Source organism: Schistocerca serialis, chromosome 1 (genome assembly GCF_023864345.2).
Source record: "Schistocerca serialis cubense isolate TAMUIC-IGC-003099 chromosome 1, iqSchSeri2.2, whole genome shotgun sequence".
NCBI lineage: Eukaryota > Metazoa > Arthropoda > Insecta > Orthoptera > Acrididae > Schistocerca > Schistocerca serialis.
Window position 1 is genome coordinate 877,739,097 of NC_064638.1, and position 143,037 is coordinate 877,882,133.

At 40.3% G+C, this 143,037-nt stretch overlaps 1 protein-coding gene across 1 annotated transcript; it reads right to left on the reverse strand.

The window, feature by feature from the left end:
- Positions 1–17,144: 17,144 nt before the first annotated feature.
- Positions 17,145–86,701, reverse strand: LOC126410784 (uncharacterized). Its single transcript, XM_050081316.1, has 5 exons — positions 86,250–86,701; positions 66,517–66,646; positions 44,572–45,161; positions 35,094–35,285; positions 17,145–17,702 (listed from the first exon to the last, which is right to left on the reverse strand). The coding sequence occupies exons 2-5, from the start codon at positions 66,635–66,637 to the stop codon at positions 17,541–17,543; spliced, it is 1,065 nt and encodes a 354-aa protein (XP_049937273.1). The 5' UTR covers positions 66,638–66,646; positions 86,250–86,701; the 3' UTR covers positions 17,145–17,540.
- Between the last annotated feature and the right edge of the window lie 56,336 nt (positions 86,702–143,037).

Below are 143,037 nucleotides of genomic sequence, written 5' to 3' on the forward strand. Positions count from 1 at the left end.
AAACAACAAGTCCAACAAATACTGGAACAAAATAATGTGCAATCAGAAGAAGAAGAAAATACAGTAATGGACTCAAACATCCCAGAGCAAACAAACAAAGGACTACACGCATCAATTAAACAATCAGAGGAAAACGAAATCTTAAGACAGCCACCAGAACAAGCACAAATAGAACACAAAGTGACTCACATGTTAGATATAGAAGAAAAATTTCAGCTGACATATATAGAATACAAAGACACAAATACAGACATTAGACCATTCTTGCATAGACCACCAAATAACCCATAAGTCAAGACAACAATAAAAACTATTAACTCAATCATACACAACAAAATAAATGAAAACACAATTATGGAAGAGTTACAACTATTGGTTTATATAGGAGCACTCACTACACTAAATATACACACTAGGCAGAGATCAGAACCAACCAACACACAGAAGAAACCCACAAAACCAGCATGGCAACACAGGCTACAGATCAGAATAGAAAAACTGAGAAAAGACATCGGACAGTGAACACAATTTATAAGAAATGAAATGTCGGAAAAAAACGAAAAATGTTAGGTAAAATCTTACAACAAGAAGTGATAGAGCAATTAGATGAAAAGAAGCAGAAATTACAAGCATTGGCCAAACGACTTAGAAGATACAAAAAAAGTGAAAATAGAAGGAAACAAAACCAAACATTCAACACAAACCAAAAGAAATTTTACCAGACAATAGATAACACACACATTAAAACAGACAATCCACCAAACATAACAGACATGGAACACTTCTGGAGCAACATATGGTCAAACCCGGTACAACATAACAGGCATGCACGGTGAATACAAGCAGAAACAGACACATACAAGATGATACCACAAATGCCTGAAGTGATAATTTTGCAACATGAAGTCACCCAAGCAATTAATTCTACTCAAAATTGGAAAGCCCCTGGAAAAGATAAAATAGCAAATTTCTAGCTAAAGAAGTCCACATCAACACATTCACATCTAACTAAATTATTTAACATGTCTAAAAACAAAGATGATATATAAAAACAAAGATGAGGTGACTTACCGAACGAAAGCGCTGGCAGGTCGATAGACACACAAACATACACACAAAATTCAAGCTTTCGCAACAAACTGTTGCCTCATCAGTAAAGAGGGAAGGAGAGGGGAAGACGAAAGGAAGTGGGTTTTAAGGGAGAGGGTAAGGAGTCATTCCAATCCCGGGAGCGGAAAGACTTACCTTAGGGGGAAAAAAAGACACGTATACACTCGTGCACACACACACATATCCATCCACACATATACAGACACAAGCAGACATATTTAAAGACAAAGAGTTTGGGCAGAGATGTCAGTCGAGGCGGAAGTGCAGAGGCAAAGATGATGTTGAATGACAGGTGAGGTATGAGTGGCGGCAACTTGAAATTAGCGGACGGTGTAACACTGTGCCAAGATGTGCTGGCTGTGCACCAAGGCATGTTTAGCCACAGGATGATCCTCATTACCAACAAACACTGTCTGCCTGTGTCCATTCATGCGAATGGACAGTTTGTTGCTGGTCATTCCCACATAGAAAGCTTCACCGTGTAGGCAGGTCAGTAGGTAAAACACGTGGGTGCTTTCACATGTGGCTCTGCCTTTGATCGTGTACACCTTCCGGGTTACAGGACTGGAGTAGGTGGTGGTGGGAGGGTGCATGGGACAGGTTTTACACCGGGGGCGGTTACACGGATAGGAGCCAGAGGGTAGGGAAGGTGGTTTGGGGATTTCATAGGGATGAACTAACAGGTTACGAAGGTTAGGTGGACGGCGGAAAGACACTCTTGGTGGAGTGGGGAGGATTTCATGAAGGATGGATCTCATTTCAGGGCAGGATTTGAGGAAGTCGTATCCCTGCTAGAGAGCCACATTCAGAGTCTGGTCCAGTCCCGGAAAGTATCCTGTCACAAGTGGGGCACTTTTGTGGTTCTTCTGTGGGGGATTCTGGGTTTGAGGGGATGAGGAAGTGGCTCTGGTTATTTGCTTCTGTACCAGGTCGGGAGGGTAGTTGCGGGATGCGAAAGCTGTTGTTAGGTTGTTGGTGTAATGGTTCAGGGATTCCGGACTGGAGCAGATTTGTTTGCCAGCTGCAGTGTGGCAGCTGCCACCCATTCCACATCAAACGGTCCCTTCCCTACAGCCTAGGTCTTCGTGGCAAACGAATCTGCTCCAGTCCGGAATCCCTGAACCATTGCACATGAAAGCCAATTCTTGCACAGTAAACAACCAACTCCAAACACAGTGACGTTTGTAAAAATGTTTAAATTCAAATAGTGGTGTCTACCAACATGGTCACATGACTAAAATACAAATGAGGTGCTGAGATCCATAAGGGCCTAAAGCACACCGCTGTCGATCCCACATTTAAGTGAATATCAGAGAAACCAGGGAAAAACGAACACCTAAACCTTTCTGTTCGAGTTCTGATTTCTCTTATTTTATTTTGATGATCATTCCTACCTATGTAGGTTGGGCTCAACAAAATATTTTCGCATTCAGAAGAGAAAGTTGGTGACTGAAATTTAGTAAATAGATCTCGCCACGACGAAAAAGTCTTTGCTTTAATGACTTCCATCCCAATTCGCGTATCATATCTGCCACACTCTCTCCCCTATTACGTGATAATACAAAACGAGCTGCCCTTTTTTTGCACCCTTTCGATGTCTTCCGTCAATCCCACCTGGTAAGGATCCCACACCGCGCAGCAATATTCTAACAGACGACGAATGAGTGTAGTGTAAGCTGTCTCTTTAGTGGACTTGTTGCATCTTCTAGGTGTCCTGCTAATGAAACGCAACCTTTGGCTCGCCTTTCCCACAATATTATCTATGTGGTCTTTCCAGCTGAAGTTGTTCGTAATTTTAACACCCTTGAGAATTGTACTATTTATCGAGTAACCGAATTCCAACGGATTTCTTTTGGAACTCATGTGGATCACCTCACACTTTTCGTTATTTAGCGTCAACTGCCACCTGCCACACCATACAGCAATCTTTTCTAAATCACTTTGCAACTGATACTGGTCGTCGGATGACCTTACTAGATGGTAAATTACAGCATCATCTGCTAACAACCTAAGAGAACTGCTCAGATTGTCACCCAGGTCATTTATATAGACCAGGAACAGCAGAGGTCTCAGGACGCTTCCCTGGGGAGCACCTGATATCACTTCAGTTTTACTCAATGATTTGCCGTCTATTACTACGAACTGCAACCTTCCTGGCAGGAAATCACGAATCCAGTTCCACTACTGAGACGATACCCCACAGGCCAGCAGCTTGATTAGAAGTCACTTGTGAGGAACGGTGTCAAAAGCTTTCCGGAAATCTAGAAATATGGAATCAACTTGAGATCCCCTGTCGATAGCGGCCATTACTTCGTGCGAATAAAGAGCTGCCTGTGTTGCACAAGAACGATGTTTTCTGAAACCATGCTGATTACGTATCAATAGATCGTTCCCTTCGAGGTGATTCATAATATTTGAATACAGTATGTGCTCCAAAATTCTACTGCAAACCGACGTCAATGATATAGGTCTGTAGTTCGATGGATTACTCCTACTACCCTTCTTTAACACTGGTGCGACCTGTGCAATTTTCCAATCTGTAGGTACAGATCTATCGGTGAGCGAGCGGTTGTATATGATTGCTAAGTAGGGAGCTATTGTATCAGCATAATCTGAAAGGAACCTAATCGGTATACAATCTGGACCTGAAGACTTGCCCGTATCAAGCGATTTGAGTTGCTTTGCAACCCCTAAGGTATCTACTTTTAAGAAATTCATGCTAGCAGCTGTTCGTGTTTCAAATTCTGGAATATTCCATTCGTCTTCCCTGGTGAAGGAATTTCGGAAAACTGCGTTCAATAACTCCGCTTTAGCAGCACAGTCGTCGGTAACAGTACCATCGGCACTGCGCAGCGAAGGTATTGACTGCGTCTTGCTGCTTGTGTACTTTACATACGACCAGAATTTCTTCGGATTTTCTACCAAATTTCGAGACAATGTTTTGTTGTGGAACCTATTAAAGGCATCTCGCAATGAAGTCCGTGCCATATTTTGCGCGTCTGTAAATTTTAGCCAATCTTCGGGATTTTGCGTTCTTCTGAACTTCCCATGCTTTTCCCATTGCCTCTGCAACAGCGTTCGGACCTTTTTTGTGTACCACGGGGGATCAGTTCCATCTCTTACAAATTTATGAGGTATGAATCTCTCAATTGCTGTTGCTACTATATCTTTGAATTTGAGCCACATCCCATCTACATTTGCTTAGTCAGTTCGGAAGGAATGGAGATTGTCTCTTAGGAAGGCTTCTAGTGACACTTTATCCACTTTTTTAAGTAAAATTATTTTGCATTTGTTTCTGGTGGATTTGGAAGAAACAGTATTGAGCCTAGCTACAACGACCTTGTGATCACTAATCTCTGTATCAGTCATGATGCTCTCTATCAGCTCTGGATTGTTTGTGGCTAAGAGGTCAAGTGTGTTTTCGCAACCATTTACAATTCGCGTGGGTTCGTGGACTAACTGCTCGAAATAATTTTCGGAGAAAGCATTTAGGACAATCTCGGAAGGTGTTTTCTGCCTACCACCGGTTTTGAACAAGTATTTTTGCCAACATATCGAGGGAAGGTTTAAGGCCCCACAAACTATAACCATATGAGTGGGGTATTTATTTGTTACGAGACTCAAATTTTCTCTGAACTGTTCACCAACTATATCATCGTAGTCTGGGGGTCGGTAGAAAGAGCCAATTATTAACTTAGTTCGGCTGTTAAGTATAACCTCCACCCATACCAATTCGCATGGAGTATCTACTTCGACTTCACTACAAGATAAACCACTACTGACAGACACAAACACTCCACCACCAGTTCTGCCTAATCTATCTTTCCTTAACACTGTCTGAGACTTGGTAAAAATTTCTGCAGAACTTATTTCAGGCTTTAGCCAGCTTTCTGTACCTATAACGATTTCAGCTTCTGTGCTTTCTATTAGCGCTCGAAGCTCAGGGACTTTCCCAGCACAACTACAACAGTTTACAACTACAATTCCGACTGTTCCTTGATCCAAGCACGTCCTGTATGTGCCATGCACCCTTTGAGATTGCAGCCCACCCCGTACTTTCCCGAGGCTTTCTAACCTAAAAAACAGCCCAGTCCACGCCACACAGCCTCCGCTACCCGTGTAGTCGCCAGCTGAGTGTAGTGACCTCCTGACCTATTCAGCGGAACCCGAAACCCCACCACCCTATGGCGCAAGTCAAGGAATCTGCAGCCAACACGGTCGCAAAACCGTCTGAGCCTCTGATTCAGACCCTCCACCCGGCTCTGCACCAAAGGTCCACAGTCAGTTCTGTCAACGATGCTGCAGATGGTGAGCTCTGCCTTCATCTCGTAGGCAAGACCGGCAGCCTTCACCAAATCAGATAGCCCCTGGAATCCAGAGAGAATTTCATCAGATCCAAAGCGACACACGTCATTAGTGCCGACATGTGCCACCACCTGCAGCTGGCTGCACCCTGTGCTCTTCATGGCATCCGGAAGGACCCTTTCCACATCAGGAATGACTCCACCCGGAATGCACACTGAATTTCTTCCCCTCCTTAGCCGCCATATCCCTAAGGGGCCCAATTACGCGCCTAACATTGGAGCTCCCAACTACCAATACGCCCACCCTCTGCGATTGCCCGGACCTTGAAGGCTGAGAATCATCCTCTGAAACAGGGCAGGCAGCTGCATCTGGCTCAGCCAGAGACAGTACCTGAAACCTGTTTGTCAGACGCAGCAGGGAGGCTTTCTGATCAGCCTCCGGGGACGTCTTTCGCTGCCTGCCACGCCTTGGAATGACCTCCCAATCAACCACAGGCGAGGGCTCAGCCCCACTGTGGGCAGCAACCGGGGCAACCACAGCGGCAGACCGATCTGGGGACAGACGGGACGAGGTTGACATCCCCGTGATACCAAAGTCCGCCTCCCCACGGTGGTGCCCATTGGCAACAGCCTCAAGCTGCGCGACCGAAGTCAGCGCCACTTGCAGCTGTGAGCGAAGGGATGCCAACTCAGCCCTCATCCGAACACAGCAATCACAGTCCCTGTCCATTCTAATCGATGTTGAACAACAGTTACTGAAACACGAGTCCGTGCCTAGATAACGCAAGGGAAACACACAAAGAATGTATTAACTAACCTGTATAAATACCTAACGACTACGCTACAATCTGCCTGAATTTACGATTACAGTAACTAAATCTCGAAATTACACCTCCTATACGAAACTCACACGCAATTTAAGTAAGAATCTACGAAGTAAACACTAAAGCGCGACGCTACAACTCTCAAATACTATAATACGCCCGAAATTTATGAATTAAACAATGGAAGTACCCAAAAACACGCAAAGAAATTAAGAATTAAACTATGTAACAAATAAGTAAGCTAGGGGTATATGACTTGCTGCTGCAGCTGCTCATCCAACGGCGGCAGGGAGCACACTGGCTGTGACCAACCGACACTGGCCGTTCAAAACAAAAACAGAAGACAGATGACTACGCGAATTTACACTATTCAGGTACTAAAGCGCGATGCTACAACTCTCAAATACTATAATACGCCCGAAATTTATGAATTAAACAATGCAAGTACCCAAAAACGTGCAAAGAAATTAAGAATTAAACTATGTAACAAATAAGTAAGCTAGGGGTATACGACTTGCTGCTGCAGCTGCTTATCCAACGGCGGCAGGGAGCAATGGCAGTTATGACCAAATGGAATGAGCAATCAAACCCGCAATTGCAGTCCCACAATAACATCTGTATTATGTTAGAGAGAGTCGTGATACAGTTGCAGACATGGAGGAAAAGATTCAGTATTATTTCTCTGATTTTCAATAATGATTTTAATTATGCCTTTTTTTTAGCACAGGCAGCGTTAAACTGTACCATTTAATGGATTGTGTATTAAATGTGCAAACAAAGTTGACATTCGGTGCAGTGTCTAATGGAAGCAACTGCATATGGCAAATGCCTGTATGTTCACTCCCAGCAGCCACCGCTCCGAGTGTGGATACAGCACGCACCTTTCACTCCCTAAGATGCTGGTGTAATCACAATTAAAATTCATAACATAGTTTCTCATACATTTACATTTTGCTTTTGTTTTCTAGGCCTCAGCCGATGTGCCATACAAATCCCAGTCATACCAAGACGGTACATTTGCTCATGACGTTTTAATAGCAATGGCCTCAACACTGTGACAACTACAGACCAAGATAACCAGCAGCTAAGCATGTAAACTGCTCCTATGGTCTAGTTCTAGCACCATTCACTCCATACTTTAATAGGTATTTCTTGAATGTGAAATATGTGGAAGGAACCCTTCCCTTATTTTCAAATAGTGGGTGTGAAAAACCTACGCACACACACATTTTTACAGTTTTTAGAAGAGATAAAAATGAACACTTTTGCTATGTGACACAAATGTCACAGCTTTCCCACTAGGGATTCTTGAAATGTCTGACGCTGGGCTTCTATCGGCCAACTTCCACAACTGTGTTGACTGCTGCGATGCAACACACTGACATTATACTCAGAAATGCAACAAAATTGCATCTTATTGCTAGGAAGGGTAGGTTTTCATTACTGATACCAGCATCCACATCCCTGTATAAACAGTTACATTATTATCGTTTATGTTGCATTTACATGAAAGTTTCTACTGAAGTATACAGGTTCCTGATGACTACTCGTGAGGTGTATCACAATTTCTATTATGGTTTAGGGAAGGAATTTACTAAATAAAGTTTTATGAGGAACCTATGTCCAGAAATGTACCATTTGGGTATAAAGTAAGTTTAAAACTTGGATCACTTCACAGTATGCACTAAAACTAAGAAGAGGGTGGTATCATCACTCCCTTTTGTAATTACAATATCACATACTATTTTTGTCCAGCTACAACAACACTGGTGCTCAAGTTGTATGTTCACTACTAGGAGTGTTGATTGTGGTACTCCTCAGATGCATAGCTCTCTTGACTTTGAAGTGAACGTCCTTCATCAAGTGGGTGAGAATCTGAAGAAGAGCACTCAAAACACTGCCCACGCTTTGGGCTCCTGTAAATCATGTGGATCAGAGCTTATTGTCTCTGCTGTGTGCATACTGTGAAATGGGAGATTGGAAAGTGATCCAATATCCAAATGGTATATGTCTGGACATCGGTCCCTTATAAAAACTTTATCTACTAAGCCCTCTACATTCCGGGTGGGAAGGTGTGCCGGTGCCCAGCAGATTAGTGTTGAGGTCCGATGTGCCAGCCAGTCTGTGGATGGTTTTTAAGGCAGTTTTCCATCTGCCTTGGCGAATGCAGGCTGGTTCCACTTATTCCGCCTCAGTTACACTATGTCGGCGATCACTGCGCAAACACTTTCTCCACGAAAGTGTACACCATAATTACTCTACCACGCAAACATTGGGGTTACTCTCTTCTGGTGTAAAATGTTCTGGGGGTCCACTGGGGGCCAAACTGCACAATAACCCTGGATTTGGTGTGGGGCGGTGGTGGGATGAGTGGACTGCTGTGGGGTTGTGTACTACTTCGGGCTACAGCGTTTCTAGGTCCCCAGTCCCATACAATACAATACAATACAATACAATACAATACAAGCTCTCTACAATCCCTAGAAGCCTCTTATAGGAATTGTGGAACACATTGTCTATTCCTAAATGGTTTGTGACGTTCCGCTGCTTTTTTATCGCAATATTGATTGGGGATGTACACTTCCTATTATTATTCATTAGCTCACCTCATTTCTTCACCCTCGCCAGTATCTCCTGATTGGACTTTGTTTCTCAAAGTGCTGCAGTTATTGCCAGAAGTTAAGGGTACAACCCTGTATCCAAAATCCTGAAATAAATACGGTGCTTCTCAAAAACATGTCATATATTGCACTTTTATCCACAGTGACTGTGCGTAACAAAATTCATTCATTATTTGAAATATCACAAATACATTACTGACTGTATCCAAAACGGTCTGTCTTAGTTGACAAATTCCAACTGAATACATAAATAACTTTTTCCCTTGTCCTTGTGAAGTCATTGGCGTTGTCACGGCCACTTTTCTTCAATGGCTCAGATTTTATCTTCAAGGCAGGACTGGAAGATATGGAATAAGCCACTCAACCAGTGGTACTGCAAACTTGGTAAGATTTCTATTGTCATTCGAGCTTGCAGATACGCTGCTTCCATCCACTCCAGAATGCATGCACATAAATGACACACATTTGAACTGTTCTAATTCACTGCTCAAACAAATCTTTTATGGTGGCAATCATCATTTCTTGGTTCAGTAAATGCTTGTGCAATACCTTTCTTTACCAAAGTGATACATTATAGTACAGATTCCTCCACATAACCAGATTTCACCACTACTGTATTTCACCAAAAAACAATGAACACTTAAAATTTCAAAACTAGTTTTAACATTCTTAATTAAATTTTCTGACAGCCTGTGTTGGGTTTCTTTGAGGCATAATCACAGATATGAATGAGTATTTTTATTACAAATGAGGTGCAGTTATGTGTGTTATGTATGGAATACTCCACAGTGAATTCACATATCATCAATCACAGGCATGTATTTACCTTAACTTCACTTTGATTAGCTGTCTTTACCAGGCTATCATTCTCTTACTATGACTATGGAACCTCTGACAAGAAACTGCTCTTCTCAACGTGTATCATTAAACAATTTTACAATACCTCTTTACTTTATCTCATGAGTTTCTCATTACTACAACCTGCAGTCCAATAGCTCTTTTAGTCTAATTATCCATATTTCATTTAACCAACTATATTTCTTTGAGAAATCAGACTTTACAAGCCATACTCTTAACACTTTCGGTAATCACTGGACATACGCACATATTATAGGCACTGGTGCCTGTCAATAGACCACCCCTACGGCAACAAACGGCTTTGTATGCTGACTGACCACAGGTGGAATGTCTCACAGTGTTGTATGTTTTTCCGTGATTGCAACTGGTTGCCACGATCAGCAGTGGAGAAGATGGAGCTACCTGCTGTAAAGACACACCTTGTCTCCTATGAATACTTTACTCTGTTGTGTCAATGGATGATGGTTTTCGATGCAGGTTTCCGTCCACAGTTTATTTTTCTCATAGAACCCTCCAAAATTTCCAGTGCTTTTGGTATACAAGAGAAAAATAAACTGAAGATCAAAATCTGTGTCTAAAGCCATCATCCACTGAGGCAACAGAGCCAAGTATTCACAGGGACAAGCCTGTCTATGCAGCAGCTAGCTCCGTCTTCTCTTTTGACGGCGATCGTGGCAGTCAGTCTCAATCACTGAACAACAAACATTGTGAGACATCCTGCCTGTGGTCTGTCATTTTACAAAGCCACATTTGCTGCTCAAGGTGTGGCCTAGCGGCAGACGCCAGTGCTATATCTTCGAAGCTCTGCAGTGTCAATGGATGACGTTTCCTGACGCACGTTCCTATACTCAATGTGTTCCTCACAATATCCTCTACAAGCCCTCAGAGTTTGTAGGTACTGTTTTGTAACATCCTGTATAATTCTCTCATTGTGTATGCATTAGTCGTTCTATCCCGTTGCTCTCAAAGTGTAGGAAGTTAAAAGTTTAAAGAGGAAACAGCAAAATCACTAAATGTAAACATGGATCACGTGGAGACACCTGCTCTGTGCAATAGCCCCGGATCTACAATATTTCGAACCAGGGCAATACTAGATGGTGGCCGTCCACACTTCTGCCCGCCTCCCTAGAACGTTTGAGATAATACGTCAAAAATTAAAAAAAAAAAAAAAGGACTTTTCAAAAATATGTTCATTTTGTAGCGCACATCTTTCTGAACAGTCTGATGCATAAAACATATAACCTGCCTGGAGGAAATGTAAGAAGTGTTATTTGGTCTTAAATGTGGCAAAGTGCAATGCTGCGCCTCTTCACACAGCATTCTTCTACCGTACGTCACTGTATTTTACACCGTGGAACTCAAATGTGTATATTTTTAAAGGATGCCATCAAACTATATTCGGGACAGCGGAAATTAAAACGTCATTTGGTGCCTCTCCTTCTCCCAGTTGGCCAGTTTGACATCCTGTCCCTCTTTAATAAAACACCCTCGCAATTAATACTGGATGGGATTATTTGAAACCGGAAGAACTCTTCAGAAAATTTGGACTCTTTATTGCCTTTTAGCTAATAACTTGCAGTTCTGTGTTACAAAATTACATGTTGGATACATAAAACCAGTACAGACACGACACAAGCAAAACAACACACATTTATTCAGTCCTTAGCTCCTAGCATTTTTTTCTGTCTAATCTTGCTACAGCTTTACATGGCGTGCTTTCTTTACTGCGAAAGAATCTATTACCCCATCAAAATTCATCAAACGTTTTGCTATACGAAAAATCGAAATATCGTTAGCTAATACTCAAAAAGCTATTAATACAAATAGTATTTGTGGCGTGGTTTCTCGATCTAATTACGTCTATTTTTTCACTGTCTACTAGATAAAAGAAAATAGGCCATTCTAATATTGCAGCAATTGTAACACACACCAAATACGTGAGACTGTTTTGGCAATAATAGTCATTTTTATAATACTACAGAATATAATTAGCAAAGTACCAATATGAAATGCCTATTCAGCCTACTACAAGCAAAAAGGTTTATGTTAGGAAATAGTCTCACATTTCATTCATATACCCCAGTTTCTCAAGCATGAGATCGAAAAGTAGTAGTATGAAATATTTGAATAAATTTGGAATCGTCATTTTCTTCCATAATTTGTATGATGTCCCCGTTTTTTCTCCTTCCTCGTTCTAACAATCAATCTTCTCATCACTAATTGTGTAACTGTTCCTACCACTGACAAAACTCATTCTACAATTAACTCTACTGTCACCGATTTAGTTATCCAGAGATTATTCTCCGGTTAGGCGTTATTACGAGTTCGTACAACGCGTTTTCCGTGCTATTCCCAGAATAGAACTTAAGTGGCTGCTAGCCGGGGACTGTACTACTTTCCCTTTCTAGGTATCGATCTGGCCAAAAATTTTCTGTCAAAATTTCATTTTCTTGCATGCACCGAGAAGATAATACGTAATCTTTCTTACCTGTTATTACTGTTAGTCGTTTATTTCCACTCTGGTAGCCTGAATCTACGGACTTCGCTAGTCATTATAAAAACGCTGATCAATCACATGAGCAAACAGCAGTTGGCATTAACCCGTTCGGCTTCATTCCGCTCAGCTCGTATAGCCCCGTCCTCTTTTGTCTGCAGGAAAGATTATTTCTAGATGGATTCCCCTGGCAGAGACATCATGTACGCATGCATTCAAATATCATCTTATAATTCATTCAGAAATCAACTTGGAATTGTGTTCAAAAACCAATAGGAATAAGTTTCAAAATCATCATAATCATCAATAGACCAACGAGCGGTAGATGCTAGGCGCTTTGTGAAACAAGGTTTTTTTCCTCAAGAATATGAAATTGCCGCCCGGTTCAGATACCCGATTTGCAGCTTACACAGTCAACAGTGACATTTCTGTAGCCAGAAGCAGGAGAAGGTACTACTCATACGCGACTCAACTGCGCATGCGCATGAGCCTCCTCGTAACTGCTTAAATGTATCTAATGTAGACAGTTGTGATGTCACACTCATCGAAGATAATTTGTTGTTAAGGAGCATTGCATAGTCTTCCTAAAGCCTTTCACACACTTTGCTGTTGGCAGACACTTGTACGAGCTCTGTGTGTATTTATGTGGCACACTTCCTTTGAAATTTAAGTTTTATTCTCTCGTTCATGTTTTGTTGCTGCAGTATCACTCTGCAGTAGTGGGATACAGAAATAGACATTGTTAGAGTATCGATCCTTACCAGTCAAAATAACAAAAAATTAACTGAAAAGTAAATCAATGAAAAATTCCTGGAATTCTAAAAAATTCCCAGGGTTTTTCCCGAGTCGTATAGACCCTGTAGCTTACATACAATGTATTCATAACTTAACTGTTAAGCAGAACACTCGTTCAAGTACATACAGCTGTTATAGCAATGCTTAAAATCAATATGAGTCTCAGAATAACGACTATTAACCATAATTTCCAAACTTCCTTTACGCACAATGTCTTCATTAGAGTTCAAATATTTCTCCTAATCAGGTTTTTGATCACCACGCATTCTTATACACCTGCTGCAACATACAAATTCATTTGTAGCTATGTCGATAGTACCGCAAACTACTTTCAATATATTATGTTAACTTTCTCGTATCTTTTATATGACAACTGTAAATCATTTAACTCCTTAATTATTTTATTGATACTTAGATTCTGTAATTCATTTCCAATTCTCTCTGTTTCTCTATTAGAATGAGGTGTATATGCAGACACTTCAGTCTTTTCACATACTAGATCAGCTGCAATTGGGACAAATATTTTAAATCAAAATCAATAGATCTGCAAGGTATTTCTTTGCATGACTGTTCATCACTCACTTTCTCTAGAATTCTAGAGAGATCTTGAGCAAGAGCTAAAGCAAATTACGAGGGTGGTTTGAAAAGCTCTCGCAACGGAATAGAAAAAAAAAAGTACTTACATCACTGAAACTTTTTTCTTTTTCAATGTAGTCTCCATGTAGATTAATTCACTTGGTCTAACAATGTTCCAGTGCCTTGATCCCATGTCGAAACCAAGTTTCCTCCAGGCCTGCAAAATAGTTGTCAACTCCAGCTATCAGTTCTTTGTTTGAAGTGAATCTTCCTGTGACAGAGCCATATCAGGTGAATAAGGCAGGTGTGGTACCAACAATTCCTACCTTAGTTCGTGTAATTCTGCCATGGCGACAGCACATGTGTGGGTGCGCATTTCTTGATGGAAGATGGCTTTCTTCCTTGCTAAACCTGGCCATTTTTCGCATACCTTTTGTTGCAATTTGTCCAGGAGATTAGCATAGTAGTCTCCAGTAATTGTTTGCCCAGTGGGGAGATTATCTACAAACAGGACCCACTTCGCATCCCAGAACACTGATGCCATGACCTTTCCAGCTGAAGGAAGTGTCTTTGCTTTCTTTGGTGGTAGAGATTCAGCATGTTTCCACTGCTGTTTTGCCTCTGGGGTATAGTGGTACACCCTAGTTTCACCTGAAGTCACAAACCAGCACAAAAAAATCTTGTTCGTTTCTCCTAAACATTCTCACACGTTTTTGATCCAGTGTCAAGAGTAGTGGCACCCATCTTGCAGATAATTTTTTCATTTCTAATTCTTCAGTTAAAATGTGATATACCCTTTCAGATGACATGTGGCAAGTGTGAGCAATTTCACACACTTTCAATCAGCAATCCTCCATGACCATTTTGTATACTTTTGCAATGATTTCTGGAGTAGTGATACATCTTGGCCGAGCACTTCACGGATCATCATCTAAGCTCTCATGACTCAGAAGGGATCAACATGTAAGGGACCTAAACCAACAATGCATGACACTGCATGCCACAACACGGTCACAATCATAAAACAAATAAACAGCAGCACCACATACTAAGACTAGTAATAAGGTAATGTTGCTTGGGAGGAGAAGGCTCAAAGAACTTTTATTCCGAGGCTCCTCCTCCCCAATGACATCCTGCATAGTGTTTAAAGTATACTGCACACAAGCAGTAATGTATTGCTCATCTTTTTGTGTGCAGACAGAGGTATATTCTCTTCTCTATTCAAAGCTGTAATCAATGAATTTTATATATCAGAAATGTATTAAGTTGTTTAAGGAATAATGCATTCAAGTAGCAATGAACTATATTCTATTTCAACTAACAAGTTACAAATATAAGTGTATTTATCATGTGAAGCTAAAATTCATGTATTCCATGTATGAAGTGCTCAATCAGCATTTAATCTTCATAATCTGTGTAAATATAAATTAGCACAAACCATTTCAGATGAGAATACCTCAGGGTTGTACCGAGACCTTCTCCTCTGAAATAGGTAGAAATAGGCCATTATCAACCAACATGCTACTTATACTGTATTACTCGTCCAAATACAGCATATCACTTCCCTCTATATACTACAAATTATTCTTAACCACGATCATTGTGTTACTTTTTTTTCCCTTCTTTGACATTTGCATTATATAAATTATATTCTCATCAACTAGGTAGTAACAAATTATATGGAACCATTTTAACAATTGTTAAGCATTCAATTCGATGTAACCTCAGAGAAATCTCTATATATTATATTCTTTATATTATTTTTAAAAAAGCATTAACAACTGAATACCAATAAGAATGTAACAATGAGAAGTCTTTGCTATTAGATTCATAAGCATCCGACCCACCTTACATTTCAAGGCGGTGGGTTACTCTGTACTGTTAATGAAATAAATAAGTTCTTCCAACCAAATTTAAATTCATTTGTCCACTTGGCAACAGTTGAGTATGAAGTAGCAGAGTCCCTCATTGTGTTCTGGGAATCGGCATCAATGTCCTTTGCTTTCATACCTTTCTTTACAAGTGCGCAAATCTCGATGTTTTCCATCTTCGCAAATCACTACGTGGGAACAACAGAGCCATGCCACCACCACAGCTCTCTTCCAAGGACGCTGACGGGGCATGTGTTTATAGGCAATGGTCCAATGAATATCACATGAACAACTTGTTGCACTCTGACCTATTGTGGTGATTCCGAGAACTTTTCAAAGCACCCTCGTACATATCAACTTTTTCCGCTATCATTCCAAATTTGCTATATCATCATTACCACCAAGTTGAATTGCTGTTGGTGTGGATGTATGTGTTCAGCTGTCTGTACGTGGGATAGTCTATGCACTTACACTGGAAAAAAAAGGGTATACTGTAATCTGTTGCATGTGCCATACATCATTTGTCTGTAGGAAAGAAGTTACATTTTCTAATTATTGTTAACTTTTCCCATCATGGGCTTTCCATCACTATATTAAGTAATGATCTTACATGCCTAGCATTAGACCTATGACCAATTATTTAAATGAGTAATGAAATAACACATATATTTTTAGAAGCCACAAGCAACAGTAAGAAATGGGTGCAGCAATAATGTCATGATATTGCGCAATCCCTATACAGGATTCAAATACTACAATCTTGAACATTTCCATTCAAACTGATTGACCAGATAAGAGGTCGGCAATCTGGCTGTTGTCAGTAGGCTGGGTGGCGAAAAAATGCTTACCTGGAATGTAATTAGCTCTTTGACAAGTCTAGTGCAGTTGGATCTATGTTTGGGATTAAAGGTGAGACATTTTGGAAGGCCTTTTACTTCCAACGTCATGTTTTTGGAAGACAGGTTGAGGAATCTGCAGAGTATTTGGGAGTAGTGTTTTTAAAGCATGTGCAACTAATGGAGTATATCAGCTATGTGGCACTGATGGACAGGTTGGACGAAAGTGATGGGCTCTTTGGTGGGCAATAGTCTTATCTGGTGGGCATAGGAAGTCAGTAGTTTGGAAAGCTTCCTCCTCAGATGGTACTGGGAGTGGTTACAGCTCTTCCACTGCAATTGTATCAATTTTAGAGATAATATGGAGTATATTGTTGCTGCACAGTAAAAGTATTTTGCAAAAGAAGGAAGATTAGCATTCAATGTCCCATTGATAGTATAGTCATAAGAGATGTAGCAGATGCTCAGACAACAAAAGGTTGCGGGAGGGAAATCAGATGTGTGTTTCCCCCAAAGGAATCATCCCAGTATTTGCCTAGATTGATTTAGGGAAATCACGGAAAACCTCAATCTGGAGGGCTGGATAGGGATTCCAGTTGTCATCCTCCTGTATGAGAGTCAAGTGTACAAACCTCTGCATCACCCCACTTGGTAAGTGTTTTGAGAAAGGAGCAGAAATAGATGCATAAACTTTGCGCTTGGATGGTGCAGATTCACAGAAGTGTGGAAATGGGAGGGAAATAATGTCATGATGAGTGGCAGAAGGAAACTGAAAACTCGTATCACCAGAGGTTTTGTTATTGCAGGTGTATTACAATTGTGATTAGGTTATAACAGTTACTGATAAAACATCAGCATTCACTCAGTGTTTATTATCCAATGTGGTTTGGATATGTAGCTTCATTTACAAGGAATACAATACTGGTTTTTAATTTACATATTCTACAATTTTTTCACACACAGGCTACTTAAAGAAGTACAACCATTCCTTTTTTATTATAGAAAAATAATTTAGTGTGAGTGATAAATGAAAACCCAACTCTGGGAGTATTATCTTCTTTAAGCTTCATAAATTAGTTATTAATACACTGAAACACATAAGCACATGTATTCACACCCATCATTCGGTCTCCTGTCCAAGTACAGAACTTAACTCTAATGACAGAGTTACTCTGTTAAATCAGGTAGATCAAATTTGAGCTATAACACTCAACAGTAATAACGAATGTTCCACTCAGACCAGCAATATGTTCAAGATGGCTCTAGTAATGCTATGTCAGAAGCTGCACTGTCAAGTGTGGGTATTACTAATGTACTCTGATCCAGTGCATTGCCAGGGCAACGGAGAACTCCCTTAGTGTTCTTCACTTTCCAGTTGTTGTTTGAGAAAGGATCTCTTGCAAGAGCAAATTTCTGAAACATAAAATAACACAAATTTTAAAGTAAAATTTTTAAAACAAAAAAGCATTTCAAAATAGGAAGTCAGATGTTTCAATGCCCATAATGAAATTAGAAAGTGAACCATCTAATAACAACAAATTCCTACACTGCTGCTGATGAATACTGGCATACCCGTAAGAGTTGACTTCCAAATAGGTTTTACACATCACATATTACACTTATGCTTCTACACATTGAAAGATTAAAGCTACTTGTGTCACAATGACTTCTGAACTATTTACTTTAGTGTATAAATAAGTGCTCATAGCAGAAACTGAAAGAAGTGGCAAGTCAGCTACCAGAATGTGAGACAACAAAGTCACACAATGCCTGTTGCCGAGTTTGGTCACATTGGCAACTTTGAATATAATGCAATTTTTCAACAAGATGATTTGTCCAACTTACATTTGCACTACCGGCCCATTAAAATTGCAACAGTGAGAATGACAGCAAATAACAAAATATTACTTATTGTATTTGTACAGAAACCAGATAGCAGTTATAAGAGTTGAGGGGCACGAAAGGGAAGCAGTGGTTGAGAAGGGAGTGAGACAGGGTTGGAGCCTATCCCTGATGTTATTCAATCTATACAGGGTGAGTCACCTAACGTTACTGCTGGATATATTTCGTAAACCACATCAAATACTGACTAACCGATTCCACAGACCGAACATGAGGAGAGGGGCTAGTGTAATTGTTTAATACAAACCATACAAAAATGCACGGAAGTATGTGTAACACAAACCTACTTTTTTTTTTTAATGGAACCACGTTAGTTTTGTTAGCACATCTGAACATATAAACAAATACGTAATCAGTGCCATTTGTTGCATTGTAAAATGTTAATTACATCCGTTGATATTGTAACCTAAAGTTGACACTTGAAACCTCCGACGTTCAGTTGCGTGTTGTAACAAACACGGGCCACGGTCGGCGAGCAGCATCTGCAGGGACATGTTTACGATGACGACCGTCTTTACGAGTGTGGCTGTAGTGCACTGTTGTGGTTTGGTCTAGCTGTCGCAGTGTCCGCATGTAGCGCTTGCTGCTATTGTTATTCTGCATTAGTCTCCGCACACAGACCAACTATAGTACACCGTGTTACCAGACGTCTGTGATAATGTAGTGTTGTAGGAACTGTGACCATGGTGTATTCGAACTCTGAAAAGGCGGAGATGATACTCTTCTATAGCGAGTGTCGACAAAATGCAACTGAAGCCTCCAGGGTGTATGCAGAACGGTACCCGGACAGAGAGAATCCAACGTGCTGCACATTGCAAAACATCTACCGCCAACTGTATGCAACAGGTATCGTCGTAGCACGCAAACAGGTCCGTAACAGGCCCGTCACAGGAGAAGCGGGTGCAGTAGGTGTGTTAGCTGCTGTTGCCATGAACCCACACATGAGTACACGGGACAATGCGAGAGCCGGTGGACTGAGTCAAAGTAGTGTCATGCGCATACTGCATCGTCACCGCTTTCACCTGTCTCATGTGTCGCTACATCAGCAATTACATGGTGATGACTTTAATCATTGAGTGCAATTCTGTCAATGGGCATTAACACAGAATGCGTTGCAGTTCTACCTGTTTACCGATGAAGCGGGTTTCACAAACCACGGGGCAGTGAATCTACGGAACATGCATTACTGGTCCGTGGACAATCCTCGCTGGCTCAGACAGGTAGAGCGACAGCGACCGTGGACTGTAAATGTATGGTGTGGAATCATTGGCAACCACCTCATTGGTCCTCACTTCATTGCAGAGGCCCAAACAGCTGCAACATACATCACGTTTCTACAGAATGATCTGCCAACGTTGCTCGAAAATGTCCCACTGGAAACGCGTCGACGTATGTGGTATCAGCATGATGGTGCACCTGCAGATTCCGCAATTAACACTAGGCTGACCCTTGACAGGATGTTCAACGGGTGTTTCATAGGACGTGGAGGATGCATAAATTGGCCAGCCCATTCTCCTGATCTTACACCTCTGGACTTCTTTCTGTGGGGTACGTTAAAGGAGAATGTGTACCGTGATGTGCCTACAACCCCAGAGGATATGAAACAACGTATTGTGGCAGCCTGCGGCGACATTACACCAGATGTACTGCAGCGTGTACGAAATCCATTACGCCAGAGATTGCAATTGCGTGCAGCATATGATGGCCACCACATTGAACATCTATTGGCCTGACATGTCGGGACACACTCTATTCCACTCAGTAATTGAAAACGGAAACCACGTGTGTACGTGTACCTCATCCCTCATGGTAATGTACATGTGCGTCAGTGAAAAAGACCAATAAAAAGGTGTTAGCATGTGGACGTAATGTGCTGTTCCAGTCTCTTCTGTACCTAAGGTCCATCACCGTTCCCTTTGGATCCCTATGTAATTCAGTGCTCTCCGATACACACGATCAAACAGCGGAGGAGTGGTACTCAAGCGTGAACTTTAGGTTACAATATCTCCAGATGTAATTAGCATTTTACAATGCAACAAACGGCACTGATTACGTATTTGTTTATATGTTCAGATGTGCTAACGAAACTAACGGGGTTCCATTTAAAAAACGTAGGTTTGTTGTAAAAAAACATACTTCCGTGCATTTTTTTATGGTTTGTATTAACCAATTACACTAGCCCCTCTCCTCACGTTCAGTCCGTGGAATCGATTCATCAGTTAATGTGGTTTACGAAATATATCCAGCGGTAATGTTAGGTGACTCACCCTGTATACTGAGCAAGCAGCAAAGGAAACAGAAGAAAAATTTGGAGTAGGAATTAAAACCCATGGAGAAGAAATAAAAACACTGAGGTATGCAGATGACATTGCTGTCTCTGACAGACTTACAAAGGACCTGGAAGAGCAGTTTAACCGAATGGTCAGTGTCTTGAAAGGTGGATATAAGATGAACATCAACAAAAGCAAAACAAGGATAATGGAATGTAGTTGAACTAAATCAGATGATGCTGAGGGAATAAGGTTAAGAAATGAGAAAGTAGTAGATGAGTTTTGCTATTTGGGGAGCAAAATAACTGATGATGGTCGAAGTAGAGGATATAAAATGCAAGGAAAGTGTTTCTGAAGAAGAGAAGTTTGTTAGCATTGAGTATAGATTTAAGTGTCAGGAAGTCTTTTCAGAAAGTATTTGTATGGAGTGTAGCTGTGTACGGAAGTGAAACATGGACGATAAATAGTTTAGACAAGAAGAGAATAGAAGTTTTCCAAATGTGTGCTACAGATGAATGCTGGAGATTAGATGGGTAGATCACGTAACTAATGAGGTACTGAACAGAATTGGGGAGAAGAGGAATTTGGGGCACAACGTGACTAGAAGATGGGATTAGTTGGTAGGACATGTTCTGAGGCATCAAGGGATCACCAATTTAATATTGGAGGGCAGTGTGGAGGGTAAGAATCGTAGAGGGAGACCAAGGGATGAATACACTAAGCAGGTACACAAGGATATAGGTTGCAGTAGGTACTTGGATATGAAGAAGCTTGCACAGGATAGAGTAGCAGGGAAAGCTGCAACAAACCAGTCTCTGGATTAAAGACCGCAACAACAACATTATACAATATAGCAGGAAAAATACAGGAATAGATGGTGTAGGCGATCTGGGGTGAAATTTAGTACACAAGGCTGCCATTTCTGGCAACATCAATGGTTCTAACCCACCTTGGCACTGAGCAAAAAGGAGTTTGGATGAGAGGTACAGGTCTGTCATTCCGCGCTCCTTCAACTCTATGCAAATGACTGGCAAGTGATGGCATGCCAGGGCCCTCTTTATCAAGCTCACAATATTCACCATTGTTAATCTATACATCTACACAGTATTGCTTTATGTGAAAAGGAATTTAAATGAGTTCAACATCAGAGAGACATTCACTCTCACAATAACAGAGGCAAAATGGAGTTCGGTATTTGGAGCCAGACTCAGAGATACTGTAAACTCATGTAAAATAACAAGCTTAAAGCTCTTTAATAAACTTCCAATATCTGCTCTGTCACTGCCATATAATATTTTAAAAGTTAACAAGTGTGACTGGTGACTCAAATACCCATTTTACAAGATAGCAGAATCTTCTAACATAAAATTTATTGACATTACGGTAGTTTTTAAAAATACAGTAAAACCAAGTTTTTACATTCCTGCTTTTTATGTTCATTTTTGTCAGTCCCAACAGAGGTCCTATTCTCTCAATACAATGATTTCCCATCAATAATGATTCCATGTTACTACATTTGCTGCATTTTATGTCTTCTCTGTTGTTATCATGACCTTTAACATTGATTTTTATACAGATTTCTGCAAAACAAACATCGTAATCCTGCTCAAAGTCAGCCTTAGAACAAAGCAGAAAACGCAGATTATACGCAAAGTTACTGATCATGTAACATAGCATTAGCACACTAAGCAAGATGTTCATTGTTGGTGTGTTGGGTCACAGCAACCTGTTTGGAAGGGTTGGAAACGCTGCTAAGTCACTGCCGTAATGATAACACGATCTGATGATAATAAGTCTTAACAGCAACCTTCCTTCCGCTCAGTGCTTTGCATTTCACAGCCATTTACACAAATAAACACCACTTTTGAAGATGGCCATCTCTATAATGGGCTTTCACGGATCACTGTTACTTCGACTTGAAATGCACTAATTATTACTAGGCACACAGTCTTCGGTTGGTTCAATCTGATGTCAGACGTAAACATTTCTCCTCAAGATGCTTCATAACATACAGACAATTTCTGACCTCTTTCTCAAACAGGACAACTCCCTGAGCCGAGTGACCTCCTTGTTGGAAATAAACTCTAGATTTCATGCCTATTTTTCTCTTTTTATGAAGACTGCCAACTTTAATATTTTAACAAAGACTAAATTTGAAGTTTTGTTTACCATAATTTTATAACGATTATCAATAATAAGTCTCACATTAGAACATAAATATCTTTTTAACGTGATTTCACAAAAGTCTTTTGTTGCCACATTTTATTTACACTGTTGGACACGATCAGAATGAAGAGGCAAACCCGCGCATGTGGTTTTGTGTGTCAGCACTTGGCCACTGCCTTTGTGATTGATGCCCTGTACACCGTGGAGAGAAAATTAAAGCTAACTGCTGTTAGAAAGAAACAAAAACCATTAATTATTTCTGGTATTTTAAAAAGGCAAATTTAAACTGTTTTAATTTCATATTTTGTACACTATAAAGAGAATGAAAGTAAGAGTAATTTATTAATTTTCACTAGTGTTTCCTATGCTTTCCTGTATTTTACACTTTCCTGCATTTTACTTTTCTAGGCAACACTGCTGAGAAGTGTGAAAAGGGGGTTTTACTATATTTCTAAAAGCAGTGGAATTAAGCTGAAAAACTTCACCATAAAAATTATTGTTAATATTATTGAATATTTAATCCTCAAATTATTCCACTGTAAGTGGTGAATAAAATGAAAGTCTCTCAATAACCCATTACTAGGGGTTTCCGTTGAGTCTGAGATCTGAAAAATGTGCTGATCAGATCAACCATCAAACAGCCTCTGAATTAAGGTAGGTCAGGACAGAACAGGCAACATGCATTCATGTGTTATCCAGCTGAAATATAACATCATGAAAACCTCAAAGATAGAGGACAGCTACCAGCTGCAAAAGTGTAATGGCTGCTGTTGGTATTACTTACTGAGATCTGGAGCCGACTCTGTGGTGTATACAGTGGCAACCCATACCATCACACCAGATGCTGGGCACTTATGACAATGATGAGTGCAAACTGGCAACATTTGTTTCCTTAGGAGCCTTCACACAGAGGCCCGTTTTGATGCTATCAAAACCACTTCAAATACTTTTATTGCATGTATGGACTCCACTCCATTACTATTTTCTCAGTTTTCAATAGTGCATAAAATATTGTGTGCCTTCTGTAGTCCAAACAATACACTTTATTCCTTAAGCTACATTACTTGTGTACTGCAATTTTACAAGCAGGAATGTAAGATTTATACTTGTAAACATAATTCTCACAAATTTATCACAGGTCTTACTGCTATAAATTCTAAAATTGTCGGCTGGCACATTTCATAAATGCTGTTGTATTAACATACGCAATTCTATTTATATAACTGGAGAAGAAATGCTCATAGTATGAAGGATATTCAACACAAAATAGATAGCTAACAGCAAAAGACAAATAATGCAACTGCTGTGACAGTATAGCCCAATAAATGCGATCGTAAGTAAATATTTTTACTGCGCAGAGGAAGTTAAAAAATAAAAGGCCATGGCAGGTTCTAAAAGAGAGTACTTGTTGGCTTGAGGTGTTGCTAAACTGAATGGTATACAGCTACAGCCATGTAACATCTGGCCTTATAAATCTCAAGAAGCTTTAAGAAAAGCAAGTTAGCTACGTGTTCTATAGTTCATTAACATGACTTTTATCCAAATGGTACAGAACAAGTCAGTTTGCAGATTGAATACATGATATGTCTGTGGTTACAGCTAAATGCTGGCCATTTAACAGTTGTGTACTAACAAGGGGAGAGAGTGGGATGGCCACAGCTATTTCACTCAAACTGAATTAGTCGAAGAAGGCAGAAGTCTGTTTCAGATTTGTAGCATATCTACCCTTAGTGTGCCATAGGAAAAGGTCAAACAATCTTTAGAGATTTTCGAGTACAGTGTGAAGGATTTTCAACCACAAATTGTCAAGTAAGTGGTGTGGCACACTGGTCAAGCGCAGGGCTGGAAATTCACCAGTTTGGATTTAATTCGCATCGCTACCAAATTCCCTCCCCCTCCCTCCCTTAAAATACTGACTTTTTTCAAATCATATTCCAAAACGCAGCATTTTTTATTAATGGAACACATCCTATCATGAATGACATTACTTACAGATACATAAAGGTAGCTTTTAGAGCTCAAATTAATGAGTTACAAATTTTTGAAGATCATTAATAAAATCCCAAGTAAAATAGTGCACTGGACTTTGACTAAAAATCCTGTAACATCAAGTAATTTGTTTTTGTGTTCTTGTGAAGAGAAATGCAGCAATCTTGGAGGAGCTGGGTGGAGCACAGTTGGCCTATTTACCTTGTACAAACTTGTGAGCACTTGTTAGACAACTGATGAACTATCATCACATTCGGTCCCTAATGAAGTAACATCACATTCTTCTTCACTTTCTGAGATGCTAAATTTAATATCAAACTCAGGATCACTTAAGCCACCCTTTATCAAAAGTGCCGGCTAAGCAACAATAGATGACACAGTAAAGACAAAAAGTCACTGCCACCTCAACCAACACATGACAGCCAGGCTGCAGATGTACGACTGGATGCTCTATAGCAGCCGAGCACTTAACTATCTGTGCTGAAATAGATTCATTTTTTCAATGATCTGTTTTTATGTTGCAGGGGGTTGCTATAAAATTAAAATACCAATTTAATTATGTGTATGCAATATATTCAACATAGTTATGATTAAATATATTAATTAAATTAAACAGGAAATTATACGATTTGTGTTTTCAACTGTTTTCCGACATTTTGTAACAGTCTCTACAGTTGTTAACGTGTCTGTGGGGATTTTCTGTACAAACTTACTATTTTATTGGAAAATGTTAACCCAACAAGAATATCCTACCAGTGAAATGAGTGGTGAAAACATCAACACTGCAACTTAAATCACCAATGCTCAAAACACTTTTTCAATTTATACAGAAATGGGCTTGACCACGAATAATCCTCCTGCCCCTGTAGACCCTGCAGCAATAGCTGGATCAAGTAATTGCAGAGCAGGTTATTGAAATTATGAATGATAATTTCACAGCAAATGATGAAGACGAGATTATACACACTGAACATGACGAACAATATCTTTATGGAGAGTTATGTGGAAGGAAGGCGTTTCTGAAGAAGAGAAATTTGTTAACATAGAGTATAGATTTAAGTGTCAGGAAGTTATTTCTGAAAGTATTTGTATTGAGTGTAGCCATGTATGGAAATGAAACATGGACGGTAAATAGTTTGGAAAAGAAGAGAATAGAAGCTTTTGAAATGTGGAGCTACAGAAGAATGCTGAAGATTAGATGGGTAGATCACATAACTAATGAGGAAGTATTGAATAGGATTGGGGAGAAGAGAAGTTTGTGGCACAACTTGACCAGAAGAAGGGATCGGTTGGTAGGACATGTCCTGAGGCATCAAGAGATCACCAATTTAGTATTGGAGGGCAGTGTGGAGGGTAAAAATCATAGGGGGAGACCAAGAGATGAATACACTAAGCAGATTCAGAAGGATGTAGGTTGCAGTAGGTACTGGGAGATGAAGAAGCTTGCACAGGATAGAGTAGCATGGAGAGCTGCATCAAACCAGTCTCAGGACTGAAGACCACAACAGCAACAACAACAACAACAACAACATGTGGAATCACTCACTCTCACTCTCTCTGTCTCCATCTCCGTCTCTTCCCCCCCACCCCACCCCCCCACCCCCACCCCGCCCCCTCCCCCTTTTACTAAATGTAGTCCTATTTTCTGTATTTTATTTGTAACAGGTTTCTTCTTCTTCACATACAGACATGAACAACATTGATTATGGTCCTAATGAATATTATTCTCATGATTCGTGTGTGTGTGTGTGTGTGTGTGTGTGTGTGTGTGTGTGTGTGTGTGCGTGGGCAGTCACATTTCCAGACTTGTCAGAAAAATTTCAGTTTATTGCCAGTGATATCTGGGTAAAATCGCTTCAAACATAATTCAGTCAGACAGCAAAAAATCAGTTAATTCCTCAGCGAAAATGATGTTGCAACTTTGGAAGAAATAGTGGACGGAACAGAAGTTTCATATACAGACCAGATGTATAAAGCCAAACTTAAGTTTTGATTATAGAATCAACATTGACCAGACTGGCTGCAATCATGACTCAACATATAGTAGGACATTGGATTACAAGGGTTCAATGACTGTTTTTGAGTAAGAACTCAAGCTGGTACAGTCAAGACATTAGAGGAAGAATAGAAGAATGTTGTTGTTACTTTCTCAATCTCAGGAAAACTAACAAAAGAGCCTCATGCAAATTTTTTGGATACATTAAAACCATACCCTGCCAACAACAAATTCCTTCTATTGGTGGATTTGTGGGGTGAACAAGCAGATTTGATACAGTATGATGAGACATTCACTAATCAGCATGGCTAAGTAATGTGTAGTATGAAGATCATTCCACACAAATGTACTCCTCTTGCTAAACCTTATTATGTACATTTCTATTGCAAACACAAAAATCAAAAATACTACGACGTACTCCTAAATTGCCAAAACAACAGCCAGAATTTCAGGCAAGACAAGATGCAAATTACAACAGATTCAATTGGCAAAATGAATTCTGAGCTTCTGTTTCCACTCCAATGATTGGGTATGCTTGATATGCATCACAATTGACAGAGGAAAGGCATTCATTTAAAAACTGGAGTGAAGTATGCATTGCACTGAAGTGTGATTCAGAAAAATGTCACTGCTTGAAAAATATTTTCATAGAATGTGCATGGGATGTGAATGATATTTATTCTTTAAATGTTTCCATGATGATTCTCACCTTAAAAAATGTAATGTAATTTCTAACAACAAATAAAAAGTCTGTATTTGCAAGCATTTTCAGAAATTTTACTTTCATTCGAAACTTCATACAATTATGTAAAGTAACTGTTTACATATATTAATCAATCACAATTAAATTGAATTATAATTCTTACATAATAAATTGAACTGTTTAAATATACAGGTTATCTCAAAAAGAATGACCCAAGATTTATTTATTAGGAAGAAGGGCTTAACACCAACAAATTGCATACTAAATTACTCAGAAAAGACAGAAGTTTATAAAAATCCATCATAAATGTTCAATATGTCCTCCATTGGGTGCATGGACAACATCGAGCCGATAGTGGAATTCATGCCAAACTGAGAGTAAGGTGTCTTGTCACTGAAGCTACAGTAGCTGATAGTCTAGTAGTTCATCAATGTCACAAGGTAAGGGAGGAACGTAAACACATTAACATATCCCCACAGGAAGAAATCACATGGTGTTAGGTCAGGGGAATAAGTCAGGGGACATAGTAGGCCAAGAGTGTAAAGCCTGGTCTCACGGTCCTGTGCCCTATCCAACGTTGAGGTACACTGGCATTGAGGAAAATGCGCATGTAGTTGTGCCAATGCGTGGTGCTCCATCTTGCTGATGGATGAAATTATCAGAGTCAAGTTGGGGGAATAAGCAGTTCCATAGCACTGCAAGATATTCTGGCAGTTTCCGGCAACTAGAGGAAGCAATGTAGTGCAGGTGTGCACGATACTCACATCCCCTTCATCATTGGACTTACTTGGAGGTGCTTTGCCAATCTTCTCCTCAGGATAGCCGGCTGCAACGATCTGCTCAACTTCTTCTCCGAAGAAATGATGCTGTATTGAGGAATTTTCTCTACTCTCAAAATGATTGCGTACACTCAGGATACTTTTAAATCAAGCCTACTATATTTCACTTCCACAAACAGACCACCACATAACAGTTTCACATCAATGAATCATATTTCATAAATCCAATGACTCCCAATCCGTCAGAAGCTATTGATTACTTTTACAATAAATACAGTTCCAAAAACTCTCTCAAGGTTTTCCCAAGTCCCCTATCCGCAACTCTAGAGAGTAAGTAGTAAGTAAGAAAGTAAGTAAAAGTAAGTGTCTTATTTTCTTTTACACAATTCAACTGTTCACAATAATGACTGACGTAGCACCGTCACAGAGGAAGGCGCGCTTGCTCCTAGTGCTGGTCATGTAACTTCTGTGACGAGTGAGGCAACCATTTGCCTGCACCAATCAACCGTTCACCTTGTGACATTCTCTTGACATACGTCCATCCTGTGCACACAGAAAACTGGCATGAGGTAGACACTGTCCCATTTCTCATGCTCATACATAAAATATCGGGTGTTTGAGACATTGGAAAGCGGAGGGTCTCTAGAATTTCTGTCAAAATTCTTGACACACTACAATATGATTGTCCTGTTACGGTTTCTTCCTCAAAAAAGTAGGGTCCATAAAGCACAGCACAAAAAACATTCTTTTGGTGAATCACGTTTGTGCTCAATTGTTTCACGAGGATTTTTGAGCCCCCATATACACACATTATGACAGTGAACCATACCGCTAATATGGAATGTTGCCTCATTGCTGAATATCAACTGTGACTTAATAAAAGTGTCATCTTCCATGTTCTCTAAAATAGCATTGCTAAAGTCCACCCATTTCACTTTGTCAGTATCTCAAAAAGCTTGTAATCGATATGGTTTAAGGGCTAATGACGACGTAACAAATGCCACACCGTCATGCACGGTAACGCAAGTTCTCGGCTAGCACAATGTGCAGACTTGCAGGGGCTCCGCTCAAATGCTCGTCTGATTTGTTCCACTGTTGGTTCAGGAACGCGTGGCTGGCGAGTACTTTTGCCTTTACAGAGGCACCCTGTTTCTTCAAACTGTTTATACCACCATCGAATATACTTTGGTGATGTTGTTTTAGCACGAAATCGAATATGAAATGCCCGCTGAACTGCAATCACTGATTGAGTACGACTAAATTCAATAACACAATACGTCTTCTATTGTGCGGACGCCATACTGTGCGAGACTGGATGCATGCTCCAGGTCAGCGTTCGTAGCAACATCTAGTGGATTTTTTCTGAAACTCTAGACGATGCAATCAGCATCGTCTAGAGTTTACATCTAGAGATTACATCTAGCGTGGTTTCAGTTACCTAGTGACATTTGTCTCAATATTATTACAAGTCTTTTTGGGACACCCAGTATTTAAATTTTATAATTAATATATTGACACTGTGAGGAATTTAAATACACTATTAATGGTAGCAGTGAGAACTGAACCTGAGCTGGCAACCTGCCAGTTGGTATGTTCTTGATCACTGAGCCATGCCATTTACCTCATGACTGTTGCTCAAAAATCTTTAACACACTACTCAAAAATTGTTCAAGTGTGTTTTATGTTTTTCTATGAGCCATTCAGACCAGATATTTTAGGAACATGATAGGGATACCTACTTGCTTCCATTCACACTGAGTGAAATTGGTGAGCCCCTTCCCACATTCTCCCCTTGTAAGTGTCACATGGCTCGAATTCACTAAGGATTACCATATTAGTCTTTAATACAAGTATTGGTATACACAAATTCATTTTAGGCTGAATGTGCTACCAATTTTTAATCAGGAATTCATCTACAAAATATAAGTAGTTGACCAGATGAAATTATTTTTTGCCTAGATTTTTACAATACTGGGCAGATGATAACGTACTTGTTGTGGCTGCAAATTAAAACCCTTTCTGAGCTAGGATCTGCAGTGGATATTACTACTTTCCTCAAATTGTCATGTATTATTTATGATGAGTGTTGCTAGTAAATATTATCCACATGGTGGCTACAAAGGTCCATTAACCTCTATAATAACCAGCATAAACCCCTACACTTAAATAATGTGAACAACCGTTTTTAGAGTTTTCTTGAGATATGAAGCATTATTTATCCGAAAGATCAGCCAGTGTACTGTCACTCTCATGGTAAAGGAAATCGCCATCAGGTGCTGTGCAACATTTTTCAGAGCATTGCTGGTGTAAGTCAAGTGAAAGCTTGTCTCACAGCATCTTTCATATCGTCAGTGGTATCTTACTGGTTTTGCGACACAGTACCTTTTATGAATCCCCATGCCTGGCCACCACAAAGCCTAGACCTCACCACATGTGATATTCACTACTGGAGTTCATAAAGAGTATCGTTTCAGAAACTGTTATGATACCACTGATGGTCTGAAGCTTTCACTCAAGTTACACTAGTAACGCTCTGAAAAATGTCATGCTGAACCTCGTGGCGCGTTGTCCTTTGCCAAAAGAATGATGGTTAGCCGACTGATTCTTTGGACAACTAATGGTTCATACCTCAAGTAAACATCTTTAATGAACTGTAGATCATGGTATTTATTTAAGATTAGGGTGTTATGTTGTTTACTACGGGGGTCAATGTGACCCTGTGGCCAAACTGTAAATTGTGAAGGTGCCGGTTAAAGAGCCCAGCTCCTTGCAGAAGTATCTAAAAGAGTGTAGCTGAATGATTCACATTTCTGTTCACTTTTGTGCATAAACTACGAGGGTAATCCCAAAAAGTAAGATCTCCTATTTTTTTTATAAGTACATAGACCTTTTTATTTCTACAATGGTTTACATCAGTTTATAGCTTGAATATTTAGCTATTTTTCGGCATAATCACCATTTCTGTCAATGCATTTTTGTAGACGCTGTGGCAGTTTCTGTATGCCCATGTCATACCAGCTCGCCGCCATGCTGTTCAGAAAGTTATGAACCTCTTCTTTTATCTAGTCGTTGGAGCTGAATCGCTTTTCGGCCAAATGTTCTTTTAACCTTGGGAACAGCTGATAGTCACTGGGTACCAGACAGGACTATAGGACGGCTGGGTGATTATGTTCCACTGAAACTGTTGCAGGAGATCAACGGTTTGCCAAGCGATGTGTGGGCGAGCGTTGTCATGGAGAATGTGTACACCCTTGCTCAACATTCCTCTTCTCCCGTTCATAATTGCCAGTTTGAGTTTTTTCAGTCTCACAGTACCTGTCAGCATTAATTGTAGCCCCAGTGGGCATAAAGTCGACCAACAATACCCCTTTCTGATCCCAAAAACCGGCTGTCAGGACTTTACCGGCAAACTGTGTTTGTTTGAATTTCCGCGGCTTTGGCGAAGGAGGATGCCACCACTGGCGTGATTGTTGCTTGGTCTCAGGTGTATGGTGGTATCCCCAGGTTTTGTCACCCGTGACAACTGAGACCGGAAAGTTGTCCAGTTCAGCTTCAAGGCGGTGAAGAAATACGCGGGAAGCATCAACTCGCTGCCACACGAGGTCCTCAGTCAGCATGCGTGGCACCCATCTTGCGCACACCTTCCGGTAGTTCAATGTTTCCATTAAAATTCTGTGAGCGGTGCTTCAGGAAAACTCACGAACCAACATGCAGAGATCATTCAGGGTGATCCGCCAATCTTCACGCATGTTTTGCCCAACCTTCAACACTGTCTCCTCAGAAATTGACAGTCTCCCGCTCCTTTGTTCGTCGTGACTTTCTGTCCGACCAGCTGCAAACTCTCTACACCACTTACGAACATTTTTGACATCCACGCATGACTCACCGTACACTTCCGTCAACTGGCAATGGATTTCAATCGGCGCAGTGCCCTTTGCCTTCAAAAATCAAATAACTGCGTGCAATTCGCACTTGGCAGTAACATCCAAAGGGAGCTCTATTCTCAATGACTGCCAAGCCAAGACTGAGTGCCTCAGCGTGGTGTGCGGATGCTTGCATACAGCATGTGAAGCACTGTTCATAACACTGTGACCAACTGCCACACAGAGTTCTGTACTTATAACAAAATAGGAGACCTTACTTTTGGAATTACCCCCATACTTTATTAGGCACGAGATACAACACAAAATTATTGACTTTTTCTTCACAGTGGGTACCACAGCAATGAATTTGTTAGAAGATGGTGTCATTTTCCACAAAATTACACGGTAAGGCATTAATAAGTGGGAATATGCCAAATATGTTTAGATGTTGATTGGTTTGTTTCCAAAACTAGCATTCAAGCAGAGAGCAAAGGTTGTTGACTGGTTGGTTGGTTTAAGGGGGAGGGGGGGGGGGGGATTTGGGACCAAACTGCTAGGTCATCGGTCCCTCGTTCCGATTAAAATAATTCCACAAGGGTGGGAGTAAAATAATTGAGAGGGAAAAAAAAGAAAGAAAATGGCTGGAAGAAGGAGAAAACCACAAGATTGACAGAAGGGCAACAAACACTAAAATGGACAAAATCGGACAAGAAAACCACAGAGAAACACAAGAAACACGTAGAAGTGATCAAAACAAGAGAGCTGGCTGTCCATGAGAATAAAAAGAAGAAGCCAGTCACTCCGCAACACATTAAAAGCTCCACCCTAAAAGCACTAGGGTGGAGGACACAAAGGGACAAAGGACATGCGCTAAAACTTGGATCAAATGATAAAACCCACTCTCACAAATAAAACGTAAAACTAAAGCTGCTGTTGAGGCATTGTCGCCCAACACCGAAGGTAGGGTGCCAGAAAAGTTAGAAGTTTGCTGCAGAGCTGCTAAAAGTGGACAGTCCAGCAAGAGGTGGACGACCGTCATTTGTAAGCCACCGCTACACCAAGGTGGGTCCTCGCGATGGAGGAGGTAACCATGCATTAGCCACGTATGGCCAATGAGGAGCCAGCAGAGGACAACTGATATCCTGCAAGAGGACCACATGGAAGACTTCCACACATTCGTAGTCTCCTTAATGACACACAGTTTGTTGTGCGTACTGTTATGCCATTCCATATCCCAAAGCCGAAAAACCCTGCGGTGTAAGAAAGAATGCAGGTCAGTTTCGGAGATGCCCATCTCCAGAAGTGGTTTCTGTGTAGCCTATTTGGCCAGCCTGTTGGCAAGTTTGTTGCCTGGGATTCCGACGTGTCCTGGGGTCCACAAAAACAACAATGAACGACGGGACCGTTCCAGGCCTTAGATGGACTCCTGAACGGATGCTACCAAAGGACGGTGAGGGTAGCACTGGTTGATGCTTGTAGGCTGGTCAAGGAGTCAGTACACAGGATAAATGACTCACCAGAGCATGTGTGGATGTGCTCAAGAGCATGAGATATGGCTGCCAGGTCTGCAGTGAAAACACTGCAGAAAGCTTATTGAACTTAAAGGTTTGAACAACTCAGTAATATGTTTGTTTCAGTTCTAATTGTCATCAATATGCACACTCAAATTTGGAACATCATAGCTTATAATCACGGATGAACACAGCAATCAGTTGCATATCAATTTTAATTTTGTTGCAGATCTAGCTAGATTTCAGCTACAGTATAGCCACCATCAGTGCGTTTAATAGTGAATGAACTGAGCTATGCACAGTTGAACGCTATTTTAGCAGTATGTGCTTATACAAGATTTCTGGGTCTATATGGCTCACTACGAAACCCAATGACGATGGCTATGATGTAACTGATATCTATCAAGATCTGCAATAACATGCAGATGGATTCCTGAGCATTTCTGTGTTTGTCCCTGATTATAACCATTTCACAATCACTGCGCACAACAATTCCTAATGGAATCCAACCAGATGATATTCTATCTTATTTATTGACTCTTACTGGTGTGCAATATTAATTGTTAGTGTTATTCCATTTGCAGTACAGGATTGATTATACTGCCCAACATGCACACATGAGAGTCCATTTTCAGAGAATTGCTTAACTTACTTAATAATCCTTTGAAAAACATTGACAATTTCTTCAGTTGCTTTCTCTCTAAACAAGCTTAATTTCAACACCTGTATCAAATGCAAAACTCTGCTTGATACATATTATGTGGGAGGTCATTTACACACTGAAGTAATTGTAGCAGCCCTAAAATTTAACACTTTAGGACTCCATGATTCTCCCCAGTTATTTTCTTTCTTTCCAACAATGTTTGAATCAGTACTATAGTTTGCATTTATCTAGTGAAAATGATTCAAACCATTTGTTTGTAAAACTACAAATTTTGGAAAACTTAAGCTTTTCTGGAGCAAGATCACACAATCATATACCTTGGATAAATAATTAAAAATACCATCTGGTGATAATTTGTTGTAAAAAGGCATGTAATATTTTATGAGTACATATATATAAATGGAATTCTCAGAAAAGTAATCTTCCTGGAATCCAAACCATGACACGCTAAGTAAAATGTTTCTATTTAGGTGTGATACTGCTCACATTTTTTCGTATTTCTAGAGAATACTGCTGGGAGACTTCTGGGGGAAGAAAACATATCTGCCTACAAAAAAAAAGGCTCTTTCTTAAAATAGTGTTTTCTCTAAGCTACTTGTACAACAAAAGCAGTCCCAATACTGTTCAGTGTTTCCTTGTTAGCAGACCTCATCAGTAGAAAACAGATAGCAGAAGTATAATGTGGTTCTGATGACTGATACAATATATTACATACAGCACAAAGACACTTTACATATCATAATAATGCTAAAGACACAGTTTGGAAAGCATATCTACAGTTTTGAGATTTAGAATGATCAAGTTTGAAAAGATGCAGTTATGCTTGTTAACTTCCCAGCATTGTATTTTCATAACTTAAATGAATGGAGGGTGGGAGGAGGAGAGGGGAATCACCAAGTTATTTATTTTTAGACAAGTAAACTTATGATTACAACAATACAGTGCACCGAGAAAGATATACCTGAGTAAAGACACCAACACACCGATCTGGAGTGTGTAGCGTTCCACATGCAACAATTGTTATAAGTCCGTGTGGATCAAACCTACCACGGACACCTTCTCTTGTCACATTAGGATTAAAAGCAAGACCCAACTGGTTTCTAACCCAGTCAAGCAACTGGGAAACACCACTGGCTGCACTACCTTGGCTGACCTGAAACAATTTACACAATTTTTCATTACTTTCGTAAATTCATGTATTCCAAATAAATCACCCTGTTTACATGCGAAAATGTGAAAGACTTAATGGAATACACAACAGTTATTGCTGTTGCTGTTTAAAAACAGTACAAGACAAACAAACCACCAACTTTACAAACAGGTGACCAAAAAGTGATCTTTTGCATCTTTGTGGTGTCAGCTAATTGCAACTGGTTGCCAGATCCTGAAGACTCAGCCAGGGAAGATTACTAAATACCCAAGGGATTTTCCCTGTTTCGACTGTCAAAACATTTTGTGCTCAATCATGTACAAACTGACACTCACATATGAAGTACTTTCTTAACTATAATAAATAAAATTTAAAACAATTCTGGACCTGTTGCAAAACCAAGATGATGATTTACTTCAACTTTAGTGTAAAACATTCATGGAATGTATGTGTAAGTCCAGCTAGCAAGACAAAATGCCAGAAGTGGTACCTCATATGCCCTTTGTGACTCAGTGTCTCAAGTGGTTTTTGTGCTAGGTGGTCGTGTTTAGTTTTTATGGGCATTTCTCATTGTCATGTGTTGTGTGTCTTGTGAAACTGATGATGACAGGTGTCTGGGAGTGATGCCTGTACATAAACTGCAGAAACATATATGTTGAAGCAAGCATTTCAAGTAGACACAGTAGGTCACAGTCAAAATTATGACCAGGTCCAACATTTTCCAGATTACAGAACATCATTTGACGATGACCCCCATTCAGGGTGGCCATCACCTAGCATAACTCCTAAAAATGTTGGAGCTGTTTCGAATATGGTGCTGGTACATTGTAGTCAGACCATCCAGGACATATACAATATAGAGGAGCTGTCTAACAAGAAGTGTCTGAGGATATTGTCCAGCAAACTGGAGATGCGATGGATTGCTGCAAAGTTTGTGTCGCAAATTCTCAGCGACGGGCATGAACAGAATTACATGCAAGTCCGCAGAGAACTTCAAGAAAGTGAAGCAGACTATCTTTCAATGGTTATTGTTGGTGATGAAATCTAGGGTTATAGGTATGAACCCAAAACCAAGCAGCTATCACAATGGAAAAAACCCATTCTACTCTCCCCCTCCCCCAAAAGAAAGTCCGGCATGTGAAGAATAATGTGAAATCCATGGCCACCTGTTTCTACAACATGGTAGGAACTGTCTGTAAGGAGTTCATCCCTCCTTATCAATCCATCAATGAAGTGTTCTACCGTGATGTTCTGGGGGAGGATGTAAGAAGACAATGTCTGGGAAAGTGATGCATGGTCAACTGGTTCCTCCATCATAACAATATGATGTCACACACTGCACTGATCATCCGTGAGTTTCAAAGGGTGGTTCAAAGGGTTGTGTTGGAGGGGGGGGGGGGGGGGGGGCACTGCTGTTTTTCAGCAGTAGTGGCACTGAGTTAATTTTTTTATTTCACAAGATGAACCTCCAGCTAACACGCCAAAAATTTCACACAACTGAGGAAATTCAAGCAGAAAGTTGTATTAAACTGCCTGATATAAGAACCATTCCAGGGAGCTTACAGTTCATGGAGAAACCATTGAGAGCAGTGTATGCACTCCCAAAGGGACTACTTTGAAGATAATGGTGGTGAATAACATCCAGTTAAAGCATAATTTTATTTATTGGCGTATTGTGGGAAATTGTGGATAGCACATTGTATTTACCATACTCAGTTCTAAACTATGGTTCTTTGACTGGATACCAAAAGGCCACAGTGCTCATCAACAATTACTGGAAAACAACTCTGAACAGGTGGCCAACAATATGGCTTGTAGGGATATATGCTTTGGAGGAGCATGGGTGCCAGCTATGTAAACTTCTGATCAAACGTGTGGCTTTGAATGTTAAATTTAAATTCAGGAAGATTAAAAGTGCAATACTAACAGTTCAAACACCAGACTCGGATTTTTCTGTTTAAAACTTAATTCCAGTTTTAGTAAATATTTGTTCAGCTTTCTAACAGTCATCTGCCACTGACAACTATTTGCTACAAGACTGACAACACAACATCTGGTAGATGAATCCCATTTGGGAAATGGTCACTGGACTGCAATTCATCAACCGCTTCCCACTGAGTAGTGTATGCAAGTGTCAGAGAGGTTATGAACAGATCAATGGCAGAGAACAATCCTGGAAAATGAACTAAAAATTGAAAAGTTGTCCACCAATAAAGAGCACTGGATAGAGATTTATACTGTGAATGTAATATTATAAGTAGCTATTATCACCCTTAAAAAGCAACCTTGAGTGGCACCAGTGTCTTGTTCACTGCCTGACAAAAAAAGTGAAGCACCCAGAAGGCATGGTCGGATGTTAAGGCAACTTTGCAACTTTGAACATGTACACACCATTGGCATGCATACGAATGACTGGAGTTGCAATTCTCTGTGACAGTGGCCACAAGAGTGAATTGGTGTTTTTACCTTGATTGGTAGGATATATAAAGAGCAGCATGGATGGTCTCAAATGTTGAGTGATCATTGTGAAGGACACAGAGAAGCTGTGCACTCATGTGAGGCCGTGCTATCAGCACCTGAGACAGTTTGGAAGGAGCCTCGTTGTGGAGTCTAATTAGATATCGTGATGACAGGATCTTTGGTAAATATAAACAATATGGGCAAGTGGTGCAAAATGGATAGACTTAAAGTTATTTTAGTGAAAGTGGATCTGTAGTGCTAATTGTGTTTTTAATGTTAAATTGTCTGTTAGATACTAAACTTTGGGCTTCCTGTTTCAAACAGGACACATCTGACTGAGAGGGAAGACATATTTGCCCTCAAGGTCCCAGTCAACCATATCTTATCAGCACAAGGGTGAATATCTATTGTGCACCAAGCAAATCTTAACCCATTCACATCTGCACCTGCAACTCGAGAAAAAGTAATTCTGTGACATTCCACACCACTGGTCGTTCAGTATTGTGGTGCCAGTTTTCAACAGCACAATGCACATCCTCTAACGGCACACGTCTTTATGAACTGTCTGTGTTATGTTGAGGTACTCTGGTGGCAACAAAATCACCTGATCACTAACCAATAGGAAATGTGTGGGTCCAGCTCGGATGTCAACTCTATCTCAGTGGCAGTAAAAGGACATCAAGGACCAGTTACAACAGTTGTGGGCCAGCTTGCGTCAGAAGAGGATACAATGGCTTTAACACACTCTTCCCATCTGAGTCAGTGCATGCATCCAGGTCAGAGGTGGGTGCAATGTCAAACTGATAAGTGAGCCTATACTGCCAAGTTCTAAGTAAATCCGACTCAACGCTGTAATCACTGAAATAGCATCTCAAATTCTCTCAGCCTATTAAGTTTCTCTTCTCCTTCTTGATGTCAGGCAGTGTAAAAATTATCTAACTGGATGTCCAAGTCAATATCTAACATAACATGGGGAGAGAAAAGACAAAAATTAAAATAAATAAATGAATAGAATAATACATAAATGAAAAGAATAATACATAAATAAAAAAACACAGGGATGTCTCTAGAAGCTCCATGTGAGGAGGTGTATATGAACAATATGCTTTTAACTATTATCAGACCTTCCCAAATCTGAAAGAGATGCCTAGTAGGTGTTGCTTGCTTAGGAAATCCTGTTTTATGGAAGCCTCTAGCAGAATAGGTTATCAAAGATGAAGTGGTACCTCTTGAAACAACACAAAGTGACACAGTAACTGTGGTTGACCATCCACTTCTCAATCTTTCCCTTGCAGATGGCGATGGCAACACTATGATAGCTGCTTAGGCATGTCTTGTGTCTCCCTGATTTAAGGATGGGAATTAAAATAGCTTCCTTCCATGAATTAGGCAACTGTCCTGTCTGCCAAATTAAGTTAAAAAAATTTATGAAGACTTCCTTAGTAATAACAGTGCAAGTCCAAAAAAAAAAAAAAAAAAAAAAAAATGAAGGATTTTGTCAAGCCATAGATCTGTGTTATCTGCAGCAGACAATGTCAAATCCAACTCAAACACAGAAAATGAAAAATAGTAAACCTCACAACTACCTTTGTCAACAGTCATTCACCGGTGAGGGAAAGCCAGATCCTGCTGGTGGTGGTTTGAATAAAATGCTCTGCCACAGTCTGCACTATTTCTCTCTTGCTGCTCAGAAAGCAACCATTCTTCATTACTGCATTAAACATGAATCTCCTATTTTTCTCTTCAAACTTCCTATATATCCACTGGTTTTGTGAAATTGTTGATAAGGCTCAGAAACTTTTGCCAGCATCTCTTCTTGCTCTGGTATACTATACAACTACATTTTGCTTTAGTCACCTGAATGGCTGAGATATTTTCACTAGTTGGCCTGCACACAAACCTCAACACAGTCATGAATGAAGAATGCCATTAAGCAATAGGCTGGGCTCACAGGTTTCCAGAAGACTTTGGCACAGATGCATTAGCAGTGTGGTTGACTGTATTGGTAATATGATGGACTCATTCCTGGATGGTGTCACTATTTTCAACCAACCAATATGCAGTGCACCATTCGGTTTGCCTTTCTGAGCAACCAGCTTGGATGCTCCTTGGTTTGATCGATGCATCCCATTTTGGAAGTGATCATATGACTGCAGTACATCGACCACATCTCACTGAGAAGTGTGTGCAAGGACTGGAGTCACTGAGAAGTGTGTGCCAAGAACTGGAGGCGGAACAGTTCAATGGCTAGGAACAATCCTACAGCAGTGAAGCAATACATGTTCTGCTCCTTGTTAACAAAACATGAATCTATCAACAAGACACTCTTTATAGTGCGACCCCAGGTGAAGTTTGTAGTGGAGCCCTACACAGCATGATATTGCATTAAAATACTCATGAAAGAGGAATGGGCAGTGGTGAGTCTCTTTGTCCACAGTGTGAGATACAACTCACCAATGGGTCCCAGTGAGATCAGATTTTCCTGATCCATGGCATGTGAGGATGTTGGGGATAAACTGCCACCACCCTTGGTCAATAATCACAATAATGTGCTGAAAAGTTTCATTAATATTAAAACTACCTAATGTATCTTTCAAATTATAGTTCTAAATATTGTTAAGGAAGATCAGTCTTTATTAAGAGTAGATGTATTGGTACATTATATTAGCTATTCCTTGCATAGCTATAAGTGTTGCAAAACAGTAGTGGAATAAGAAAGGGAGAGAGCTCAAGAATTCATGCAAGTCTTCTCATTGGATGAAGAAGATTTGATGTTCAGCATTGCAAACCTAGTTCATCCATTTTGGTATACATACTGTGCTATATCTACTAAATATTCATATGAAAGGTGTGTTCATAACACAAAACTCATCAGACACCATAGAAGGAGACATGGCTAAACTTCATTCACAGGTGATTAGAACACGCGAGTTCACATTACGGTTTTCCTTTTCTTTGTTTATACTCATTACAGTGTGCATAAAGGCCGAGTATTATTTTCGAATTTATCACTTAAGTATTTTCTATGATTATGGCTAAACTACTACTCAGCTACTACATTTAATGTTCTGTACGAAGCTTGACCATATTGAAGAATGCATTTAATGCTTTATTATGGAAAATTCAGTGAATGATGTAGCTCTAATTACTCACACTTAGGAGGGTGGTGGTTTTAAAAGCCCATCTGGCAACCCATATTTAGTTTTTCTGTGGTCATGACAACATTTGACACACAAGTGCAATAATGGATCTACACATTTTGACAGGTTAACAAAATGCTTACGAGTTCCAGCCATGGCAAATTGCTATGGGAGTAAGGGGGATAAAAATAAAAACCACACAAATATCTGAAGAATTTAACTGTTAGTGCCAAATTATTTCCATGCTGTTCATCTTTTTTTTTTTATGTGTTGGAACATTTGCAGGTGAATTTTTGCCGGACAGTGCTGTACATGCACAGGGAAACAAAAAAGGGACACTATACTAGCTACCTGACGAGTGTATTGTGTATATGTGAAATTACTCTGTGCAGAGGATTTGCAACAACTATATGCCAGATATAATTATGTGTATATTTACCATTATTAAATGTGTATTATTCAATTTACAAATCAAAGTAACAAAGTTTAGTACTACCTTTAATATTTAAGTCTGCACAATTTAACTACTTGTATCATATTTGGGTATTAACTGAGTACTTTCACAGATCCACTGTCCTACAGAAAAATCTACATATTGTAGGTTTAGGCAAATTAAAATCTACCATTGAAGCTACTATTCATGTTAGATAAGCAAATAGTATTTTGTCATGCTGACAACTGTAATTGAACTACATATAAAAGATGCTAACCAGGCTCCCTCAACGCAATAATTTACGTTAACAATGAAGAGTTCACTCTTAGAGGCTACATCAAACACAGAGTGGGCTATCCACATGCACAGAATGCGCCACGGCTTGTAGCAGTTGGTGGTGATCAAAAAGACCCACCACATGACACAGCATGCCAGTTGCTGACTGGCATCCATTCTGAAAGTGTCAGCTGCTATACAGTAGACATTAGTTCCAATGAGGACATCTCTTACTCCTATCTGCACTTATTTCAAGAAGTGAAAGCACTGGGTACATAGTCAATAGCCCTGACTGCAATAAGAAATGATCGTCCTCCACTGTCTGTTCAATAATTGTAAGGATTATAACAAACAGCAGCAACCAGCCCCAAACTTGGTAGAAATTATTTTCTTTTTTCTTAAACCATAACCTGTTCGGAATTGTAAAAAAACCTATCAGATGGTTCATGCAACAATTCTTGGTAGAATCCTGTTTTGTGGTTACCGATTTTGAGGTACTCTAAAATCACCTGGAAAGTATTTCTATTTAAAATAGAGTAAACATGAATTACAAATGGAGTTTGGGGAGAGAGATAGCAGATGCCATTAAAGTCAAATAATATGCAATCTGGTGAAACTTTTGTTGCGTATGTCCTCGACGGACATTCATCAACTGTTTCTGAGTAACATTTCAGAGTACAGTGTGTTGTGCTTGCATTTTGTGTGTATTGGACAATTATTAATAACAGATAATTAGCCTTAAGGTTAAGGGAATCGCAAAATGTTGCATAATCTGAATACAGTTATGATTAGATAAAAAAGAATCTACCATAATAATCCTTGTTATTATGTTAAAGCCAAGATTATCATAATGTGTTTTTGACAAACAAGCATTTCCCATAATTATTTGCAAGAAATTATTGTAAATTTTCATAAAATAATTTACATAAATTTTAAAAATTAATTTATTTCATTGGAGTCATTTGTTCCTGCAATGGCACAGATGATTCTTTTTTTTATCATTTTTCATTTTACAAGACAACCCATGTCAGATACGAAGAAAAGGTGTGACAGTATCATGTCCAGTATTAGAAATATGGTTTTTACTGAGGTACCCTTAAACAAGAAATTAACAATGACCATGATTTGCCACTGTGTTTTCTCAAATGAAGCCATATGAATTTTTTGGTTACTAAAGCGTTTTCTTTAAACCTACTTTACCAAGTAATGCATCTACTGCTTCTACATCCTCGTTTCATAAAACATGAGAAAGCTTCACAAAAACCATTCTTTGCAAAAAGTTTAGAACCTGATACTCCAGGAATGGATGGGTGAGCGCATGGACCAATTTAATATTTCAAAAAGGCAGTTCCTGAAGTAGTTGCCGTACATAGTATAACTCACCAATAACATTTGGTTGCAAGAAAGGTTAGTGGACTTTTACTGTTCACCAAAGAATGAAATTAGAACAATTAACAAGTCAGATGCAATGCTCTCAATAATAGACTGTTTCAAAATTTTTGTGATGAAAATGACAAAGGTTACAATTGTTTACTTTTGCAGATGCAAGTTTGTTCGGTATCAAAGAGTACCTGGCTAAAAACATTTTATGATCTCTAAAACTGTATTATGACAGTTTTTCAAAACAAAGATGATGCCTTAAGAACAAATTTATTTAAGTTTCAAAATGATACAGTTTATTTAACTGATTTATATACTAAATTTTAATATTACCATATAACAAATTTAATGAAATGAATCTACAGCTTCAAGGAAAAGATTTGAGCTGATGAAAGTAAAAGTAACTTATTTCTATATTCATGCCAGAATTTGTCTTGTACAAACAAAATTTAGGTCAAAGATAATTCTATCACTTTCCAAATCTTATCTCTGTGATATAACTAAAGTTGGCATTGTGATATATTGCCAACATTTGGAAGCACTTAAAACAAACTTTAAAAATAGATTTCATGATGTCCTTTGTGTGATCATTCCAGATTGGATACTACCTATCTCCAACCAACAGACACCAGATTCATCATCACCACAGAAAGACTTGATGGAATTGTTCACCAGTGAAGAGCTAAAATTGAAATTGAAAATTAAATATCAAGAATTCTGGCTTCAAAGGCAAATTCCTGTATTATATCTAGTTTTATGGATTAGAGAAAACATGTTTTCATTGCATTCCCATCATATTTAGCTGAAACCGGATATCTTTTAGTGTACTAACACCTAACAAGTCTACCTTGCACTTCAAATTTTTTATTTTAGTTCTAATTTTTCACTTTAGTATTCCTATACAATGTTCAGCTACAATTCATTGTGGCTTATGTTCAGAGCAGATTTGCTGCATCAGCAAAAATAGATTGTTCCTATGGAACATCATTTGCTGAAAACAACTGTGGAAACTGTGCCTGCATTACATACCACATTCCCGTAGTCCTCGTCTTCAACCTTCGCTTGTCCATGTCCTTCACCCACCTACCCCCTTCCCTGCTTCCACGAGCACTGCCTTCTATTCCATCACAGCTTGGATGTCAACATCTTTTGAACATCCTCTCGGGTGAAATTTCAGTACACATTAACAGTAATGTAATGTAAGCCACATGTAACAGAATGAATGCTAATACTGCAGACAAAATATCTTAGGTTCTCATTGCCTTGAGCACAATCTATGCAGTAAATACAAAACATCTCTACTCTGGTAGCTACAGTATTTATATTTCTAAATACATGTGTATTTTGCAAGAGACTTGGAGGTCACCTCTTGTACCACTGTCACTTGTGCCCTTCCCTGTTACAGATTCTGCAACTTAAATGAACTATCTAAATGGATAAATCAAAAGATAGCTAACTTGCATTAGTGTGGAATAAATCAATTAGAAGATTCAGAGCAATACACATTTTACAAACAAAAGAAGCATTTACACTTCTGTGGTAAGAGTTACATATATTGATGCATGCAGATGATATATTCGCATATATTTTAGAACATTACCTGCTCTCCTGGCAATAACAACATTTCTGCTGCTGCATCTGCCCAAAAGTGTTCTTCCCCAACACCACCAGCATTCAGAAGTTTATAGAACCAGGTCACAAACTGCTGACTGAATTCGGTGATAGGAAAGTTTGCCTGAACAGCTATTCTATTATCTCCACTCATATGGCACACTGCATCAGTAGTTACTGTGGGATCCTGGTATGTACCTCTACCTCTATCCTGCACAATATTTGGAACACCTGTAGAGTCTGACAGTGGATTTGAATTGTGAAGCTCCAAACCATAGTGATGACTGTCTCCACCTCTTCCGTCACAGTCTTCTGAGCCTGAGACATCAGAACCAGCTCCAGAATCATCAGATCTGTTCTCACAGTTATAATTACCAGTTTCAAACCTCACAGTAGTTCTTTTTTTACTTATACCCAAGAGTTGCAAAATGCGTTTTCTAAGCTTATCCTTAGGCTCACTCAAAGAAACACATTGCTGTCTATCATGCAAGTATTTAAACAGTACTTCTTTGGTTAATTTTTTCCTGCTAAGCAGAACATCGATTGTCTCTGTGTGCAGCAAAATTGCTGCAGTTGCATCTGAAATGTACAATAGCATATAACAATTAGAAAATATAAAACAACATTTATATTACCAAGCAGCAACACTCTGAAAAGCATTTACTTAATCTTCTGTTATACACAAAATAAATACCGCGTATAATAATGTAATGTACAGTGCCTAATAATGTAACTCGAAAGAAAGCTCCAAGTACACAATTCTATATATATGCACAGATTGCTCACATTAATCATCTGCATTTCAAACTGGGATACAAGTCCGTTCAGCATAACAGCAGAAGTAAATACTTTGATTTGTTTTTTATGACAACTTAATTTCATCTGCTTTGAATCAGAGACATAGCAGATAACAACATTTATTTTATGTCATAAAGAAATTTAAGGCACAAATACGCTATTCGACTAAGCTATCAATGGCCAATCACTGAATTCAGTCAGAAGTACCTACATGCAATGATTTGAAGGGAAATGACAACAAACTTTCTTGTGTAAAACAGATAGCAGGTTAAAAGGCATCAGCAAAATCCTAAAGAGACAAGTCATCCACAAAAGGATGTTGTTTATAAACATCCATCTGACCAATCAGAGTCTCTCTTTCAATCTAGGATTCTCTCTATATTAGTGGATGAGAAAGAAGATTCACCTGCTATTTTCATTTAATACTTCAAACAAAGCATTTGTATAGCATTACACAGACCTCAATCAGATATTTACACATTGGCAAAATCACTTTTAACCAATACAAATATTAGATTAAAGCAGAATTTACCTTCTTGAGTCCAAATATTCTCATGTATTGTAGAAGTGGCTGATGAGGTGTAATTACTTTGTTTTCAAACATTTGAGCTTTTGGTCAAGAGACCTTCTGTAGTAGAAGGGTAAGAAGGCTGGGGCAGTGTGGGTGTGGGATAGCTGGGTAATGGTGGGGGAAGGTGTAGTGCTGCCTGTGGGACCTTACAAGAACGTGGTGAAAACAGGATAGGGTCACTAGGTGCAGTTGGGAGGTTTGGGGAGAGGGAAGGGGCATTGAGAAGTAGAGAAGGGAAAGAGAGGCTAGTGGATGCATTGGTGGAATAGAAGGCAGTGCTCGGGTGGGAGCAGGGAAGGAGGTAGGTGGGCGAAGGACATGGACAAGAAAAGGTTGAGGACGAGGATTACGGGAATGTGGTATGTAATGCAGGCACAGTTTCCACCTGCGCAGTTCAGAAAAGGTGGGTTTGATAGGGAGGACCCAGATGGAATGTCTCTTCACCACAGTTTGGTTGTGGTCATGCATGTGGACAGAGAGCTCGTTAGTAATCAAGCTGACATACAAAGTGTGACAGCGGCTGCAGCTCAGTTTGTAGGTCACATGACTGCTTTCACAGGCAGCCCTGCCTTTGATAGGATACCTGTGAATGGGTTAGTGGTGGTGGTGGTGGTGGTGGTGGTGGTGGTGTATGAGGTAGATACTGTTTTTATTTCTATTGCAGGAATTTGAGCCTTGAGGTAAGGGTTTGGGAGCAGGGGTGGAGTAAGGATGAACAAGAATATTGCAGAATACCGCTTTCAGAGGGGTGGGAAGGATAGTGGATAGGATATTCCTTACATCAGGGCATGACGGGAGGTGGTCAAGACCCTGGTGGAGAATGTGATTCAGATGCTCTAGTCTTGGGTGGTGCAGAGTTGTGAGGGGAGTGCTCCTTTGTGGCCGAGGTGAGTGTGGGGGAGGTGATAGGTGACAGGAAAGACAAGGCATGGGAGATTTGCTTCTGTACAAAGTTTGCAGGGGGGGGGGGGGGGGGGGGGGAATGAAGTAACTGTAGTCCGTGGTGAAGACCTCAGTGAGACCCTTGGTATATTTAGAGGTGGGACTGCTCATCAGCACAAATGCAGCGAATACAGTGGCTAGGCAGTATGGAAGGGTCTTCTTGGTGTGCAACGGGTGGCAGCTGTCAGAGTGGAGATACTGCTCGTGGCTGGGAGATTTGATATGGATGGAGCTACTAATGTAGCCATCCATGGGGTGTCTGTCTACATTAATGAAGGTGGCTTGTTCGGTTGAGGCGGACCACATGAAGCGAATGGAGGAGATGTTGAGGTTCTGAAAGTGTGTGACAGGGTGTCACCCTCAGTCCAAATCACGAATATTTCATCAGTGAATCAGAACCAAGTGAGAGGTTTGGGGTTCTGGGTGATTAGGGAGGATTCCTCTAGATGACACATGAATAGGTTGGCATAGCATGGTCTCATGTGGGTGCCCATTAATGTACCATGGATTTGTTTGAAGGTGATGCCTTAGAAGGAGAAGTAACCATGGGTGAGGATGTAGCTGGTCATGGTTACCAGGAAGGGTGTTTTAGGTTTGGAGTCAGTCAGGCATTGAGGAAGTTAGTGTTGGACCTAAGGAGTTGAGGGATTGTATATACTGTTAGGTTTGTGGACTGGAGTCACTGTGGCAGAATCTGACAGCTGGCGGAGTTCCTCTGCTAGGTTCGAATCAAAGAGGTCGAGCCTTTGTCAGCAGGTTAAGATTATACAGTCAGGATGAGTTTTTAAGTGGTGTTCTTTCTGCAGATGTAAGGTTAGTATCCATGTAGAGGGCTTTGGGGAATTACGGTGAGGCAAAGTATAATGTTAAGAAATTCTGGAATAAAACAATCTGGAAGATTAAAACTACGCACAGGTGATCTACCAACTTAGCTACCTAAGAACAACTCACGACCTGTCCTGATAGCTTTACTTCTGCCAGTACCTCATCTCCTACCTATTACAGAAGAAATCCTGTGTAACTTGCAGGGATAATACTCCTGGAACTAAGAGCATACCAAATATCAGACCAGCTGTGTGGCTAGATTGAAGAGTTTTTAGCAAACAGAACACAGCACGTTGTTCTCAATGGAGAGACATCTACAGATGTTAAAGTAACCTCTGGCATGCCACAGGGGAGTGTTATGGGACCACTGCTTTTCACAATATATATAAATGACCTAGTAGATAGTGTCGTAAGTTCCATGTGGTTTTTCGCGGATGATGCTGTAGTAGACAAAGAAGCTGTAGTAGACAAAGAAGCTGCAGCATTAGAAAATTGCAGCGAAATGCAGGGAGATCTGCAGCAGATAGGCACTTGTGCAGGGAGTGGCAACTGACCCTTAACATAGACAAATGTAATGTATTGCGAATACATAGAAAGAAGGATCCTTTATTGTATGATCATACGATAGCGGAACAAACACTGGTAGCAGTTACTTCTGTAAAATATCTGGGAGTATGTGTACGGAACGATTTGAAGTGGAATGATCATATAAAATTAATTGTTGGTAAGGCGGGTGCCAGGTTGAGATTCATTGGGAGAGTCCTTAGAAAATGAAGTCCATCAACAAAGGAGGTGGCTTACAAAACACTCTTTCGACCTATACTTGAGTATTGCTCATCAGTGTGGAATACGTACCAGGTCGGGTTGACAGAGGAGATAGAGAAGATTCAAAGAAGAGCGGCGTGTTTTGTCACAGGGTTATTTGGTAAGCGTGATAGCATTACGGAGATGTTTAGCAAACTCAAGTGGCAGACTCTGCAAGAGAGGCATTCAGCATCACGGTGTAGCACGCCGTCCAGGTTTCAAGAGGGTGTGTTTCTGGATGAGGTATCTAATATTTGCATCCCCCTACTTATACCTCCCGAGGAGATCACGAATGTAAAATTAGAGAGATTCGAGCGTGCACGGAGGCTTTGCGGCAGTCGTTCTTCCCGCAAACCATACGCGACTGGAACAGGAAAGGGAGGTAATGACAGTGGCACGTAAAGTGCCCTCCACCACACACCACTGGGTGGCTTGAAGAGTATAAATGTAGATGTAGATATTGTGAAGAAAAGGATATTGCGAAGACATGGCTTAGCCACAGCCTGAGGGATGTTTCGAGAGTGAATTTTCCAACTTACACCAGAGTGTGCAGTTTTTATACGCCAGGAAATTTCGTATCAGTGCACTCTTTGCTGCATAGTGACAATTTTATTCTGAAAACAATCCCCCAGGCTGTGGCTGAACTATGTCTCCACAATGTCCATTCTTAAACGATTGCTAGTCCTGCATGTTTCGCAGGAGAACTTCTACCTACAAAACTTCAGAGGAGATGAAGTACTGGTGGAATTAAGCTGTGAGGACAGGTTGTGAGTCACACTTGGGTAGCTCAGGAGGTAAAGCACTTGACTGTGAAAGGCAAAGGCCCAAAGTTTGAGTTTTGGTCCTTTTAATCTGCCAGGAAGTTTTACTTCAGAGTTTACACTTCTGCAAAGTGAAAAATTCATTCTGAACATTCTGTAATGTTAAAAGGAGGCGATTTGTAGGCAGTGGAGGTGGATCATGGATGGATGGATGGATGGATGGATGGATGGATGAAATGAGTCAGGCATTGTTCAAATTGCTTTTGAATTGATTCTGATAGGTAAGGTTGATGGTGAAAAGTGTTTCCACTATAGGGACAGAAAGAGAGAAGGGGTATTTATTTATCTACATCTACATACATACTCCGCAATCCACCATACAGTGCGTGGTGGAGGGTACCTCGTACCACAGCTAGCATCTTCTCTCCCTGTTACACTCCCAAACAGAACAAGGGAAAAATGACTGCCTATATGCCTCTGTACGAGCCCTAATCTCTCTTATCTTATCTTTGTGGTCTTTCTGCGAAATGTAAGTTGGCCGCAGTAAAATCGTACTGCAGTCAGCCTCAAATGCTGGTTCTCTAAATTTCCTCAGTAGCGATTCATGAAAAGAACGCCTCCTTTCCTCCAGAGACTCCCACCCGAGTTCCTGAAGCATTTCCATAACACTTGCGTGATGATCAAACCTACCAGTAACAAATCTAGCAGCCCACCTCTGAACTGCTTCTTTGTCCTCCCTCAATCCGACCTGATAGGGATCCCAAATGCTTGAGCAGTACTCAAGAATAGGTCATATTAGCGATTTATAAGCGGTCTCCTTTACAGATGAACCACGTCTACCCAAAATTCTACCAATGAACCGAAGATGACTATCCGCCTTCCCCCACAACTGTCATTACGTGCTTGTCCCACTTCATATAGCTCTGCAATGTTACGCCCAAATATTTAATCGACGTGACTGTGTCAAGCACTACACTACTAATGGAGAATTCAAACATTACAGGATTCTTTTTCCTATTCATCTGCATTAATTTACATTTATCTATATTTAGAGTTAGCTGCCATTCTTTACACCAATCACAAATCCTGTCCAAGTCATCTTGTATCCTCCTACAGTCACTCAACGACGACACCTTCCCGTACACCACAGCATCATCAGCAAACAGCCGCACATTGCTATCCACCCTATCCAAAAGATCATTTATGTAGATAGAAAACAACAGCGGACCTACCACACTTCCCTGGAGCACTCCAGATGATACTCTCACCTCCGATGAACACTCACCATCGAGGACAATGTACTGGGTTCTATTACTTAAGAAGTCTCCGAGCCACTCAAATACTTGGGAACCAATCCCATATGCTCGTACCTTAGTTAGGAGTCTGCAGTGGGACACCGAGTCAAACGCTTTCCGGAAGCCAAGGAATATGGCATCCATCTGATACCCTTCATCCATGGTTCGCAAGATATTGTAAAAAAAAGGGCGAGTTGCGTTTCGCAGGAGCGATGCTTTATAAAGCCGTGCTGCTGCATGGACAGCAACTTCTCTGTCTCAAGGAAATTCATTATATTCAAACTGAGAATATGTTTGAGAATCCTGCAACAAACCGATGTTAAGGATATTGTTGTGAAATTTTGAGGATCCGTCCTTCTACCCTTCTTATATACAGGCATCACCTGCACTTTTTTCCAGTCGCTCGGGACTTTACGTTGGGCAAGAGATTTGCGGTAAATGCAAGCTAAGTAAGGAGCCAATGCAGTAGAGTACTCTCTCTAAAACCGAATTGGAATCCCATCAGGACCTGGCGATTTATTTACTTTCAACTCATTCAGCTGCTTCACAACCCCAGGGATGTCTATCACTATGTCCTCCATACGGGAATCTGTACGATACTCAAACGGCGGTATGTTGGTACGATCCTCCTGCATGAAAGATTTCTCAAATGCTAAATTTAAAATTTCAGCTGTCTTCTGTTGCCAGTCCAGATTGATCAGTGAGTGACCGGATGGAAGCCTTCCACCCGCTTACTGATTTTACGTAAGACCAGAATTTCCTTGGGTTTTCAGCAAGATCTTTTGCTAAGGTATGACGGTGGTAATGGTTGAATGCTTCGCGCATCGCTCTTTTTACAGCAGCACGAATCTCTCCTAACTTTTGCCTGTCCTCATTCTCCCGATCTTTCCTGTACCGTGAGTGCAACTGCCTTTGCTTCCTGAGCATTCTCCGAATTGTGCTGTTAAACCACAGTGGGTCTTTTCCATCCGTAACCCACTTTTTCAGCACATACTTGTCCAATGTGTGATTTAAAGTGTGTTTAAAATTTGCCCATAATTCTTCCACGTCCATCGTACCGGAAGTAAATGAAGTCGATTCATTTACTAAGTGGGATGGTAACAACTGCTTATCTGCTCTTTCTAGTAAGAATACTCTCCTAGCCTTCTTGACCGACTTTTTAACTTTCGTAACCATAGTTGTAATGACATCATCGTGATCACTAATCCCAGTCTCAACACTGACACCGTCGATGAGGCCTAGTCTGTTTGTGGCTACCAGATCTAAAATATTTCCATTACGCATTGGCTGTCGATTTAGCTGCTCAAGACAGTTTTCGGATAATGTGTTCAAAAGTAATTCACACGACGGCTTGTCTGTACCACCTGTAATGAATCCATAGACATCCCAGTCTATTCTAGGTAGGTTGAAGTCGTCTCCAACTAATATAGCATGATCCGGGTACTTCTGCGATACAGAATGTAGACTCCCTTTGAATGATTCTAGAACTGTCACGGTGGAACCTGGTGGCCGGTAATAACACCCAACAATTAACTTTATTTCCCCTAGCCCTGTTAAATGCGTCCAGATAACTTCACAATCACACTCTACTTCGAACTCAGTAGATACAATATTTTTGTCAACTGCAACGAAGACACCACCTCCTAAGGTGTCTAATCCTAATTTATCAAGTCCAGTATGATTGAATTTCGGAGTGGGGCAAGAGGTATGGCCTCTGGAAAGGACTGATACTTCTGCAGGGCTTAGGCTTTCGGAGGAAAGTTTCATGAAAGTGTTTTGGGTCTGTTTAGGTTCTGGATTCTGTGTGGTGGAAGAAGGCTGTTTCTAGGAGTGTGGTAAATGTAGTAAATCTGAGAGGCATGGTTTATCAGCTATGAGGGGTTTTGGAGATGGCTTGGAGACTCTCGTAGAGGTGGTGAATAAAGGCAGTCCAAGGTGGGAATAGAAGGTGAACAGGTTTGATAGTTCTTTGAGATGGCATTGTGCATGCTAGTCTAGTTTCTGGATGGCAAGAGTTTCAGGGTGAGAGATGGGATGCAGGAATTCGGGATTGCACAGCATGAGAATTCCCTCTCCCCATCACCAACACTCCCTACACTCCTACCTTCTACATGCTTCTGGAAGTCCATAAACCCAACCACCCTGGGCAGCCTAGTGGTTGCTGTGCCCTCACTGAGAGAATCCCTGTGATCATAGACCACCTTCAGCCCATAAGCCATAACCTATCATCCTATATGAAAAGACACCAACTACTTCCTCCAATGTTCCTGCTCCTTTACCACACAGCATCCTTCCTCTGAACTAACCATCCTCAAGGCCCATGGCCTTGCCACTATTGAACACTAACTTTCTCAATGTTTGCCTGACTCCAAACCTACAACCTCCTTCCTGGTAACCACAACCAACTATATCCTCATGCACAGTTAGTTTTCCTTCTAAGGCATCACCTACAAACATATCCATGGTGCAGCAATGGGCACCCATATGACACCATGCCAATCATTTAGAAGAATCCTTCCTACCCAGAATCGCAAACCCCTCACCTGGTTCAGATTCATTGACGACATCTTTGTGACCTGGACTGTGGGTGACACACTATCCACATTCCTATGGAATCTCAACACCTTCTTCCCATTCGTTTCACCTGCACCTCCTCAACCAAGCAGGCTGCCTTCATTGATGCTGACCTCCACCTCAAAGATGGCTACAACAGTACCTCCGTCCAATAAACAATCAACCACCAACGATACCGCCACTATTTTGACAGCAGCCATCCGTTCCATACCAAGAAGTCCTTTACAGATTAGCCACACATATGTGTCATTTCTGTGGTGAAGAGCAGTCACCCTCCACATATACCAATGGTCTCACTAAGGTCTTCACAGACCGCACTTACCCTCCCAACCTTGTACAGAAACAGATTTCCTGTGCCTTGTCTCTCGTCACCTACCACCTCCCACACACACACACACACACACACACACACACACACACACACACACACACACACACACACACACACAATCTGGCCCACAAAGGGACACTCCCCATGTGACTGATCACCCACCTACTAGGACTCAAGCAACTTAATAACATTCTCCGCCAGGGTTTCGACTACCTCTCTTTGTGCCCTAAAGTGACAAATAATCTACCCATCATAATTCTTACTCCTCCCACAATTGTACTCTGCCACCCACCAAACCTCCGCAACAATGCTGTCCATCCCTACTCCACCCAGCTCTTGCCTCACAGCTCAAATTCCCACAAAAGATCTAGATGCAAGACCTGTCCCATACATCCTCCTCCTCCACCACCACCACCACCACCACCACCACCACCACCAATTGAACTAGTCTCCAGGGTCCCAATGGAATCCCTATCAGCTTCTATACTGAATTTGTGGCTGAGTTAGTCCCTCTGTTAACTAAAATCCATTGCAGTTCCCTCAAACAAAAGACCATGCTCGGTAGTTGGAAGAAAGAACAGGTCACATTCAGGTAGTACAGGTGAGCCACAAAAGTTCTGTCCAATATCCTCAATGTCGATTTCCTGTAGAATCTTTGAACATATTTTGAACTCAGACATAATGAAGTATCTCTACCAGAATGACCACCTCCATGCCAACCAGTGTGGATCTTGAAAACGTCAATCATGTGAAACACAAGTCATGCTTTTCTCACATGACATACTGAAAGCTTTGGATCACAGCAGTCAGCTAGCTGCAATATTTTTTGATTCCTGAAAAGCGTTTGACTTGGTACCACTTATAAGCATCCTGTCAAAAGTATGAGCATATGGGGTGCCAAGCAAAATTTGTGACTAGATTGAGGAATTTTTGGTAGGCAGGATTCAGCAGCATGTTACCTTGGATGTAGAGCAGGGCTTAACAACTGGCCGGTTTTGAGCACGGGTACTCGCGTCTGCTCAGGCACATGCTCGCGAGCAGGTGCAAGGTGGTGGAGTAGGGAGGGAGGGGAAATGCACGCGCACGTTTGAATAGGGCCGCAGCGTGCCTATTGAATTCGCGCCGACTGTGTAACGTTTAAAGTACTACGATCAGCTCTAACAGTCACTTCGCTGGTTAAGAATCATGTCAAGTCGCCGTTGTGTAACCCCAACCATGGCTTCGCAGTTCAACCCCCATTGGGAGGAATTGTATCTGTTTACAGAGAAAGATGGTGTTGCAAAATGTTTAGTATGTCACAAAACGCTGAATTCTTTTAGGAAAATTTGCAGCAACATTATATGTCATACCACGCGAAAGACTACAGAAGTGGAAAATGTGATGGACCAGATCGTGCACAGGAAGTCATTAAACTTAAAAGGAAGCTATCCGAAGAAGATCTGGATGACGAAGAAAAATCAACTGAAGCACCTCTCAGAGTGAGTTACAAAATTGCTTTGCTTTTAGCAAAATCCCTGCGCCCCTTCACTGATGGCGATTTAATAAAAGAATGTTTGGTAGTTGCAGCGGAACATTTGTGTCCATCTCAAGTTGAACAGTTTCGGATGTGTGCCATTATCTAACATGACCATCATGCGTCGCATACATGACATGGCAGACGACGTCCAGAGCCAGATTGCAAATATCTGTAAAGATTTTTTAGCGTATTCTCTAGCTCTGGACGAAAGTGTTGATATCACTGGAACAGCGCAGCTTGCCATATTTATTAGAGGTGTTAACAGAGATCTTCAGGTGAGGGAAGAGCTCCTTGATATAGTAGCTATGAAGAACACTACAACCGGCGGTGATATTTTAAGTAGTGTTGAAGAAAGTGTTGACAATATAAGATTGTCGTGGAATTCTTTAGTTTCAGTGTCTACGGACGAAGCACCAGCAATGACAGGGAAAGAAATCGGATTTCTTTGCGCTGTTGAAGAAGAAAATGCAAAAACTGGCCGTGCCGAAATAAATAAGGGGCGTTCACTGCGTGATCCACCAGGAAAACTTATGTGCAAAGAGTATCACTCTAAAAAATGTGATGAGTGTTGTTGTTTGTACAACCAATTATATAAGGAAGCATGGGCTACAACACAGGCAATTTAAAAGCTTTCTTGAGGATGTAGAAAGCCAGTATGGTAGCCTGCCTTATTACAGCGAGGTCCGCTGGCTTAGTCGTGGCAAATTATTAAATCAATTTTTTTGCCTATTAGATGAGATAAATATGTTCATGGAAATAAATAACATGTGTGTTCCTGAATTGAAAGAGCCTTCATGGAAATGTGATCTCGCATTCTTAGCAGATTTAACTAGTCATCTGAATGCTTTGAACATTTCACTACAAGGTAAAGATCTGCTAATTACTCATTTCATAGATCGAATACGAGCTTTTAAAATGAAATTGACACTTTGGGTGAGTCAGCTGGAAACAGGAAATCTAGCTCATTTTCCTAAATTATCATCCATGCAAGATGTTCACAAAGACTGTGAATGTTATTCACATAGTTTAGTTGCCCTTAAGGAAGAATTTGATCAACGCTTTCAAGATCTGACAGCACTAGACAGTGATTTTGATCTGTTCTCCTCTCCATATTCAGTGAATATTGAAGAGATTCGTCCTGAGCTGCAACTAGAAATTATTGACCTGCAGTGTGACAGAGAATACAGAGACAAATTTCAGAAAAAGAAAAACATTTTGGAATTCTACAGACACTTCCCTCAGGATAGATTTCCTCGTTTGCACAAACTGGCGGCTACAATAATATGAATGTTTGGTTCCATGTATGTTTGTGAACAACTGTTCTCTGCAATGAAATGTAACAAGACACGCCTGAGAAACCCATTGTCTGATCGAAATTTAAACTGCACGCTGTGCCTACAATGCACAAGAACAATTACCCCGAACATAGACGCAATTGTAAAGGGCAAAAAGTACAAGATAACCGAGAATCCCACACTTCAGTGACACCTTTTATTGTGTAACAGTTCACAAATTAATACGAATGTAGATGCATACACTAAGCTAATAAAATTATGTGGCACGTGTACATTCTCCTTTATTTGTTTCATTTGTCGCAGTAATAATTCATGAGTGATATCCCTGCAGGTGACCGCGGATTTACATTGACTGGCGGCAGCTGTTGTGTGCCCCACGTGACTCTCCCCACTCTCCGCTCTGGTCCGGTAGTGGGGGTAGTGTGCTCGCGCTGCTCCGTGCTCGCGCCTAGCTGCTCACAGCTTGCTCCGCGAGCACGTATGTTGTGAAGCCCTGATCTAGAGTCATTGGCAGATATAGAAGTAACTTCGAAATGAAGTACTGCCTGGAAGAAGATGCATAGATGTTCAGTCAGACCTTGACAAGATTTTGAAGTGGTGCAAAGATTGGCACCTTGCTTTATGTTCATAAATGTAAACTGTGCACTTCACAAAATGAAAAAGATTAGTGTCCTCTGACTATAATATAAATGAGTCACAGCTGGAATCAGTCAACTCCTACAAATACCTTGATGTAACACTTTGTAGAGAGATGAAAAGGAATGATTACAGAGGCTCAATCATGGGTAAAGCAGGTGGCAGACTTTGGTTTATTGGTAGAATACTGGAAAAATGCAGTCAGTCTACAAACGGGATAGCTTAAAAAGCACTCATGCGACACTTTCTGGAAAACTGCTCAAATGTGTGGGACCCGTTCCAAATAGGACTGAGAGGGAATACTGAAAGTGTAAAGATAAAAGCAGCACGAATTGTCACACATCTGTTTGAATCGTGGGAGAGCGTCAAAGAGATGAACTGGGAGACTCTTTAAGACAGACATAAACTATCCCCAGAAAGGCCTACTTACAAAGATGTAAAAACTGGCTTTAAATGATGACTGTAGGAATATACTATAACACACTACTTATTGCCCACATAGGGGTTGTGAGGACAAGATTAGATTAATTGCAGCACACACAGATGCATTTCAACATTCATTCATCAGGTGCTCCATACGTGAATGGAATGGGAAGAAAACTGATAACTGATACAAAGAGACATACCCTCTCCCATGCACTCTGCAGTTGTTTGCACAGTATAGAAGTAGATACAATCTACAAACAAAGCTGCAACCACTGTGCTGCTTTCTACATGGGCATGACAACAATCTATCTGTCAGCATGACAAACTGTGGTCACGAGAGAGCTCGAACACCCTGTTACTGAACAAGCTGCCCAACATGACATGCTTCCTTCCAATGACTGCTTCACAGCCTGTGTCATCTAGTTCCTTCCAACCAACACCAGCTTTTTTAAATTGTGCAGGTGGTAAATCTGCTTGGAATATATCCCACATTCCTGTAACCTCCCTTGCCTCAACCTTTGCTAGTCCTTGCCTTTGACCTACATAATCCCATTCTTGCTCCCACTCCGGTACTACACAGCCTTCTATTCCACCAATGCACCCACTATTCTACTCCCCCCACTCCCACTCCCCTCCACAAACCTCCCAGCTGTATCTAGTGTCCTTACCCTCTCCCCACCATGTCCCTACATGTTCCCACAAATAGCACTACCCCTACACCACCCCTACCATGCTATCCCTCCTCCTCCTCCTCCTCCTCCACAACCTACCATCCCTGTCAGATTGCTTTTCCCATCACACACTGTTGCTGTCTGCAGTCTGGCTACAGTGGGCAGAGACAGTGTGTGTGTGTGTGTGTGTGTGTGTGTGTGTGTGTGTGTGCGCGCGCGCGCGGGTGCGGGTGTTTTGGGGGGGGGGGGGGGGGAGGAGGAGGAGGCGTATGCGCTACTTCGGAAGGCCTTTTGGCCAAAAGCTGAAGTATAGCAGTCTTTTCGTTGTGCTTGTCTGTGACGCAGCATCTCTTCTACACACTGAGTAACGATCTATCTTCTCCAAAATATTCTCGTCATTCTACCGTGGTGTTTGCATTGTTCAATATTCTTATTGCATACATAAGTAGAATAAATACCTTTTTTACTTCAGCTGCTATGCCCCAGAAGATATGCCGCAGGACAGAACTAAGTTAAGCTAAGTAAAGTGTGCTACCAATCCTGACAGCAGATCACCACAGTGAAAGTGATTTGAGAGTGCAAAGCAGGCAGAGCTGAGTGTTATGGTTAGTTTAGCCACAGGCTGGTGCTAACTAGGCTGCGAACCAGCTGTAAGCCTGTTCCATTATTCCTCTAGTTGTGTTAGGGTCTTTTGTCAACATCCTTGTGTCACCAGCAAACAGTTTCTGAGAAGTCCCGCGATGTCCCAGGTAGATCTTATTTGTAGAAGAGGAGCAAGCGAGAGTCAAGCACCAAACCTTGTAGAGTAATGTTTCCCCACATGGATGTAATCTTATTCCTACTGAAAAATCTGCTACTGTGACCCTCTGTTTTCTATTCTTAAGATATGATTCCATCCATGCAATGGGAAGACACTTAAAGCCATACTACTTTAGTTTCTCTAGAACAATTTTATAATCTACAAATTAAATGCCTTGGCATCATCACAGAAAATGCCAACAGGATAGCTTTACTGTTTAATTCTACTATATTTGAGTCTGAGATGATGTATATTGCCTACTGCATTTATGGAAGCAAAACTGAGCTGCTGTTAAGAGATTTATCTCAGAAACATGGACCAGGATTCTGTTGCAAGCTACGTACTCGAAAATTTGAGAAAACATGGTAAGAAGGGAGATCAGTCTACAATTTGGTGTCACTTGCTTGTTTTGACTTTTATATATTGATCCTGCTTGATTTATCAGTTGTTTATGAAGATAACTCATAGGTGGCACTTCCAAATAAACACAGCATTTTAGTACAGTACCTGAGATACCATCGTACCCAGAAGAGTTACAACTTTTTAGTAACCAAATGATCTTTGTGATTACCTAACAGATGAGTTGGAAAAAGTGATGTTTGGTATAGCGTATGCACTGCCTGTCTCAGTAAGTTTCTTGGACTGGTTTTATATGGATCATTTTTTTGCCTGCATGTTAGAAAGAACGCCTTGAATTTAGTAACCAAATCGAATAAGAAAAAAATACAGTGTGCTGAAAAAAAGATTCATCTGATTTCATAAGACTGAGGATATAAACTTCCAGTAAGTTTGAAGTTACTTGTCGAAACTTAAAGTTTACCTTGGCACCAGCTCTGAGTTGCAGATTCATGAGGCTACCAGTAAGATGTCTCTCTGGCACAACTAGCTTGCTTGTTCATGACCTAATGTTCACCAAGTCAAGGTGACAATAACATACCTACAAATAAAGAGTTTTGCATTCCCCTTTTCAACAGACGCAATTCAATTACAACTGTGCAAGGGGATTTTTGTCAAGAGTATGTCAGTGGACCTCCTACAGTGTAAGGGGTGTATGGATCTTGCATTGCACTAATGGCCTCCAGGTTGCTTGAGCTCATTAGTTTGTTTTATTACTATTACTATTATTATTATTATTATTATTATTATTATAAGCATTTGTCAAAGATTGTGTATTTGCCTCCCTTCCTACAATTTTGGGTGAACTGTGACACTGCACAGCAACAGCAGTGAATGCAGTAACTTCAGACATGCTTGAATCAGTAGGGGATGAGTCTGGTTGTCACATGGATGTTTGTCATGGATCCAATACAGGACACATGCAACATTTATGGCAAGTAAATGAAACTTTGACCTTAAATGCACATGTAAAAAGTACCCCAAGATTGTATGTGATTGCTTGTAAAAGACATCCTTGTAAAATCAGGTGGTTCTTTTGAAAATAACAAATTTGTCATCCTACCAGCATATTTAAGTTAAAATTCACCCCCTATTTCTATCTTCATTGAAGTAGAAGAAACTGTCTTGTGAATCTGGGCGAATTTCTTGAAACACAATTCATACTTATGGAGAAAATATGAAGATTTACATGTGATGTGATACTGCAGTTGCACCAGCACATTCTTGCTACTGGCACCTGATAACCTCTTAACACACTGCTTTAGTTATCAACATTCCTTATGAAACCTGCATTTTTATTAACAGTCTATCTGCTTGCTCTGCAGAACTGAATGTGCTTAAACAGTTGACTGGTCTGTTTTTAAACCACCACCCGATGTTGCAGAGGAGGCTAGGAGGGAGGCATGTTGTGTGATGTTCTGCCCCTGCATTGCCCGAATTATCAGCAGTTAACTGTGGTAGTTTTACAAAAACAGAATTCCATCATTTACTCCTCCTCCTCCTCCTCCTCCTCCATGTCTGCGAGTATGAAACTACACTAGTTTACCAGAAAATGTCTTTACTGCAGGCTACATATGAATTTTTTATTTCATTTATACAATCACAAGAGTTTCTTATCTTTTTAACATGGCATCCTCAGTGTATGTCTTGGAATATTACACAATTCACTATCTGAAAATAATACAGTTCCCTGTTAGCCAACAGGGCTTTGACTTAGCTTAAATCTATTTTAACACAAACTGTACTTTCTTAGCAACTTTTCAAAATGGCTACTGATCCACAGCAGGTCTTTCTCGTATTTCAACAACCCTACTAAGCACATACACATCTATTAACGTTTTTCTTAACATCTGAATTAATTAAGTCTGTAACAGCATTATAGTCACTGGTTTCATCCTTTACATTCATTGGCTGAAAAATTTTGGATCTGCTACTTAGTACAAGGTCTACACTGGTGTCCCCATGAGTTAATCTACAACTAAATTTTTTATTTATTAATTTCCAAAAAAGACATTTAAATCAATCACAGATATTTCAGTCCCACACATGAGTTTTACTTAACTGTGTGGTTATTCCTTTCTATATTCAAATAACTTACAGGAATGTAGCTGGGTGACATTGTCAATGACATCATCACCCAGCTGGATTCCCATAAGTTACTGAACTTTGTGTACACGAGGAGAAACTAAGGTCCCACACTGTTACCTCTTCAGATAGGAAATGTATCACTGCTCACAGAGGTTGAGTGAACTTTGCAGCAGTAGAGTAAGATTGCAATGTGCATTGTCATTTTTGTTCAGGGGTTGTGATGAAAATAGTGTTCCGACATTTGCCGAAGTAGTGCATATATTCTCCTGCCACCAATTGCATCTAGCAATGTGCTTGTTCGTAAAATGATCCATTACATCTGTCAACAAATATTATTTCTAAGGAACTGTTTTGGCTTCATTTAATGAATGCTCCAAAAACTTCGGATTTTTCTTGGGATCCACTGGACAGTGCTTCACAGTTGCAACCTGACCAGGAATATCATTCTGTAACTGCCAGTCATCAAACGAACATACAGAAATAATGTGGGAACAATGTAAGACTGCAATCCTCAAGGCCGCTGGGGAGGTTTTGGGACATGTAACAGGCTCAAAGGAAGGCAGATTGGTTTGATAATGAATGTATGAGAAGAACTGAGGAGTGTAACATAGCGCAAATGAAATTATTTCATAGAAGAACTAGAGCAAATCTGAATGAATATAATGAGTAATGCTGTGTAGCTAAGAGGGTTTGCAGAAAGAAGAAAAGAGCACTAGAAAAGAAAAACGTGGAAAAAATTGAACAGCTAGGAGAAGAGAAGCAAGTACGTGAAATGTACCAAAAGATTAAAGAAGGAAAGGCTGGGTTTCAAGGTAGAACAAATATATATGTAGAAATAAAGAAGAGGATTTGACAGGGGAGAGTAATAAAATACTCGACAGATGGGCAGAATACTTCCAAGAGTTACTGGTTCCAGAAGTAGAGGGATTAGGACAAGAAGAACTGGTGGAAATAACTTATTATGGACCAGAGGTCTTAACACCAGAACCCACACTGGGGGGAAGTGATCAAGCCATCAAGACCTTAAAAAATAATAGGGCACCTGGAGAAGATCAGATCCAAGCGGAACTGCTCAAATATGGTGAGGAAGCATTGTGGAAAGCAATACATAAAGTAATACTGAACATCTGGCAGGAGGAGAGCATGCCAATGGAGTGGAAAACTGTTACTGTGTGTCCCATACATAAAAAAGGAGATAAATTAAACTGCCAGAATTACTGAGGAATGTCACTGCTGAATACTACATATAAAGTGTTCTCCAAGATCCTAACTAGGAGGCTTACTCCCTATGTGGAAGAGAGAACTGGAGACTACAAGAGTGGCTTTAGAAGAAATAGGTCAACAACTAACCAAATATTCGCACTGCGCATACTACTTGAAAATGTTATGCAGCTTTATATAAATTTTAAACAAGCCTATGATAGCGTCTCAATGCCATCTGACATTGTGGAATGTGATGGAAGAGGCAGGAATACCTAAGAAACTCGTTAAACTTACTATGATGACTTTCAGTGAAACCAACTGTAAGGTAAAAATACAGGCCGAAATCTCCAGAGAAGTGGAAGTGAACAAGGGACTGAGACAGAGTGACAATATCTCCTCACTGCTATTCAACCTCTGCCTAGAAAATGTCTTAAGTCATATAGAGATAAATAGGGGAGGAACCATTTTTAATCAGTCACTGCAGTACCTGGTCTACGCAGGTGATGTGGCATTACTCGCACAAAACATCACTGTGTTGGCTGAAGCCTATCAACAACTGGAGAGAGCTGCAAGGGAACTTGGCCTGGTAGTCAATGTCGAAAAGTCAAATATATGGCAATGACCAACCAGCAAAACCTACCAAATCTCAGGATAGCTGACAAGGAGTTTGAAAGAGTGAGAGACTTCAAGTACCTTGGACTAACTATCACAGAGACAATGACATCTGCAGCGAGGTGAAAGGTAGAATAGCAGCAGGCGACAGATGCTACTTTGTCACACTACCCATACTTACGAGCTCACTTCTATCACGAAAATCTAAAATCCTCATTTACAAAACAATTATAAGACCAGTTGTTATGTATGGTGCCGAGACATGGACCATGACTGCAAATGAGGAAAGGATCCTTAGCATTTGGGAGAGAAAGGTTCTGCGTAAAATATACGGCCCAATACACGATCAAGAAGGCTGGCGCATCCGTACGAATGCAGAATTAGAACAACATTTTGAAGAACCTGACATTGTCACTACCATTAAAATAAGAAGACTGCAATGGGCAGGGCACGTGGTCAGAAAGGAGGAAGACAGAACATGTAAGAAGATTTTTGATGGCAAGGCCGGAAGCAGACGGCAGAAGGGACATCCCAGAAAGAAACGGGTCGACGGAATTGAAGAAGGGCAGAGGATGGAGACAGAAAGCCATGAACCAGATAGAATGGCAGGATATTGTGATGTAGGCCAAGGCCCTCCAAGGGCTGTAGGGCCTAGTAGTAGTAGTAGTAGTAGTAGTAACTGCCCGGCAATTGGCGAAACTTTAATGTTTCCGTGGTTTGGAGTCTAATACGAATTTTTTAAGTTTTGAGAAGAATCTCACAGAGAAAGCTTTTGATGACACAGCTTTACTTGTTCTATGGGAAGGTTTAAATTTTGCCATGATTCCAAAGTATTTGCCAGTGGCTGATTTTATTATCAAGATTTTATTACAGTGACTGACAGGTTTGCTTTATGTTCACCAAGAGTTGATCCAGATATTGTTATTTTACCTGCAGACATGGGCAATGCTACTGTTGTTTGCTTACACTCTGATTCAAAGTATTGCAGGATTGGTGCTGACACACAATAAGTGTTGAGAGAAAGACAAGTGTTGAGAGAAAGACTAACAGCCTCCAGGAGAAAAGTATCTTATTGCGGGAGACCATTGTGCTGTTCCTCCTAGGTTGTATGGGAGTATCGTGTGTCAAAACACATTGCTAATCTGTTGATGCCTACAGTAGGTCAATGTGAGCACCACATTAAGGACTAGGCTGATTTCTTATGTCACAGGGAATGCATGTGAATGACTATTCTGATAAGTTTTGATGCAGTCTCTCTCTTCACTCGTGTTTGTTATGGTTACTTGAATTTAGGTTTGATGCTGAATTAACGAATCTATTTCAACATGTGTTGACTTCCACTTACTTTTTATTCAATGACCAGTACTACAAGCAGACAAATGGAGCTGTGATGGGGAGCCTGTTGTCGCATGTTATTGCCCCATTCATAAATGGAAGATTTCGAGGAACATGTTTTGGAGTTGGCAACTTCACAACCTGCATGTTTGCTCAGGTATGTAGATGATACTTTTGTTGTTTGGCCTCATGGCAGTGACAATTTAATGACTTAAGAAAGCCAGATTCAAATGACACAAATATTCATTTCACAATGGAGGTGGAAATGGATGGCTGTTTTCCTTTCCTTGATGTGTTGGTCAGGAGGAAGGTGGATGGTACGCTGAATCATGCTGTTTGCATGAAGCCTACTCACACTGGTTTGTATCTGCAGGCTGACAGTTGTCACCATCCGGATCAATGTGAAGGGGTACTTCACATCTTGGTTCACAGGGGCCATGTCACCTCCGACAGAGTGTCAGCTGAATTACTTCAGCTCTAAGCTACCTTACATCAGAGTGGTTGTAGTGAAAGACAGATTAGATGTGCATTGCTCTAGGACCAACTGCGCACCAATGATGATAATACCAAGGTGGTACCAAAATCTACAGCCTTTTAGCCTTATGCAAAGAGCATTTTGAACAGGATTGTTTGTATTTTGCGGAAATATGATGTAAAGTGTGTTTCTCGAGCAGATCAAGATCAGGGTCCTTTTAGGTTCTGCAAAGGAAGATCTTGGTTTGCATAAGGCAGGTGTCTACCATATTCCTTGCCGTTGTGGCATGTCATATACTGGTCGAACTATCAAGACTGGAGGACCGACATATGGAGCATAACCAGCACACAAGCTTACAACACCTGGGCAAATCTGCCATTGCAGAGCATTGTCTAGCACTGGTCATCCTATGGTATATAATAACACTGAGGTTCTGGCATGTGTTTCCAGCTATGGGGATAGTATTATTAAGGAAGCTGCTGAAATTAAATTAGCAAGTAACCTTATAAATAGGGGCAGTGGTTTTTGTTTGAATTCTGCTCTCTCACCTGTCAAAAAAAGAGACAGAGGAACAGACCTTATGCTACCTCACCTGGTGATTATAAATTTCACTATCGATAACTTCTGACATCAAGTATCTTTGGTTTGTGATGGCACTATTGTGCAAGTACGTGTGTGTGTGTGTGTGTGTGTGTGTGTGTGTGTGTGTGTGTGTGTGTGTGTGGAGTTTCTTCTGTGAAAACTGATGTTTTAAATTCACTTGTACAGTGCTTACTTGCTGCAGTTTTGCCTTGAAAAATGGCAGGGTGTGCTCCTGTTGAAATATCAGCAGCTGTCAACATTGCCACCCGGCTGCAGTCCCGTAAGTTATTTGAACATCATATTCACCAGGAGAAACTCAGGTTTCACACATTCCATTCTATAGTCGGCAAACAGATGTCTCTCTCTGTATCTGTGTGGATATCAACCTCAGCTACTATGGGAGAACCTCACTGACAAGGCAGAGAGGTAGGTCTTTGGCAAACCTGAAGAGGTAGTGTGTTCTAGATGATTTTTATGGACATGTTAGAGATAGCTCATGCTAATAAAATGTAATGTGCTTCTAGCATGTAGCAAGTTTACTTGGCATTCAAAATGTTGGAAGAAGGTGATTGGAACTATTTCATTTTCTGCTGGAACTTTACACTTAACATGTGATGGTATGATCAGCAAATACAAAGACAGGTAATCAGGAATAGAGCAATAAAAACATGGAAGTCACAACTAAAAATAAATGAATAAAAAAAGAAAAACAAATACAAAAAACATATATGCAAAAGTGGAATGGGAAACAGTGAAAGTTAATGGAAAAATGGGTAAATAGTACCTTTTTTACTTTTTTTGTTAATGAGAAAAGTGCACCCAGATTGGCCATAAATATACATGTTTAGACAAGTTTTTTAGTTTTTCTATGGTCTATTACAGTTTTCATTCTACTTGTATGTTTTAATTAGTATTTTTCAGAGTAAAAATACAAATATATCACTTGTTATTGACACCATCACAATGTTTTTTTATGTGGAAACATTAAAGACAACTTACCACTTCTTGAAGTCGGTACAATGACATCATTTGTTGTTGTTTTTGTCAAAGATATTAGGTCATTTGTGTCCAAGTATGCCAACAGCTGTTTTGCAAATTCTATTTCTTTAGCGGTTAACATTTCAACCACCTACAAAAAGAAGAAAACAAAACATAAACATTGACTCAGAACCCAATGAACTAATTTGAATGACAGAAGATTAGGGTTTAATATTCCATTAACAACAAATTCTTTACAGATGGAACGAAATCACAAGTTTGGGATGGCAGGGGAACAGTAACAGCTGTGTCTTCCTCACCTATTAATCTTCCTATAGAAATTTTGGGAAACCACAGAAATTTTCAATCTACACTAGCTTGGTATGAATTATTTGGCTTGTTATATTACTTATTACAATTGTGTTCAAGCCTTGCACAAGTAGTGGATGAATGTGCATCATTTGTGAGCACAGCCTAGTTGCACACTTTGCAGGGTGAGGAGCTTTGGTGGTACTTGAAAAAGGTGACAAAATATTTTAGAAAGATGGTCAAAAAGTGTCATCATTTCAAGAAGCAGATATGGCATAAATGAATTGTTTATATTCTTGATAATTCCCAAACCAAAAATTTCTCTATTATTATTATTATCATCATCATCCTGGATGGGGTATGGCCGTTTTTCTCCTTCATACAAACTTATTAATACATGCAGGTCTGTTGGTAATCTGATATTGAAAATTCAATATTGGTAGTTCACAAACAAAATTTACATCACATTTTTACAACTAATGATATTCTACACTTCAATTCTCTGCCTCGGGACTGGGTGTTTGCGTCATCCTTATCATTTCATTATCATTCACGAAAAAGTGGCGAGATTGGACTGTGTTCAGATTGGGAATTTGTACGTGTGCTGATGATTGCGCAGTTGAGTGCCCCACAAACCAACCACCACCACCACCACCACCACCTACAAAACTCGAAAAAGATCTACAAAACATTTCTGGATTACTGTTTCCCGGGGAATCTTAAAATAAAATGATGTTCTGATACTAGATTTCTTTCCTTATGATTTTTCTGAATGGTTCCCACCTCCCTTTGTTTCACTCTTTCCTCTGCCTTGATGATTTGTGCACCTCAGCTGATTCTGCTGTCTTTCAATTTTTTTTTTTCAAGTGCTTTGATCAATTTAGCTGAAGCTTGAGAGAAATCCTTCTTGCACCTACTTATACTGTTGGTGCTCTCAGAGTTGATTGTTTTTTTCATATTATTCATCTTTTTAATCTCTTCAAGATGCCTTTGCTTTTGTTCCTATTTTTGCTTTTCTTCTAATTCAAGGTTTTTTCCCCCCACATTCTTCCTTATAAGCATATAAGTTGCATGTCTTTGCTATCCACACCTTATGAGCTGTGAGTTAGTAAGTGCAAAAAGAAAATGGGGGTATTATCCCAAAATAGTCAAAACACAGTTTAAAAATATTTTTGGTAATTGCTGCCTTATCTTCCCCTACTGTGGGCTTTCAAATGGAATATCTTCTCTGTGTGTCCGTAGGACATACGGAGAAGATATTCCATTTGAAATTCTGAAACACTTGGATAACTCTATGGAAAAAAAAGAGTCTCTTTCTGAAATGTATTGCTGCCGGTAATTCTCAATACCTTTATTTCCTAAAGCTGGGTCATCTTTTTCAAATAAGTAATCTTGCTGGACATCAAACAGCATCATTTTTGCAACATTTAACACGACAGTGCAGCTTCTGCTCTTTATTCTTTCTTCAGTGTCTAAAAAAGCTCAAAACTTTTCAGTGGTGTACTTACAAGCATGCCCTTCCCATTACACATTTGCAAGCTGTGTTGTAACGTCGGACATTCTTTAAAAACCACAGCTTCTCATCTTCTTCCAGTTTATTAAGTGCTTCAGTTACTTACCCGCTAACAACTAGATGTTCAAATGTTCAAGAGGAAGCAGATTATCCAATGTAAAGAGCTCATTATCAAGAACTTCAGAAATAAAATTTTTCTCGAAGTATTGTGTTGTTGTTGTTGTTGTTACTGCATCTGAAGTGCACTCAAGATTGCGGTCATCAGCACCCGTACGTGAGAGGAATGGGGCTATAGCACACAAAATGAGGATAGCCTAAAATGCAACGTAAGACACACACATTTCCTTGTACCCTATTTGCATGAACATACACGACTCCTCTGAATGGTACAATGCAGGAAGTGAGTCAAGGCAGACCATTACAAACAATTATATCTGATTTGGACAGTCACCAAGATGCAAGTCCAGAAAAATAAGACTGGCAGATCATAAAAATAGTAACTGGATGAGCCAATTGTTGTCTAACATATTAAAAGTGTCAACCTAGGAGCTTAGGTAGAAGTGTAGACTAAAGACAAAATTGTAAAATATGTGCCATATTCAGTTCATCACCACCTAGAATTGAGGGCAGGTCTGTCAGTAAACCAGCTTGAACCTTCTCGTCATTACGTAAATTACAGTTGGTTCAAATGTGGCGAACCATAATCAGCACACAACATGCATCACAAAAACAGGCAGTTCTTCATGTCTAAAAAAGCCCTGGGTCAGGGGGCTGTGTCCTATACGAAGTCACATTAAACAGACTTCATCAATTCTAACTGGCCAAGAAGAACTGGACTGTCTACAGCGCACTAAGTAGGTCAGAACATATGAAGAATTTGGATCAAGATTCACATTTCATCAGATCCACAGCTTTAAAAATCGCATAAAGTTTGATGTAAAAGATAGTATGCACACAAGGCAGATGGAACCTAAAGACAGGCAGGAAAAATGACAGAACAACTGACAGCGTCTCCCTCTTTGGACCCATCTTTGCAAACCACATTAGAGTTCTGGTACTCATTTAAAACAGTAATAAATTTATTCTTAAAAATATAGTCTGGAGTTAACAATTTGTTGCACTCTGTCAAATCTAAATTTATTCATTCTAGGTTTCAGTAACAACCGGGGCAGGGCAGAGCTTTGCAACCCCCTCCCCTCCGTATGTTTGACAGACAAACTCCCTGATCCAATAAAAGTTCCTTTCCCTGTATACCGATCAATTATGGCCTTGTGGATGTGGCAATAGGGTCATTCTAAGGATTTGCAGATATTAATAGTTGCAGGGAAAGCCAGCGAAATCGGAAACGACTGGAGCTTGAGTGCCTGTTTAGTCACAAGGAACTGCCACTGAGCAGCCAATAGTGGCTCCCCTGTCTCTGCACAAAAGCTCGATATAGGGCTCATCCTATAGGCCAATCTGACGCTCTCGTGGTGTACAGAGTACAGTATCTTTTAATATGTTGGTCATGACAAGCCATAATAAAGATGTGATCACACGAAACCCTTATAGAACTGCTGCAAGCAGGATCTATATGCACCCCAGTCCTTCCCACTCAAGCACTTCACTTCATAGTATCCAGCACTTTCAGGCCTCGTGTTTTCAGCTCCTTGAGATGTGGCAGCCAAGTCAGTTTGCTATCAAATAAGATACCTAAAAATCAAACCGTCTCCTTAAAATGTAAAACAGTATACCACAGCCTTAGTTCCAGAGGTGTAAAAAGAGAATGTGTGCTTTGTTTTGCTTTAGGACGCAAAAAACAACTGAGGTCATACACGCCCAAGACAAAACTTTGGAACATGAAGACAGAAAGGAATTAAGTGACATTAGAGAAGACAGCTAAAAACAGGGACATGGAGAAATGGCTTTTTTTAAAAAAAAAAAAAAAAAAAAAAGACACCATACAGAAATGGAGGCCCAAAGCTAAAAATTAAATGGCTTTCGCCATATTGCTTTGGCAGATAAACAGTAAAACGCGATCAACAGCCCGTGCGTCATTTGCTAAAACGGCCGATAACTCAGACGGCAAACGGTTAAAAAGTGGTGGACAGTTAAAACTTGGGCACAATATGTACAAAGTGGTGGGGTACTACCACTTATCAAATGATGGCAGGAGGGCCGAGAGGAGAACATCCAAGCCGCTGGGAGAGGCTTAATAAGCCGGAGCTTGTTCCCAAGAAGGGAGGACCATTGGTGATGCCAAAAGGAATACCATCTCTTGACAGACGGCAACACAGAAATCATCAGAAGGAGTATAGGAACAAGTGGGCTTAGGTATGAGGACTGCGGCCTGGGCAGCAGTGTCAGCAGCCTCATTTCCTGGCAGACCAGCATGACCAGGAACCCACACGAACATCACTGTGGCTCTACCAAGAGTGAGCAAGTGACTGGACCCACTGCACTAAGGGATGGGACAGCTGAAAAGTCTGTGTCACCAGATGTGCTCTGTGGCCTGATACAGGGCGAAGAGTTCGACTGTAAATACCAGCAATTTGCTGGGAATCGATATCAAAAGACACAGTCACCAATGATGAAGGTACACCCGACTCCATGCTCAGTTGAGTACCATCAGTGTTCTCAAAGATACTATTGTGAATTTCCATGCGAAGATTGAGAAACTGAAGGCAATAGAGTGAGGCTGGAGTAGTGTCCTCAGGAAGCGAATGAAGGACAAGGTTAACATGGGTCGCTTGATGAAGCCAAAGTGGTGAAGGGTTCACACCCACTGGGAAAGTTGCAGGTAGTGTGGAGTTAAGCCGCTGAACGCGGACTCCAAGAGGTAACAGAGAAGAGGGACACGCCCCATACTGGCGATCAAGAAGGATTGGGTGGCCACGCATGGTAGACAAATGGCATGCATACCTGCTGAGGAGAGAGTCACGGCAGTGGTAGTTCAGCAGCTTCAGCATGCAGACTCTCAACTAGGCTAGTGTAAAAGGCACCAGTGGCCAAACAGATGCCACGATGGTGGATAGTATTGAGATGGTGTAAGAGGGATGGGCGTGCAGACACACAAACAAAGCACCCATAGCCGAGTTTCGAACAGACAAGGGACCGCTACAAACGGAGGACGGGATTCGATCTGCACTCCAGGAAGTACCATTGAGGAACATGTACAACACTAAGGAACTGCTTACAGCGGGCTGCCAGGTAAGACACATGGGAGGACCAGGAGTGTTTCCTATCAAGCATAAGTTGAGGAATTTCATAGTTTCAAAGGATGGAAGGGCAACAGGACCAAGATGTAAAGATAGTGAGAGAAACCAACTGCACCATCAGAAATTCATACAGGCAGTTTGTCAGTAGAAAAATGACGCCCACTGTCTATGGTCCAAGAGTAAAGACGATAAAGACATCACTGAAGATGACACTCAGTGAGACAGGTCCATGGAGAACTGCAATAGATGGCAAAATCATCAACAAAAAGGGAGACGGAGATGCCCGGCAGGAGACAGGCCATTATAGGCTTAATGGCGATCGCAAAGAGGACAACGCTCAGGATGGAACCCTGAGGCACACTGTTTTCCTGGATAAAACTGTCCAACAAGGCAGAAGCCACACATGCCTTGAAAACTTGGTCTTTTAAAAATTCCTGAAGGAAACAGTGCAGGCAGCCACGGAAGCCCCGCGTGTAAAGAGCACGGAGGATACTACTTCTCCAGCAGGTGTCATAGCCCTTCTCCAAATCGAAAAACACGGCCACAGTCTGGGATTTCCACAGAAAACCATTCATGACATGGGTGGACCAAGTAATAAGATGGTCAACTGCAGTATGCCGTGCTTGAAATCCACATTGCGCATTCGTTAGCATCAGTCCACCAAGGGACTGGGACACGGTGTTGTAAAGAGGAAGTGTGAGGAATGGAATGTTCCGCAGCAGTAAGGATAACATTTGTGAGATATTAGACCTGGTCATCACAACTGGTGAAATCTTGTGCTTTAAAGGCCGCCAGGGAGGAGTAAATCCATCAGTCACCCTTAGTGAACCCCCATTTGGGTCTGGATGTAGGTGGAGCAGGACACAGCAAACGGATAGCACATTGGCAATGGTCGCTCGAGTAGGTGTCAGAAACAAGCTGAGCAGTACAGAAGGAGAGGTCCTACTGAGAATAGGTGTGCGAGGAGTCAGAAAGGAAAATGGGTGCTCCAGTGTTAAGGTAGAAGAGGTTAAGTTCATTAACATTATGCTGTCCGGCAACACCACAGTGGTGTCGTGCATGAAACAGCGGTCAACGGCTGGCGACACCACAGTGCATACTATCACTCAGTGGCCCGTGACAGCACTTTATCTTTTGCATTCTGTTGGTGTTTTGTTTAGGTAACAATAAGTTACACACGTCAACAAGTATGTGTCCTTTCATCACGGGAGACGATAAGATTATTTACAATGAATGCGCGGACGTCTTGTCTGACGTTTCGGACGACTTGGCCGAGTGGAAAGAAGACACATAATATCAAAAAAATGAAAGTGAAGCAGAACCGTTGGAAGATAGTGAAATACGTCCAAGAAGTATTCGGCGAACACTATGGTTGCCAACTGATTCGGATGAATCAGAAGAAGATGACAGTACACAGTGGTCAGACTTTGATTTCCGAGGACCAATAATAAATTTGAAGGATTTCCCGGTCCAAACATATTTCCCGAAGATAAACAGAGCATCAAGGATATCGTAGAGTTGTATATTAGGAACGATCTATTTGAATATATTAGCAACGAAACCAACAAGTACTACAGTCAAAATTGCAACAGAAGAAACTTGATTTAAAAAATGCCAAATTTGTCGACGATATGGGACCCGAACTTAAAAAATGGTTTGGGCTTAGAAAATGGTTTGGCTTTGCAAAACAATGTCCCGCAACCGATTCAGACAAATATTATAATTGCTTTTCAAAGTGCAAATCGTAATTGATTATTTTTCCAAAACGGTTAAAGAAACCTTTAATCCAAGACAAAACATCTCAATTGATGAAAGAATGATACTGTGGCATGTACAGTTAAATTTTAAAGTTTACAATCTGTCGAAAATTACGAAATATGGCATACTCATTCAGATGCTGTGTGATTCGAGTAAGGGATACATCTCCTCATTCAAGACATATAGCGGCGCTGGACAGCCTTTAGCAAAAACAGTTATGGAACTATTGACACCTTCTTATAGAAAGTGGCATCACCTTTACATGGATGATTATTATAACAGTGTAGAACTTGCAGAGAAGTTACTTGAAAAGGAAATTCGAGTTTGTGGAACGATACGGCAAAATATAGGATTTCCAGAAAAATTAAAGTGCGCAAAAGTCAATGTGTTTGAAGCTTGTCATCAACAGAAAGGTGAAGTACTCGCACAGGTATGGCGGGCTTTGAAAACTAAAATGATACGAATGATCTCTACAACACATAATGCCACTTTGACTGACACTCAAAGAAAATGTAGAAAAACCAATCACACAATAAAAAAAACATGAAAGTGTATTAGATTACAAAAAATACATGAAAGGAGTGGATCGGGCAGACCAATATTTGAATTATCACCCTATATACAGAAAAACTATAAACTCGTCAAAAAAAAAAAAAAGGTTCGCATGTGCCTCTTTAATAGCGCATTATTTTATGCATTCCATACTTGGCAATATTTCAATACAGACCACAAGAGTGTCCGATTTCACGATTTTTTATAGAAAGTGTCCGATTCATGGATAAAATGCTACCTTGACACTGGGCGATTTTACAACCTCAGAGCTGAATTGGAGGTCGGATGTCTGCATGACCACGTCTTTCATGGAGCGAGGGGTAACAAGAACAGAACTATAGGTACCAGAGGGGGGAACATAGGGTTTGCGACTAGCCAATAACTTGTGAGCGACTGGGTAAGGCACTTTTTCCTTTACCCGAATCTCTTTGACAGCTCACTCATCAAGGTACACGGGACAATCCCGAGAGGAGGCGGCAGAGCTGCCATTGCAGTTGATACAGTGGGGAGAAGAAGGCGAACAATCACCCTCAGGAGCATCTCTACCACAGGTTACACATTTGGCTAGATGTCAACAAGATGTTCTAGTGTGGTTGAAATAATGACACTGGTAGCAACGCATCGGGTTTGGAATGTATGGCCGGACTGCGATAATTTCATAGCCTGCTTTGATCATGGACATTAACACCACTCTATCCAAGGTGAGAAAAAGCGCGGGTGGGCACCAAAGAGGAACCTACCTTTATCATTACCCCTTGGACGGCAATGACACCTTGATCAGAGAGGTAAGATTGGATTTCGGCCTCAGTTAGATCGTCGAGCAGCCGGGTGGAAATTACACCACGGGAAGCAAAGTACCATTCTGTAAATGAGAGCAGGATTTCAAAGGGCCAGCAATTGCATCAACACCTATCTGGATAATAAACGAATTTACCATGGCGAAGGACTGACCGTCTCTGGTATGTGAGACCACAAGGAACCATGGTGCAGCGGTAAGAGTCTTTGAATCGTCAGCCCCACTGTGTTTACATTTCACAGACATTGATTGTGATGATGATTGACTCATTTTGAGAAAACCCCCCATGACTGATAGAGTCTCCGATGGCACTCCTTCCGACTGGGCATACCTGCCTTAGGTGACTGTTCACACCTCAGGTCACATCTCCTCAACACCTGACAAGGGACCTATCGGCAATTTGGAAAGGTTGCAGCTCAGGCAATCATTATTTGCTGGGCCTGGCCTGCACCAAGGGGTACGTGCAAACCCTACCTGTCGACCCGGAGCTGGGAATTACACGTTACTCAGTCAGCTGTTACACATCAGACGTATGAGCCGGCTTTTAGGAGTGCAGAGGGAGGAAGAAGAAAAATGAGGAACCTCAAACACCGAAGTGGAGGAATGAGACGACGAGAAGGGAAACAGAGAATGGAAAAGGGAGCGAAAAACAATGGTGAGACTGTTCTTACATTATCGATGGACAATGCAGACCATTACCAATAACACCCCAGACATGTTCCCCAAGGAAGAGTAAAAGGAATAACAAGAGGATAGACATAAAGCACGGAAGGGAAAAAATGCTGCAAATGCTGGGGCCCCGTGGTAGCCAAGCATGAGCCCATCAAAGAGTGGTGAGCCACCTGGGGGTGTAAAAAGAGAATGATCACGATTAAAATCAGTACATACCGTTTTCTTTGGGGAGAAGTTAAAACCTGTACGAGCAGACCATTCTTCCAGTTGCTTAAGTGTCAACTATAACCGACAAGAGGAAGATGTGGAACTAGAAGTGGAACAGAAAATAGAAAAATCATCCACAAACAATGAGCACTGCACAGGAATCCTCACTGCAAACGATATGCCACTGATGACAACTGCGAACAAAGTCACACTTAAAATGCTCCCCTGTAGGATACCATGAACTCGAGGAAATCTATAGGAAAGACTCTGTACCGAAAATAAGATTCAGCCAGAAAGGACTGCAGGAAAATGGGGACGTGGCTACAAAAGCCCCATTCGTATAGCTGACAAAGTATATTGTGTCTCCACACAGTGTCACATGCCTTTTCAATGTGAAAAAAAGATGAATATTAAATGCTGTTTCTGTAGGAAAGCCTCCCATATAGCGGCCTCCAGTAGGGTGAGGTTATCAAGAGTGGAACGATATCTTCTAAACCCACACTGGAAATGACTGAGGAGATTTTGAGATTCCAAAGTCCAGACTAGGTGGGAACTGATCATCCATTCTTTCCTACACAGCTGGGAAGAGTGACACTCCGACAGCTGACTGAGAGGGTGCGGTGCTTCCCTGGTTTAAGAATGGGGACTTATTGACTCCCTCCAAGGGGCAGGATATACCCCATCTCTCCATACCTTATTAAAGAGATCACGTAAGATTTCTTTAGATTCAGGATAAGGTTGCCACAGCATACCATAACATAGAAAGTCTGGTCCAGGAGCGGTCTCTTGAGCACAACTAATGCTGTCTCTAATTCCCACATGTAGAACGGGAGATTATTGGCCTTGTCATTCTTGGAGACAAAAGCTAGACGTCTCCCCTCCCAAACTTCCCAATAGGTGTGGAAACCTGGAACTGGACTCATGGGCAATGTTACATCGTGAAAGTACCACTATATCTGCGAGCGTTACTTTCAGGACTCCATTGTCCTTTACAGCACCTAATGGACAGGACATACTTTTCCCACACATCTTCCTTATGGATTCCCTTACTGCAGTGGCAGAAGTTGACTAACTAATAAGACTTCAAAAACTCGTGCCATGATTGCTTCTTGCTCTCCTTTACAGTCCGTTGGGCTCTGGCTACTTGCTAACCAAAAGACAAGAAGGTTCTATGCTGTCGGACTATGCATGAACCTGCACAGCGCTGTCTGCCTGCCACGTACAGCACAATGATACTGATTGTTCCACCAAAGAACAGGTTGCCTTCTGCAACAGCCTGACAATGTAGGTATAGATGCATCAGCGGCAGCATGGATTACATTGGTAATGTGACCTACCCAATACTGGATGCTGTCCTTGTGCTCAAGCATGGGCAGCTGGCTATAAAGCGTTTGGTTTGCTTTAGATAGCAGATACTTGGGTGGTGTTCTCACATTCCACACCTGGTATGTGAGCTGCTTAAACACAGTTCCCAGAAGTAGCATGACCATTACATGCAACAGTTGTATGACCAAATCTTTTGACACTTTAAACGCTGCATGGGATTTGGAAAAAAGAGGGCGAACCAGTAAGTGAAAGAAACCTGTCCTAATGAGGCTGGGCAAGTCTTGCGTACTGAAAATTAGAATGAATGTAGGTGTCAGTTCAAACTGCCCATTCACTCTCTTCTTCACATTTATAACATTCATAACACCATCATCTGCCCATTCCCATTGTAAGACAGTGATGTCCTTGTCCATGAGTTTCTCACAAGTTACCACCCCACAGCTGGAATTTGATGTTTTATGCAGTTAAACAGCAATAGGATATTCACCAAATGCTATGGCTTTCTGAAGCCTCTATACTTGCCCTGAAATGGCCGATTCAGTCAACAGTGTACCCTTACGAAGCCATTTTATTGTCTTCAGACCACTCTTAATATCATCTAAACCTTTCTGGATGCAGAATGGGGGCACCTTAGCAAAGGTGGCCTTGGCTCTTAACTATCACGAAAACATTTTGATGAGTATGGTCAGGAGATGTATCCTCACGCCTCCTCTTGTTGGGATGGGTAATAGTGCTCACCTGATCCACTGGGACTGGTTTTGAAGAATTAAGAGGCTCCATGTTTGTCTCACGAGCAGCTAGGGAACAGATGTCCACCCACACACAGCCCTGCTTGCCTGGGTAAGCCTTGTACAACAGAGGTGCGGCAGGTCCCCAGATGTTGCCTGCTTATGACTTTTCTGCCTCAACAGTCACGCACCCCATCAGCGCACAGCAGACCTTAGGATTGAGGGTTTTTCTTTTTTTTAATTTTTTTAAAGAAGTTTATACCATCCTCGCAATCCGAGCAGTTAAGCCAAGATCCCCATTCCCTGTGACCCACAACATTCCACCACCATGCCGAACAGCAGTCGCAGAAGCATGCCAAGAACTTATGGTGACAGAGAACTGGTGGCGCTTACCAGTCCCCAGCTCAAGAACCCCGGGGTCACCAAGCCCATACTCAGCAAACTAATGTTATCTCGAAACAGAACCCTTCAAAACATGAGCCAAAAATACTAGAAGTATGTTTTCTGTTTCAGTACACAATTTGTGAATCACAGGTGTTGGGTTTTAAAACACTGTATCATATTACTGAATAAATTATGAAGGTCTGTTTTCAGTTAAGTTTTTTTAAAGCATTCACACTGACACTGTGGACTTTTGGCTGACCACTAGCAGAATTCTTTGGCAAGAATGTGTCCTTATGATAGTAATATTGAATACCATCACACTATTACAAAATCCTGTTGGCTGAATTTCTGAATTCTTCCCAGTGAACAGGCCAACCATCAAAATAATGGTACATACTGACCAGTAATTTGGATGTTTCTTCACCTAAACCCTCCAAAGCCTTTACATGTACTGTGTGAATGTTGTAGATTCCATTGTTTATAAGTGGTCTGCCTTTGGTCTCCTGGACATGGCTATCTAAAAGCCTCAACTTTTTACTGATGTCAGGTACATATGATCCCAACATAAGGCATCTATTTCGGGACAAGCTGTCTTTAGAAAGAGCTCCACATAATTTCTGCTGTAATGTTTCATCATCTGCCTTGCTGATACAACACGAAGTTCTTACGTGGCATGTTGTTATGCAACATTTACTCTCTGACCAATAGGTAATGATTGCTTTTAATTCTTTTTATATCTTTAACATTGCTAGTTTCATCAGACTCGATGTGTAATGTGATGACAACACTGATTCTAGCATATGTTCCTGGAAACATGGTGCCAGTCCATCAGTTATTAGATATCACATTTTCTTAAACTACAGTGAAAAATGTTCAGGAACAATATCAGAGAACTTAAAGACATTACAAATATCATTTGACAAAGTCACAGAGTAACTGGAAATAAATGATTTCATTGTCCAGATCAATTCATCGGTGGTGGAACTGTCCTCAGTACTTAACATCCATATTATCGGTGCACATACTGAATTTGAAGGTTGTGTCTGATCTGAAAGTTCTAAATGTAACTGATGTAGTCAACATGTAATTTCATAGCTACACTTATGTTTTGTTGAAAGTGTCTGGTTAAAGCCTGCCTGAAAGTTTTTTTGCATCAAAATTCATACAGCAGTAACACACACTGCAAAATATTTCACTTTTACTAACTTCGTTTCCTCCATGCAGAGAATTTTACTTTTCAAACTATCTGCTCTTTCAACCCAGTCACCATAGAACTTGCAGTTTTCCATCTCAAAAAGTTTATTTTCAAAATTGAACAGAGTGTCACAGCAGTGATTTTGTTACTAGGGCAAAATAAGAATTTGGAACAAAAATAGAAGCAGTTGCAATGAGAAATATTTTAAACTAATGACGATATGCAAAAATGTTAAAACACCCACACAAAAATCAAAAAGGAACTATCTGATGTCAAGGTAACAACCAACGAGCTAAAGAGAAACGATTTATTACATAAAAGGGGAACAGGTTATGAACTTCTCCATCTATATTTGAGTTTCCAGTATTGAATAAATTTGACCTGAATTAGGAGGGGAACAGCCTTATCCAGATGCAGGTCACAGTATGGCATAGCAGACTTCTAGTAGGTCTGTATCAAAGGAGAGGAAGCAAGCAGTAGCCATGTGAGGGGTACAGGCCAGATGACAAAGGACAAACTAGGAACAGAGTATCACAACTATTCTGATACCAAGTGCTAGTCTTCGTCAAGCGACAGAAGGCATAGGGAATTTGTGCAAAGATCAGATTACTGTGGTAGTTGGAGCCAGAAACAGCCTGGCTATGGATGAGAATTACAGCATTAGAGGTCATCTGGATGAACACACACAAAAGTGAGTTTTGTGGAGGCCCTACAGTGACATGACCAGCCCTGTGTTGACACTGCTGTGAGCCTTGTGAGCACCGAGTGGAACAGACTGCTGCGGGTTGCAATGAAATCTCATATGAGTGCTGTGCCTATTGCTACAATTGGGAGATGAGGATATACTAGACATGGCCTACACCTGAAAAGGAGAGGGAAAGATAGGGGTCGACCGAAGTGTCCGATCCCACCCGTCGGCTTTGACCCGCGACTTAAGGCTGTTGTGGTGTGTGACGTCATGACGGTGCGGAATTTAGTTTGTGAGAGTGGCGTGTTTGTAGGTGTCATTTTGATGTGATCAGTGGTGCTCTCTGGTGGTGTGTGTGTGTGTGTGTGTGTGTGTGTGTGTGTGTGTGTGTGTGCGCGCGCGTTTATAGGTGGCGTATTGTTGCGGTCGGTGGCTCTTTCTGGCGGTGTGTTTATGGATAGCGTGTTTCATGGCATATGGGGTTCATTTGTGTGATAGCATTGGATGTACGTGGTATCGGGACTGTGCTTTCAGCGGAATATTTTTCAGTGAGTTAACTATTTTAGTTTTGTTATTTCAACGTTATTGTAGTTTTTTTCTGTTCGTCGTGTGTGAATTTTGGTAAATTGTTTTTTTATGTCTTTGGTAGGTATGGATATGACTGACAAGGTCAACAGTTTTCAGTTGTCAGCAATGATGGGGGACAGTGCGTGGTCTCTAATAACATTTCTTCAACTATTCGGATTTTTGGATGAAGTTGTGAAGTGTTCAGTATGTCGTGAAGAAATGAGGCTTACTAAAGTTCCGGCATCTCGGACCACGGACGGCTGTATATGGAGATGTCGTAAGGATAACAGGGCAAGGGAAGTGTTCGAGTCCAATTTTGTTGGTTTGTTGTCTTTTTTGAGGTAGTGATGATTGTGGACATGGTTGTAGTTTTGGGTTTTATGATTTGGTATCTGTAGTTTCTGTTGGCCTATATAGGTCAAGGGAAGTGTCCGATTCCAGAGGATATTGTGTTTAGTGGAATTTGGGGAGTTTTGTGTTGTTTTTTTTTTCGTCGTTTTGTGTGGTTTGGTATGGTGGTGGGTTTCTAAATTTGTTTGTATTTACTTTGTCCCCACCCAAAAACCCCCAATTTTCCACACTTGTCCCGTTAGTTTCATTAGGTTTTTTGTGAAAGTGTGTGTGTGTGTGTGTGTGTGTGTGTGTGTGTGTGTGTGTGTGTGTGTGTGTGTGTGTGTGTGTGTGTGTGTGTTGGTTTTTCAATGTATTTTCGTGTTTGTTGTCATGTTTACGTGGTGACGTCATAGGCGCCATATTGGAGTCTTAGTGTATGGTCGTTTCCGCCATATTTGTGACATCATGGGTCAAAGCAGACGGGTGGAATCGGACGCTTCTGTATTTCCAAAGATAGGTTGGCCGAACTTCTTGCAGAAAATATATGGGAGACCACCATCACACAATGCAAAATTACTGTGGTTAATGGTGTCCAAGAGGTAACTTTTCTGTATTCCTGAATTCTTTCATTGATCATTTGAAGTATTTCTTCTGTTATTCATAGTTTCTTCACAGTTATCTTCTTTGTACCTATGTTTTTGTTTCCAATTTCTGTGATTGCCTGTTTCAGAGATGTCCATATCTTTACAACTGAACTGCCCATTGAGTTATTTCTTACCGCTGTATCTATAGCCTCAGAGAATGTCAAGCTTATATTTTCATTCCTTAGTACCTCCATATCTAACTTCTTTCCGTGTTGATTCTTCGTGACTAGCATCTTAAACTTCAGCCTGCTCTTCATCATTACTAAATTGTGATCTGAGTCTATATCTGCTCCTGCGTATGCCTTAAAGTCCAATATCTGATTTCAGAATCTGTGCCAGAGCATGATGTAATCGAGCTGAAGTGTTCCTGTACCTCCCAGCCTTTTCCAAGTATATCTCCTCCTCTTGTGATTCTTTAACATAGTATTTGCTGCTACTATAGCTAAAATTTATTGCAGAACTCAGTTAGTACTTCTCCTCTCTCATTCCTGGTATCAACCCCATATTCTCCTGTAACACTCTTCTATTCCCTCCCTTCGGCCACATTCCCACCCCCCTATGACTATTACATTTTCATATCCCTTTATGTGCTGAATTACCCATTCAGTATCCTCATATACTTTCTCTCCATCTTCAACTTGCAATGTTGGGATGTATACCCGAACTTTTGTTGTCAGTGTCAGTTTGCTGTCGATTGCGATGAGAGTATCCCTATCACTGAACTGTTCACAGCAGCTCACTCTTTGTCCTACTTTCCTATTCATAATGAATTCAACTCCCATTATACTATTTTCCGCTGCTGCTGAAAATCCTTGTCTTTTTCCACCTCACTTCACTGATCCCACTATATCAAAATGGGGTCTTAGCATACCCCTTTTGAGATTGTCTAGATTCCTCACCACATTCAGACTTCCGACATTTCATGCCATGACTTTCGGAACATTATCCTTTCACTGATTATTCAGTCTCTTTTGCAAGTGCCCCTCCCCCTTGGCAATCCAAATGGGGAGCTAGCCCAGAATTTGTTCAAATGGCTCTAAGCACTATGGGACTTAAAATCCGAGGTCATTAGTCCCCTAGACTTAGAACTACTTAAACCTAACTAACCTAAGGACATCACACACATCCATGACTGAGGCAGGATTCGAAACTGCGACCGTAGCAGCATCGCGGTTCCAGACTGAAGCGCCTGGAATCTGTCAATATCATCATGACACTTTTTCAATTAACAAGCCAAATGTCCTGTGGATACACATTATATGTATTTAATACAATGGCATCCAACTTCCGCATCCTCATGCCATTGTTCATTGCTAATCCTGTTGCCTTTAGGGGCAGTTTCCCACCACAATGACAAGAATGTGTCCTGGACCTCGCTCCACTCTTCCGCAGTCTTTGACAAGACTGTTGGCTGAATGCTGGGTACTTCTTATGCTGAAGATCTTCAGCCACCACAGCCGATGATGTTTTATACAAAATTCAAAGAGTGGTGGGGTTTGGACTCGGAATGGAGGACATTTTCGATTGCTAATCAAAGATGCTACCACTAGACTATGGGTGTAGTCATAGACATTATCAAACATAAATATGCAAAATATGTCAACTTACTGATGTGTCTCTCTCCATGATTATGTTGTTTTAGGAGTTCCAAAATGTGGTTTTTCTAGTTTAAATTCTCATCAATGTTGAGACCCTAAGAACTTTGAAGTTTCTGTCCTACTTATTACTTTGGTGTCCAAAATTAAAGCAAAAATGGAAATTTTGCAAGGTTGCATTTATTTTGCCATGAACCAGTATAAAAAGGTGTTAGTAAAGTAGAAACAATGTAAAGAATACAGAAAATAAATAGTTGCGACAGGCATAACGGTTGATGAATATGTTCTTCATTTTTTCCAACTTAATGGATTTGCACACACATTCCGACAACTGGTTAATGTGCTCAGTATGGGGTACGGGGTGAGTCCACCTCTGGCAGCAATGATGGAGCATGATGTGAATGATGTCCTCAATCTCAACTTGAGGCAATAATACCCATTCTTCCTTCAGAGCTACTTGCATGTTTTGGAGAGTGATTGTTGGATGCTGACGTGGTACAACCTGTCACCCTTGCATGTTTTGGAAAAGGCTGGGAGATACATGAACACTTCAGCTCGATTACATCATGCTCTGGCGCAGATTCTGAAATCAGATACTGGACTTTAAGGCATACGCAGGAGCAGATATAGACTCAGATCACAATTTAGTAATGATGAAGAGCAGGCTGAAGTTTAAGAGGCTAGTCATGAAGAATCAGCATGGAAAGAAGTTAGATATGGAAGCACTAAGGAATGAAGATATAAGCTTGACACTCTCTGAGGCTATAGATACAGCGGTAAAGAATAACTCAATGGGAAGTTCAGTTGTAAAGATATGGACATCTCTGAAACAGGCAATCACAGAAATTGGAAACAAAAACATAGGTACAAAGAAGATAACTGTGAAGAAACTATGAATAACAGAAGAACTACTTCAGTTGATCAATGAAAGAATTTAGGAATACAGAAACACAGGTCACTTAAGAATGAAATAAACAATAAAATAAATGGGGAGTGTAGGGAAGCTGAGGGAAAAATGGCTGCTTGAAAACCGAAGAAATCGAAAAAGAAACGGTGGTCAGAAGAGCTAACTCGGCATACAGAAAAGTCAAAACAACCTTAGATGAAATTAAACATTAAGAGTGCAATGGGAATTCTACTGTTAAATGCACAGGAGAGGGCAGCTAGGTGAAAACACTATATTGAAGGGTTCTATAAGGGGGAAGACTTGTCTAACGATGTAAAAGGAAAATAAACAGGAGTCCATACAGAGGAGATAGGAGATCCAGTATTAGAATCAGAATTTAAAAGAGCTTTGGAAGACTTAAGATCAAATAAGGCAGAAGGGTTAAATAACATTCTAAAAGTGGGGGAAGTGGCAACAAAACAACTATTTACTTCAGTGCGTAGAATGTATGAGTCTGGCTACTTACCATCTGATTTTCGGAAAAATATCACTCATACAATACCACATGTTAAACTCAACATATAAACATCCACCACCAGAGGGCACCATAAAATATACCAAAATGGCATCTACAAACAAGAACTACATCAAAAACACTGTGCCATAGTGATGTCACCCACACCACACCACCATTACCTCAAGGATCAAAACAGACGACCCCACACGTCAATAAAACCTTTATGTTTATCCAATCTTATGAGGATCATTCACAAATTAAAACAGAAATACATAAGCTGAGAAGACAACATCTGATGCAGGAACTGTCATTTGGAAACCTTACAAAGAGTATTAGTGATTCGTTTGATTAATATTTACATTAACACCTTGTCTAAAGTCTTTATTGTAATGGTGTGTCCACCTGAAGAAAATACTTCTGAAGATTGGTGTTCTGTGATCCAACTTTTAGTTTTGGAAAGTATACAAGTATCAAATATTCTCTCAGATGAACAAATGACATGCAAGTACCTACATGAAACATGCAAACTTTTAGGCACACGTGAAAAGTTTGAAGGTGACTGCTAAAGTGTAACCAATGCTCTGTGTACAGATTCACTTATCCACAAAGGCTGACACCTCACAGTTGAACAAATAGCTGAAAAAGTCAACCAACTACTGGCACCAACCATTCTATCATTATAAAAAATTGAACTATCTTCCAAGACTTATGCAAGGTGGGATTACACTGAGTTTACCGTTCATCATACAGAACAGATACTTCACATGTGCACAGAGCTTGGAAAATGATTTCAATAGATACAGTATTTTGAGCCAGAGACTTAGCTTCAAAACATGTAATGGAAACACCCTGAATCACCTGACTATACGAAATTCAAATTGCAGCCATTGGCCAGTACAGTCATGTTAATCATCTTTTGAAGTGAATGTGGTTTGATTTCCCATGATTCTGTTGAGTTATGTACTATCAACAATCCAGACTACTCATGTTTACAGAGAACGAAGTCCATCCTATGGGGAAAGGGAATGTCAGAAATGGCACAAGAAAGATGTGTTGCTTTTTCATGACAACACTTCACCACCCTCCTTATGGCCCAGACCTGTTCCTTCGGATTTTTATCTATTTAGTCTGATGAAAGAAGCAGCAGTAATGAAGTAAAGAAACAAGTACAAAACTGGTTTTGAGATACAGATAAAAAATTGTTCACAGATCAGAAAATGGGACAAGTGCAGAAAAGTTGGTGGAGTTTATGTGAAAAAACAAAAAAAGTATTGAGTTAATACCCGCAAACCAATTTTGCTACAAATCTATGCACAAAAATCCCTACAGACACTTAAAAGCCATTTGAAAGTCCTCTCAGTCAGCAGCCACGAAAAGGGAAAATTAAAGATTATAGTTAAATGGCCCATCAATGATGACTACGTTACTGACAGAATATAAGCTCGAATAGGAAAGGATTCAGAAGTAAATCTGCCATGTCCTTTTGAAAGGAACCTCAGTCAGCAAAGAGAGGCAATCAAAAATCAACCATTAAATGTCATCACAAGAGAGGATGAGGACAAATTGCTTAACGTGGTATGCAATTGACATTTTGCCAACACAGCTTAATAACAGGTGTGTGTCAGGAATTAATATAACAACTGCAATGCTCTGCTTACAAAGATATGTGACAGTTAACCAACACGATACCAGAAAATTGTTACTGGGTGTGCAAATCTTTCACTATGGCGTATCTTCTAGTTAACGCTGTAAAGCTCACTTGTTTCACCATGAGATATTCCACGCCCACGCAAGGCATTGGAAATATCTGTGGACAACTGGTCAATCTCGACATTACTCGGCAAGTAATTCTGAGTGATTTACTGTAAAACTAATAACACATTCTACCTGTAATTCCCAATACGTTCAAAGATTATTTTCTGAAGCTTTCAGGTGATACTGGTTCTTCCCAGCGATTATTTTCTGGTGCTTTCCGGTGGTATTGGTTCTTCCGTTCCAAAGCAACAACGGAAACTGAGTAAAGCTTCCTGCACGGCGCGATTCAAACACAATAGCGAATCAAACAAAATAAACGTTTACTAACGTGGGACTACCTGACAACCTCAACTAATATCGTGTTGTCAACTTTTTAACTACAACTGGAGCTCTGAGGCTACAAAACAACAATTACACGTGTTATTTTCCACTGATAATTTGATTTCACTGGCAAACACTTCTTATCAACAAATGTCCACACATCACGAATTACAGGTTTAGATCACTAACAAATCCAAATCTTTTATCCCTTCCCTCCAGCCAAACCTTTCACTATATCGACAATCGAGCTTGGACATCGATTGCATAAAGTCAAAGTTAGTATTTAAAGGTCATTTTTATTCCTTTGGCCACAAGAGCGTGATTTTCAATCGTGTTTGTGCGGGAATTCACGCTGACAATATAGACCACTCTTTGTTGAATGGGACTGGCCACACAACGTGTTTTCCCCCGTAGTAGACGTGGCACGAATACTTCTGAGGTCGGTGATGTCCATATTAGTATAGAGATCACTGGCTGAGGTGCATTTTTTTTTTACGGTGAGGAAATGCGCCGCGATTTTATGAGCTGTCTGTGGGGGGGTCGCCCTCCTGGTACAGAATCTATTTGCGTATCTGTGATTTACCTAAATTCTGGTCGTGTGCGTTTGTCGCGTTATTTACATTAGTTACTAATTTCTGTATTTCGTACAGTGTAAAGCGATTAGTGGAAAATTAACACTTTACAAACGTGCCTGCGTTATGTGTCGCCACTGACTTGACAAACGCACTATGGAAGATCATTCTGAAGTGGTGCTGCATATGGAAAGTTCGAAGTTTACTGGTAATTTTTTTATCTAATTCGGTTGCTTTGAGTATATTACCGTCTTCGCGATGGCGAAATACCCCTACGTTTATGAATCTAAAACATAATCGCTGTCTACTAGGGCCACTAGTACAGTAGGAAAGTACCTTTTGTAATTATAATATTCGCTGATTGATCTCCATGATTTAAAAATTATTACGTGTTTTCCATCTGTGGATCCCACTTAGTGAAGGACGTTTGCTGTCTACTCATACAAGTCACTGATATCCTTCCTCTCTTCCGTAGTCGGAGAACGCATTTAATTCCCAATCTCAAGACATGTGTAAAATTTCATTTTATGCATAAGGGATAGTTGTTGAAAGCCGGATTTTCTTTTTATTTGTATTTTGCGTGATGCGTTTTGGGAAAAGGTTCCCATTTCCAAGTGCATTTTCTTTGTGATATGCCATTTATTCGAGACGTTTACCACGTCTGAGGTGTTTTTCTGTTCTGTTGTTTGTAATGTGTGAAAAGACACAAAATTTTTAATTAGTAGTCAATCTTTTTATACACTCAGTGACGAAATTCTGCATAAAGATTGATCAAGAATTAAAAACAGCGTATGTTTTTATACGCTACAGTACTGAGAGCGGAATAATGCAGCACTCACATGTGGATAACATCAATAACAACTGGCAAAGCACACAGAAAAGGCATTTGAAAATGGGAACCTTTTCCTGAAATATGGAGTGCAAAATATAAAGAAAATCATGACTGTTAGTAAATAAGTTATATACTGTATTTAAAATTGTTTTGTTTTAAGTAGAAACTGTTAAATAAACAGCAGGTAATTACATAAATCGGTAACACTGTCGTCCATGTTCTTTTAGAGAACTAAGTACAGAAAATATGGAAAAGTATAAAAGTGTCATACATGAAATAAGTGAAAAACCGGTGAAAAAGTGGTAATTCTACTACATCGAGTAGATCACATGTATTTTACAACCTGATGTCTTCCCTTGATGGAGAGTTTCAATGAAGGATGTAAATGAGAATTATCTATTACTGCCTGTGGATGTATCAATTCACTGGTTTAATATGAAATAGTTATTTAGTTAAATTATATTCAAACGTATCAGTTCACTGGTTTGATATGAAATAATTATATAAAAGCGTTACTGTTTTCAAAACTAGTATGAACATTGTCAAAAATGATGAGGGTACTGGGAGTGTACCTGCATCCGAGCCCCAATCCACAGAAAGTATGCTGAGACCAAAATCAAAGAAGAAAAACCCAGGTTCGTTCCAGGAGGAAACTGTGCACATGTTAAAATGGACCTCTGGCACAATCTGCATCTCACGTGCCTGACACTGATGAGATGTTCCTCATCTCCCAACTTCCTGCGATTAGGACGCTAAAAATGCAGGGTAAACACGTTCTTGATTAACTTTATTCAACTTTTAAAATCACATACAAATCTCACATCTTCATCTTCACCATCTTCAATAAGTGGCAGCATAGTTAGTCATCTGCATAGGCACTACGAAAGTAGTAGGTGGTGGTGGTTAGTGTTTAACGTCCCGTCGACAACGAGGTCATTAGAGACGGAGCACAAGCTCGGGTTAGGGAAGGATTGGGAAGGAAATCGGCCGTGCCCTTTCAAAGGAACTATCCCGGCATTTGCCTGAAACGATTTAGGGAAATCACGGAAAACCTAAATCAGGATGGCTGGAGACGGGATTGAACCGTCGTCCTCCCGAATGTGAGTCCAGTGTGCTAACCACTGCGCCACCTCGCTCGGTCTACGAAAGTAGTAAACAGAGTGCAGAACATTTTGTCACACTTATTGATTTGTAATCATAAATTTTGTAAATTGTTTCAGTTCAAAGAATTTTAGCGTTGGTAAAAACGAAAGCCATAATCTTACATGACATTGTAACAAAAGAATTAGTTCCTGTTTGTTGTAAAAAAGAGTGCAGTCAGAATATTGTGTTAAACTGCTAATGGAAGATCTTGCAACAGTGCTTTCAGAGACATAGTGAGTATTACACTTGTTTTACTTCCTAATATAATATGTGATTCACAATATTGTGTTAAACTGCTAAAGGAAGATCTTGCAACAGTGTGTTAAACTGGGTGTCTTAAACTGCTAATGGAAGATCTTGCAACAGTGCTTTCAGAGACATAGTGAGTATTACACTTGTTTTACTTCCTAATATAATATGTGGTCCACAACAAGAGTGATTTAGAGGTGAACTGTAGAATTCACCTCCACAATGCTAGAAGAAAAACTTTCCAATGGACTGTTAATCCCTGTCTATAGTTTAGAATAAAGTTTTGTATTATGGTGCAAGGTTGCTGGTAGACTTCAGGTAGGCAACTGAAAATCTCAACTCAGAAACGTACTGAACTATATCTCTTTGGCCACATACATATTATGTAAGAAAATACTGTGTTTCAAACATATCTGAAACTGTGGAGGTTATATAAGGGGAGATGGCGCTATGGATTCTATTCTTTCCTTATAATCACTGTCAAACTCATGATATGTAATAGTTAAAGTGCAGTTTAGACATCTTACATTGATGTCACATCAAGACAGAGCTGGCAAGACTCAGATATCAGAATTGAAGTAAGAAGTACACATAAATGAAAATTTTGGATAAGAGGAGGTTAATGTAAACTCCTTGCATCAAAATACTAGAGGGTTAAGAAAGAAAATCAATGACTTTTTGATATGTATAGATGAACAGTAGCCTCCAAATCATGTAAATGTAATATGCATATCAACATAAGTGTTGCATTACCATGGCATCTCGTGCAGGTGTGTTGCCATTGTGACTGCTCCTGTACTGATCAGAACGTCTACCTTGACATTGTTTGTAAACAAATATACAGTTAGTGTGAATGCTATCTTGATGTAATACTGTACTTGAATGGACTACAATATTTATGTTGAAATCAAAGCAACATTCGGATGCATTAGAGGTGTCTGTGCAACAGTAGAGGGGAATATCCATTACGACATAAAGGACAGTTACGCCCAGTGACTGCTTGTCAACCAGAGAAGTTGTTTATGTGTGCAATGGAGTCAACATTATGTGGTGTGGACATGGAACCTACTTCAATTGAGAAGTAGTGTTGGGGACTTACACCATACAGATCATCCATGTTTATTTCTTTTTTTTTATTTTTTTCATTTCATGTGAAGCTCATTTCAACAGATACACCACCCACATTCGACAGGTGCATAGGTTAATCGACATTTTCGACTTCTGAGTCAAAGAAACCGTGGGATGAGCACTCCACAAGACGTCAGGTATTGTATCAAACTGTTATGAGACGACTGCGTGATGCGAATTCCACTCTCGTCGAGCATGGCAAGCACCATGCTATACACCACAACTCCATGGGCTCCGCTACAGATGGTTAAGAAATCATGCAGAATGGTCGCCACAGGATTGGAGCTGGGCATTGTTTACAGACTGATAATCACAGACATTGTATTCGGAAACAAACCAGTAATATCCAACGCCTCCACATGTACAACAGAATGGTAGTGGATTGAAGGTCTGGGGGGGGGGGGGGAGTATTAATGGGGTTGTTAATAAAATAATACATAATTATTGTCAATGACAAAAAATCCGTTTCATAGGGGTACAAAATTACACATTACAAGGCAGTGATTAAGCCAGAAGCACTGTATGCAGCAGAAACACTTAACATGAATTTCAAAGGCCAAATGGAGAAACTTGAGCTAAAGGAAAGAAAAATTTTAAGAAAAATCATTGGGCCAAAATTTCAAGACAATAAGATTATATACATCAAAAATGAAACTCTCTACGAGAAAATCGAAAAACTTTCAGATTCTATGCGAAAAAGGAGAATAAATTTTTATGGTCATCTTCTCAGAATGAATTCCAACAGATTAACTACACAAATCTTTGACTACTTCCATAACCGCAAAACGAAACCCAACTGGTTTTAAAAAAACTGACAAAGACCTAGTAGAATTAAAGATTACAGAAAATTCACTTATTGATCGAACAGCTACATTAATTACTAAAGATGGAAACATAAAGTTCTAAGACAAATCTACTTGGAAGAAGAGAGGAGAAGCATATAAGAAAGAATGAAGAAACACTGGGTCCTAAGAAAAGAAGAATGCACAAAGAAATAATTGATCCAGTGTACCCCAAAGAGGGTGAAACGAAAGAAGAAGAAGACATAATTTAATATTTAAAAAAATTATATCTCAGACACTACACAGGGAAAAAGATAATGAAAATCTCAATCTTTTGTTATCCATGATTCCTCAAAAAAAATCCTTCTTCTGTTGTACTGATAACACAGAGGTCTGTAAAAAACTGTATTATGTTGCTAATTTAATATTTGAAAAATAGAGTTCATGTGTCACTGAAATGAATCGACTTTGTTTGGAGATTTATTTCATTGTTCTATATAAATGTTAAGTTTTCTGCTCACCTACAAAAGAGTGCACCATTAGCGCCATTGATCTACAGTGTGGTTTATTGGTAAATGCCAAATAATAAGTGATTAACGTTGAGAAATATTTTCAAGTGTTAATGCATATAGTGAAGGTACAAAAAGATTTAATATATATTATTTGTTAATAGCAAAACAGGACCTGAAGCAGAATCCATAAGTGATTGTCTTTTGTTAGCTGTCATCTTAGTATAATATTGCAAAGCCAGTTTTAAATTGATTTTCTTAACAGACATAAATGTTGTTGGCTATAATTGCGATAATAATTGTGTATTGGTGGCCCAGAACCCACTCTGAGGTAATAAATTCCAGTTAGACTGCAAAGATAGTGAACTTCTACAAATGCAGACAGCATCTTACATCATATAAATCCTTAACTGCTGATGTATGAAGCCTGGTCATTTCGTAACAATTTTTAAGAAATATTTTGTCAGGAAAAATACATTGTTGATGTTGTGTGTATCTGGTATTGTGTGACAAAACTGTTCATTTTGCTTAAAGGAAAGTGTTGCCACCTTGAATAACAGTGGTGTTAAATTCGCTAAACGATCTACAACTAGTAAAGAGGCTATTATAAAATAGCACTGCAAATTACTAAAAATCATTACTCCTTTTCAGTTCAGATTACTTATCATACATTTAGCTAGTTTGCTGGTAATATGTGATTACTTTTGTGCATGAACTTAGTGCCATTTACACTGCTTGACAGACAACATTACTACACGTTCCCAGATCGAGATTTCTTTAACAATATAACGATCATTAGCTGGGAAAAGCAGCGATTAAATAAAACCTCATGTTACATTAATAAGTAACTAGTATTATTGTAATCTTGCTGAAATTGTATAACACACAATCAGACCATATTATTCCAGATTGGCGCCTGGCGTGAGGCCATGATACACGACGTTTATTGTAATATTGTATTTATTGTAATAGTTTACAGGTGTAGTGTACCATAATAAAATATTAATATGTATGTTATTCTCTTTTCATGTATGAATCTGACACGAGAGAGGTTAGTGTATACATATATATCTCATCTGAAGTGTTGCAAGAAGTAGCTAAGAACAATTGAGCTGTACTATCCGCCGACAGTTGGAATAAAGTTAGGAACAGATGATCATGTTCATATTCCAAGCTTACACACATGCACGCACTTGGCATTAGGTAGTGTGTACTGTTAAAAATAGCAACAGTTCAGTTAACGTGACAGCAGCCTTAAATATCAGTGCTTCAGTATTCCAGCTGTGAGTGTAACATTTTCAAATATAAATTTTCTGGTAGATATTTTGTGTACACATCTCACCCATTTAGCTATGTTATTTGTGTATGTGTTAGTTGTAAGATATTTTGTGGGATTTATTGTTATTGTCCGTGATATATTTTTGTGCAATATTAGTGTCAAACATGGCTAGACTGAAGAAGCAAGTAAAGTCAGATGAGCATGCTGATGCAGAAATGACATCAGACCCTCAAATAGATCAACCCTCGCACACTTCAGTGAAAGTCCTTGATAATGTATATATAGATGATAACGATTTATTACCTGATGTTCCGAGCGAAAATGAAACTGATGAGTTGTCAACACAGATGGACATACCTGCAGTTGACCTTAAGAAGTGAATGGTAATATTTCTACTGGGTGAGGTGCAGAAATTAGCAATTCTCAAGCTATGCCACTACCGGATAGTAAAATGCTTGCATTATTATTTGAAAAGTTCAATATCATGGAACAGGAAAAGGAAAAGCATAGGCAAGAAAAGGCAATAAAAGAACAACAATGCGAGCTCAAGCAGCAGCAAGAAAAGGTTATAGAAGAACTGCAATGCGAGCTCAGGGAGCAGGAGTGTGATAGGAAATTAATGGAACAAATAAACAATATTTTTATGGAACGATACAAGGAAATTGTCCAGAGAATTAATCAGATGTTATTCGATCGCGATACAACAATTACGACTCATTTCAACAAAGAAATCAATGCAATAAAGACTAGTATTAAACCGATGGAAAACATACAAACTCAAATGAATAATCTTCAGACCGAAGTAGATAAGTTAGAAACGCAGTTCAAAGCTTTGACTACTATTGTGGAGTCAATACAGATGATATCCCCACATAAGTACAGAAACAAGTCTGAACAGAAGTAGCCAAGGCATTGAACAATGAAAATCACAATCTTGAAACAATGTCAGCACACAGCTACGAGAACGCTGGTACTGACAGGCAAAACAACATTCAAAATTTGCTGACAACCTCTACTGCAGTGCATAATAGACCAAGATTTGGTAATCAATCTGTATTGCCCCAGCAGTTTGTTTCACCAAGAAACAAGAATTATGAAGCAGAGTGTACTTGCAATAAAGTCAGTACACCGCCTGCTAATGACAGCTCCATGCACTTAAGTACATTAATGCATGAAGAGAGCTTGATTAAACACTGCCAATTCCAAGTATTCAACAAGGAGACTAAAAAGAATATTCATCCCATAGTTTTTATTAGAAACTTTAGAAGTGTTCTTCCATAGTCTTGGAAGGAGGAACAGAAAATCCAGTTTGTGGTTTCACACATTTCCGGTAACGCATCGCTCTGGGCGTTGAACGCAACAGAAACATGCAAAACATTTAACGAATTTGAGAAGGCGTTTCTCGATCAGTTCTGTTCAGCATCGACTCAAGAACGACTAAGGAAGATTGTATAGAATGCAGAAATATATAACCTGAAGACAGACTCTTTGAAAAAATACTTTGAAAAATATATCATTATGACAGTGTACTGGGATGAACCAGTAACCACACTAGACCTTTTACGAGTATTGAAGGCTAGATTGCCAATAGATATTGGAGAGAAACTGTTTAACATCACAGATACTGATCTTAAGGAATTTTTATCTGTGACAGACTCATTAGACTTAGTCTAAGAAGACACCACAAAGAACTCTGATGGAATAAATAGTGCCAACTGTTCTAATGGAAAATGTTTTTGGTACAGAACCAATGGAAACAGGGGCAAAGGAAGTCCAAAGAAAAACAAAAACAAAACCCATGGCAATGGAAAGTGTAGTAAAAGTAAAAATCTTTACAACGAAAATACCAGGAAATCAATAACTACCAGCATCTGAATGGTAATCAGAGGCAATATAGTAGTGAAAATTCCAATAATAATAATAATTCTAATAGTAAAAAATGAGATAAAAATAAATCGGACAGCCTGCACAAGGATAAACCAAAAATCATGTGTGGTGACAATGAACATTGGCAACAACCAGGCCCAAGTCACTGGCAGCCACAACAAAATTGTGTGAATTTGGGTCAGCCAGTAATTTACGTACTGGCTTACCCATGCCGAATAAACAGTATCCCCAATGGTGGGGCCTCAGTAGACAACCTCCAACTGTACAATCACAAAATATGAAAATAGTGGAGGTATCTTTGGAGCCGAAACAGAATAAACCAAAGTCAACAAACCAATCTCAGGCCGTGTAGACCTTCGTTAGGAGACTGAGACTGAGATTGAAGGCAATAGGTCTATGCAAGAGAACGTCAACATGATGGTAAAAAATCGAAGATGAACTCTATCAAGAATCTGCTGTCGCTGATAGGAAAAAAAGGAAAGTATTCAGGCAAGTGTCAATGGAACAATTAATGGTGTAGCAACCATTATCCTCCTCGACACAGGTGTGAGTGTATCGGTGATGAACATACAATTTTTCAGGAAGGTAATGCAAATAAAAAGATTGCCGATTTTGCCTGTCACGAACTGCAAAGTTACAGGAGTGCAGGGAAAGAAGGCACAAATTATAAAGTACCAGACACAAGTTGGGGTTTCCTTTGAAAATGATAGCGTTATATGCACTTTCCTATTAATGGAAAACTTATCAATACCGATGTTACTGGGCCTTGACTTATACAGGACAAAGAGGCTATAATAGATCTCGCCCAGGGAACATGTGTACTTAAGTACTGGCAGCGACCAATAACATTGAAGCTGAATTGGGAGTTTGGTGCGAGCCTTCCGCTGACAAGAGGATTACACGTATCTGTCAGCAAACATAAGTTGTTGGTGTTAGAGTATGATCATCAACAAAAGTTTTATACTAAACGAAACAATGATGCACCCAATATCGTGAGTGACATCGGCGCAACAATAGAGGGGAAGGTGAAAGAGACATCTTGCATTGACACTTCACAGGCCGGACAATTAATAAAATTGCTATCCAGATACCTTGAAGTATTTATAATCGTCCAGGTCTCCCCGTATGACCTATTGCAGAGCTTCATACTCGGTCGCCTGGACACAGAAAAATTAAGTAATGAAGGGAATCCGAAAAATGCTGACCTGGGGAATTATTGAAACATCAAATTCACCATACAGTATCCCCTTGCTGGCCATAACCAAAGCAGTTAAAAGTATATATTTAGTTCTTGGCCCGTGAGACATCAACAAGATTCTTGTGCCAGTTCAAATGATACCTGAAAACTTTGATGAGCAAATTCAGAAGTTCTTTGGTAAGAAATAACTGACTGCACTTGATTTGCATTCTTCGTTTTGACAGATCCTATTATCTAAGGAATTTAGACAATATACTGCTTTTGCATTTGGGGGCCGAAGCCAGAAATTCTGTGTTCTTCCCTTTGGCTTGAATATTAGTGCTGATGTGTTCATAACAGCCTTAGACAATGTACTAGGACTCCAGCTATTATATCAAGTTACAGCATATGTGGATGACCTTTTGCTACTGACAGACACACCTTGAATTAATACAGAATGTGCTAGACGAGTTTCTAGCAAGGGGAGTAAGTGTAAATTTAAAAAAAGTCCATTTTTACTCGACAAGAAATAAAATTCTTATGTCACATAATATCGCCTCAAGGGATAAGACTAGATCCAAGCAAAATGGAGGCAACTGCGAATTTTCTGTACCCACAGACGAAGTTTCATTGGGCTAGCATCTTTTTTTCCACGATTTCTGACGACTCAGCAGCTTAACAGCGAAGTGTTACTGAGCCTGTTGAAGAAAAATACACAGTGGTGCTGGACATCGCAGTGCAGGGAAGACTTTGACAATATCAATGAGGCGCTCATTAAAGCACTGATTCTCAATCAGCATGATATGTCAAAGGATTACTTCATTGCATCAGACGACTCAAATTATGAAATCGGAGCATGCATGTTTCAAACTGAACAGATAGATGATAAACTGGATGTCAAAATGATCGGATTTACAAATTGAATACTAACTAAATGTGAACGCTCCTACACAGTGACCGAACTTGCGGCACTCGCTGTAGTATTTGCTTTTAAAAAATTCCGTTACTATTTATATGGGAAGCATGTTAATGTGCTGTGTGATCATCAGGCTTTGAGCTTTATGTTAATTTGCAAGTTACTGCATTGGATGTTTAGTTCGATGGACTCTAGCTCTACAAGAATATGGCTTTGAAATCAGGCACGTTCATGGACCTGATAATGTAGTTGTCAACGCACTATCCAGGCTACCACAAGACTTACCAGAGTTTGCAGCCTTAGTTGAAAACTCCACAGAACATAAGATCTTCCTTGTAAAGGACAAAGCTTACAGAAAAAGTATCTAGCGTTGTAGAAAAAACTGAAGCAATGCCAAGAAAGTGATCCAGTGTGAAAGAACGTCAAAGACACATTGCGTCAGCAAAGTGACAGTGCTTTCCACCAGTATTAACAGTTAAGCAACGATATTCTGTTTTACAAATCAGACAATCCGAACAGTAATTGGCGAACATCAATTGTAAGAACATCAAAGACACATTGCGTCAGCAAAGTGACAGTGCTTTCCACCAGTATTATCAGTTAAGCAACCATATTCCGTTTTACAAAGCAGACAATCCTAACAGTAATTGGCGAGTGTGTATGCCATCAGACCAACTTGAGGAGCTAATCTGGTTAATACATCGAGCATGGGGGCATTTCAGCAATATCAAATGCACAATGAAGATTAATCAGGATATTTGAAAAAAAAAATACAACAACTTATAAGAACCCATAAGATATGCCAGAAAGTGAAACAGAGCAGTGTACGTAGGGACACTGGATTACATCCCATTATTGCACGACGCCGGCAACAAATCGGAGCTGTTGACATTGCAGGACCCCTACCAACTGCTAGAGGGGCCTGAAATATATCCTAGCAATGTATGATTTGTTTACAAAATATATAAAAATGTATCCACTCTGAACCTCAATTGCCAGCAGTAATGGGAAAAGATAAACAAATGGTTACATCAAGTTTGTCTGATGCTACATATTTCACTGGAGAGAGGTGGTAGGATATTATGGAAGAACATAACATCAAAAAGTCTTGATTTCACGGTCTTCTCCCAGCAGTAATCCGGTCGTGAGAACTTTTAGAGAGCTAAACTGGCTCATCCGAACTTACGCCCACAATAAGCACACTAATTGGGTAGGATACCTTAAATAGTTTTATGGAAATCTACAATAATTTACCGCACATATCAACCGGTTTTACACTGTGTGAACAAATGAACGAACAGAAGAATGAAGTAAATGAATGGGCTAATCTCATACAAAAGATCCAAGAAAAAAAACACATTAGGAGAAACTGGATATGGCATTACAGAATATACGTCGCCAAGCAGAACTGCACAAGGCGAAATTTGATAAAAGACTTACTAACAAAGAGGAATACTGTGTCGATGAATTGGTATTGCTAAGAATGCACCCCAAGGCATCGCTAATCAAGAGGAAGAATAGAAAATGGCAATTATTGTACGAATGACCATTTAAAATAATCTCAATCCCACAAGATGGATGTTATGTACTAGAAGATGTCAGTACAGGGAACCTAAAAGGACTGTATTGTCATAGAGACATTAAGAAATATTTGCAGTAGGAAAGCACTTTTGTGTCTCTGTAAAGAGAATAATATGTTCAGTGCAAATGCACAATAGCACAAATGTAAATATGTAAACAGTGCTTATAGTGAAAATGTTATCATAAGTAATTTCATGAATTTATTTGTACTAGCCTGTAAGCTCACATGTCAGTGGTTACAATGCAGTATTCATGAAGCATATACCATAAGTGGAAAATAATTTTTTATGATAAAAGTTTTAATTATTCTGAAAGTCATTTAATCGATAGAAGTCAGTGTAAATGTTGTTTTCAGTAAACATAATTTTCTTATCTTTTCTATGTAGGTTATAGAAATTGACGATGAATATACTGTGTTTACTCATTGGTGAGGGTAAATGAATGTTTCTATGAAACTCACCTACGTAATCATGCACGTGACGGATGTTAATTGCGTGTGAGGTAGCGTGTTTGTCTGTATCCGTATTTGCTCTTTATGGAATATTTTCCTGTTGTGTACGGTTTTGGGTACGTTTTTCCTTACACCGTTATCTTTGCCATTTGCTCTCATGAGCTTTTCTCTTGTTAGGTGAACCAAACATGAACATGTGTCCCATTATATGGTAATAATTCTCACAAGAATATGAATGAATGAGTATAAGTGAACATAAATAAAATGTGTGACATTAAATATGGAAATGTACTGGTATCTACACAGTTCAATGATGATCCTATCGTCAGAACGATGTAGAGAATTCTAACAGTCATCTTGTCATTTTTTTGACAGTATAGGATCTTCGTTATCATGTTATTACAATATGGAACAATGTGAGCATGAACAAAAATAATTACTTTGTAAAGGGCCAATTGTACAGAAGATTGTCTGTTACGTGGTTTATGAAACACTAGCAGCAATTGGGACAGTGAAGTGTGTCTCGCAAGAACTATGAAAGTCTAGTGGACGCGTGAAAAACTGTATTTTCTTTTAAGGAAAGTGATGAACAGTGATTATAGCTGTGATCAATGAACATATGAACGGTCATAGAGTGTTAATGTTAGCAGTAATGACATGGATGTTGAAAAACTGTTACCAGTATTAAAATTAATATAAAATTTCAGACCTCAAATAAAGCTGTTACGAGTCATCTTCGCATGCCAAATCTTATGAGACAGACTGAACAGCCAACCGCATGGCAACAATATAATTCAATGCTGGCTACGCAGTGCCTTGCGGAAATGTCTGTGTACCACGAAAAATAAACAGAGCATACGACGGACACCAGAACGAAAAATGGTGTAGTGTCGTACATGTGCACAGCTAATTAAAGTTGACAATGAATCACTACATTCAAATGGACAGTGTTAAGACGCAGAACATCGTCCGAAAACAAATTGTATGAATCCGTGTGAATGAAAGTGAGCTTGAAATTAACACTACTTTCACAGGATAAATATAAAAATTACCTTGTTACTGATACCCCTTTTCGACATTTCATTTACCCACCTTTTACGAGAGGTACGCGGAAAGAGGGAAGCGGGGCCTGCTGCAGTAATACTTCCAGACAGCAACAGATCCAGACGACGGCAGCTGACGCTCCATCCATGCAGTCGGGGGTGTTCCAGCAGTGGTCGTCACCTGCCTTCGATCCAGCAGCTCGACGCAGGGGCGGCTACACGACGTCATGGAATCGTTATATGAACTTTTGTTATTTTGAACTACATGAACTTTTAATTTTCATGTTAAACCTCGGTGGAAGAATCTCTTGACCTCCGATACAACTAAACACAAATATAAATACTCATGTTCAAAACATTATCTTTTATAATCATGTCAAGCCTGACACATAAGAGTAGGTAGCTGTATTTTCTTGAAGTCCCTTGGACAGCTTTGTTCGCGGTTTTCGGCGTCCAGTGAACCGAGATGGGGAGGGGGGGGCTAAGTTAATCTGGGAAGTCTCTGCAGCATTTTCCAAGATTTTACAGTTGCTGGAGTCACTTACACAATCACATCAACACTAACTGTGTCATGAGTTACTCAATGTTATATCCGAACATTTGCATGATGAGAGCAGTGTGTTAATGAAGTGAAAGTGAACAATAAGCAATGGCGATATGGTGGTCTGATACAAAATACAATAGATAAACTACTTTTTTTCTCAACCCACGTCTATATTTTATTCAGAATGATGTTCACAACAGCATTGTGTGTGGAATGTGAATAACACTAATCATATACTTGATATATTAATAAAAAGGACTTCGTTATTAATAAACTAATAAATAATTATTGTCAATGACATAATTTAATATGTTGTAAAAAATTATATCTCAGACAGTACACATGGAAAAAGATAATGAAAATCTCAATCTCTTGTTATACATGATTCTTCTATAAAAATCCTTCTTCTTGTTAGAACTGTGGTACTGATAGGATGTTATTGATGTCTTGTAACACAGAGGTCTGTAAAAAAAACTGTATTATGTTGCTAATTTAATATTTGAAAAACAGAGTTTATGTGTCATTGAAATGAATCTACTTTGTTTGGAGTTATATTTCACTGTCCTACATAAATGTTACGTTTTTTGCTCAGCTACAAAAGAGCGCAGCCATTAGCGCTATTGATCTACGGTGCAGTTTATTGGTAAATGCTGAATAATAAGCAATTAACATGGAGAAATGTTTTCAAATGTTAATGCATAAAGTGAAGGTACAAAAAGATTTAATATATACATAATTTGTTAGTAGTAAAACAGAACCCGAAGCAGAATCGAAAAGTGATTGTCTTATGTTAGCCGCCATCTTAGTGTAATATTGCAGTGCCAGTTTTAAATTGATTTTCTATACAGACATAGATGTTGTTGGTCACAATTGCAATAATAATTGTGTATTGGTGGCCCAGAACCCACTCTGAGGTAATAAATTCCAGTTAGACTGTGAAGATAGTGAGCTTCTATGAATGCAAATAGCATCTTACATCAAATAAATTCTTATCTGCTGATGAATGAAGCCTGGTTATTTCGTAACAACTTTTATGAAATATTTTGGCAGGAAAAAATACATTGTTGTTGTGTGTGTGTGTCTGGTATCATGTGACAAAACTGTTCATTTTACTTAAAGAAAAGTGTAGCCATCTTGAATAACATTAGTGTTAAATTCGATAAACGATCTACAACTAGTAAGGAGACTACTATAAAACAGCACTGCAAATTACTAAAATTCATTACTATTTTTTACTTCAGATTATCAGACACTTAGCTAGATCGCAGGTTGTAGGTGATGCTTACTTTACCAGTGTGGTATTTAATTTTGTAATTAAACTTTTTACTGCTGTGCGGAATAGTCATTACTCTGTGACTGTGCCAGTACAAACATGTTGTATTTACACAGTATTTTAATTAATGTCTAGAGTGCCTTTAAATCTCTAAAGGCAAAAATAAATTTTGTATTCCCATTCCCCATAATATTTACACTCAATGACTATAACAAAAATTATTATAATTATTCTCAGATAAAAGATGAATTTACAATGTTGACTGTAGTGCTGTAATATGGACCAATGCAAGTCCACAGTCTCAGTTACAATATTTCTCGAATCCATATATCACTTCAAGCAACTCTGTTATTTCATTGAAAACAAGTACCTATTAGCAATTATTGAGTGCTAGAACGAGATTCCTATTTGATGGTTTAAAAATAATGCCACTATACAAAGTATTTGTTTACTTAATTGAAAACTAAGCCTACTACTTTGTCATGATGCTAGCTATTCGCTCTGAAATAAAAATGAATCAAGACACGTACAGTCCCACAAAAAAGAGCAGAATGAGAGCAGCTCCATCTAGTGGCAGTTGCTGAAGATCATAGGCAATGGTGGGGGAAATGACAATGTGTAAGGAAGTTAAATGGCTTTCAACTTTCCTAACTTATGCTTGAGTTGGCTTGAGGCTGTGCAAGTAGACTGTTTCCACATGGAAGCTGACTTACGCGCATATTGGTGGGGCCATTCATGTGTAAGTAATTGACACATATGAAAACTTGGCTTATTGTAGTCATGATAGTGTTTCCATTTGTCAGATATTTCAGAATTAATTATAATTTAATATGAACTGGTACAGCATTTCACACTTTTGTATGGATCCAGGATTATGGCTCAGAAGAAATTCAGAATTGTGTTTACATTCGAAAATGATTTTCGTTCTCACCAGAAAGCTCCATTATTAGAGTATTTAGATGTCTCCAAACGATTTCTATGAGAAATCAATTTCCATGCCTAATATTTGTGGTGCCATTTTTCCTTTGTCAGTGTCAGAATAAGCTCTTTGGCTGAAAGCTGCACAGCTAAATTAAGCACCCTTTCCACTGAAGTAAGCACATGTGACTGCATAACAGAGGAAGTGAATTCTCTCTAGTTTACAAGCTACAGACATGCTGCTTGGTCATGCACAATTTGCAGATGTTCACTTGTGCTCTGCTGGTTGTCAGTTTTAGAGCAAACCATCCAAGGAAGTTCATATCCTCTCTGCTTCTGCACTAACTTTGGAGTGATAAACAGATCACACTTGCTTTGCTGCAGTATCCTGTTTTTCGCACATGATTATATCTTGTTGTTTATTGTAAGTGATCTTCATGATGATAAGAGTGGCTGGATGACAGTGTACTTCCATTTATAGGAGAGATGGATACTGCACGTGATTGTGGGATCACAGAGATCCACAGCATGAAATGTTTAACAAAGAAAATGATGCTGGTCTAGAAATTCCCAAAGTGCCGGTAATGCTAACAGACGAAGTGAAGAAGAAAATCTACCTTTTTTAGGTGAGAAAGTTGCAAAGAACGTACAACCTCTTAGTGAGTGCATTGGAAAAGTATAATTTCAAATGGTTTGCCTTCAAATCTCTGTCATTTCTCCTTGGTAAATGCAAATTGAGGAAAAGCAGATGTTCAGAGGTTAGTAAATTCATAAGCATGTAATAACAGCATGCACTGAGCTTAACAGTGTTTATCCTGGTATTTGGCCCAGCCATTGTCCGATTTAAAATATTGTGCAAATTCATTTCTTACTTTTGCTTTCGCAAGACAGTCCTTTCACTTTGTGTTGTTTGTTGCCAGCTACCTAGAACCAGAGCTCCGTCTTCAGTTTCTTTGATAATTGTCCCAGAGTTTTGTTAAGTTCAGGCATAGTATTGCCTTTTAGGAACACATTCACACAAATGGGGAAGTGAAGGAAGATGCAACGGCTGCAGGAGTGGTGGAAGATGTTGGTTTAAGTGATGTCGCATTTGTGCCTACAACTAGATCAGAAGAGATACATGGAGAGAAGAAAGTGAGCCGCAATGAAAGAAAAAATAAGTGTAACAAAATAGAACATGAACTTTCTGATGCGCCACAGATAATAAAAGGTAATAGTGACAACATCACAAAGAGAAGAAAACAAAAAAACAAAGTCAGTATGGAACTGCTTTGATAAGTATATTCAATCAAGAATGAAAAATTATACTAGGTATTACCAAAAAGTCAGATCTCACACACCTGCTTTAACCCATGCTTTGATCATATTCAATACGGCAACTACAAGATCGCTCATTACACCCATGAACAATCATAAGTAACATGCACAATACCCTACTGCAGCAACAAAATGAAACAAAGGAACTCCCACAGAAAGCTGAGGGTTTTACTTGGAATGAACTAAATATATGACATTAAGAATAACATCATTCAAAACAAATATTAACCAGAAAATAACACTCACGAAGTACACCAAAACAAGCAGTCCAAAATCCCTCACCAGCCACACTATATGCCATAAGTACCACCCATCCACCAATACCCTTACCCAACAAAATACTCAGTTAAAAAAACTGATAAATACACACACGCACACACCACTCGTAAATTAAGGATACATGAGCCACAAAAACAATACAGACTCACCAACCTAATGCCAACCTCCCAAGAAAACACTCTTTCTACAACAAAACCCCACACAGTACATGACACGATCCCCCTCCCCACCCCCACACATCCACCTCCACACTCCCTATCTGTGCACTAATATTAACTAATAACCTTTGGCCTATAGGTTTTACCCACCATCTTCATAAAGCATTTAAAAGGACAGCATAATGTACAGTTCTCCACCAACAATATTATAAAGATGACAGGGCAAATCGGAGTGCACCTCTTCCACCTCCCTTTATCAGATTTAACAGCCTCCCAATAATCCTCTGTAGTATTAGCACAAGCCCCCACTGAATAATCCTTAAATTCCACAATATAACTAACACTCAAATGCCTATAACCCGTATGGCACAAATCCTTATAAGAAGAAAAATATTCAGAAATAATGGTAGACTCGTTCACAATATATTCTTCGATTAACCACACCAAAAAGTGTTCAGTCCATTTGCTCAACTCCCTAAAAGCAGCATTATAACACATACCTCTAAAATAACAGCTCCTGCACCCATGTTCCCCCAGGACGATCCTTGCCGCCATGCTTTGCCTTACCAAACTGAGAATCATCAATTTCTACGTACACACGTCGGCCTCCCCCGCCACCCCCCTCCCCCAGAGACCCCCTGTACTTCATAAATTCTCGCTACACAATTTACGAATAGCTAACACTTGGTTCAAGAATCATAAAAGAAGATTGTATACATGGAAGAAGCCTGGAGATACTGACAGGTTTCAGATAGATTATATAATGGTAAGACAGAGATTTATGTACCAGGTTTTAAATTGTAAGACATTTCCAGGGGCAGATGTGGACTCTGACCACAATCTATTGGTTATGAACTGTAGACTAAAACTGAAGAAACTGCAAAAAGGTCGGAATTTAAGGAGATGGGACCTGGATAAACTGAAAGAACCAGAGGTTGTACAGAGTTTCAAGGAGAGCATAAGGGAACAATCGACAGGAATGGGGGAAAGAAATACAGTAGAAGAAGAATGGGTAGCTTTGAGGGATGAAGTAGTGAATGCAGCAGAGAGGAAAGTAGGCAAAAAAACGAGAACTGCCAGAAATCCTTGGGTAACAGAAGAAATATTGAACATAATTGATGAAAGGAGAAAATATAAAAATGCAATAAATGAAGCAAGGAAAAGTGAGATCGACAGGAAGTGCAAAACGGCTAAGCAGGGATGGCTAGAGGACAAATGTAAGGACGTAGAGGCTTGTCTCACCAGGGGTAAGATAGATAAAGCCTACAGAAAAATTAAAAAGACCTTTGGAGAAAAGAGAACCACTTGTATGAATATCAAGAGCTCAGATGGAAACCCAGTTCTAAGCAAAGAAGGGAAAGCAGAAAGGTGGAAAGAGTATATAGAGGGTCTATACAAGGGCGATGTACTTGAAGACGATATTATGGAAATGGAAGAGGATGTAGATGAAGATGAAATGGGAGATATGATACTGCATGAAGAGTTTGATAGAGCACTGAAAGACCTGAGTCGAAACCAGACCCCGGGAGTAGACGACATTCTATTAGAACTACTGACAGCCGTGGGAGAGCCAGTCCTAACAAAACTCTACCATCTGGTGAACAAGATATATGAGACAGGCGAAATACCCTCAGACTTAGAGAAGAATATAATAATTCCAAAACCAAAGAAAGCAGGTGTTGACAGATGTGAGAATTACCGAACTATCAGTTTAATAAGTCACAGCTGCAAAATACTAACGCGAATTCTTTACAGACAAATGGAAAAACTAGTAGAAGCTGACCTCGGGGAAGATCAGTTTGGATTCTGTAGAAATATTGGAACACGTGAGGCAATACTGACCCTACGACTTATCTTAGAAGCTAGATTAAGAAAAGGCAAACCTACGTCTCTAGCATTTGTAGACATAGAGAAAGCTTTGACAATGTTGACTGGAATACTCTCTTTCAAATTCTGAAGGTGGCAGGGGTAAAATACAGGGAGCGAATGGCTATTTACAATTTGTACAGAAACCAGATGGGAGTTATAAGAGTCGAGAGACACGAAAGGGAAGTAGTGATTGGGAAGGGAGTGAGACAGGGTTGTAGCCTCTCCCCAATGTTAATAAATCTGTATATTGGGCAAGCAGTGAAGGAAACAAAAGAAAAATTCGGAGTAGGTATTAAAATCCATGGAGAAGAAATAAAAACTTTGAGGTTTGCCGATGACATTGTAATTCTGTGAGAGACAGCAAAGGACTTGGAACAGCAGTTGGACGGAATGGATAGTGTCCTGAAAGGAGTATGTAAGATGAACATCAACAAAAGCAAAACGAGGATAATGGAATGTAGTCGAATTAAGTCGGGTGATGCTGAGGGAATTAGATTAGGAAATGAGACACTTAAAGTAGTAAATGAGTTTTGCTATTTGGGGAGCAAAATAACTGATGATGGTCGAAGGAGAGAGGATATAAAATGTAGACTGGCAATGGCAAAGAATGCGTTTCTGAAGAAGAGAAATTTGTTAACATCGAGTATAGATTTAAGTGTCAGGAAGTCGTTTCTGAAAGTATTTGTATGGAGTGTAGCCATGTATGGAAGTGAAACATGGACGATAAATAGTTTGGACAAGAAGAGAATAGAAGCTTTTGAAATGTGGTGCTACAGAAGAATGCTGAAGATTAGATGGGTAGATCACATAACTAATGAGGAGGTATTGAATAGGATTGGGGAGAAGAGAAATTTGTGGCACAACTTGACTAGAAGAAGGGATCGATTGGTAGGACATGTTCTGAGGCATCAAGGGATCACCAATTTAGTATTTGAGGGCAGTGTGCAGGGTAAAAATCGTAGAGGGAGACCAAGAGATGAATACACTAAGCAGATTCAGAAGGATGTAGGTTGCAGTAGGTACTGGGAGATGAAGAAGGTTGCACAGGATAGAGTAGCATGGAGAGCTGCATCAAACCAGTCTCAGGACTGAAGACCACAACAACAACAACAACAATTTACGATAAAATGAACACCAGTCGAACATCTACGTGTCACTCACAACAGTCTCATGTGCCCACAACAAAAGTGGGTAATAGCAACAGTAACTCACCAACACAGTACCATACAAGGCTAAACTATGTTCTTTGAAACAGGAACCTTTTCTAATAGATCTTCAAACATTATCTCAGTGGCACCTTCACATATAGAGGTCCTTGGCCTGAGAAGAAGGAACTCTTACACAACTTCATAAGCTACGCACACTGGCAGCATCTAACCAAATTCAGCGAGTAAACCAGGCAACTGTAGAAATTTAGTAACGTCAGCCATATCTTTCACCATATCAGCATCCGAAGTGTTAAATTTCGCAGCTGGATCCGTATCTACAAACAAAGGACAAACACACAAAATTCAACTTAACAAGCAAACAAATGGCCAACGGCGAACTACCAGCACAAAAACTGAAAAAATCGATAGCCTATAACCATTACAATTAAAAATTACTCATTAATAAGCCAACAAACAACCTCCATAACAGTACCATACAGCAATGAAAAAATCCAATACGACACAGTCGTAAACGCCACCGCAAAAATCCTATATACTAATACCATGACTAACATCAACAAAATTTGCAAATGAATAAGTTTTCGTCTGCAATGTAATGGAATTTTTTGTTGCTGAGCGATGCTGTTTTGGTTGCTTTTGTTCATTTATTTCAGCAATACGATACGACTGTACCATTACTATGAACGAATTAGAAACATGAATATCAAACGCTAGAATGTGTCACCACTTACTAAAGTACGACAATCTGCTCTCTGCAAGCATGATCCATTTCAATCACGAAACATCTCCTTTATGTCACACAACACAGTCTTGTCACAAGTCAAAACAACAAGTGTAATTGCTCTTGTAGCTATCACATCAGAATATAGGATGAGATAAATTGGAGGAAATTTTTTTCCATTCCATGCAGATACAACCAATTTTAACTGCTCTTCTGAAGAATTCCTATTCAGAGATATAACGTATCCTTCTTCCCCCCCCCCTCCCCCCAGGATGCACATACTGTATAACTGATAGGCAATGTAGTGCACACTTTTTCCAGTTTTACTTTTCATATTTTTTGTTTACTTTTGATTCGTTTCATGTATTTGCTACCAAAAAAAACAAATGTCATCACAATAAACAGATGGAATAGAGTAATTTATCATAAAAATATAAGATAGACCTGACCATTCTTGTGGCTTATATTCAAGGTAAATGTGTCAGTATCACAGTTTTGCTATTATTTTACGAAATTTAAATACAGACACAGAAGAAGTTAAATGGGTTTTGGTCTGATAATGATGAGTCTTACCCTCAAACTGTAAAGCACAATTTATCCCATAGCCTATGGACTGATCTTATGTATGTTATTACATTACATTATTAATTTTTATTGACCATATATCTCTCACATATATCTTAATGAAATCCATGAATGTTTAACATATAATGCTACATACTTCATTAATTATTTTGTAAACAAATATATTTGATAGGTATTTGGGGTTAGTGTAACTGTCACCTGTTGCTAAGAATCACAGCATTAGTGCTGACCTCTCTTTTGTTGGTATGGCTCTGTAGTAAACCAAAACTGATCCTGGAGCAGTTTTGATATCTAATTGATGCACTGATTAATTAAACTGATCAATTAAATCACCCATCCTGGTCCCATTATCCTATTGGTCTGCTAAGTTGGTTACAACAGCTTGATGGTTGATTTATGATCCCTTGAGCATAATCAGTCCTTCTGAGAAACCCCCCTCCCACCTTCCCCCTCCTGACCCCATCTGGGAAAAGGGCTACCAATCCTGGCGCACTTTTGATATACAATTGACTAATTAATTAAAATGATCAGTTAATTACCCCCCCTGAGAAATCCCCAGTCCATCAGGCCTCCCTACACCCCTATTCACAGTAATTTCACAAATCGATGGGAAATTCAAAATTGTGTGGTAAATTCGACTTTTGGCAGCAAATTCAAATGCTAATTACACTGTATTCCAGAGGATATAACAATAAATAATAACAATATATTATTTATTTACAGAAATGCAATTTGAATATCTCTAATGTGGAGGGATGTAGGGTACTCTCTTTATTTCATCATCTTTGGAATACTGACACACACTATGAAATCACAATCCAAGATGGCTCACTCAGAATACTGGTGTAGTGTAACTCCTCTGCTTCTATTAGAGGGAAATCTAAATATATTTCCTTTGACTGTGAAGCAGAGAGCATTAGACAGTAGCTCTATCCAGTTTCATCAATAGCTGCTGTATGTAGAGAGGCTATTTTCGCTATTAGCCTAGCACTAGAGTTGCTTCAGGTGGCCTAGACAATAGCTTTACGTGTAAAGGATGGGTAATAATAATAGGACAGTAAGCTATCTTTGAAATGTAGGGGGAGTAACCCCTTGCCAATCTACAAGAGAACAATTGCTGGGAGGGACATAACGATGGGTAATAATATAAAGTAATATAAAGTGCAGCTTTTTTTATTCCTTTATTGTCATTTCACCCCCCTCACCCCCTGTGGATCGGGGATGGACTGTCAGTGGATACAAGTCACCACTATCAGCCACATGAGAGCAAAAATTTAAAACACAGTATAAAATTGGGCATGACAGTTGAATGTTTGTCATAATAAAAAATTATAAATTCATGTACATAATTTAAAACATAAAGGTGGATTAGCTGATTAATTAAAAGAGGGAAAAGATGAAATGGCACATGAAAGATAAAAGACAGAAGCACAGGTGCACAAGTTAAAAGATGTAAAATGCCACTCGTTGAATGATTAAAATAGATACAAAGGTGAGTGAAATGATGAGTGGGCCTAGGCTGTCAGAAAGAGGGTAGCATGGAGGTCTAGCAGTTGAGGTAGTGTCTGAGAGGGTGTCTGTGTGGGCAGATGTTTAGAGGAGAAATTTGGGAAACTGAAGATGGAGACATTGCTGTCCAAGGCTTAGGATATGAGAGGAGTTGAGAGCAAGGGACCTCTGTTTGGGGGAGATGGGATGGGTTCTTTTAGATCTGGTAGGATGGGGATATATCATGGCAGATTTTATGGTCAGGGATGGGACGGCGATTAAAATTTCATTGGGAGACGTTGTGAAGAGTTTGGAGGTGTAATGTTGGGGGAATGTGGTAGAAGAGGTGCGGCAGAGTACCAGTAGCAGTCAGTAAGGGGGAAACTAAAGAGTGTGTAAAGTTGAGTTTACAGGTAGTGTAGGATATTCGGAGATCCTCAGGATGGAATAGGAGAGAGGGAAATTTTATAAGTTGGTAAAACGATGTGGGTGGGGGAGGATAAGTGGATTCGAAAGGCTAGGCAGAGTGCATGGTAGTTGAGGATCTGTAAGGCATGATAAAAGGAGGGAGGAGCAGAAGTCCATGCCACATTTGAATAGCAGAGGATAGCGTGGATCAGGGATTCATAGGTGTGGAGGATAGTGAAAGGATACAATCACCATGCTTGGCTGATAAGTAGTTTTCGTAATTTTAGTCTATTGTGGTCCTTCTGTTGAATGGGTAGTAGATGGGGTTTCCCTTTTACTCAGCAATCAAGTTGCAAGTTGTTTGTCCTGATTTGATCGCTAATACAAAGGTTAAATTGAAATTACTATTGTGAAGAGCATATCTGATGCACACATTTACATAAAAACAAAACTAACTGGTGTTCACTATGCAGGAAATTAAATCAAAACTGTTGCTCAAAAACCACTACCACAATCAAACTGTGCACTGCCCAAGAAAATTGAAACACTGACATTATATAGTAACACTATGAAACACACACTGTTCACTGGGCCATTAAAAATCTGAATTACAAAGAGAATGCTCAGAATTCGCGCTATGGAAACGCGGGACGAGAAACGAAAGAACCAACAAAATTTGAAAAAAAATCTCACCTGAAAAATCACAGCATAATCTGCAACAACAGCACAGCATATAGAAATCTCGCCAGCTAAAGTGTGCTAAAGTAAAACTAAACTACTTGGAGAAAGATTGGTGTGATTTTATCATACTAACAAAAGACTTCTTCTTGAAATGAAAATACTAATCCGTTCATTGTAATGACAATACTGTATTTTAAACTCTTATCCCACAAGATTCCAAAAGGTACAGACAACCAAAAGCTTTACTTTCTTTACAAAAGTCTCAAAATGCAATACTTTTACGATTATGCAAATTGAAATGAATTAAACTGACATGACAAACTTAGATGGGGAGGTGGAACGTTTTGCTGCAAGAATCTCTAACATTATCAGTACATGCCAGTAAAAATTATTACGTTAAAACACGACCATAATGCATATCCGCACTCTCTGTTCCATAAATGCAGCGTCTGTAAGTCCTTCCATCAGATTAATAATTACTGAAAATTTTCTTCTGCAAAATCCTACTCCTGTATACACTAGGCTAAAAGCTATGCCTGCTTACTACATGTCCAACACTTGACGACTTTCCACTCTACAACTGAGCCAAAGGTAGACAAGTTAAGAGATACTTTTGCCATAAAGTCTACTATTCCACAGATGTGACACGAAACTGCTTCCCTCCTTAACATCAAATTTCCACTCATTCTGCAACTATCTGCAAATAAATATCCACTCCACCTATATACATCAACCTTTCAAAGTGGTAGCCCGAGTAATTTTTGCATGTTAGTTAACTAGATAGAACAATTGTAAATTGCAAGTTAAAACTCTTGGTGATGGTAGCTGTGGGTGGTTCAGCCCATAATTATTGCCTGGGTTTGGTATGCTTGATTTTCAGGAGCCACAGGTTGCACCAGGAAGTGAACTTATTGAGATGGAGCTGGAGGGATCATTGAGATTTCTGAAGGGTAGGGTAGAGGGCAAGGAAGGCAATGTCATTGGTATACTGGAGGAGATGAACAGGAGGATGGGGCTTGTGCATATAGGCAGTGTAGAGGACATACAGGAGAGGTGAGAGGACAGAACTTTGGGGCACACCTGCAGTGGGATGAAAGATACAGGAGTTGGTGTTGTTGCTGAAGACATAAGGCATGTGGTTACAGAGAAAGGAGGCAATGAGGTGGAGACATTTTATGAGAAGTGGATAGGTCTCTAGCTTAAAGAGGAGCCTGGTATGTCATACACAGTATAAGCTTTCTCAAGGTTTAGGGAGATAAAAATGGCAGATTTGCTGTTGTTGATTTGGTAGGACAAGACATGAGTAGGCTACAGGAGCTGCTCCTTAGAGGCAAAGTTGGGATGGAAGCCACGTTCATGGACAGGAATGTGTAGGAGTTGTTGTTGATGTTTATGGACACATTGGGACAGAATAGGCTGAAGGACCCTGCTGAACACAGAGGTGAGACTGATGGGATGGTAGGAGGAGGTGTCAGTGGCAGGTTTGTTGGGTTTGAGGAAGAGGAGGATTTGAGAGGTTTCCCACAGCTCAGAATAGAAACCCATGTGAAGGATTATATTATAAAGGACAGATAGGACATCTAGGAAGGGGAGGGGGCATTCTTTCAAGTGCCTATAGGTGATACAGTCGTGACCTGAAGCCTTGTTGTGTTTGTGACGAAGCAGATGTTGAATGTCTTGTGTTGTTATTGGAGTGTTGAATTCTCTCTGTTGGTTGTTTTCGAGGTATTGGAAGCTAGGAGTGACGGATGGGAGGGAGGTATTAGTATGCTTGTGGACTGTCGGGAATTAGGAGCAATCGAAGTGGGGGTCATCTGGGATGGTAAAGGTGTCAGAGAGGTAGAGCATAAAGGGTTGGCTTTGCTTAAGTTGTCAGGGAGAGAATGGTTATCACGCAGAAGGGGCTGGGAGGAATCAGAGTTGTTACCAGTAAGGTGGTGAAATGTCTTCCAGTACTTGGAAGAGCATACAGACAGTGTGGCGCTGAGGTTTGTGCACGTTTGGAACCAAACACAGAGTTTCTTTGCATTCAGCAGATTCTGGATGTGTTGTGCGGTTGTCAGCAGCATGTAAGTGTGTCTCAGTCATGGGTCTGTGAGAAGGATTGGTAAAGGTTATGGGATTCACGGAGGAGTAGCAGAGCACATGGAGGAAGTGTAGGGCCAATGTGGATTGATGGGTTTCGTCGGAATGTGCTGAATTTTGGCGTTTGACAAGGTCTACTGTAGGATGATGGCAGCATGGTGGAAGGATAAGGAATGGCATCTGAGTGCAGCAGCAATGAATTCGCTGTAGGTAGCTCAGTTGGTACAGGAATAGTCCTGCATGTGTTGGAAGAGGCAGGAGGAGTAGGTGCATGGGTAGGGTGTGCAGTGTAGGGGATGGTGAGTAGGACAGCGAGAGCGTTGCTTCCAATGGGGTCGAGGACTGCTGCAGTAATGCGCCCAAGAAGATTAGAAGAGGTGAGTATATCATCAGGAGTGGAACTGCTATCAGGGCGGCTATGTAGAGGGAGAGGGACTATATCATCATGGAGGGGGTCAGCATGGGACCGCCTATGGTTGTTAAAGTCAGTGGCAATAATGTAGGTTGAAAAGGTATTATTTATGTGCGTGAGGAAATCATATGGAATGAGATGATATGGTCAGATGCAGATAGTGGCTCAGGTAACACTTATGGTTTTGAGAAAGAGAGTGAGATCAAGGTCTTCGATAGGAGTGTTGCGAGGGGACTGTGGCCAAATGGGTAGGTTCTTGTGGTGAACGATGGCAACTCCTCCTCAAGTAATAGGGAGCGGATTATCTGTTCTGTGGGGGATGTATGGCGAAGTGTGGATAGTATGGTTGGAGGAAGTTTTCGTTCAGGATGAAGGCATGAACGTGGTGCTGGAAGAGGTTATGCATGAAGAGGTGTTCATTGGCTGAAAAGAAGTGGATATTGTGGAATAGGATATTATACTGCTGTTGCGCCATGATTAAGAGAGAGAAGGGGTGGTGGGGATGGGTGGCTCAGGTAGATTTAGGGTGTCGATAGAGGTGAAAAGAAAGTGGACCTGGTTGCTGGAATATGTGGCTCATGTGTTGAGGTAGAAGACAGAGAGGGCAGCAAGGGAAATCTGGTGTATATGTGACCTCTGGAAATGGTGAATGTTTTGAAGAACTATGGTCATAAAGCAAATGATGTCTTCAACTGTGGGACATGAACAAAGGGAGTTGTTTTGGTGAAGGGGATTGTCAAAAGGTTTGATGTGGACAGTCAGCCCAGGTTTGGAAGGTGGAGGTTGAGCCTTGCACTTGGAAGAACAGGTCATGTCAGGTAGATTACAGGTATTACATGATGCAAGAAAAGTGAGGTTAGGACATTGCTTGAGGAAATGGTGAGATTTCCAATAGGAGCAGGTGGGAGGGTTTTTGCAATGAGTGGTTAGGTGGTCATTGTACATTATGCATCTTTTGCAGCATTAGGATTGAGGACGGGATATGGATGGCTCGGTGGAGCATCATCATTTGTAGATCTGGGCACGTTGGTAGAGAAGATGGTCCATTGTGGATGGGGATTCAGTGAAGATTACTTTGAAGGCTGAGCCAGAATCGTCGAAGTGAAGCGCCTTTTGAACTTTGAGGTCAGGATAGGTGTTGAGCTCAGACCACACCTCCTCCATTGTGGACTCCAGATCGATCCCTTTGATCACGGCGGTGAGGGTGGGGGAACAGCGAGAAGGTTGTGGTTGCTTGGCCCAGGTGGTAGTGGGAAAGGGTGTGAGGTTTTCACAGGGACCAAAAGTGACATGAGAAATTTTCTGGAGATGTTTGGTGTGAAATTATGGATCAGGAGATTTGTTGAGGATGGTGTCTCTTCTAGGGATGATCTGAGTGATGGGTAAGGAGGGAATATATTTTCTGATTTCGAGGAGGAGAAAGTTGGAGTTAGGACAGGAGAGGAGGAAGTCATGCAGTTCTGTAGATATAGTGGCAGATGAGTTGGCTTGGCATGAAGTCTGGGCTTTCCATTTGTTTAGGTGTTTTTATTTTGGGATTAGGGGTGAAGACAGCATCAGTGCTGAGGCGTTTGGCAGTCTTCGTGATTGGTATAGGTAAGGAGGGTGCGGTAGGTACAGCTGGGGACAACAGATGACAGGAATTTTTGGAATAAGGTTTGGATGAAGAGCGTGCCATAGTCCAGGAACCGGTTGCGAAAATATTTGGCTGAGTCGATGGTGGTGGCGCAGGTGGACCGACGTATATTGGTGACAATTGTGGTGATGTTGCTTTACTGGACGATGCTGGTACTACGCTGATTCTGTAGAGGGTGCTACTGAGGATGATATGACTGGAGAAGAGAGTACTAGGAAAGGGGGATAGACTGCTGGAAGGTCGAAGTGCTCCAAGCAATGTTAGAGGGGGATTAGGAGGGGCAGGTGTAAACAACCTCAGCGGTAGAAGAAGGCATGGTGGCAGTTCAGCTAACAGTTAGTGGATGGATGATGAAGTTGGCATCAGTGATGGCGTCGGCAATGAATGTGGCAGCAGCACCAGCAGGAGCAGCAGCGGCAGTGGTAGGCAGTTACGAGACAGTGGTGAGATGGAGATGGCGACAGTGAAGATGAACAGGCACACACAGAGAAGAAGTCTCGAAGGCAGAATAAGCTGACAATGAAATGCACACACATGGAAGAAGTCTTGAGGGCACAATAAACTATGCAAACATACAGACACAAAGCAGAGTTGTTCTGCCAGTCTATGGCAGAAAACAGCAGAAGTATGAAAACTAGTTTTGGTAGTTACATTAGCCAATTGATAGTAGTCAAAGGATGAATAGGACTATATTCTTTCTATATTGTTGTTTCATTCACCCTTCCTCACGTAGGTGGGGGTGGAAGGCTGGCAGCGATACAAATAGCCCACTCTTCAGCCAGTAGAACGTAATACTAACAGAGATGCAAAAAACAAAAACAATAAAAACAAGGAACACATGTACTATGAATTCAACAATAACTGAAAAGGTGATGTGAACAGGAGAAATATAAATAATAAAATGCTGTCTTCATGAATCGTTTTAAAAACAGTGATAAAAACAATACAGAAAGTACAGTTAAAAACACTTGAGAAAAACTTGAAAGCAGTTGAAAAAAATGCTGGGAAAACACTGAACATGACAGAAGGGACACTGACCGTTAGATATGGAGCAACGTGCACATCCACTATAACTGGAAAAGGACCTGTGCTAGGATAGTAGATTGTAGAGGAAAAGAAGGGGGTGGTATGAATGGATATAGGAGAGTGGTGGTGATGATGATGGCAAACTGGGAAGAGGTGGCGACGACAGAGGTGGCTGTGAGGAACAATTAGAGAGGTGCAACTGCTATTGGCAGCTGTAGATTGGAGAGTGAAAAGGAGTGAGGGGCGGCAGAGAAAGGTTGACGTGTAGTAGAGGGAGAGGGGGAGGAGGAAGTCCTGGAGGGCGTCAGGTTCGATAGGGTAGGATGGATTTAAAGTCGGTAGGACAGGTATATGTCAGGGCGGAGTTTGTAGTCCAGGAGACGGAGATGCCTGAAATTTCTCTGGGACAGAATGTGGAGGGTGTGCACGTGAAGAGTTGGTGGGATGTCTCGGTAGAAATGCGGCAGCACACTAGGATTGGAAAGGAGAGGGGACACAATAGGATTGTCAGAGTTGAGTTTATGGATGGTGTAGGTTATTCAGAAGTGTTAATTGTGAGTGATGAGAGATGAGGAATTTGATGAGTTGGTACAGGATCCTCATGGGGGAAGGTACGGGCATGCAGAAATTGAGGCAAAGAACATGAAGTTCGAGAATCTGAACGGACTTTTTAGGAGGGGAGGAGGTCCATGCAACATTTGTGTAGTAGAGAAGAATGCAGCTATAAAACCGTGCCCCTATATACAGGACTCCTGTAGTAACATATCTGGGGAATGAAGCACACTTATACCTAGTCAACTAAAACATAAGAAATAAATCATATGATATTTTTATGCATGTAATGTTCGTTATATTATTTGATTGAACACGGCATCTCAGGACGACAAAAGTGATCAGTCGCCTCCAGTGTAGTTCAGCGCCATCTACCGAGTATATTGTGCACCTGAAGAGCTGGCCAGTCAGAACCTTTCTTTTTAACTGCCGTTTGCGACAGGCTTTTGGTCGCTGACCTCTAGTGATCACTCCTGGCACTGGCTGTGGCACAATGCGAGACTTGGACATATAGTTCAAACTGCAATTCCTTCTCCTCCTCCTCCTCCTCCTCCTCCTCTTCCCTCCTCCTACCGCCGACATCGAATCCCCAGTTTAAGAAATCAACTTTACTCAATCTGAAACAGGGATGTTGTTTTGTCAATATACCTCAAATTTCTCATGCAGAATGTAGATTCCTTCCGTTTCTACGACTAATTTTCGAAGACAGAAGAAATCGGACCATACACGCGTTTTCACATGGCGTTACTTGTTGTAAAAATCCTGTGCAACACTATGGCACAGGCTATGTTTCCTCTAAGTAATCTCTCATCAGATAGAAAAAAAATGTGTTCTCGTGAGCATAATATCTGCCAAATCCTGCAGCAAAGGACTAAAATATTAAATTCATTTTTGTCTCATGACAGAGTGCTGAGAGCATGTTCTACCTCTGTTGAAGGATACCTTCTTACCTACAAACTCTCTTAAAGTAACCAAATGCCTCATCACCAATGTAGTCTCTTAAGGTTGCAGCATAGAGGAATTGTAAACATCAGGTTTGTACTACTTATTACTTTATAAATTCGGTAATATATCTGATTTCATTAGAATGGTCATCTCCCCTTGTGTAGGTGGAAGACTGAAATTTCATTAAAAGATCTCGCTCCGATGAAAAACCACCCGATTACCGCTCCAACTCGTGAATCATATGACTGGTACTCTCACCCTAATTTTCACCCAACCAGCGACATGCCATGAATATCAAACTGTTTGACTAATGAATTAAGTTGATCATGATACTCACTTTGAATGGTCTCTCAGTTGCCTTGTCACGCTGGTGGAAGAATTCTGATATACTGCTCCGGAACTAATCCTGCTGAGACCTGTCAGTCTATGGGGGCAGTAAGATGTTCCACTCTCTTCGCCAGCCCGCGATGGGGCTGTCCCAGTCTCCCTGATGCCATCAGTTCGCATCTGAACAGGTTCCACAACCGCCATGGGGTAGCGAACCACCACCAACCTCTCAGGAGGCCTGCATGCCGGGGAAAAAGCCAGGATGTTGAACAATATGCTTCCCCTCATCCCTTCTGCAGACCAAAACGTTCTGAGATGTGTTTTCGAAATATCCCGGAAAGGCTGACCCAGTGAGCAATAGCAAAATATCTGTGTGGCTGACGGCGCCATCCCAAATGAGTCTGCAGACTAGGTTCGCCTCAGAATACAGCCCTGCAGAATCGTTCGTATTGGCTCCCACAAAATTAGTAGGCGGTTGTTATGAGTGCTCATATAGGAATTCCTGGAGGGAATGTGATGTTCTTTTCGAGGAACACTTTGAGAACCGACATTTGAAGCTGAATGCAGAAGGATTATACTGCTGGCAACATACATTGCAGTCACTTCATGAGGCGTAATGTGAGAGGTCGTAATATGTTTGCCCAAAGTACTTAGAAGAAATAATAATAGAGCTCACCTCCCAACTCACCTTTCGTCAGAGTATCACTGACCTGCTGATTCTCACAAATCCTCCAGCCTTCGATATTTGGCAACTGAATCCACCTGACTTCGATGAGTAAGAGATCTCCCCCGCCAAGCCACAGACACCAGCTAATTATCTCGAAATCCCATCATGTTCTGACAGCACTTTCCATTATTTAGGAGGCTGCCTAGTCCTCCACCCATCACTGACTAGGTTGAGAGTTATCACAAGGAGAGAAATAGCTCAATAACATACAGGAGGAAATTCACAACCATGCAAAGTATATGTGGACTGCACAAAGAAATTCAGAAGCATAACACTTCAGATCACTGATATCGAATGGTTATCTGTAAATATGCCCCTGTAATACGCCCCTATGCATGTCATAATCTCCTTTATCGTATTCCTATTATTACTGCGCTTGAAATGCGACAGTGTAATGGTGTCAGTGTCTTTATTGGCCCCGTTAAACATACACACATTAAACATATACTCGAATGGAGCAGGTGGCGAGTGATCGAAGTCGTTCCCACAGATACCTGTGTACAGTTTTATCTCCTGCACTGGACGAAGACCATATCACCCAGATTATTAATCGAATGGACAGTTCTTGTGTTGTTTTTTCATAAGCAGTTTGAGACACTGTTTTTCTGCTGTAACCGATCCATGCAGTGTATGACTACAGCTTTGTATGCTGCTACACATTTTGTTTTTCTACCATGACTTCGAGGTCTGTGTGAGGTGCTAAACTGATTTTATCAAGTTTCGATCCATTGGATCTCACAGGAAGCTGGCCTCACATGGTGTAAGGTAAGCTGCTCCCACAACACACAGGATGGCTGAAATAAAAGACAGATGCGGTATTCCTTATTGACCAAAATGTAGACGACATCACAACATATGGAAACTGGAAGAGTTTGTGGCATTGTGGAGCGTTTTCAGACAGCTGTTCGAAGGTGATGACTTCATCTTACATGGTGATGGGGTAGCAGGTGTTCTGGTGATCCGTTTCCGAAGAGACCAAGTGCATTGATTCTTCATGTTGGTGGTGCATATTGCACCCAGAGTATTAGGACAAAGGGGGCATCAGGCCATTTTGTTAGTGCAGACTGCCTACATCAGGGGGAACAATACATTCAGGGGCAAACCTGTTGTTCTCTTTTGATTGACAGGTCCTTAACCTGTTGTTCTGCTAAGTGGATTATGGCCCTTCGCAATACAAGCACACTTTTGATATGAATTTGATTGGCTTATGAATTAATTCAATCAACTAATGAACCCCTCCCTCTCTGGGAAACCCGCTGCCCTTGCTGGTGGGAAAAATACTCAGTTGATTGGCCATTTGGCGGGGAATCGATTGCAGTGTGTGGAATATTGTTTAAACAGTGTCTGGTGGACAAGGCAGTGTGTGGAATATCGTTTATTTAAACAGTTTATGGGATAGAAGGACGTGTTTTGAATGTATTTTATTTAGTTAGTTGAAGAATTGTCAGGAAACTGACTAAAGTGTATGGAATACTGTTTATTTAAAAACATTGTGGATGACAAGGCAATATGGAATACTTAAACAATTGCGGCACCTTTGTGATTCTGATCACACATGGAAATGCTGAGTGGGCTTTATTTATATTTATTGCTGGAGTCAGGGATATTAAGGCACTTATTTTTTATTTTCGTCACCTTTCAAAGTGCACTGGTGTCTAAGCATAGAGTCGGAAATCAGAACAATTACATATCTAAAAGTTCATGATGCATTTCGAAACCATTAACAGATCATGGAGAAAAACACGAACAGATTTCGAATCATTGTCCTACAGACAAGAAAAATGGCTGGAATTATTGATGTATTTTCGCTGTCCTACAAATGCTGCTCTAGAGATGCTGTTAAGCCACAATGGCTGTTTGGGGGGGGGGGGGGGGCAGAATCCCACCTGTCGAAACCAGATGAGGCTGGTCTGCTTGGATTTGTCTCTGAACACTCATACAAAGAAGACATCATGTGAATCTCTGACGTCATCGAACATTCTGTAGATAAATTTCTCTGCCCCCATCTTGATCTAACCAGCCTACAAATGATGTCTTATGACTCTCTCACGCCATGGAACTTCTTGTGAATTGAGCATTCTTATTGGTTCTTACTGAATTTGCCCGCCAGATTACTGATGCTGGTGTGGGAGCACTCTGTGCCACTTTCTATGGATGCACAAGTTACAAGAATTTCAGCGGCAAACTATTTTGTACAGTGCAGTCAAACTGCACTGACAATTAAATCCTGCAAAAGAGGTCAACCAATCATGAATGGAATGAAGTGCGATATAGTAACCACCTTTTGGGGTCTCCCGCGTGTGTGTCTGGCGTCAGGGCGCCGCCACAAAGCTCAAAACAGCCCATTGTCCTTGTTACAGATCACTTCACTAAATACCACCGGCCACGGACCAGATATCGGCCTCCTTCGATCCTGTGGTCCTCAAATAAAATGTCAAGGGGCGGCATTCTGTTGATCGGGAAATCCATGACTCGCTTTCAGTCAACCTCTCTCTCAAGATGTCACTCTCTGTTGGTCTGCATGAACCAACGCCTCGAAAGATGCAGACAGAGGTTTTCATCTCTCTTCAGAATACTGTGTTCCTATTGGTTAATGCTGGAGACAATGGGACAGATGATGCAATGTCGATCTCAAAAACAGAGTGAAATAATCCATTTGTACTACCCTATCAAACTGATTGTTTAACAATTTACAGGAATCAAACAGATCGCTTGAAACACTCACCTCCACCCTAGGATGATCCTTCTTACTAATGAAACATATTTTCAATGTTTGAGTTTTTACACAATAACATTATGTAAATCAAGTAATAAAATTTGCGCCACAAACAGATCGGAGCGCTAAATATTTCTGAAGTCTTGCATGCACCAACGTTTTAGAGCACAAACACCCTCCTCCACCACAACGTTTCCACTAAACATATCAGGTGAGAACATCGATCCGATCGTATAAACTCGCAGTACCAAAGATTGCTTCATCTGCTGAGAGCCAGGAGCTGGGGTTGCACCATACGCCGCTGGCAGGGACATCGCACCATCTAGTGAGCGCCAGTGAAGAGAGACCGGAACACATGTTGGCTATGCCGGCAACTGCAAGCCCATGTGACGGTATCCACACAACCACCATACTGAACGCTCAGAGGTCTGAGAGAGACTGTCAACGAGCAGTCAACCCATCAACTTACATGGATGGAATAATCATCTAGCGAAAACATCCATTATTTTGAACCTTCTCATGCAACACACGTCTGTGTTTAAAACTGCTCACCCAGCAAACCAGTCACTTGGCTAGCCCTCACTGCCACACTTAAGAGCAGACAGGTCAGCGCATTCTTTGTACCTAAACGCCAATCAGAGGCTGAGCTAATCCGTTACTTCTGCTCGTGACCAGCCCTGCCACCATCTGTGGTGACTGAAAAACAGACACCTGCAGCTTAGGTGTATATGGTAGTTCTAACCAATTCCACCCTGACATGCAGACCCCAATTTAAAAACTACACTCTACCCAATTCGAGAAAGGGATGTCGTTGATTCTACCTTTCGTATTTCTCGCACGAAATGCAGATTTCTCCCTATGATGCAAATTATTTTCGAAGACAGAAGAAATCGGGGCATAACCGCATTTTCACGTTGTTAAACTATTGTTAGTTGTCGTGAAAATTGTGTAACAGTATGGCATAGGCTACATTTCGTCTAAGTATTTTCTCATCAGGTAGAAAAAAATTGTTCTAATCAGCTTAATATCTGTTACATCATGCATCACAGGACTAGAATATTAAAGTTATTTTTGGCTCATGATGTCACAGGGTGCCTCCTCACTTTTGAACTTCCTTAAAGCAACCAGATGCCTCACCATATACGAAGTCCCTTAAGGTAACAGCACAGAGAAGTTGTAAATATCCAGGTTTATACTAAGTACCACTATATAAATTCGGTAATACATCTGATTTTATTACGATGGTCATCAGGTCACTGATATCAAATTGACAGGCTAATTAATTAAGTAGATCATGAGAATCACTTAGCGTGGCGAGTATTTTTTTCAACTCTCGGAGTACACTCACCATGTAGCTCAAATGAGAATCCGTGGAGGGAAGACGATGCTCTTTTCGAAGGACACTATTGAGAACCAATATTTGAAGTTGACCGCACACGGATTTTACCGCCGGCAACATACATTTCGCATAAGGACGCCACTTTTAAAAACATGATCACAATGACTGTTTTACTGTCATTCCGCATAAAAAGCGATATTGATTCTACAGGCACACAAAAGAATCGCTGACAGTGTTATGCTTTCTGGTGGAAATGCTGTTTGCAATATGGAATCAAGTCTATCCATTCAACCACATACTTGCTTTGGATAGTATGGAGAAGTTTTTTAATGATTACAGCCACTGGTGAATCATATTCGTGGCATTCTCACATCTCGAAACGAGTCACCTTTTTCGAACCTATCTGCTAAGGATCCCACACAGCAAAACTCCAGTGTGGGGCTTTAGACAGTCCTTCTGCATCTTGTAACTGTTCCTCGGTCGCTGCACCGCCCTCCTTCCAGTTTTGTTCATGTGATCGTTCCACCATAAGTTGGAACATAACGGATGCTGGAGAGCGCTATATCTAAGGCCTTCTGCATCCCGTGGGGAAACAGGGTGAGCTGAGTTAATGCAACAGGACTATGTTTTGACCACTTGGTACAAATGACAAAATGTTATTGTAGCTCTGCCAACTGTGCACAATGTGTAAGGCCAGTACCAAATGAAGATTTCTCCTGCAACCCAAGGCAGCAGAAAATATGGTACGAGTAATTACGGTGGTGTTTCTTGTTGGGAAAATTAGGAAGACTCCATATCATGCAGGAACTGGAAAAAGGATGAGGATTTTGCTGCTGCATTGCGGTCTGTCTCCAAACTACATACAGGTACTGCAGACTGTAGGAGATCTGCATCCCTCAGCTCGCATTCATTTCTGTCACCAAAACATTCTCTCCCTCCACATTATTTTGTATCATCCAACAGAGAAAAACTATGAACTGTAAAACTCTGCTACCGTCAGCTGGTAGAGAACTCGATGATATATTACAATGTCCATGTCTTCTGATATATCGAAAACAAATACCGTCTGCATGCTGGCATCAAGCACATGTGATGATCCTATTAAATATAGAGGGACTGGTCCATTGGAGCAGATGGCCTGTGATCAAAGTCTCTTCCACAGATCAGTGTAAAGTATCGTCACCTGTATTGGAGGAGGACCACATTGCATAGACTATCAGTCCCTGTGTTGTTCCTTTATAATAAGCACTTTTTTGCTGTAACGCGTCCAAGCAGTGTATGGCTACAGCTTTGTATACAGCCATCATTTTGTTTTGCCACCACGACTTCAAGGTCTTTGACAGGTTCTAAACTGACATTAACACGTTTTTAGCCATCGGCTGGACATCACTTGGTGTAAACTATGCTGCTGCCCCAAAACACAGAGTGGTTGAAACATAAAACAGAGGCGGTGTTTCTTATTGGCAAAAATGTAGAAGACATGGCGAAATATGGAAACTGGAAGAGTTTGCAGCATTGTAGGGCGTTTCCAAACAGTTCCCCAAAGGTGACTGATGACATCTACATTTAAACTCATCTTCCACAGTGATGTGGTAGCAGATGTCTAGGTATCCCATTTCGATTGATACCTCATACTGCAGTTACATACATGATCACTGTTTTGTGTAGGCCATCCTCGGAAGGTGCAGCTCCCACCAAGGCTGTCTCCATCTCATACAAGTGGTATCAGTCAATCATTATATGGTAATCAACAGTGTACCAGTGGACAGACGGAATAGAAAAGACACCATAGATAAGGGACAATGTACCATAGGAAGTACCATAGTTGATTTTATCAGTTTTTCTGTAATTACAATACTGATCCAATAACATGAAAGCATGCTTCTCAGTTTCTGTATCTCACTAAACCCCTCTCCATCACTTTGCGAATACTATATACTAGATTAAGAAAGTACATAGGTGACTGTGCAATACGACCATTCATAGTTAATTCTCGAATGTATATAGCAAAGTATACCAGACGGTACCCTACACCTATGCAGTTAGGTTATCTGCATATTTTTAGCACTTCAATCATGGTGTGTAATTTACAACTACTCATCTTTCCCTATGTGGATGGGAGTCAGAGAGCATTCTCGTGTTCTTAGGATAAAGTTGGAGATTGAAAGATGTCCTAGCATTGTCCTCTACCAACCCTCCCTACAACACTGTCTTCGATTTAATTTGCAGTTGATCAGAAGCAGGAAGTACTATATTTACACCCTTCTTACTCATGGCACACATCCGAGTGCACATGATCTATCCAGAGTTTAGCACCCCTTATAGGTGTGTAGTAGATATGAGAGTGTTATTATCATATAACGGTTAAGAAGAAACCTGTGGTTTATGAATCAATTGTGCTATCAGTTCTGAAGTATTGTTCCTGTGTTTGGTGTCCATACTGACAAAATATGAGAAAGAGAGAAATGACTGTGGAACATAAAAACACATGAGAAGGGGAGGCTGGCTAAGCTTATAGGTGACAGTGTAGTAGGTGGTGGTGGTGGTAGTGGTAGTGGTATCACTCATGGAAAAATTCCTGTAGTAGTTGGTGTTAGAGCTGCACCTTTTTTAGACTGAAGTCAGCTGATAGGTATACCTGCTTAAAGGAAGTGCCTCTAACTAAGGGCTCACCTCCAGAGGATGTAATGTTTCCAAGTAGAGAAGGAATTAGCATATTTCATCAAAATATAAGAGGTATTAGAGATAAAGTTAATGAACTGCTAATAGATGTTAACTCTGACATTATTGGTATATCAGAGCACCACTTAAATAATTTGATAATTCAGAGGCTTCATTTACTGGGCTACAGATTAGCTGGCTGTTTCTCAAGGAGTTCCTTGCGGGGTGGGGGAGTGGCTCTGTACGTAAAAAACAGTATTTCATTTGAGTCCATAGACTTATCACGACACTTCACTGAACAGATATTTGAAAGTTGTGCAGAATTAGTTGAATTTAGTGAAACTAAACTTCTAATTGCTGTTGTTTATAGGTCCCCTAACTCCGACTTCAGAGCATTTTTGCTTTAGCTAGAGAGGGTTCTTGACTCACTTTGTAGGAAGTACCAGAAAGTGGTTATATGTGGTGACTTCAATATTAATTTTGTACATGACTGTGCAAGAAAAAGGATGTTGGTAGATCTCCTAAATTCATATGATCTGATGCAAACTGTGTTTTTTCCAGCTAGGGTGCAGGGGAACAGTAGCACAGTCATAAACAATATTTTTATTCATTCTTCATTACTAGATGCGCATTCTGTTAGTAAAAGGGTGAATGGCCTTTCGGACCATGATGCACAAATTTTAACACTAAAAGGTTTTTGTACTCAAACCAATGTCGTATTTAATTACAAACTATGTAGGAAAGTTGATCCAACAACAACAGAGAGTTTTTCAAAACTTGTCAAGGAACAAGAGTGGCAAGATGTTTATAGTGCCAATAATATAGATGATAAATACAATGCTTTCCATAACACATTTCTCATGCTCTTTGAGAGTTCCTTTCCATTAGAACATTCTAAACGGGGTACTAGCAGTAATGGACAGCCCGGTCGGCTGACTAGTGGGATAAGGATATCATGTAGAACAAAGCGGGCATTATATCAAAATGTTAGAAGTAGTCACAATCAAGCTACAGTGGCCCATTACAAACAGTATTGTAAGGTGCTTAAAAATGTTATTAGCAAGGCAAAAAGTATGTGGTATGCAAACAGAATAGCTAATTCACAGGATAAAATTAAAGCCATATGGTCAGTTGTGAAGGAAGTGTCTGGTCAGCAGCACAAGGTTGGTGATATAAAGTCAGTTCGCAGTAATAATATTTCTGTTACTGACAAATCAGATATATGTACAGTATTTAACAACCATTTTCTGAGCATTGCTGGTGAATTAAATAAAAATTTAGTTTCTACAGGAAATCATGTAACTATCTTAGCAAATGCCTTTCCGAGATTGATGTCTGAAATACTCCTCTGTGATACAGACAAGAGGGAGTTTGAGTCAATAATTAAATCACTGAAGACTAAGGACTCTCATGGTTATGATGGAGTGTCTAGTAGAATATTAAAGTACTGTGCTGCACATGTTAGCCCTGTATTTAGCCATATTTGTAATTTTTCCTTTAGGAATGGTCAGTTTCCTGAGCGATTAAAGTACTCAGTAGTAAAGCCACTTTATAAAAAGTGAGAAAGGGATAATGTATGTAGATAATTTTAGACCTATTTCTATGCCATCAGTGTTTGCAAAAGTTATCGAAAAGGCTGTGTATGTGAGGTTAATTGATCATTTTATATCACACGATTTGCTATCAAATGTACAGTTCGGCTTTAGAAGTCATTTGACAACTGAAAATACTATATTCTCTTTTCTCTGTGAGGTACTGGATGGGCTAAACAAAAAGTTTCGAACGCTTGGTGTATTTTTCGATTTAACAAAGGCATTTGACTGTGTTGATCTCACAATATTGCTTCAGAAGTTGGACCATTACGGAATAAGGGGAGTAGCTCACAATTGGTTCACCTCTTACTTTAGCAACAGGCAGCAAAAGATCATTATTCACAATGTTGATAACGGCTGTGATGTGGGATCTGAGTGGGGTACTGTCAAGTGGGGGGTGTCCCAGGGATCAGTGTTGGGGCTGCTCCTGTTCCTTATTTATATAAATGATATGCCCTCTAGTATTATGGATAACTCTAAAATATTTCTGTTTGCTGATGACACTAGCTTGGTAGTAAAGGATGTTGTGTGCAACATTGACTCGGTATCAGGTAGTGCAGTACATGACTTCAGTTCATGGCGTGTAGAAAATAAACTAATGTTAAATCACAGTAAGACTCAATTTTTACAGTTTCTAACACACAACTCAACAAAACCTGACGTTTGAATCTCACAGAACAGGCATATGATTAGTGAAACTGAACATTTCAAATTCCTAGGTGTTCAGATAGATAGTAAGCTATCGTGGAAATCCCATGTTCAGGATCTTGTTCAAAGACTTAATACTGCCATTTTCACTATTCGAACGGTATCGAAAGTGAGTGATACTTCGACACATAAATTAGTCTACTTTGCTTATTTTCATTCACTTATGTCGTATGGTATTATGTTTTGGGGTAACTCTTCCCATTCTAGAAAGATATTTTTGGCTCAGAAACGGGCGGTTCGGGCAATAAGTGGAACCTCTTGTCGACCTCTGTTCATGAGTCTGGGTATTTTGACATTGGCCTCTCAATATGTAAATTCCTTATTGTCGTTTCTTGTTACCAATATTAGTTTATTTCCAACAATAAGCAGCTTTCACTCGGTTAATACTCCATTTGGATCAGACTTCCTTGCTCTTGTGCAAAAAGGTGTGCAGTATACTGCTGCATCCATTTTCAATAAGTTGTTGTTGTTGTGGTGTTCAGTCCTGAGACTGGTTTGATGCAGCTCTCCATGCTACTCTATCCTGTGCAAGCTTCTTCATCTCCCAGTAACTATTGCAACCTACATCCTTCTGAATCTGCTTAGTGTATTCATCTCTTGGTCTCCCTCTACGATTTTTACCCTCCACGCTGCCCTCAAATACTAAATTGGTGATCCCTTGATACCTCAGAACATATCCTACCAACCGATCCCTTCTTCTAGTCAAGTTGTGTCACAAACTCCTCTTCTCCCCAATCCTATTCAATACCTCCTCATTAGTTATGTTATCTACCCATCTAATCTTCAGCATTCTTCTGTAGCACCACGTTTCATAAGCTTCTATTCTCTTCTTGTCCAAACTATTTATCGTCCATGTTTCACTTCCATACATGGCTACTCTCCATACAAATACTTTCAGAAACGACTTCCTGACACTTAAATCTATGCTTGATGTTAACAAATTTCTCTTCTTAAGAAATGCATTCTTTGCCATTGTCAGTCTACATTTTATATCCTCTCTACTTCGACCATTATCAGTTATTTTGCTCCCCAAATAGCAAAACTCATTTACTACTTTAAGTGTCTCATTTCCTAATCTAATTCCTTCAGCATCACCCGACTTAATTCGACTACATTCCATTATCCCCGTTTTGCTTTTGTTGATGTTCATCTTATATACTCCATTCAGGACACTATCCATTCCGTCCAACTGCTCTTCCAAGTCCTTTGCTGTCTCTGACAGAATTACAATGTCATCGGCGAACCTCAAAGTTTTTATTTCTTCTCCGTGGATTTTAATACCTACTCCGAATTTTTCTTTTGTTTCCTTCACTGCTTGCTCAATATACAGATTGAATAACATCGGGGAGAGGCTAAAACCCTGTCTCACTCCCTTCCCAATCACTGCTTCCTTGTCGTGTCCCTCGACTCTTGTAACTACAATCTGGTTTCTGTACAAATTGTAAATAGCCTTTCGCTCCCTGTATTTTACCCCTGCCACCTTCAGAATTTGAAAGAGAGTATTCCAGTCAACATTGGTGAAAGCTTTCTCTAAGTCTACAAATGCTAGAAACGTAGGTATGACTTTCCTTAATTTAGCTTCTAAGATAAGTCGTAGGGTCAGTATTGCCTCACGTGTTCCAACATTTCTGTGGAATCCAAACTGATCTTCCCCGAGGTCGGCTTCTACCAGTTTTTCCATTCGTCTGTAAAGAATTCGTGTTAGTATTTTGCAGCTGTGACTTATTAAACTGATAGTTCGGTAATTCTCACATCTGTCAACACCTGCTTTCTTTGGGATTGGAATTATTATATTCTTCTTGAAGTCTGAGGGCATTTCGCCTGTCTCATATACCTTGCTCACCAGATGGTAGAGTTTTGTCAGGACTGGCTCTCTCAAGGCAGTCAGTAGTTCTAATAGAATGTTGTCTACTCCTGGGGCCTCGTTTCGACTCAGGTCTTTCAGTGCTCTGTCAAACTCTTCACACAGTATCATATCTCCCATTTCATCTTCAACTACATCCTCTTCCATTTCCATAATATTGTATTCAAGTACATCGCCCTTGTATAGACCCTCTATATACTCCTTCCACTTTTCTACTTTCCCTTCTTTGCTTAGAACTGGGTTTCCATCTGAGCTCTTGATATTCATGAAAGTGGTTCTCTTTTCTCCAAAGGTATCTTTAATTTTCCTGTAGGCAATATCTATCTTACCCCTAGTGAGACAAGCCTCTACATCCTTACATTTGTTCTCTAGCTATCCCTGCTTAGCCATTTTGCATTTCCTGTCGATCTCATTTTTTAGACGTTTGTATTCCTTTTTGCCTGCTTCATTTACTGCATTTTTGTATTTTGTCCTTTCATCAATTAAATTCAATTTTTTTTTTTTGATACCCAAGGATTTCTACAAGCCCTCGTCTTTTTACCTACTTGATCCTCTGCTGCCTTCACTACTTCATCCCTCAAAGCTACCCATTCTTCTTCTACTGTATTTCTTTCCTCCATTCCTGTCAATTGTTCCCTTATGCTCTCCTTGAAACTCTGTACAACCTCTGGTTCTTTCAGTTTATCCAGGTCCCATCTCCTTAAATTCCCAACTTTTTGCAGTTTCTTCATTTTTAACGTACAGTTCATAATCAATAGATTGTGGTCAGAGTCCACATCTGGCCTGGAAATGTCTTACAATTTAAAACCTGGTTCCTAAATCTCTGTCTTACCATTATATAATCTATCTGATACCTTTTAGTATCTCCAGGATTCTTCCATGTATACAACCTTCTTTCATGATTCTTGAACCAAGTATTAGCTATGATTAAGTTGTGCTCTGTGCAAAATTCTACCAGGCGGGTTCCTCTTTCATTTCTTCCCCCCAATCCATATTCACCTACTACGTTTCCTTCTCTCCCTTTTCCTACTACCGAATTCCAGTCACCCATGACTATTAAATTTTCGTCTCCCTTCACTATCTCAATAATTTCTTTTATTTCATCATACATTTCTTCAATTTCTTCGTATCTGCAGAGCTAGTTGGCATATAAACTTGTACTACTGTGGTAGGCGTGGGCTTCGTGTCTATCTTGGCCACAATAATGCGTTCACTATGCTGTTTGTAGTAGCTTACCCGCACTCCTATTTTTTATTCATTAGTAAACCTACTCCTGCATAACCCCTATTTGATTTTGTATCTTGCTCCTCCTGCCACCGAACTTCGCTAATTCCCACTATATCTAACTTTAACCTATCCATTTCCCTTTTTAAATTTTCTAACCTACCTGCCCGAATAAGGGATCTGACATTCCACACTCCGATCTGTAGAACGCCAGTTTTCTTTCTCCTGATAACGACGTCTTGAGTAGTCCCCGCCTGGAGATCCGAATGGGGGACTATTTTACCTCCGGAATATTTTACCCAAGAGGACGCCGTCATCATTTAACCATACAGTAAAGCTGCATGCCCTTGGGAAAAATTACGGCTGTAGTTTCCCCTTGGTTTCAGCCGTACACAGTACCAGCACAGCATGGCTGTTTTGGTTAGTGTTACAAGGCCAGATCAGTCAATCATCCAGACTGTTACCCCTGCAACTAGTGAAAAGGCTGCTGCCCCTCTTCAGGAACCACACGTTTGCCTGGCCTCTCAACAGATACCCCTCCGTTGTGGTTGCACCTGCGGTACAGCTATCTGTATCACTGAGGCACGCAAGCCTCCCCACCGACGGCAAGGTCTATGGTTCAATAAGCTGCCACTCGAATTCAAAATCTTAGCAGTAATCCACGCGCTTTCAAATCGAAACTGAAGAGTTTCCTCATGGGTCACTCCTTCTATTCTGTCGAGGAGTTCCTTGAAAAATAAGCTGATTCTCATTGTATTGCTGATAGCGTTTGCTTAAACTTATGGACTGAATTTCTTTTAGGTTCATGAACATTTATTTTTATCTGTTATTACTTTTATGTTGTAAGTTCATGCACTGACACGTTCCATGACCTTGGAGATTTGCTCCTCAATTTGGTTCTACGGAACTTTACATGTAAATAAATAAATAAATAACATTCCAAAGACTACAGGGTTCTGCACTTAAACAAATATAACGCTGGAGCGGTGCGGTTCCCGACCTATTATTGTTTGTAATGCAAGGCTGTTAATATTCTAATGTAAGAAATATATTTCCAGTGCATGACATACATTCTCCGTGCAAGTTTCTCTATGATAGACTATGGTGGCAAACTGTAAAGTGATAAAACTACTTCCGTGTACACCAAAGAAAACATCGATTGTTTGTAACACAAACATTACATAGGTTTTCAGAGATGTATGGCGCCTGTTGTTTATGAATTTCAAGTCCGATTATCGTTCGGAAATTATGACGTGCTCACAACAGTCCTATAAAAGGATCTTCGGCAGCCGAAAATGCGTACGAAGAAACAGTGACATCTTACAAGCAAATAAACACTAAGATCAACAGCCAGAGGAGATGCAACAGTCTTATCGCAGTTTACCACTGTCCCTGGTGAACTTCGTCTTACACACAGAATTCATCATCCGATGTTAAGTCGTATTGCTCACGCGCGAGATAATATTGCTATTTCGCCTTGATGACACATCTCTAGAATGCCTCCTCTTTCCCCTATTAAGATGTGTATGCAGGGTGTTACAAAAAGGTACAGCCAAACTTTCAGGAAACATTCCTCACACACAAATAAAGAAAAGATGTTCTGTGGACATGTGTCCGGAAATGCTTACTTTCCATGTTAGAGCTCATTTTAGTTTCGTCAGTATGTACTGTACTTCCTCGATTCACAGCCAGTTGGCCCAACTGCAGGAAGGTAATGTCGACTTCGGTGCTTGTGTTGACATGCGACTCATTGCTCTACAGTACTAGCATCAAGCACATCAGTACGTAGCATCAGCAGGTTAGTGTTCATCACGAACGTGGTTTTGCAGTCAGTGCAATGTTTACAAATGCGGAGTTGGCAGATGCCCATTTGATGTATGGATTAGCACGGGGCAATAGCCGTGGCGCGGTACGTTTGTATCGAGACAGATTTCCAGAACGAAGGTGTCCCGACAGGAAGACGTTCGAAGCAATTGATCGGCATCTTAGGGAACACGGAACATTCCAGCCTATGACTCGCGACTGGGGAAGACCTAGAACGACGAGGACACCTGCAATGGACGAGGCAATTCTTCGTGCAGTTGACGATAACCCTAATGTCAGCGTCAGAGAAGTTGCTGTTGTACAAGGTAACGTTGACCACGTCACTGTATGGAGAGTGCTACGGGAGAACCAGTTGTTTCCGTACCATGTACAGCGTGTGCAGGCACTATAAGCAGCTGATTGGCCTCCACGGGTACACTTCTGCGAATGGTTCATCCAACAATGTGTCAATCCTCATTTCAGTGCAAATGATCTCTTTACGGATGAGGCTTCATTCCAACGAGATCAAATTGTAAATCTTCACAATCAACATATGTGGGCTGACGAGAATCGGCACGCAATTGTGCAATCACGTCATCAACACAGATTTTCTGTGAACGTTTGGGCAGGCATTGTTGGTGATGTCTTGATTGGGCCTCATGTTCTTCCACCTACGCCCAATGGAGCACGTTATCATGATTTCATACGGGATACTCTACCTGTGCTGCTAGAACATGTGCCTTTACAAGTACGACACAACATGTGGTTTATGCACGATGGAGCTCCTGCACATTTCAGTCGAAGTGTTTGTACGCTTCTCAACAACAGATTCGGTGACCGATGGATTGGTAGAGGTGGACCAATTCCATGGCCTCCACGCTCTCCTGACCTCAACCCTCTTTACTTTCATTTATAGGGGCATTTGAAAGCTCTTGTCTACGCAACCCCGGTACCAAATGTAGAGACTCTTCGTGTTCGTATTGTGGACGGCTGTGATACAATACGCCATTCTCCAGGGCTGCATCAGCGCATCAGGGATTCCATGCTACGGAGGGTGGATGCATGTATCCTCGCTAACGGAGGACATTTTGAACATTTCCTGTAACAAAATGTTTGAAGTCACGCTGGTACGTTCTGTTGCTGTGTGTTTCCATTCCATGATTAATGTTATTTGAAGAGAAGTAATAAAATGAGCTCTAACATGGAAAGTAAGCGTTTCCGGACACATGTCCACATAATATATTTTCCTTCTTTGTGTGTGAGGAATGTTTCCTGAATGTCTGGCCGTACCTTTTTGTAACACCCTGTATGTAACATCAGTCTATTTTCATCCTCCACAACACGCAGTTTTATTGATTTTTCTTTAATTCTATCTATTTTCAGTCAATTTCCGTAATTTTACTACGTTATCGCGATTTTACGTATTTCATCGTATTGTAGCGATGCAAGGGGTACCAAATTTGTTATAAAAGTTTGTAAATTACTCAACGGACAGTATTTTTCAGTAAAGGTATTTCGTTCATTCCAAGCACGTATCGATTCGTGACGTCATCGTCTAGACACGAGTTGACTGTAATCTGATCCGTTTTAGTAAACTAATAGTTTCTTTCAGGCGATAAAATTTTATTGCTTATAAAATACAAGTTCTTGAAGTTTATTGGCTCAAATGGCTCTGAGCACTACGGGACTTAATTTCTGAGGTCATCAGTCCCATAGAACTGAGAACTAATTAAACCTAACTAACCTAAGGACATCACACACATCCATGCCCGAGGCAGGATTCGAACCTGCGATCGTAGCGGTCGCGCGGCTCTAGACTGTAGCGCCTAGAACCGCTCGGCCACACTGGCTGGCCTGAAGTTTATTCAGGATGGGAAATGTTGATTAGTAATTGCAGGCCATAATTTATCTGTTTAATATAAAGGTGTTTTTAATTTTGTGTGCATGAAAAAGATTGAATTTATGTGCGGCTTTCACTCTGAAACAAGTTATCGCTTAGAGTGCTAAAATTGCGCGTGTCCAGCTTGCTGACCTGCGTGGTGAATTTTATCTTTTGTTATTTTGACCCGAATGGAAACAAATCCAGTTTCATTTAGACTCCACGTGAGATAGACACATCATGTTATTACAAAAGAGTCGTTTAGCCCATTACGGAAAACTGAAACCTGCGCGCTCGATTTGAAATACCTTACACGCTAGTGCGTGATCGAGCTGTCCAGTGAATCGTGTACAATAGTTGCAAACGCGCTTGGACTTAATGCACGAAGTTGGAAATTAATTTTGAGACAAGTGCTGATTTTGACAAAAATGAACCGAAAGTTTATTCACAATATCGAGGTTCTGTTCTAATTGAGACACATATTACATTGTTGATCACATTGCTTAGCAACACTGTAATGCAAATTAATTAATTCATTACAACGGTTTGCGACGTAATAAGTCCCATTACACATACAAACACATTTGCTGACCGCATGAGAGTATGAGAGTGACTTTATTTCCAGGAATGTCAATAAACCAGCGGTTTCAAAAGTTAAATTACTAACTTGTGTAACTTCATTGATTGTCTCACGCCACTACTGAACGTGTTGTGGTGTTGTATCATGTCTCTTCACAAGAGATCTCAAGAAGCTGGGATAAACAAGAAGAAGACTAAAGAAGAGGCATCGTTATAGTATTTCCCTCAATTTTTACCTATTTCACATCAACTTTTCGTGATTATACCAGGTTTTCCTCGAATTTTACCGATGATTTTATGTCATTTTTCATATTTTTCCGTAGTTTTCTTTATGGTCATATTTATGACATACATATATGCCATTTGATATTCTACAAGAATATTTGCACATCTTATACAACAACGTCTAAAAAAACCAAAGACTTGCCCTCTCCTCAGTGATCCACTTGCATACATTTTGGATAGGGCGAACTTGAAAAGTGTAGTAACACTCGCTTCGTACCTATATGAAACTGAAGACTCCATTTATGTCCAAGATGTGACAGAGAGATGGAGTACTTCACATTCATCTTCGTTCGTCTAGAGGAGGGCGTCGAAGTAGACTTTCCATCAATGAACATATTCCAATGAACATGATTCATCATACATACGTTGGAAGCCCTCTGATGACAGTGGTGTGGAGACGTTTTCCGTTAACGATTGCAAGTAGATAGTGCTCTAAGTCACACACAGAACACACAACTGTGCACAAGTCGATAGCAAGTTATACCACACATCTGATGCACCTCAAGACAACAATGGGAGAACATGGTTCAATGCATGATAGATAACTTGCAGCAGCATCTCCCAGTCTTTGGAATACATCATTAGTCTACCTTTTAAGCATGCCTCGTTACAACCTCTCTCAACTGCTCACTCCATCTACTTTCTATCATCCTTTATCACAGATCCATGTCAATTTAGAGGCAGATGGTTCTCTTTTCCAGGAAAGCTTCCAAGAAAGCAGTCAACTTGCATGTATCACTATTACCTCAATAGATATACAGTAGAATGTTGTTAAAAAACTGTGCAGCAACTGTTGTGTAAGGTGTTTGTTAGCTGACACCGCACGGTTGTGATTAGTGGAGAGTACAGAGAAGCACATTGTAAATACTGATTATTAGGGTTTATAGCATCAAAAGTCTTGCACAGGGTCAAACAAGCGATCCATTTTGTAGCTGTGTACTGCAGTCACCCCAGCTGATAACACACCGCTCTTTAGGTATGCACACTTTATAAAAAGTTACAATGCAGTTGCCGATAACTTTGGCGCCGCACCTGGGTTTGTGATCTGACATATATAAATTTACTATTCTACGTTTGATGGTCATCCACGTTATACATTCTTTTCCAACCGTCTTATCGCTGTTGACGAAAAGTGACTGTTTGCCTGGTTCCCGCAGCTTCCATGTCAACTTTTTCTCGTATTCCTCTTGCTGTCGCATAGTCATTCACATGCACAAGAATTTTCCTGCACCAAGCGAAAGACATGCACTTACTCCCTTATTTCCCACAATTTCCCCCGCATTTTGGCATATTTTCCCTCAATTTATACGTATTTTCCGTCATTTTTCGTAATTTTATCGATTTTATGTCACTTCTGCTCATGCGATCATGACATCTCTTCTCGTCCCATACTATAAAATTGCCTGTAAATGTATTATAGTTGGCAACATCTAGCGAAAATGCGCCATTTTTCTGGTCAGATGATATAATATAACACTGTACTCGAATGCATCCAGTCACTTCCAACCACATACTCTACAGCTGTAGTGCATTTGCTTTGTTTTCAATATGTCTGTGTCTGTGAATGTGTTACAGATGGCTTCCATGACTCAGAGTAGAGCCGAGTGAGTGTTCCAGTGTGGACCTGCGATGTGTTATCTCTGGAGCGATGTTCAGATGTGGATTCACAATATGCCATTTCTGTCATAGGGTTCGAAGATCGATTTGCCACGCGTTACATCCTGAGTGATGTTCAGAGGTAGATCTACAAAACGCTATGTCCAGGATATGTAGCATAAACTTGATATTTACAATCTCTCTATGCTGCTACCTTCAGAGACATTGTAGGTGATGAGACATTTCCTTACTTTAAGGAAGTTTGAATGTGAGGAGGCACCCTGAGACAGAGGTAGAGGATGTTCATAGCACTGCTTCATGAGCCAAAAATAAATTTAATATTCTAGCCCTGAGATACAGGACATGGGGCAGACATTAAGCTGATAAGAACACATATTTTTACCTGATGAGAGAATACTTGGAGGAAATATAGCCTATGCCATAGTGTTCTATAGGATTTTCACAATAAGTAACGATATTTCAGCAATGTGAAAACGCGTGTATGGTCCGATTTCATCTGTCTTCGAAAATAACTCGTATAAAAGGGAGGAATCTACACTCTGCAGGAGAAATTTGAGGTGTATTGAGAAAAGAACAACCCTGTTTTGAATCTGGTAAAGTGAATTTTATAAACTTGGGGGGGGGGGGGGGCTATGTTGGGGAAGAGGGGGGAGGGGAGACATACGTCCAAGTCGTTGCACCTGCTTGTCTCGCATTGTGCCACAGCCAGTGGCAGGAGTGCTCACGAGGGCTTGGCGACCAGAAGCCGCAGCTTCACCCTATCGCGAGCAACAGTTTCAGGGAAAGTTTCTGACTGGCTGGCTCTTAGGTGCACAATACATTCGGTAGATGGTGCTGGACTAGACTGGAGGTGACTGGTCAGTTTCTTCATGTTAATATGCTGTGTTCAAGTGAGATAATGAGTACTTCATTCATAAAAAAAATATCGTACGATGTATTTCCCACGTTTCTGTTGGCTAGAATGTGACTTGTGACTAGAAAATAGGTATAAGTGTGTTTCATTCTCCATGAAGCTACATGAGACCTGTATATGCAGGAAGGGATGTGGTGATGCATCGACATTTCCTCCTTTTCCTTAAACATGTCTGTATTCTTTACACCAACTGCTGCCTCGATCGCCCTCAACCCCTGGTTTCTCCTCTTCTTTCCACTTGCCCACCTCCCCACCTGCTGCCGCACCTCTACCAATGTGTCCCATATCCACACCCTCCACCTCTTCTCCCAAAGAAACTTCCAGCATCTCCCCATTCCAGATGATCTGCTTCGCTCTGATATTTCTCCTTCCTCCCAACTTTGACCTTCCTCTTCCTCTCCCCTCCTCCCTTGGGCTCCCTCTCCTTCCCCTGCCCCTCTGCGGTATCCTCCCTCCTACTGCCTGTCCCTCTCAATTTTCTTTCCCCAGTACTTGTACTACTCCCTGGGTTTCTCTCTCCCCAACCTCCCTGTCTCCTGCCCCTTGGTGTGCTACCAGCTCCCCCCCCCCCCTCACATTGTGCCCCTTCCTGCCCCACCTCTGCCAACCCTTTATCTCTCTCCTCTCTCCCTCCTCTCCCTTGGCAGGTCATTCCAATTTTAATTCAGTTACTCTCTGTTGTGTTTTGGTGTTCATTGTGTATGTTCCATAAGTGCAGTGTGTGTGTTCAGTGTTGCTGTCCCATGCTGTTAGCGCCGTTTTTAATTGTGCTATTCATTCCATCAGTATTTACATGCTAAATCTTCATCTAATGTAATTTTAATTATATGTGGACTTTATGTAAACATGCCTTGTCAAACTACCTCTTTTTTGTATATTTTAACTCCAATTGTTTTCCCCCTTCATGTGTAAACTTCATCTTTTATCCCCATATTTTATGTATGTACCAACCTCCTGTGATATGTTACATGGTCTCTTTGCTGAAGAATAGCGAACTGTGCCACTGTCCACAAAGGCAGCGGTATGAAATAACAATAAGGAAAAAAATCAAGACATTGAGACAGTGGGTCACTGTTATAATATTATTAATCGTCGTTATATCCCTCGCAGCAAGTATTCACTTGTAGACCAGCAGGAAGCCACTCTCCTGCACTTCAGTGACAGCTTGCTGTGCTATTCTTAAGACCCATCCTTTCCACATAGTGCTATTGGCTATACTGAATGGAGCAACTTTCTAGTGCTAGGTTAACAGTGAAAATATCCTCTCCAAAGCCAGCAGTTATTGACGAAACTGGACAGAACCACAGTCTAGTGCTTGAAGAATGGCAACTCCTATGCTTCACAGCCAGATGACAAGATTCTGGACTTCCAGCCAGTAGGAGGAGGGGAGATTACAAATATTCTGGGTCAACCATCTTGAGTTTTGATGTCATTTGCTGCATCAATATTCCAAGGATGATGAAATAAAGAGAGTACCCTACATCCTTCCACACCAGTAACATGCAAAATGAATTTTTATAAATAAAGAATATATTGCTTTCACCAACAATTATTATTATGTCCTCTGAACACACAGTTATTAGCTTTTGAATTTGCCAACAAAATTCGAATTTAGCACAAAACTTTGAATTTACCACCGATTTGTGAATTTCCTGCCAACAGAGGGTTGAGGAGGGCAGAGGATGGACTCCCTATAGGCTGGGGATTTCTCTGAGGGAGTAATTAACTGATCAGTTTAATTAATTTGTCAATTAATTTGACATCAAAAGCGCGCTGCAAATGGCAACCGTTTTCCCATAGTGTGTGGGGAGAGAAGATGGAGAGGAGTAGGGGTTTCTCAGAAGGACTTGTTATCTGCAGGGGGCTGTAAACGACTTAGCAGAACAATATGTTAAGCAGAAGAGAATTGGGAAAGCTGATTTAATTGATCAACCTAATTAATTGGCATATCAATTTGATATCAAAAGTGCCCTGCTATGTGGCTCATCCAGGTGCATAATATTAGGCCCTGCGGGGATTGCAATGCAGGTGGCCACATTGCTTTAGGAGCCACCAGGAAAGCAAATAAAATAATACTGTTATTATTATTAAGATCAAAACTGAAAAAGAGTTAAAATGTATAGAGATATAAATACAGAAATGTGAATAACGTAAATACTGCACAGAAATGAGCGGATCACAACATACTTTTGTAATCTTTTAATTTTTGTCACACCTTTCTTTGACAACAATTTCAATTATCCAATAAGACGTTGTGGTGTAGTGATGACCAGGCAACTTCCAACTCAATTTCAGACGATCTCTCTTCATGAAAAATTAACACTAGGTGTATCATTAAGCAGTGTGATAATTTTCAAACTTTATTTGAATTGTTCATTTTTTATATTTGTCTGTGTACTTTTACAGAAAAATGAAACCTTATAAGTCAGATACAAACATCCAAGTGTCGAACAACAAAAGAAAGAGGAAGTAAGAAGAATTAGAAAGAAGAATGAACAGAACAGTGTAAATAAGCAAATGTTTTCTCTTTCTAGTGGTAGAGCTAGTTCAATAGTTAGATAAGTTCGCAATGTCACAAGTGTAAAATTTTTGGAAATATGTGGTAAGTCCATATGGGACTAAACTGCTGAGGTCATCAGTCCCCAGGCTTACGCACTATGTTATCTAACTTAAACTAACTTACGCAAATGACAACACACACATCCATGCCCGAGGGAGGACTCAAACCTCCAATAGGGGGAGTCTTGCGAACCATAGCAAGATGCCTCAGATTGCACAGCTACCTCATGCAATGTCACAGGTCTCTGTGCTTCTGAAGTGAAAAGCAATAAGAGCAATTATGAAAGTGAAAAAGAATATTTTAACTAAGTGGCCATAAATACAGGTAGACGTATTAATACTGTAGACTATTCAAAGTATCTTGCAGATTATCAGTTAGATGTAGATGCTAGACATAAAAAGGTATTTGTTAAGTACAATCCTTATCAGCCAGTAGTCCATTCGCCAAAGGCACTAAGCAGGAAAACAGATTATTCTCCACTAAATACTACAAAAAGGTCACTTTGACAGGAAAAAGAATTAGGAGAGAATGGTTATGTTGCTCACCTAAAAATGACCCTGTTGGAGGGCAGAAATCGTGATCAGCTTGGAGGAAAGGGGTTCAAAATTGAAGGGGCCTAACTGAAAGTGTAGGGGGACTTAAACCAGCTACGTACGTTTGAAGCCATGCATTGTTTTCAATTTGTGGCATAAGAAAACACATGTGATGCAGGTATGGATTCAGAAATTACCGGAAAGTGATAACATATGAAAACAGTCCATGAAGTGTATTGTGAATGTGACATTAGCACCAGCATCCCATAATATAGCTTTCTGGGGTACATAAAGAGGAAATTGGAAAATTAAACAATGGAAGCTTTTCAGGAGTTATCAAACTTCCCCCAAGTACGGTCTAGTAGTACACAATCTAATAAATAAACCAAAATGTACATGAAAGTGCCTCAGTCAATCAGTTCTTAATGAGTTAACAAGTACCCAAACTATGCAGTTGATAAAGAAATTATTAATGACTTTACAAGCAATTTACACCAGCCATCATATCACATCAAAACATTCTGCATTGCATTTCAAATGCCGGCATTCACACAGGCCATCAACTGAGCATCGCGTCACATCAATTCAAGGTATCTCAGGAAGTAAGTTTTGATGGTGACGTCATCTGCTGACATCAGAAGTTAACGTATAACGTATTTACGCTGCACTTACTCATGTTATAATTATGAATCTAGTGCTTTTGAGTCTTCTTACTCTTTATTTTATTATTGTCCTTTGTTTTTGTGGCAAATTACAAATGTTCCTTGATGGCTTGGATATTCTCCCATTGAGTGTTGTGCCACAAGCGATGTTAGATACCTGAAAGTGAAAAATTACTGAGGTTTTACAATAACATAACAGAGCAGATACCCTCACAGTATACAAATAATAACATATGTTGATGGATCAATTTCAATTAAATAACATTTTAAGTGAAAAAGACAGCTGTAATGCAGGAGAAAAAACAACTGTTTATGAAGTTATTCGTTATGTAAGGAGAAATACGTAATGGAGAAGGAGAGCAGGTACTGTCTATTTGCTTATAAGTATTTTTTGATGTTTTTTATGAATATATTTCTATTAGCAAATAAGCCTCGATATTTTAAAATGTTGTTGCCCTTCACAGTACTTTACCGCATTAAAACTGACCAACAACATACATTATTAAAATTGGTTTGGCGTTTATAAAATATATCACGGTTAATTTCTCAATTCCAGTACTATACTGCGACTTTTTGTATCATGGACAGTAACTCATAATCTCACTTTCGCCATTCAGTACTGTTCTAAGCAAATTGATGAGACGTGATGTGATGGAGAGTGTGAATACATAGTATGAATACAAAGCAATGCGATGGTGCCATGACATGGCGTGATGGACAGTGTAAATTGGCCTTAAAGTCGCCCCATTCTTTTCTGTTATTACAGATACAACACAGAACATTACAAAAAGAAATCAATTAACTCAGATATTTAGATATATTACAGTTCCACATTATGTGACTGGAAAGCATTGTGATGTGTAGGTAAATGAAAGCTGAAACTTCCCGGTAGATTAAAACTGTGTGCCAGACTGAGGCTAGAGCTCCAGACGTTCGCCTTTTGGGGACAAGTGCTCTACTGACTGAGCTACCCAAGCTACTATGACCCGCCCTCA

Coding starts and splice junctions, on each gene's coding strand:
- LOC126410784 (XM_050081316.1), bottom strand. CDS start 66,637: ATGTTAACCGCTAAAGAAATAGAATTTGCAAAACAGCTGTTGGCATAC. Junction 45,162..66,516: donor TGTACCGACTTCAAGAAGTG/GTAAGTTGTCTT, acceptor TGTACATTTCAG/ATGCAACTGCAGCAATTTTG. Junction 17,703..35,093: donor GTGTTGGTGTCTTTACTCAG/GTATATCTTTCT, acceptor TTTATGTTTCAG/AAATTTGCTCTTGCAAGAGA.